This window comes from Musca vetustissima, unplaced genomic scaffold (genome assembly GCF_032173495.1).
Source record: "Musca vetustissima isolate MV318-11 ecotype Yass unplaced genomic scaffold, APGP_CSIRO_Mvet_v1 utg5370, whole genome shotgun sequence".
Lineage (NCBI taxonomy): Eukaryota > Metazoa > Arthropoda > Insecta > Diptera > Muscidae > Musca > Musca vetustissima.
Genome location: NW_026877879.1, coordinates 97,760 through 236,260, shown reverse-complemented (window position 1 = coordinate 236,260; position 138,501 = coordinate 97,760). Strand labels below are relative to the sequence as shown.

General features: G+C 34.1%; 1 protein-coding gene across 1 annotated transcript; it reads right to left on the bottom strand.

The window, feature by feature from the left end:
- Nucleotides 1–27,991: 27,991 nt before the first annotated feature.
- On the bottom strand, nucleotides 27,992–91,882 carry LOC133322562 (endothelin-converting enzyme homolog). The gene is made up of 5 exons (XM_061531544.1): nucleotides 91,877–91,882; nucleotides 87,579–87,835; nucleotides 87,466–87,521; nucleotides 84,301–84,685; nucleotides 27,992–28,091 (listed from the first exon to the last, which is right to left on the bottom strand). The coding sequence occupies exons 1-5, from the start codon at nucleotides 91,880–91,882 to the stop codon at nucleotides 27,992–27,994; spliced, it is 804 nt and encodes a 267-aa protein (XP_061387528.1).
- Nucleotides 91,883–138,501: the final 46,619 nt, after the last annotated feature.

Here is a 138,501-nt window from a genome sequence, read left to right as displayed (position 1 = left end):
ATGCTGAAGCGTATCTCGCTGCTGTTCGACCAATCGATATTCCAATTCCTGTCTACGAAGCGAACGTTGAACCGTATTTCGCTCCTGTTCGGCCATCCTGTAAGCATCATCCTGTCGACGAAGCGAATGTTCAATCGTATTCCGCTCTTGTTCGGCCAATCGGTATGCATCATCTTGACGACGAAGCGAGTGAAGACGCGTATCTCGCTCCTGTTCCGCCAAGCGGTACGTAACATCCTGACGACGAACCGTGTGCTGCTGCGTGTTTCGCTGTTGTTCGGCCAATCTGTATACATCATCTTGACGACGAATCGAGTGAAGACGCGTATCTCGCTCCTGTTCCGCCAAGCGGTACGTAACATCCTGACGACGAACCGTGTGCTGCTGCGTGTTTCGTTCTTGTTCGGCTATTCTGTACGCATCATCTTGACGACGAAGCGAGTGCTCAATCGTATTTCTCTCCTGTTCGGCTAATCTTAATGCATCATCCTGTCGACGAGTAAAATGCTGTGCTGTATTACGTAGCTGCTCTACGATATTCTGCATTCCGTCTTCTGGTTGATAAAGAACGTGCGTTCCTAAGGATGTCCGAGGGGTTTTCTTCGCGGTAGTTGCTGACTCGCATCGCAATTAATCGTTGGCGCTGTTGTACTGATTGCTTGCGTAGTCTAGGCATCTTTATTATTTATATGTACACGAATTTAAAACACTTATTAAATTATAATATTTCAATTATTAATTTTTTTACGAAATGTGCACACACACTCTTCAAGTAACAATAATGTACTGATTTTAAAACAGAGTACTCACAATTTATATATGTACGTAATTTTTGCATACCTAGAGCTTATTATTTATAATACCTACCTAAATTTACTGGGGTTAGGGGACTTGTTATTAATTGAAGCTAACTGTTATGAACCTCTAACGCAGACAGGTAGTTTGACCTTTTTGAAACAAACAATGTCATAAAATTTAAAATTTTCGTAAAAACAAAACAACTGTTCTTATAAAGGAAACCCTTTTACCTGCTTCAATTATAGGTTCTAATTGGGTTGTTTACATATTATTTGTGATGTTATCTTTTAAAAATTATAAAACCGATATGTTCTACCTGTAAACATAAGACACGTGCATGGGTCGCGTTCTACATAATTGGATGTTTACGCGACAAAGATATCGCATTGCAGTACCACATATGTAGGTACCATTTTACCATAATATTACGTCTCCTTTCAAAAGAAAAGTGTATGACCTATCTTTATTTTCGAGGATTTACATAAATTACATTACATGGGAATTTGATAACGAATAAGAAAAAGGGGAGAATATTAATAATTTTTTGTGGGGAGGTTTGTTACCATATACGACTACAAAAATACCGAATTCCAACGCATTCGGCAGAAAAACACGTTGAAGAACCCCAAAATACCGAAAAATGGCCGGACGGACATGGCTAGATCGTCTTAAAATTTTACCCTGATCAAGAATATATATACTTTATAGGGTCGAAAATGAATATTTCGATGAGTTACAAACGGAATGACAAAATTAATATACCCTCCAAACTTGGTGGAGGGTATAAAAAGGGGGTTATATGGGGACTACCCCAAAAAGGCGGTGAATATTAATAAATTTTTGGTGGACAGATTTGTTACCATATACGACTACAAAATACCGAATTGCAACGCATTCGCTACAAAAACGCGCTCAAGAACCCCAAAATACCGAAAATTGGGGGTACCTATATTCATAATTTTTGTGGGGAGATTTGGTACCTATTAGGGACTCATAATATTACAGCCAAATCGGTGAAAAAAATCCGGTCAAAACCCCCAAAAACTGGAAATTGGGAGGAACCTTTATATGGGGGCTACCAGAAAAAGTGGACCTATATTTATAATTTTTAGTGGGTAAATTTGGTACCCAATAAGAACCCTATATACCAAATTTCAGCGAATTCGGTTGAAAACCGCGCTCAAGAACCTTAAAATTCCGAAAATTGGGGGTACCGTTATATGGGGGGTACCAGAAAAAATTGACCTATATTTATAATTTTTAGTAGGGAGATTTGCTTCCCAACAAGAGCTCAAAGTACCAAATTTCAGCGAATTTGGTTGAAAACCGCGCTCAAGAACCTTAAAATACCGAAAATTGGGGGTACCGTTATATGGGGGGTACCAGAAAAAATTGACCTATATTTATAATTTTTAGTAGGGAGATTTGCTTCCCAATAAGAGCTCAAAGTACCAAATTTCAGCGAATTCGGTTGAAAAACACGCTCAGGAACCTCAAAATACCGAAAATTGGGGGGTACCCTTATATGGGAGCTATGCCTAAACGTGGACCGATATATCCCATCTTCGAACTTGACCTGCCTGCAGACAAAAGACAACTTTGTGCAACGGACATGGCTAGATCGTCTTAGAATTTTACCCTGATCAAGAATATATATACTTTATAGGGTCGGAAATGAATATTTCGATGTGTTACAAACGGAATGACAAAATTAATATACCCTCCATACTATGGTGGAGGGTATACTAATTTGAAACACCCCCACTCACTCTAATATTTGGTTGCATTCTATTAGAATAGCAAGAAAAAAAAATAATAACCAAACGCAAAAATATTTTCGTTTATTTATTACTTTTTCTTTGTTCAGAAAATTTTAAACCACATTTGTTAGATCAGGGTTCGGCAAATTATTATACCCTCTCTTTAGAGGGTAATCTTATATTAATTTTGTCATTCCGTTTGTAACACATCGAAATATTCATTTCCGTATAAAGTATATATATTCTTGATCAGGGTAAAATCTAAGACGATTACTATCCATGTCCGTCCGTCCGTCTGTTGTAATCACGCTATCTTCTGAAGGAATTGAGATAGGGTGCTGAAATTTTGCAAATCACATGTCTTTTGTCTGCAGGCAGGTCAAGTTCGAAGATGGGATATATCGGTCCACGTTTAGGCATAGCTCCCATATAAGGGTACCCCCCAATTTTCGGTATTTTGATTCCTGAGCGCGTTTTTCAACCGAATTCGCTGAAATTTGGTACTTTGAGCATCTTATATATTTTTATTTCTCTGTAGCAAATCTCCCTACTTAAAATTATAAATATAGGTCAATTTTTTCGGTTATCCCCCATATAACGGTACCCCCAATTTTCGGTATTTTAAGGTTCTTGACCGCGGTTTTCAACCAAATTCGCTGAAATTTGGTACTTTGAGCTGTTGTTGGGAAGCAAATCTCCCTACTAAAAATTATAAATATATCGTCCCTTTTTTCTGGGTAGTATAACGGTACCCCCAATTTTCGGAATTTTAAGGTTCTTGAGCGCGGTTTTCAACCGAATTCGCTGAAATTTGGTATATAGGGTTCTTATTGGGTAACAAATATTCCGTAAGGGGAGCTGTTGTTAACGTCCCCATTCAGTTGGACAGAACCGTTAATGTTCTTCCACGTACGGTTAATCAAACTGAAGTAGTTCAGGTATATCTCAAGCGTAGGTTAGAATATGAGCATAGTTTCATGACTGAAACAATCAGGCCAGCTAAAATTTTTCAGGCTGCAACATATCTCGTCGATACTGAATTGTATAGGAAGCACAACATTCGTATATCTGGCGATTGGCTTCGAAATATGAGTTCCAATGAAGAAGTTCCATTTGTGTCCGATATTGCAGATCAGGAAATTGTGTCTAACTTGATAAATAATACCACAGAACAAGATGAAGTTGACGAATTTAATCCTCAAGAAACTCTATTAGATAATAACCTTGTGGATAATATTCCTTTGCAGCGTATTTCAGTTGCTCCAGGTGAAGGGCAAAGACCTTTAGACATTTTAATGGATGAAGACTCGGAAGAGTTGTCATATCCTACAATATATTGCGGTATTAAACGTACCTGTAATGCCACAATTGGCAAAATAATAAAATCTGAAGTTCGGCGATATGACAGACGTTGTGCACGCGTTGACAAGATTTTATATTCCTATAAGAAACTAGAGTTTGCCCGCATTAAAAATAGCATATCTACATGTTTAAGAAAGAAATTTGGGGCAAGGCAATTGACAGCTGCTGAAATTTAGGTAGCATTGGATGATCATAATTCAAAACGTGGTTCTGACGGCTAGGTATGCAAAAATTACGTACTGTGTGCACATTTCGTAAAAAAATTAATAATTGAAATATTATAATTTAATAAGTGTTTTAAATTCGTGTACATATAAATAATAAAGATGCCTAGACTACGCAAGCAATCAGTACAACAGCGCCAACGATTAATTGCGATGCGAGTCAGCAACTACCGCGAAGAAAACCCCTCGGACATCCTTAGGAACGCACGTTCTTTATCAACCAGAAGACGGAATGCAGAATATCGCGAAGAAGAGCGTGAACGGGATCGCATCCAGCACCAAACAAGGAGGAGATCTTCATACAATCGAAGAATAGAGCAGCTACGTAATACAGCACAGCGTTTTACTCGTCGACAGGATGATGCATTAAGATTAGCCGAACAGGAGAGAAATACGATTGAGCACTCGCTTCGTCGTCAAGATGATGCGTACAGAATAGCCGAACAAGAACGAAACACGCAGCAGCACACGGTTCGTCGTCAGGATGTTACGTACCGCTTGGCGGAACAGGAGCGAGATACGCGTCTTCACTCGATTCGTCGTCAAGATGATGTATACAGATTGGCCGAACAACAGCGAAACACGCAGCAACACGGTTCGTCGTCAGGATGTTACGTACCGCTTGGCGGAACAGCAGCAGCACTCGGTTCGTCGTCAAGATGATGCATACAGATTGGCCGAACAAGAGCGAAACACGCAGCAACACGCTATTCGTCGTCAGGATGTTACGTACCGCTTGGCGGAACAGGAGCGAGATACACATCATCACTCGCTTCGTCGTCAGGATGATGCATACCGATTGGCCGAACAAGAGCGGAATACGATTGAACATTCGCTTCGTCGACAGGATGATGCTTACAGGATGGCCGAACAGGAGCGAAATACGGTTCAACGTTCGCTTCGTAGACAGGAATTGCAATATCGATTGGTCGAACAGCAGCGAGATACGCTTCAGCATTCGCTTCGTCGTCAGGATGCAACATATCGATCAATGGAACAGGAGAGAAACACGCGTGAACATATAGCTAGGAGGTCTGATTTATCATATCGCATATCCGAACAACGCCGAAATACGCAACAACACCGTGAAACCAGGAATTCTGCTCGTATTCAGTTGAACCAACTGAGGCTGATTAGGAACTGCCGCGTACGTATTCACCGAATGGATCCCATTAACCGTGAAAACCAGAATGCACGCCAAGCTGAGAGGAACGCAATTAGGAGACGAAACATTTCCCCGGAATCTCGAATGGAATTGCTACAAATGGATTGTGCAAGACACGAATCACGATTATTCGGTGAGTTTTTTAAAGTTATTAGAAATGGACCGACGGAAATTTGTATTTGTTGTGGGGGTCTCTGGTTTCCAAGTCAAGTTAAAGAACTTGTCAAGGACATTATTCTACAAAAATTCCCTAACATAAGTGAGGTGTTTTTATTATCTTCCAAATTTCCATCCGAAAATAATAAATACAAATTTTGTAATACTTGCCACAGAATTGTGAGTAGTGGAAATGTTCCCTCTATTTGCCTTTCTAAAGGCTTGTCATTTCCCGATATACCAGAAGAACTGAATGGACTAACGCCATTAGAAGAACGCTTTGTTTCACCAAGAATTCCATTTATGAGAATTGTTTCTCTTGGGTACAATCGTCAATGTGCCGTAAGGGGAGCTGTTGTTAACGTCCCCATTCAGTTGGACAGAACCGTTAATGTTCTTCCACGTACGGTTAATCAAACTGAAGTAGTTCAGGTATATCTCAAGCGTAGGTTAGAATATGAGCATAGTTTCATGACTGAAACAATCAGGCCAGCTAAAATTTTTCAGGCTGCAACATATCTCGTCGATACTGAATTGTATAGGAAGCACAACATTCGTATATCTGGCGATTGGCTTCGAAATATGAGTTCCAATGAAGAAGTTCCATTTGTGTCCGATATTGCAGATCAGGAAATTGTGTCTAACTTGATAAATAATACCACAGAACAAGATGAAGTTGACGAATTTAATCCTCAAGAAACTCTATTAGATAATAACCTTGTGGATAATATTCCTTTGCAGCGTATTTCAGTTGCTCCAGGTGAAGGGCAAAGACCTTTAGACATTTTAATGGATGAAGACTCGGAAGAGTTGTCATATCCTACAATATATTGCGGTATTAAACGTACCTGTAATGCCACAATTGGCAAAATAATAAAATCTGAAGTTCGGCGATATGACAGACGTTGTGCACGCGTTGACAAGATTTTATATTCCTATAAGAAACTAGAGTTTGCCCGCATTAAAAATAGCATATCTACATGTTTAAGAAAGAAATTTGGGGCAAGGCAATTGACAGCTGCTGACGCATTGGATGATCAGATAATTCAAAACCTGGTTCAACACGATGACGGCTATCACATTCTGAAAGGCATTCGTTCTTCTCCAGCCCATTGGGAAAGTGAAAAGAAAAAGGTTTTGGCAATGATAAGACAATTTGGCCTACCAACTTTCTTTATTACATTATCCGCTGCTGAATCTCAATGGCCAGAATTAATAGTGATTCTGGTAAAAATTGTCGAAGGTAATGACATTACTGAAGAAGAGGCAATGTCTTACAGTACGCAAAGGAAATATGAGCTTATACGAAGGGATCCGGTTACGTGTTCCAGATATTTTGACCAAAGGATTAGACATTTATTCAAACATTTTAAAACCAATGGCGGGGTATTCGAAGAACATCACGTTGTGAAACATTACTGGCGGATTGAATTTCAACAACGCGGTTCTCCGCATCTTCATGGTATTTATTGGTTACATAATGCACCACAATTAAATATTTCGGATACTACATCATTCCAACCCGTAATAAATTTTATTAACAAATTCATTACGACTGATTCCTCCAATATAAACGTCGAACCCTTCATCAACGTTCAGCGACACAATCATATTAGAGCATGTCAACGGGAAATAAGAGGCCAAATGTTTTGTCGTTTCCACATACCACACCCCCCAATGCAAACAACAGAAATCTTATTGCCTTTACCGGATGATATAAACCCTGATCAACTTAAACAACATAAAGACAATTTTGAGAAAATTCATACATTATTAAATGCAAATTTAACAAATATTGAAGAAAACGAGCTTCAAATATTTGAAAGATTTTTATCTGACAGTAGAATTGGAATGAGCCAAGAAGAATATATTATGGCAATAAGATCTTCAATAAGAAAACCTCAAGTTTTCTTGAAACGGACATTTAGGGATAGGTCAATAAATGCGTTCAACACAAAAATTTTATCAATGCAAAGATCAAACATGGATATTCAATTTGTGTTGGATGCATATGCCTGTATCTCATATATTGTCAATTATACCAATAAGTCAAATAGGGGAGTTTCCAGACTTTTACAAGAAGCTATTAATGAAATCAGAGGGGGCAACTATTCCGTCAAAGAAAGGCTACAACACATTGGAAATAAATTCATCAATGCTTCAGAAGTATCCGCACAAGAAGCATCTTATAATATACTTGTATGTGTATGTCGCAGTGTAGTTGCGCCGAGGTCTATATTAATAAATTTCCACCGGAAAAACGTGTCCGAATGATTAAGTCAAAGCGGGACTTACAAAACCTTGAAAGGGAATCCACTGACATTTTTAAATTAAATATTCTGGATCACTATATCCAACGTCCCGACATTTTAGAAAATATTTGCTTCGCACATTTCTCTGCATATTATAGTTATTCTAGGAAATTTAGAAAATCTCGATCTCAAGAAGAAGACGATGATTTCTTTGAGAATGATGATGCTAATTTAGATCAAGTTGGAGCTTATCCCTTGGAGAACAATCCGGCTATTATACGGTTTCCAACATTCAACGCTCATACAAACCGGAAGAAATATGCTGTATTTGCCTTGGAGAAATGAAGCAGAAGAAATATTGCAGAATGACAATGAAAATACTTGTCTGGTCCATAAAGATGTAATAGACGCAAATAGGTTGCAATTTGAAATGTTTAAAGCAGGCGAGTTGGAGGAAATATTAACAAATGTACAAGATGAACATAACATTACCGCTTATAATGGAGGCGATGTTGCTGCAACTCAAATGCTTGATGATGAATTTCGTGCATTGGCAATACCTGAAGTGGACACCGATTTGAATATTTTTGATGTTGAAGGTAACAGTGATACCGACAGAAGAGAGGATGTTCGATTTATAAAACTACCTCCCCTAATCAGCGAAAACGACCTTCTTGCCGATGTTAGAGCCCTTAATAACAAACAGCGAGCATACTTAAATCATATTCTTCAAAATGTAGTTGAGAAAGTAAATTTCTATGAATATGTAGGTGGTGGTGCTGGTGTTGGAAATAGCCGTTTAATTAGAGCCATTTATCAAACTATCACTCACAGACTCAACTCTGTTCCTGGTAGTAACCCAGATCTACCTAAAGTTTTATTAACCGCTCCAACTGGAAAAGCGGCATTTGGTATTGGAGGGTCCACATTGCATGCATTGTTTTCTCTTCCTGTAAACCAATTCTCGGGGGAACTACGTCCTCTTAGCAACGACACGGTTAACTCTATAATTGCAAAAATATTTAATTTGAAACTAATAATTATAGATGAAATAACTATGGTAGGATCGAGAATGCTGGGTTATCTTGACGCTCGACTAAAGCAAATATTTAAGAACGCTAATCCATTTGGTGGCATTTCAGTTCTAGCGTTTGGTGACTTTAAACAACTGATGGATTTTTAGTGACAACACCTCAAATCCATACGGAGCTATTGTTGGTTCTAGGTTGTGGGATCTTTTTCAGTTTTATGAGTTGACAGAAATAATGTGTCAAAGGGAAGACTTAGCTTTTGCACAAGCCCTTAACAGAATGTCAAATGGAGAAATGACATCTGAAGACGTGAACATATTTAAATCAAGAATCGTACATGATTCGAATGATGTTCCAATTGACGCAATTCATTTATTTATTTCCAATGAAGAAGTGGATAACTACAACATCATGAAATTAAATCAAATACCTTCAACATTATTCATTTCAAAAGCTCATGACGCTATTAAATGCAATACTTTGAATCCTGACCAGAGAATATGTATACTAAGCAATGTTGTAAAAATGAAGACTTCCGAGACACAAGGTCTCTGCTTTGAGTTGCATTTGAAACAATCAATTTGGTTGAAGTTTTCGGACGAAAATATTGGAAAAGAAGCGCGACGACAACAGCCTCATTGTTCAGAACCGTCTTGGACTCCGATTGAAAAGTGTATAAGATCATTTCAGTTCAAACGAAATAATGACATTTGCATAGAGCGTCGACAATTTCCTTTGGTTGTTGCCGAAGGTATCACGGTTCATAAGAGTCAAGGCGCAACATATGCGAAAGTTGCTGTGCACACTCGTAGCCGAATGACCAGAGCCGCTCTCTATGTTGCATGTAGTCGTGCCACAAATGCATCAGGATTGTTTATAATTGGATCGTTCAACCTTCCCAAAGCATTTCAAAACTCAGACCCGGTTAAAATTGAACTGGATAAATTAACCACCAATAAAAAATTGAAGTTAAACCACCACTTTCTAAATTCTGACGAAAAAGAAATAAAAATATTTTATCAAAATATTCAATGTTTTTGCGCTCACATTGAAGATATTAGTACCGATTGTACTCTTATAAATTCAAAACTCATTTGTTTGGTTGAAACATGGACTTTCCCACAAGAATCCTGTAGTATAATGGGATTTTCTGAGGTATGCCGAATTGACTGTCCTGGCAGGAAAAGAAATAAAAGTGCAATTATCATATTCAGCCAAACTGATATTGCGAATGACGTAAGAATACTTTTCAAAAGAGATTATAGTCAGGGATCTCAAACTTTTCAAGTCACCGCTATCAAATACAGAGATCTAGTATTAACGGTACTATACCGAAACCCCTCTTTTCCAGAAGCTAACTTTAGACAACTTCTATTTGAGTGTATTGATGCTATTAGATTAGAACACAACCCTGTGGTTTATGAAATATCTTTGAAGACATACATGTAGTCTAAATATGTCTTATTTTTGTTATGGCAATTGAATCCCCTTGGGGACATTCCAAAAAACTGTCAGTATACCTATGGTGGAGGGTATAAAAAGTTCGGCCCGGCCGAACTTAACGCCTTTTTCACTTGTTTTTACAATACTTTCAACTATAACTTTGCACGTCTTGAATGTAAACAATATTTCATTTTCGGGCAACTTTCATGAAAAATAGGAAAGAACAATTTTTATACCCTCCACCATAGTATGGAGGGTATATTAATTTTGTCATTCCGTTTGTAACTCATCGAAATATTCATTTCCGACCCTATAAAGTATATATATTCTTGATCAGGGTAAAAATCTAAGACGATCAAGCCTTGTCCGTCCGTCTGTTGTAATCACGCATTCTGTTGAAGGAATTGAGATAGGGTGCTGAAATTTTCGGTAGGGTTGTCTTTTGTCTGCAGGCAGGTCAAGTTCGAAGATGGGATATATTGGTCCACGTTTAGGTATAGCTCCCATATAACAGTACCCCCCAATTTTCGGTATTTTGGGATTCTTGAGCGCGTTTTTCAACCGAATACCGAACCGAAATTTGGTACATTGGGTCCTTATTGGGTAGTAAATGTATCCACAAAAAATTATCAATATAGGTCCATTTGTTCTTGTTGCCCCCATATAACGGTACCTCCTAATTTTCAGTATTTTGGGGGTGTTTGGTCGTATTTTGCCACCGAATTGGCTGTAATTTAGTATTTTGAGTTCTTAGTAGGTACCAAATCTCTCCACAAAAAATTATATATATAAGGGTACCGCCCAATTTTCGGTATTTTGGGGTTCTTGAGCGCGCTTTTCAACCGAATTCGCTGCAATTTGGTACATTGGGTTCATATTGGGTACCAAATATCTCTACTAAAAATTATAAATATCGGCCCACTTTTTTCTGGTTGCCCCCATATAAGAGTACCCCAAATTGTCGGTATTTTCAGGTTCTTGAGCGCGATTTTCAACCGAATTCGCTGAAATTTGGTACATTGGGTTCTTATTGGGTACCAAATATCTCAATTAAAAATTATAAATATCGGTCGTTTTTCATTTCAAATACCTGTTGGTATATCTGTGGTGGAGGATATCCAAAGTTCGGCCCGGCCGAACTTAACACTTTTTCACTTGTTTCTATCCATTCTGCAGCAGTAACATTGATTGCACTTACAAATTTTGTTATTTTCTTCTAAATTCGCCGGTTTTCATTTACTACATTTTTAATATATTACATGATTCAATACACTTTAGGTTTGTTGACTTCAAATATTGGCATCTTAATTTAACTTTGATTTGTATTATAGCTCGTTTGCTGTTTAGTTGCACTGTGATATCCTAATTGTTGGAATGTGAAACATTATATGTTTGACCCGATAACTCTTACATACTTAAGGTAAGGTCACACTAGGCAAATATGTGACTCAAATGTCTTTTATTTTGTTTGCCCAAAACGTCAAATTTGTGCACTCTTGATTTTGTGTTCACATTACACTCAAATATTTGACACACTTTGTTTGCTTAAACAGTGAGCAAATAATGTCAAATAATGAAATGGGAAAACATGTTTGACGTGTGGTTACATTGGAAAATATATTTGTACTATGAAACAGTTTGATCAAGCTGTCAGAAAGCATACATTTATTTGCCAGCGAATATTGAGAGGAATTATGGCCAACTTCGATTATTTTTTTAAATCCTATCGTATATTTTATGAGTTAATAATAAGGTAATTTATGTTCTAAATAATACAATATACGTCATCCCCTTACGGAATCAGATTATATATTAAATCGGATGTAACGTATATATGGAGGCTGTAGCTAGATCTTGCCATGATTTGAATTATCAATGAAACAATTTGCGATTAAGTTCAGACGTGCCGAACATTTTAATAACCACCGCCATATTAGATCCCATTTCTAATAAAATTTGGATTGTACTAAATGGGGCGGGACATTTATATGGTGAATATGTCAAAACTCCATGTTTGTCTAGACCATATGTCGAGATTTGAAAATTGTATGTGACGAGATAATTAACCATCTGAAAACCCGAAATACAAAATAAAGGTTTTTACTTAATATAAATCCCAAATGCAAATCACTCCCACATCGCTTCAAAATATGTTTAAAACCTACAACAGATCGAAAATCGGGCTTTGTCATTATATCGCAGCTACATATATACAAATGTTGACCTATGTTGAACATTGCGAGGCGGTGTCTTCCTCAAAAAGAATTCGAAATTCCAATATTAAGTTTATTCGGTTTGAAAGTGTACCTAGGGCCTGAAATTGTGTTTTCCACTCATAAAAAATGCCATATTTGATTGGATAAAGTGCCAAAAATGTTTAATTTTCAAACGAAATGAAGAAATTCCAACAATATAAATGCCAACACAATGAATTAATCAGCTGTTATTTTCCATTGTTTGTCCGTACAAAAATATTATATACAATACAAAATAAAGGTTTTTACTTAATATAAATCCCAAATGCAAACCACTCCCACATCGCTTCAAAATATGTTTAAAACCTACAACAGATCGAAAATCGGGCTTTGTCATTATATCGCAGCTACATATATACAAATGTTGACCTATGTTGAACATTGCGAGGCGGTGTCTTCCTCAAAAAGAATTCGAAATTCCAATATTAAGTTTATTCGGTTTGAAAGTGTACCTAGGGCCTGAAATTGTGTTTTCCACTCATAAAAAATGCCATATTTGATTGGATAAAGTGCCAAAAATGTTTTATTTTCAAACGAAATGAAGAAATTCCAACAATATAAATGCCAACACAATGAATTAATCAGCTGTTATTTTCCATTGTTTGTCCGTACAAAAATATTATAAGGGCAAAAAATGTTTGCCCAAAAATAAGGCAAATATTTGCTAGTCGGCGTTCACATTGTGAACACTAAAATTGAAGTTAAACCACCACTTTCTAAATTCTGACGAAAAAGAAATAAAAGTATTTTATCAAAATATTCAAAGTTTTTGCGCTCACATTGAAGATATTAGTACCGATTGTACTCTTATAAATTCAAAACTCATTTGTTTGGTTGAAACATGGACTTTCCCACAAGAATCCTGTAGTATAATGGGATTTTCTGAGGTATGCCGAATTGACTGTCCTGGCAGGAAAAGAAATAAAAGTGCAATTATCATATTCAGCCAAACTGATATTGCGAATGACGTAAGAATACTTTTCAAAAGAGATTATAGTCAGGGATCTCAAACTTTTCAAGTCACCGCTATCAAATACAGAGATCTAGTATTAACGGTACTATACCGAAACCCCTCTTTTCCAGAAGCTAACTTTAGACAACTTCTATTTGAGTGTATTGATGCTATTAGATTAGAACACAACCCTGTGGTTTATGAAATATCTTTGAAGACATACATGTAGTCTAAATATGTCTTATTTTTGTTATGGCAATTGAATCCCCTTGGGGACATTCCAAAAAACTGTCAGTATACCTATGGTGGAGGGTATAAAAAGTTCGGCCCGGCCGAACTTAACGCCTTTTTCACTTGTTTTTACAATACTTTCAACTATAACTTTGCACGTCTTGAATGTAAACAATATTTCATTTTCGGGCAACTTTCATGAAAAATAGGAAAGAACAATTTTTATACCCTCCACCATAGTATGGAGGGTATATTAATTTTGTCATTCCGTTTGTAACTCATCGAAATATTCATTTCCGACCCTATAAAGTATATATATTCTTGATCAGGGTAAAAATCTAAGACGATCAAGCCTTGTCCGTCCGTCTGTTGTAATCACGCATTCTGTTGAAGGAATTGAGATAGGGTGCTGAAATTTTGCGTAGGGTTGTCTTTTGTCTGCAGGCAGGTCAAGTTCGAAGATGGGATATATTGGTCCACGTTTAGGTATAGCTCCCATATAACAGTACCCCCCAATTTTCGGTATTTTGGGGTTCTTGAGCGCGTTTTTCAACCGAATACCGAACCGAAATTTGGTACATTGGGTCCTTATTGGGTAGTAAATGTATCCACAAAAAATTATCAATATAGGTCCATTTGTTCTTGTTGCCCCCATATAACGGTACCTCCTAATTTTCAGTATTTTGGGGGTGTTTGGTCGTATTTTGCCACCGAATTGGCTGTAATTTAGTATTTTGAGTTCTTAGTAGGTACCAAATCTCTCCACAAAAAATTATATATATAAGGGTACCGCCCAATTTTCGGTATTTTGGGGTTCTTGAGCGCGCTTTTCAACCGAATTCGCTGCAATTTGGTACATTGGGTTCATATTGGGTACCAAATATCTCTACTAAAAATTATAAATATCGGCCCACTTTTTTCTGGTTGCCCCCATATAAGAGTACCCCAAATTGTCGGTATTTTCAGGTTCTTGAGCGCGATTTTCAACCGAATTCGCTGAAATTTGGTACATTGGGTTCTTATTGGGTACCAAATATCTCAATTAAAAATTATAAATATCGGTCGTTTTTCATTTCAAATACCTGTTGGTATATCTGTGGTGGAGGATATCCAAAGTTCGGCCCGGCCGAACTTAACACTTTTTCACTTGTTTCTATCCATTCTGCAGCAGTAACATTGATTGCACTTACAAATTTTGTTATTTTCTTCTAAATTCGCCGGTTTTCATTTACTACATTTTTAATATATTACATGATTCAATACACTTTAGGTTTGTTGACTTCAAATATTGGCATCTTAATTTAACTTTGATTTGTATTATAGCTCGTTTGCTGTTTAGTTGCACTGTGATATCCTAATTGTTGGAATGTGAAACATTATATGTTTGACCCGATAACTCTTACATACTTAAGGTAAGGTCACACTAGGCAAATATGTGACTCAAATGTCTTTTATTTTGTTTGCCCGTCAAAACGTCAAATTTGTGCACTCTTGATTTTGTGTTCACATTACACTCAAATATTTGACACACTTTGTTTGCTTAAACAGTGAGCAAATAATGTCAAATAATGAAATGGGAAAACATGTTTGACGTGTGGTTACATTGGAAAATATATTTGTACTATGAAACAGTTTGATCAAGCTGTCAGAAAGCATACATTTATTTGCCAGCGAATATTGAGAGGAATTATGGCCAACTTCGATTATTTTTTTAAATCCTATCGTATATTTTATGAGTTAATAATAAGGTAATTTATGTTCTAAATAATACAATATACGTCATCCCCTTACGGAATCAGATTATATATTAAATCGGATGTAACGTATATATGGAGGCTGTAGCTAGATCTTGCCAGGATTTGAATTATCAATGAAACAATTTGCGATTAAGTTCAGACGTGCCGAACATTTTAATAACCACCGCCAAATTAGATCCCATTTCTAATAAAATTTGGATTGTACTAAATGGGGCGGGACATTTATATGGTGAATATGTCAAAATTCCATGTTTGTCTAGACCATATGTCGAGATTTGAAAATTGTATGTGACGAGATAATTAACCATCTGAAAACCCGAAATACAAAATAAAGGTTTTTACTTAATATAAATCCCAAATGCAAACCACTCCCACATCGCTTCAAAATATGTTTAAAACCCACAACAGATCGAAAATCGGGCTTTGTCATTATATCGCAGCTACATATATACAAATGTTGACCTATGTTGAACATTGCGAGGCGGTGTCTTCCTCAAAAAGAATTCGAAATTCCAATATTAAGTTTATTCGGTTTGAAAGTGTACCAGCTTTTCGACGTCGAGTTTCCGTGTTGTGTTAGATCGCAACTTTTCTGCTACATTAAGACGGGTGCGTACCATGGCTACCACAAGGTAATGGTCCGAATCGATATTCGCTCCTCGGATCGATCGGACTTCTAAAGCACTGGATGAGTGCCTTCCGTCTATCACAACATGATCAATTTGATTTCTCGTTGCTTGATCAGGAGAGATCCAGGTGGCCTTGTGTATATAGAGATGCTAGAATCTGGTGCTGCTAACTACCATGTTTTTTTTCAGTCGAGAAGTCAATCAACCTCATGCCATTGTCTGATGTTTCTTCATGAAGGCTGAATTTTCCGATGGTGGGCCAAAGATATCCGCAATTCCTCATCTACTGGAGTGAATCTGGAGACGAGGTCTTTTATTCTCCTATAAACCATAAATCCGCAGCCAAATTCATGTCTCGTTTCATGGCATTATAATACAGAGCGTATTCATCAGATTTATTTACGCCAGTCCCATTCCATCGCATTTCCTGTAAGGCAATAATATCGGCTTTGTACAACGTGCGCACATTCCAAGTGTAGATTCGCAGATCGTGGACCTATGTACGTTTGCGGGGGTCGTCAACATTAGGGGGGTTTGGTTTCCATTTTCTTTGCTTTTTCATAGTAGGTTAAATTTTCCGAGAGTGGGCAAATAATGCGACGCCTCAACCCAATCCTTGAAACTGAGGTTTGTAAGGTTATAATCATGATATAAACCTTTGCTTGTTATCTATCATCCCCTATGGCACCCATAACTTACGTATGGGAAATTACAAAAATCTTTTAAATTCCTTGAAACTGAGGTTTGTAAGCTTATAACTCGCGAAATATGAATATATTGCATATAATTTAAATTCATTTCTATAAAATGAAGTGTTCTTGTCAAATACTTAAAATATTGGTAATAAATAATAAGTTGGTTGGAAGCTGTGATGGTGGTAATGTAGAAAAATGGGTAAAAAAGGGTTGAAGCCAACGAGTTTTTTTTGTGTTCGTTCCTGATTTGTGGCTAAACTACACAACGCACGCATATGTGATCGTTGACTAAGTTGCAGAATACCCCATGTACAATATGGTTCTAACATATGATTTTTCAATATAATTACTGCATCCACGCAAAAAGGATGCTGACATTTTGAAGCGATTTTTCGGTGTTTTTTGAATTTTTCTTATAATCAAGACGCGCAACCAGATAATGGACTAAACTGATTATAGGATTTTTAGAACTCGTGATGTTGCTACGTTTAGTGTATATTTCATGAATGTGCTCACCGTAACTTCTTTGCAATTGGATTCCAAACATGAAAATTTGGTGCGTAAATTTTTTTTAAAAACCTGTTTTTTGAGTCTAAATTTAAGAAGGTCCACTCAAATGGCTTTGAACCCCACATGAGGGACCACACTATCAAACAAGAAAAATTTGGGCAAGAGTGCCACTCAAAAGTGTTAGTGTGTACACCACTTTAGGTTTGTTGACTGTAAGTAATGACGTTTTAAATAAACTTTGATTTGAAATTTGGATGCTTTCGAGTTTCAGCGACAAAATTAAAATTAATATTATTTACATGTTTTCAAATATTTTATAAATTGAATTTGGTTTGGCGATCTCCTTTTTTCACAAACTTCAAGAAGAAAAATTCAATTTTTTTAGGCTGCGATGGGAACTAATTGCCGCAGGCAACTAGTCACCGAGCACCTGGTGTAGTGTTTGGTTGCACTGTTGTATCCAAATGTTTGGAATGTGAAACATTGTATGTTTCGCCAGATAACTTACATGTATATGTAACAGTGTTACATTTTCGGGAAACGTTGCAGATGTATACGGTCTCTTTAGCAGCTTGGCAACATACGATTTCATAAAAAATAGCAACGAACTTTTATCAGCAGCAGTAAACATTGTACAAAATAATTTTGCACTTTTTACAAATTCGTTCATTTCATATATTTTGTGAAACTTTGTGGTTCGATTCCAAATACAATTTTTTTAAGAAATAACGTATTTGATTTTCCTATTGCTTCACTAGACGCGTGTTTTTGTTGCCTCTATTTATAATACATTACATGTTTTTTGAGCGTTTATCATCGAACCAACAGGACATCGGTAAACTTCAGATGCACTTCCTCCTTGAGCTACTAACCATCCTAATCTTATTTTTTAATAAAGAAATAAAAAAATTAATAATCTGGTCAAAATGTTATATATTAAGCATGTAATTGAGAATATGGTATAAACTTCAGCATTTTAAGTTTTGAGAATTTTGACATACATTGGGATTAAAGGTAAGAAAAAACAATATATTCAAGTTTATCAATTGATCGAACATATTCCACCAAACATTTTTCAGGAGAAGTTTTGATCTAACTACTCGTATTTCAAAAGATAATTACTATTTTTTTTATCACATACGATTCATACGATTCTCCAACTTTTTATGTTTTTCTCAAAATTTTCTTTTGGTAAAACTCTTCCCACTGCATTAAAAATAATCGAAGGAGAAATGTATTTGAGTAACCATAAAGGCACATAAAAGTTAGACACCTAGAGCATCTAATGCGCAATTGTCTCCATGTAGGATTCAAATTATATATATACATCCCCAATATAAGCTAAATATAGCTAAATTGTTGAGGTATTTGTAATGGGTATTTTGTATATTCTATGTATATGTATTGAAATTTTTCACAAATAAAGCTGGTTTTATTTCCTATTTAGAATACGTTGAAGTTTCAGCCATTATCGCGTGGTATATATGTTTTATTTCCTATTTAGAATACGTTGAAGTTTCAGCCATGATCGCGTGGTATATATGTCATGTATTGGTTTTATAATATAAAAAATTGGCTCACCACTATTGTGCGTTTTTAAACCTCCATATATTTGGCATAGTACGATGTTATGTACTTTTGAAAGTAGTAACACATACCGTATACATTGTCTTTAATTCGGTATTTCATGTAGGATATGGAACTTCTCTGTAAATTGTAGGTATAGTATCACTTTATGGTATATATCCCACATAATGGTAGGCAAATCGGTCCAGCCGTTCCTTCAAAATAGGTTTTGCAAGATTTTCGCGGATTTTTCTCAACATGTTCTTTCATAAAAGCTTTCCCACTTAAATTGCAGGCAACTGAAAGAAATTTTGAATCAAATCGGTGCCGCCGTTCCCAATTGATGAGGTACTATACATTTTACATCACTTTTATAAATAGACTAGCAGACCCGGCAAACGTTGTTTTGCCTATTCAGAATTGCATCAATATAGGGTTGGTAAAAATGAACGAATTCATAAAAAAAATATATTTCAGAAACTATTTACCATAAAATTTGCGTCAAATTTCCACAATCAAAAAAATATGCATAATATTTTCCTCATGACGGTAAACCTTCATTTGCTGATACTCCAGTATATTAAGTAATATTGTTATTGTTATTAAATTATGTCAGTATGTGTGGTAATTAAGTTTATCAATTGATCGAACATTTTCCACGAAACATTTTTCAGGAGAAGGTCAAGTTTTGATCTAACTACTCGTATTTCAAAAGATAATTACTATTTTTTTTATCACATACGATTCATAAGTCCTTTAAAAGGTGTGTTGTATTCAATTTCACAAATCTCCAACTTTTTATGTTTTTCTCAAAATTTTCTTTTGGTAAAACTCTTCCCTACTCTAAGTTAGACACCTAGAGCATCTAATGCGCAATTGTCTCCATGTAGGATTCAAATTATATATATATATATATACTTCCCCAATATAAGCTAAATTTAGCTAAATTGTTGAGGTATTTGTAATGGGCATTTTGGTATATTATATGTATATGTATTGAAATATTTCACAAATAAAGCTGGTTTTATTTCCTATTTAGAATACGTTGAAGTTTCAGCCAATGATCGCGTGGTATATATATCATGTATTGGTTTTATAATATAAAAAAATGGCTCACCATTATTGTGCGTTTTTAAACCTCCATATATTTGGCATAGTACGATGTTATGTACTTTTGAAAGTAGTAACACATACCGTATACATTGTCTTTAATTTGGCATTTCATGTAGGATATGGAACTTCTCTGTAAATTGTAGGTATAGTATCACTTTATGGTATATATCCCACATAATGGTAGGCAAATCGGTCCAGCCGTTCCTTCAAAATAGGTTTTGCAAGATTTTCGCGGATTTTTCTCAACATGTTCTTTCATAAAAGCTTTCCCACTTAAATTGCAGGCAACTGAAAGAAATTTTGAATCAAATCGGTGCCGCCGTTCCCAATTGATGAGGTACTATACATTTTACATCACTTTTATAAATAGACTAGCAGACCCGGCAAACGTTGTTTTGCCTATTCAGAATTGCATCAATATAGGGTTGGTAAAAATGAACGAATTCTTGGAAAATATATTTCAGAAACTATTTACCAAAAAATTTGCGTCAAATTTCCACAATCAAAAAATATGCATAATATTTTCCTCATGACGGTAAACCTTCATTTGCTGATACTCCAGTATATTAAGTAATATTGTTATTGTTATTAAATTATGTCAGTATGTGTGGTAATTAAGTTTATCAATTGATCGAACATATTCCACCAAACATTTTTCAGGAGAAGGTCAAGTTTTGATCTAACTACTCGTATTTCAAAAGATAATTACTATTTTTTTATCACATACGATTCATAAGTCCTATAAAAGGTGTGTTGTATTCAATTTCACAAATGTCCAACTTTTTATGTTTTCCTCAAAATTTTCTTTTGGTAAAACTCTTCCCACTTCATTAAAAATAATCGAAGGAGAAATGTATTTAGGAACCATAAAGGCACATATAAGTTAGACACCTAGAGCATCTAATGCGCAATTGTCTCCATGTAGGATTCAAATTATATATATACACTTCCCCAATATAAGCTAAATACAGCTAAATTGTTGAGGTATTTGTAATGGGCATTTTGGTATATTCTATGTATATGTATTGAAATTTTTCACAAATAAAGCTGGTTTTATTTCCTATATAGAATACGTTGAAGTTTCAGCCAATGATCGCGTGGTATATATGTCATGTATTGGTTTTATAATATAAAAAATTGGCTCACCATTATTGTGCGTTTTTAAACCTCCATATATTTGGCATAGTACGATGTTATGTACTTTTGAAAGTAGTAACACATACCGTATACATTGTCTTTAATTCGGTATTTCATGTAGGATAGGGAACTTCTCTGTAAATTGTAGGTATAGTATCACTTTATGGTATATATCCCACATAATGGTAGGCAAATCGGTCCAGCCGTTCCTTCAAAATAGGTTTTGCAAGATTTTCGCGGATTTTTCTCAACATGTTCTTTCATAAAAGCTTTCCCACTTAAATTGCAGGCAACTGAAAGAAATTTTGAATCAAATCGGTGCCGCCGTTCCCAATTGATGAGGTACTATACATTTTACATCACTTTTATAAATAGATTTAAATACATTTTTGTTCAATTTGATAGGGTATTATTTTTTCGTTTGACTCCCACGCGCTTTTTACGAAAACAGGTTATGTATGAGTCGGTGTCGGAATACATAACATCGGCACATACCGATTAAGCATCCAATATTTAATCGGGCAAAACACAAAGTCGCGTCATCTATCGGACGAACTTAAAATTAAATACAAAAACACTACTCACACCCCATAGGACATATACGTAAAGTTTGGTCTAAATCGGTGCAGTAATTCTTGAAATATAGTGAAAAAACACAAAAAAACTAAAGATTGCGCCATCGGTCAGATGAACTTCAAACTACACAGAAACACTCCTCATGCCCCATAGAGGCTGTATACACAATTTGGTAAAAATCGGTGCAGTAGTTTTTGAGTTTAGCGATCACGAACATACACGTAATTTTTATATATATAGAGATTTAAATACATTTTTCTTCAATTTGATAGGGAATTATTTTTTCGTTTGACTCCCACGCGCTTTTCGCGAAAACAGGTTATGTATGAGTCGGTGTCGGAATACATAACATCGGCACATACCGATTAAGCATCCAATATTTAATCGGGCAAAACACAAAGAAGCTATGTATCGCGCCATCTATCGGACGAACTTAAAATTAAACACAAAAACACTACTCACACCTCATAGGACATATACGTAAAGTTTGGTCTAAATCGGTGCAGTAATTCTTGAAATATAGTGAAAAAACACAAAAAACTAAATATTGCGCCATCTGTCGGATGAACTTTAAACTACACAGAAACACTCCTCATGCCCCATAGAGGCTGTATACACAATTTTGGTAAAAATCGGTGCAGTAGTTTTTGAGTTTAGCGATCACGAACATACACTTAATTTTTATATATATAGAGATTTAAATACATTTTTCTTCAATTTGATAGGGTATTATTTTTTCGTTTGACTCCCACGCGCTTTTTACGAAAACAGGTTATGTATGAGTCGGTGTCGGAATACATAACATCGGCACATACCGATTAAGCATCCAATATTTAATCGGGCAAAACACAAAGAAGCTATATATCGCGTCATCTATCGGACGAACTTAAAATTAAATACAAAAACACTACTCACACCCCATAGGACATATACGTAAAGTTTGGTCTAAATCGGTGCAGTAATTCTTGAAATATAGTGAAAAAACACAAAAAAACTAAAGATTGCGCCATCGGTCAGATGAACTTCAAACTACACAGAAACACTCCTCATGCCCCATAGAGGCTGTATACACAATTTGGTAAAAATCGGTGCAGTAGTTTTTGAGTTTAGCGATCACGAACATACACGTAATTTTTATATATATAGAGATTTAAATACATTTTTCTTCAATTTGATAGGGAATTATTTTTTCGTTTGACTCCCACGCGCTTTTCACGAAAACAGGTTATGTATGAGTCGGTGTCGGAATACATAACATCGGCACATACCGATTAAGCATCCAATATTTAATCGGGCAAAACACAAAGAAACTATGTATCGCGCCATCTATCGGACGAACTTAAAATTAAACACAAAAACACTACTCACACCTCATAGGACATATACGTAAAGTTTGGTCTAAATCGGTGCAGTAATTCTTGAAATATAGTGAAAAAACACAAAAAACTAAATATTGCGCCATCTGTCGGATGAACTTTAAACTACACAGAAATACTCCTCATGTCCATAGAGGCTGTATACACAATATTGGTAAAAATCGGTGCAGTAGTTTTTGAGTTTAGCGATCACGAACATACACTTAATTTTTATATATATAGAGATTAATAATTATTTATTTTAATAAAAACCAACTTCGTTAGCGGAAAATATTGTGGGAAAACCCCTACAATATTACAATCTTACAACTCAACAGTGCTCCTATATCCAGACTTATCGGTTCAACCAAATCCAAATAGTATCAAATTTAGTACACAGTAGAACGAATTTCCAAAATTTCCTACATACCCCAATCCTACACTCCTACAGTGATCCTGAATCCAAGTTTCAGGATTCCAACGTTATCGTTTAACCCATAATTCAAATAGTACCAAATTTAGTACACAGTAGTACGAATTTCCAAAACTTCCTACTTACGAATATATTTGTTGTACAACAAGCATTTGAGGGTACGAACTAGTAAATCATAACAAAATGCAAAATAACTGTTTGGAACTATTTGTCTTTTGATGAATAGAGAGAGTTTATCAATACAGAGCATAACAGAACTGTTATACTCATTCTCTCATGTATACCAGTAGTAACAGATAAGTATTTGGTGTACTTGTTTTTACAATACTTTCAACTATAACTTTGCACGTCTTGAATGTAAACAATATTTCATTTTCGGGCAACTTTCATGAAAAATAGGAAAGAACAATTTTTATACCCTCCACCATAGTATGGAGGGTATATTAATTTTGTCATTCCGTTTGTAACTCATCGAAATATTCATTTCCGACCCTATAAATATATATATTCTAGATCAGGGTAAAAATCTAAGACGATCTAGCCTTGTGCGTCCGTCTGTTGTAATCACGCATTCTGTTGAAGGAATTGAGATAGGGTGTTGAAATTTTGCGTAGGGTTGTCTTTTGTCTGCAGGCAGGTCAAGTTCGAAGATGGGATATATTGGTCCACGTTTAGGTATAGCTCCCATATAACAGTACCCCCCAATTTTCGGTATTTTGGAGTTCTTGAGCGCGTTTTTCAACCGAATACCGAACCGAAATTTGGTACATTGGGTCCTTATTGGGTAGTAAATGTATCCACAAAAAATTATAAATATAGGTCCACTTTTTCTTGTTGCCCCCATATAACGGTACCTCCTAATTTTCAGTATTTTGGGGGTGTTTGGTCGTATTTTGCCACCGAAGTGGCTGTAATTTAGTATTTTGAGTTCTTAGTAGGTACCAAATCTCTCCACAAAAAAATTATAAATATAGGTAATTTTTTTCCGATATTCCCCATATAGGGGTACCGCCCAATTTTCGGTATTTTGGGGTTCTTGAGCGCGCTTTTCAACCGAATTCGCTGCAATTTGGTACATTGGGTTCATATTGGGTACCAAATATCTCTACTAAAAATTATAAATATCGGCCCACTTTTTTCTGGTTGCCCCCATATAAGAGTACCCCAAATTGTCGGTATTTTCAGGTTCTTGAGCGCGATTTTCAACCGAATTCGCTGAAATTTGGTACATTGGGTTCTTATTGGGTACCAAATATCTCAATTAAAAATTATAAATATCGGTCGTTTTTCATTTCAAATACCTGTTGGTATATCTGTGGTGGAGGATATCCAAAGTTCGGCCCGGCCGAACTTAACACTTTTTCACTTGTTTCTATCCATTCTGCAGCAGTAACATTGATTGCACTTACAAATTTTGCTATTTTCTTCTAAATTCGCCGGTTTTCATTTACTACATTTTTAATATATTACATGATTCAATACACTTTAGGTTTGTTGACTTCAAATATTGGCATCTTAATTTAACTTTGATTTGTATTATAGCTCGTTTGCTGTTTAGTTGCACTGTGATATCCTAATTGTTGGAATGTGAAACATTATATGTTTGACCCGATAACTCTTACATACTTAAGGTAAGGTCACACTAGGCAAATATGTGACTCAAATGTCTTTTATTTTGTTTGCCCAAAACGTCAAATTTGTGCACTCTTGATTTTGTGTTCACATTACACTCAAATATTTGACACACTTTGTTTGCTTAAACAGTGAGCAAATAATGTCAAATAATGAAATGGGAAAACATGTTTGACGTGTGGTTACATTGGAAAATATATTTGTACCATGAAACAGTTTGATCAAGCTGTCAGAAAGCATACATTTATTTGCCAGCGAATATTGAGAGGAATTATGGCCAACTTCGATTATTTTTTTAAATCCTATCGTATATTTTATGAGTTAATAATAAGGTAATTTATGTTCTAAATAATACAATATACGTCATCCCCTTACGGAATCAGATTATATATTAAATCGGATGTAACGTATATATGGAGGCTGTAGCTAGATCTTGCCAGGATTTGAATTATCAATGAAACAATTTGCGATTAAGTTCAGACGTGCCGAACATTTTAATAACCACCGCCAAATTAGATCCCATTTCTAATAAAATTTGGATTGTACTAAATGGGGCGGGACATTTATATGGTGAATATGTCAAAATTCCATGTTTGTCTAGACCATATGTCGAGATTTGAAAATTGTATGTGACGAGATAATTAACCATCTGAAAACCCGAAATACAAAATAAAGGTTTTTACTTAATATAAATCCCAAATGCAAACCACTCCCACATCGCTTCAAAATATGTTTAAAACCCACAACAGATCGAAAATCGGGCTTTGTCATTATATCGCAGCTACATATATACAAATGTTGACCTATGTTGAACATTGCGAGGCGGTGTCTTCCTCAAAAAGAATTCGAAATTCCAATATTAAGTTTATTCGGTTTGAAAGTGTACCAGCTTTTCGACGTCGAGTTTCCGTGTTGTGTTAGATCGCAACTTTTCTGCTACATTAAGACGGGTGCGTACCATGGCTACCACAAGGTAATGGTCCGAATCGATATTCGCTCCTCGGATCGATCGGACTTCTAAAGCACTGGATGAGTGCCTTCCGTCTATCACAACATGATCAATTTGATTTCTCGTTGCTTGATCAGGAGAGATCCAGGTGGCCTTGTGTATATAGAGATGCTAGAATCTGGTGCTGCTAACTACCATGTTTTTTTTCAGTCGAGAAGTCAATCAACCTCATGCCATTGTCTGATGTTTCTTCATGAAGGCTGAATTTTCCGATGGTGGGCCAAAGATATCCGCAATTCCTCATCTACTGGAGTGAATCTGGAGACGAGGTCTTTTATTCTCCTATAAACCATAAATCCGCAGCCAAATTCATGTCTCGTTTCATGGCATTATAATACAGAGCGTATTCATCAGATTTATTTACGCCAGTCCCATTCCATCGCATTTCCTGTAAGGCAATAATATCGGCTTTGTACAACGTGCGCACATTCCAAGTGTAGATTCGCAGATCGTGGACCTATGTACGTTTGCGGGGGTCGTCAACATTAGGGGGGTTTGGTTTCCATTTTCTTTGCTTTTTCATAGTAGGTTAAATTTTCCGAGAGTGGGCAAATAATGCGACGCCTCAACCCAATCCTTGAAACTGAGGTTTGTAAGGTTATAATCATGATATAAACCTTTGCTTGTTATCTATCATCCCCTATGGCACCCATAACTCACGTATGGGAAATTACAAAAATCTTTTAAATTCCTTGAAACTGAGGTTTGTAAGCTTATAACTCGCGAAATATGAATATATTGCATATAATTTAAATTCATTTCTATAAAATGAAGTGTTCTTGTCAAATACTTAAAATATTGGTAATAAATAATAAGTTGGTTGGAAGCTGTGATGGTGGTAATGTAGAAAAATGGGTAAAAAAGGGTTGAAGCCAACGAGTTTTTTTGTGTTCGTTCCTGATTTGTGGCTAAACTACACAACGCACGCATATGTGATCGTTGACTAAGTTGCAGAATACCCCATGTACAATATGGTTCTAACATGTGATTTTTCAATATAATTACTGCATCCACGCAAAAAGGATGCTGACATTTTGAAGCGATTTTTCGGTGTTTTTTTGAATTTTTCTTATAATCAAGACGCGCAACCAGATAATGGACTAAACTGATTATAGGATTTTTAGAACTCGTGATGTTGCTTCGTTTAGTGTATATTTCATGAATGTGCTCACCGTAGCTTCTTTGCAATTGGATTCCAAACATGAAAATTTGGTGCGTAAATTTTTTTTAAAAAAACTGTTTTTTGAGTCTAAATTTAAGAAGGTCCACTCAAATGGCTTTGAACCCCACATGAGGGACCACACTATCAAACAAGAAAAATTTGGGCAAGAGTGCCACTCAAAAGTGTTAGTGTGTACACCACTTTAGGTTTGTTGACTGTAAGTAATGACGTTTTAAATAAACTTTGATTTGAAATTTGGACGCTTTCGAGTTTCAGCGACAAAATTAAAATTAATATTATTTACATGTTTTCAAATATTTTATAAATTGAATTTGGTTTGGCGATCTCCTTTTTTCACAAACTTCAAGAAGAAAAATTCAATTTTTTTTTAGGCTGCGATGGGAACTAATTGCCGCAGGCAACTAGTCACCGAGCACCTGGTGTAGTGTTTGGTTGCACTGTTGTATCCAAATGTTTGGAATGTGAAACATTGTATGTTTCGCCAGATAACTTACATGTATATGTAACAGTGTTACATTTTCGGGAAACGTTGCAGATGTATACGGTCTCTTTAGCAGCTTGGCAACATACGATTTCATAAAAAATAGCAACGAACTTTTATCAGCAGCAGTAAACATTGTACAAAATAATATTGCACTTTTTACAAATTCGTTCATTTCATATATTTTGTGAAACTTTGTGGTTCGATTCCAAATACAATTTTTTTAAGAAATAAAATATTTGATTTTCCTATTGCTTCACTAGACGCGTGTTTTTGTTGCCTCTATTTATAATACATTACATGTTTTTTGAGCGTTTATCATCGAACCAACAGGACATCGGTAAACTTCAGATGCACTTCCTCCTTGAGCTACTAACCATCCTAATCTTATTTTTTAATAAAGAAATAAAAAAAATTAATAATCTGGTCAAAATGTTATATATTAAGCATGTAATTGAGAATATGGTATAAACCTCAGCATTTTAAGTTTTGTGAATTTTGACATACATTGGGATTAAAGGTAAGAAAAAACAATATACCGCACACTGGAATACTAAATTGTGGTTGGTTAGAATGATCCATCTATACAATTTCAAATGCTGCCAAAAGGAATTTTAGGGATTTCAATTCTACTTTCGTACCAAAGATTATTCTCAACAAGTGAAAACGCGTTAAGTTCGGCCGGGCCGAACTTTGGATACCCTCCACCACAGGTATACCGACAGGTATTTGAAATGAAAAACTGGACCGATATTTATAATATTTAATAGAGATATTTGATACCCAAAAAGAACCCAATGTATCAAATTTCAAATCACGCTCAAGAACCTCAAAATACCGAAAATTTGTGGTGTTTTTATATGGGGGTTATCAGAAAAAGTGGGCCGATATTTATAATTTTTAGTAGAAATATTTGGTATCCAATATGAACCCAATGTACCTAATTGCAGCGAATTCGGTTGAAAAGCGCGCTCAAGAACCTCAAAATACCGAAAATTGGGCGGTACCCTTATATGGGGGATATCCGAAAAAATTTACCTATATTTATAATTTTTTGTGGAGAGATTTGGTACCTACTAAGAACTCAAAATACTAAATTACAGCCAATTCGGTGGAAAAATACGATAAAAACCTACAAAATACTGAAAATTAGGAGGTACCGTTATATGGGGCAACAAGAAAAAGTGGACCTATATTTATAATTTTTGTGGATACGTTTACTACCCAATGTACCAACTTTCAGCGTATTCGGTTGAAAAACGCGCTCAAGAACCCCAAAATACCGAAAATTGGGGGGTACTGTTATATGGGAGCTATACCTAAACGTGGACCAATATATCCCATCTTCGAACTTGACCTGCCTGCAGACAAAAGACAACCCTACGCATAATTTCAGCACGCTATCTCAAGTCCTTTAAAAAATTGCGTGATTACAACAGACGGACGGACAAGGCTAGATCGTCTTAGATTTTTACCCTGATCAAGAATATATATACTTTATAGGGTCGGAAATGAATATTTCGATGAGTTACAAACGGAATGACAAAATTAATATACCCTCCATACTATGGTGGAGGGTATAAAAATGATGAACAAGAATATAAATTCTTAATTTACAACAACCACAAAAAGTATGCAGACGATACTTATGCGGTATACACACTAGCAATGATGAATGACAAACATGAGAGACCACACTATCAAACAAGCAAAATTTGGGCAAATTGACTTTTGTCAGCGACAAAATTAATATTATTCATATGTGTATGTTTTTCAATATTTTATAAATTTAGTTTGGTTTGGCGATCCTCTTTCACAAACTTCATAATATTGGGAACTTGGTGCTGTCGAGTGTCTTCCGTATTGTTTAGTTGAGGTTGCTGTCGACGTACCCTCTTTCTGCTTCTGCGTAGTTGTTCGTTGTTAGAACGAGGCAGTTTTACGGTCACTTATAGAGTTGGGTAGTTCCGGAACCAACTAGTTCATTGCAACTATTCCGAGATAGGAACGATCGCAACTATTTCCAGCTCTTTAATTACTAAAGTTCTTTTTTGATCTCGTTCCTTTTTGATTCCGTTCTTTTATCCGACCTCATTTCTTTTCATACCCTCTACCATAGTATGGAGAGTATATTATTTTTTTTTCATTCCGTTTATAACACATCGAAATATTCATTTCCGACCCTATAAAGTATATATATTCTTGATCAGGGTAAAATTCTAAGACGATTTAGCCATGTCCGTCCGTCCGTCTGCTGTAATCTCGCTATCTTCTGAAGGAATTGAGATAGGGTGCTGAAATTTTGCATAAAGTTGTCTTTTGTCTGCAGGCAGGAAAAGTTCGAAGATGGGACATCTCGGTCCACGTTTAGGCATAGCTCCCATATAAGGGTACCCCCCAATTTTCGGTATTTTGAGGTTCTGAGCGTGTTTTTCAACCGAATTCGCTGAAATTTAGTACATTGAGTTCTTATTGGGTAGCAAATCTCCCTAGTAAAAATGATAAATATAGGTCAATTTCTTCTGGTACCCCCCATATAACGGTACCCCACAATTTGGTATTTTGGGGTTCTTGAACGCGTTTTTCAACCGAATTTCCTGAAATTAGCTACATTGGGTTCATATTGGGTACCAAATGTGTTCACAAAAAATTATTAATATAGGTCCACTTTTTCTGGTAGTACCCACAAAATGAAAAAATGAAAAAAATCGCTGTTGGAAACATATATTTACTGTGCCAAAAATTCATTTTTGGGGGGGGGGGGGGGGGGCCCGGGCCCCCAGGGCGAATTTACAGCCAATTCGGCGAATCCACCGAATTGGCTGTAAATTAGTATTTTGAGTTTTTAATAGGTACCAAATTTCTCCACAAAAAATTATGAATATAGGCCCATTTTTTCGGGTAGCCCCCATATAAGGGTACACCCATTTTTCGGTATTTTGGGTTTCTTGAACGCGTTTTTCAACCGAATTCGTTGCAATTTGGTAGTCGTATATGGTAACAAATCTCCCTACTAAAAATTAATTATATTCGCACCCTTTTTGGCGTAGTCCCCATATAACCTCATTTTTATATTAAAATAGTTATCTGATTTGTTCTGCGTTTTGGGTTTGGTTCTAAGACTCTGTTGTAATCATTTCACCTGCGGAGGATAGAACGTAAGGTTCGATAATGTACTATATATGAACTATAGCCCGGAATTAGGCCTAGGCCTAGCCCCTGTGTGGGACGTACCAGAAGGAGTGGATCGATATTTCCCATCTTCGAACTTGAACAAAATTTGGAATAAATAATAATATAGGCAAAGTTTGGATGAAATCAAAATTTTCTGAAATGGATTTGGTCCAAAAAACGTGGGGTCTAGAACCAATATTTTGACGAGGCACATTTTTACTGTATCAAAGTGTATACACCCTCATTAGCCATAAGGCTAATGAGTGTGTATAAATATTGTTACGTTCTTGGATTTTACTTAATCCCGTGTAGACGTTGTTTTATTTCCCAATACAGTTCGTACTAAATAAAACGCGGGTTATTTCTGATTACAATGATTTTATTGACACAACTTTACTTTGCACGTTACTTTACAGCTTTACGTTACTCGACTGTTTCAATTCGCGATCTGATTCACAACTGACTAACTGCCTTGCCATTTCCTCTACAGAAGAAGTTTCTAGACGATCTGGTAACATCTAGATTACGAACAATCTGGTAGCATTTGAAAATCTACCAATGCAACAAACACATACAAACTTACATTGAGTGAACAATAACAACAACACATATACAGTCGAGGGAGTAACAAAGAAAGAGGAATTAAGCGATCATCAATGATGACGGTTAACAAGAATTGTACGTCAACAACAAAATAGACAATGAAAGAGGAAATGGAAGGATGTAGAAAAATCTATGCATTAGTTGTTGTTGTGAAGTTATTCGAATAAACTGCGTAGTAGAAATTTACGTTACAATTCAAATTCTTAAATTAACGGAATTCATCTAAATTAACTTAAATCTAAAGTTATATTCGTAACATTGTCCCCCGCTTAAGCCTGTTCGTCCCGAATAGGCCAGTTCCCGTTCCGTAGGGGGTCAGCCGCTCCAAATGTACAACTTTCATCTTCGACCTGGGACTGTCGCTCCTCTGGATGCGATAAACCACGTCATTTATTTTCGTGACAATCATGTAGGGTCCTTCCCAGTGCGTTTGCAATTTGGGGCATAGTCCTTTCTTTCGTGGGGATTGAACAATAATACCAGTTGCCCTTCTTGAAACCCATCGGTATTTGCCGCTCGATCGTACCTTGCCTTCATGCGGTTGCTAACCATTTTTATTCGATGGCGAACTGCATCGTGGACTTTACTAAAAGAGTTTCGACTGTCTTCATCTTGGTTCACATCGTCGTTTGGGGTAGCACCGAATATCAAATCGCCAGGTAGCTTTAATTCATTTCCGAACAGAACTTTGGCTGGGGTCCGGGATGTGGAATCATGAATGGCCGATCTATAAGCCAGTAAAAACTTTGGAATATGCTCATCCCAGTCTCGTTGGCCACTGTCCACCTTTCCGTAGATGTTCTTCCAGGGTGCGATTTAATCTTTCCACCATGCCATCAGATTGTGGATGTAGGGGCGTCGTTCTGGTTTTCTTGATTCCGTAGGAATCACACATTTCCTTGAAGATCGCTGATTCAAAATTCCTACCTTGATCGGAATAAACCTCAGATGGAACACCATAGCGACAAATCCAATTTTTGCTGAACACATCCACAATTGTCCTGGCTTCTTGATTTGGGATTTGCTGAAGTAATCCATGACCACTAAGACATACCGGTTCCCAGAGTCGCTTATTGGGAACGGTCCAGCAACATCCATTGCGATTCTTTCAAAAGGGGCTCCTGAATTATACTGCTGCATGTAGCCTCGACTCTTCCGTGTTGGACCTTTAGCTCTTATGCACCTTTCACAATTGGCAATCCAGTCGGCAATGTCCTCCACTTGGCCCATCGTGAAACTCCGACAAGACATCTCTTATTTTGGAGTCTGGGACGACGATCAAGTTCCGGTGAGATTTACCGTCCTCACTTACCCATTTGCGATATAGGCAACCATTTATTATAAGTAGACTGTCCCACTGGGCCCAATAGGATTTTAAAAGAGGGCTTTCGGAAGTAATTTCTTTCCGACTAGGTCGCTTGCCCGTTTCTATGGCCGAAATTATTTTGCCCAGAATGAGATCTCTTCGTTGTTCCGTCGACCAATCTTCACCCGACTCAAACTGCAGTAGTCTGACATCAACGATATTCTCTTTACACTCAGCCTTTGAGCAATGCCTGCATTCTACCTTGCATGGCCGACGAGACAGGACATCAGCATTATCGTGTTTTCCGCCTTTTCTGTGCTCGATTCTGTTTAACGGTGACTCATTGGTGGACTGTCGAGCCATTCTTCTCCCATCTTTCGTTGGAGGTGGTGACGATGACCTGGATCGTTTGCGCTTAGCTCTGCATTCGCGCGCAATATGACCTGCTTTATCGCAGTTGTAGCATATAATCCTGGGCTTAGTCATCCCTACTAACTTTGTTTCTTCTATTACCTGCCTCATGGCGTCCTTGATCGAGTTAACGAGAGATTTGGGTTCGCAACATTCGGTCTCCAGTTGGCGAATCTTGTGGGTCTGGGGCTTAACAATTATTCTTGCCGTCTCTTGGGCAAGGGCAAACGACACGGTTTCGGCAAATGACGCTTTTGGTGACGCATATGTTGCACATTTAATCTCAGGGTCACGTATGCCATTCACAAAGGTTTCGATTTTCATACGGTCCAGCAATGGGCGATTCTCTCCTGGATACGTCATTAGCACCAAACGTTCCACCTCAGCTGCAAAGTCTTGTAACGTCTCGTTTGCCCTCTGCACTCTTCCCCTTAGTTCCATAAGGTAGATTTTTTGTTTATGTTCGCCACCGTACTTACGTTCCAGTGCAGCAATAACATCTTCATAGTTCTTTCTTGTAGCGACAGGAATACTCTGCATAACATCAGCAGCACTACCCTTCAATGCCAAAAGTAGTGCAACCGCTTTGTCGCTGTCGTTCCACGAATTTCTAGAAGCCACTGTCTCGAACTGTAACTTGAAAACATTGAATGACGTAGAGCCGTCGAATACAGGAGGTTTGATTTTTAGTGTGTTATCAGGAACTCGCACCGGACCACCTTTACTATCCAGTTCCGACATTTTCTTCTTCAGATTCGTAAACCTGTGGTCGTGGGCCAGAAATTTCTCATCCACAGAGAGAATCTTCTCGTCAACCGACTGCAATTTCTCATCCAACTCTTTAATTTGGACCTCCACGGTTTCAACTCTCCTTCCAATAACTTCTGTAATGTTCTCGAGTTTCTCGTTCATTCTACAATTCTCTGCCTTGAGTTCATCTAACTTTCTGGAATTCTCTTCGAACATTCGTCTCGTGTTTTCTTCTAACTTTCTGGAATTCTCTTCGCTCCTTCTGGAATTTTCCTCAAACATTTTAGCCAGCATTTCTCTGAAATCGTCAACCCTGGCAGCTACTGACGAGACTTCCCCACCGTTGGATTCGCCCATTTCCGATAAATCCACTTCATCCTTACTGTCAAACTCATATGTATCGATGTTCATACCACGGCGCTCGAACTCATTCAACAGACGTTTTTGTAGTTCAGCCTTGTTGCCAGTAGAGGACAATTCCAATTTATTGAGCTCCTTCTTCAAGTCTTCCACTCGTAGATCCTTAAACTTCTTCGTAGTATTATCGTAATCTCACTTCCGACACCACTTGTTACGTTCTTGGAATTTACTTAATCCCGTGTAGACGTTGTTTTATTTCCCAATACAGTTCGTACTAAATAAAACGCTGGTTCTTTCTGATTACGATTATTACAATGATTTTATTGACACAACTTTACTTTGCACGTTACTTTACAGCTTTACGTTACTTGACTGTTTCAATTCGCGATCTGATTCACAACTGACTAACTGCCTTGCCATTTCCTCTATTTATATGAGCCTTGCCTGTCGCTACAGAAGTTTCTAGACGATCTGGTAACATCTAGATTACGAACAATCTGGTAGTATTTGAACAATCTACCAATGCAACAAACACATACAAACTTACATTGAGTGAACAAAAACAACAACACATATACAGGCGAGGGAGTAACAAAGAAAGAGGAATTAAGCGATCATCAATGATGACGTTTAACAAGAATTGTACGTCAACAACAAAATAGACAATGAAAGAGGAAATGGAAGGATGTAGAAAAATCTATACATTAGTTGTTGTTGTGAAGTTATTCGAATAAACTGCGTAGTAGAAATTTACGTTACAATTCAAATTCTTAAATTAACGGAATTCATCTAAATTAACTTAAATCTAAAGTTATATTCGTAAGAATATTAATTAAAAATTGCTGAAATTATGGTTTACATAATTAGTTTGTATTAAGGAAACTTTTTGGTATGTTGCCTTTATTTTCATTTCAAGTATCTGACAGTATATCTATGGAGGAGGGTAACGCCTTTTCACTTGTTTTAGTTGATCTCGTTCTTTCCACCGATCTCGCTCCTTTCACATTGTTAACATTATATAAACATACGCACATCAATTTATTATTGTCTAAACAGTAAATGTTATTTATTTTTTTATTTAAAATATTTTTTAAATATCAAATCAGGGGTTTACACCAGTAACATTTTATATTGTTGAGAGTTGCATTTTACAAATAATATGAGGAGAAAATAAAAATGTCATATTTTTGTAAATATAATTCATTGTGAATATATGTTTGTAAATACAGTGAACTCTCGATTATTTGAACACTCAAACTGACATTAAAGTATTGAAAAAGTCAGGAAATGAGTAAAAAAATAAATGTGAAAAAATTCGAAAATGTGGGGTAGTTCACATTAGTTCACAAGATTCCATATCCAAATGACGGTGCAGGTGGTGACATAATGCTATACAGAGATGCCTGTCAGAAACAGTGACGTAAATGACATACATTTCCGATGTATAATACATACGTCAGAAACGTCGGAAACCTACCCAAATTTATTAGTTTTTTGACAAAATATCTATTTCCATTAATCAATTTGGAAGTTACTCAAATTAATAAAAAAATTCATAATTTTCTTCTCAAAAAATTTTAACCCTATCAGTGTCAAAAAAAAAAAAAAAAAAATTGTCGGAATAAAAATCTAAAATGTTGTACCTAAAATCGTATGAAGGCACAGAGTTTAGAAAAAGGGCAATTCTTATTTTAACCCTCGGACAGTTTTATCTGTCTTTCAAAAACAAAGACATCAATTGTAACGGTACATAGGATAACCGAAAATTTGCAAAGGAAGATAGTAATTTTAAATGTCGAATATATTCAACAAAAACACTGAAAGGGTTAAAATTGTCATCAGTTCTAGTAAGGAATAGTAAAAATAATGGAAAAATAATATATATTCTTGAAAATAACTGTATACGCTGATAATTTTGAAATAAATGACGTTTACTACATTTATTACATTTTATACAGGTATATGGCGTTTTCGACGTTTACACCTTTTTGATAGTCGAAAAACTAAAAATTCGTCATACGGACCATCCCTGATGGTATACATATAATTGCGATATTGAAAATAAATCAACCTATAATTTCTGAAAAAAGATAGAAGCTATATTTTTCATTTATTCATTCCACTTTGGAACATAGGGCATGTGAAGGAAAATTATATTCTATTTATTTAATCTAAGCTTTGGTTATGCTTTCAGGACCTTTTCTGAATATGTTGTCTATCCACTTCCATTTTCTTTTTGTAGTTTTCACAGTCCCATATTAGTTTTTTTGTTCGGCCGAAATATACGGCAAATAATACACTGATATATTTTTTTGAAGACGTGGAACTTCGGTATAGTTATATTCACTTCCTATAGTTATATGGATTTAACAAACCCATTCATTGTATTTGATTTTGTTTAGAGAGATATATGCGGCGACTTTCGTGTTTTATTTAGACGACCTGGATTTGTTCAGTCTATTCTTAACATCATGTTCATTCGGAAGTTCTCCAGGAACTATCTGAACAATATTGCGAGGGATTTTTTAATTGAAAGGATTCCTAAACCTAAAGCGAAGACCACCATGGTAGTCCCGCCAAAAAAGGAAAGAACTGTTGGAGATTCGAGATCGTCTGAGTCCTCAGTACCCCCAAGGGTAAACTGAGCACTGAGGCGTGAGGGTAAGGGAGTGTCGAAGTCAGCCCGAAGGAGAGGCCGTAAAAAGTCCTCCAAGAAGGCTGATAAGAAGACCTCGGATTTTTGCATATTTTTATGCTTTATCCACTTGGACTCAAATTTTGTATTTAGGCGTTTCATGCTCCAATCGATCGATATTTGGAGTCATGTTAAAAATATGCAAAATGTATGCAAAAAATATGCAAATTATGCAAAAAATATGCACGGTATGCTAGGTCGATTTGCGATAAATATGCAAAAATAGGCAGAATATGCAAAATATAGGCAAAAATATGCAAAAATATGCAAAATATGCAAACATATGCAAAATATATGCAAAATATGGAAAAATATGCAAAATATGAAGAATATTCAAATATATACAAAATATGCAAAATATAGGCAAAAATATGCAGAATATGCAAAAATATACAAAATATGCAATAAATATGCAAAATATGCAAAAATATGCAAAATATGCAAATATATGCAAAAAATATGCAAATATATGCAAAAATATGTAAAATATGCAAAAATATACAAAATATTCAAAAATAAGCAAAAATATGCAAAATATATGCAAAATAAGCAAAAATATGCAAAAATATGTAAAATATGGAAAGATATGCAAAAATATGCAAAAATATACAAAATATGCAAAAATATGCAAAATATGCAAAAATATACAAAATATGCAAAAATATACAAAGTATGGAAAAATATGCAAACTATGGAAAAATATGCAAAATATGGAAAAATATGCAAAATATTCAAAAATATACAAAATATGCAAAAATATGCAGAATATGCAAAATATAGGCAAAATATAGGCAAAAATATGCAAAAAAATATGCACGGTATGCTAAGTCGCAATATTAAAGATAGAACTTTGAAATTTTACACAAATATTATTATTACTTTTAGGATGTTTGGTATTGGAAATGGGATATATCGGTCCACGTTTTAGTATATCAGGGTCACGTATGCCATTCACAAAGGTTTCGATTTTCATACGGTCCAGCAATGGGTGATTCTCTCCTGGATACGTCATTAGCACCAAACGTTCCACCTCAGCTGCAAAGTCTTGTAACGTCTCGTTTGCCCTCTGCACTCTTCCCCTTAGTTCCATAAGGTAGATTTTTTGTTTATGTTCGCCACCGTACTTACGTTCCAGTGCAGCAATAACATCTTCATAGTTCTTTCTTGTAGCGACAGGAATACTCTGCATAACATCAGCAGCACTACCCTTCAATGCCAAAAGTAGTGCAACCGCTTTGTCGCTGTCGTTCCACGAATTTCTAGAAGCCACTGTCTCGAACTGTAACTTGAAAACATTGAATGACGTAGAGCCGTCGAATACAGGAGGTTTGATTTTTAGTGTGTTATCAGGAACTCGCACCGGACCACCTTTACTATCCAGTTCCGACATTTTCTTCTTCAGATTCGTAAACCTGTGGTCGTGGGCCAGAAATTTCTCATCCACAGAGAGAATCTTCTCGTCAACCGACTGCAATTTCTCATCCAACTCTTTAATTTGGACCTCCACGGTTTCAACTCTCCTTCCAATAACTTCTGTAATGTTCTCGAGTTTCTCGTTCATTCTACAATTCTCTGCCTTGAGTTCATCTAACTTTCTGGAATTCTCTTCGAACATTCGTCTCGTGTTTTCTTCTAACTTTCTGGAATTCTCTTCGCTCCTTCTGGAATTTTCCTCAAACATTTTAGCCAGCATTTCTCTGAAATCGTCAACCCTGGCAGCTACTGACGAGACTTCCCCACCGTTGGATTCGCCCATTTCCGATAAATCCACTTCATCCTTACTGTCAAACTCATATGTATCGATGTTCATACCACGGCGCTCGAACTCATTCAACAGACGTTTTTGTAGTTCAGCCTTGTTGCCAGTAGAGGACAATTCCAATTTATTGAGCTCCTTCTTCAAGTCTTCCACTCGTAGATCCTTAAACTTCTTCGTAGTATTATCGTAATCTCACTTCCGACACCACTTGTTACGTTCTTGGAATTTACTTAATCCCGTGTAGACGTTGTTTTATTTCCCAATACAGTTCGTACTAAATAAAACGCTGGTTCTTTCTGATTACGATTATTACAATGATTTTATTGACACAACTTTACTTTGCACGTTACTTTACAGCTTTACGTTACTTGACTGTTTCAATTCGCGATCTGATTCACAACTGACTAACTGCCTTGCCATTTCCTCTATTTATATGAGCCTTGCCTGTCGCTACAGAAGTTTCTAGACGATCTGGTAACATCTAGATTACGAACAATCTGGTAGTATTTGAACAATCTACCAATGCAACAAACACATACAAACTTACATTGAGTGAACAAAAACAACAACACATATACAGGCGAGGGAGTAACAAAGAAAGAGGAATTAAGCGATCATCAATGATGACGTTTAACAAGAATTGTACGTCAACAACAAAATAGACAATGAAAGAGGAAATGGAAGGATGTAGAAAAATCTATACATTAGTTGTTGTTGTGAAGTTATTCGAATAAACTGCGTAGTAGAAATTTACGTTACAATTCAAATTCTTAAATTAACGGAATTCATCTAAATTAACTTAAATCTAAAGTTATATTCGTAAGAATATTAATTAAAAATTGCTGAAATTATGGTTTACATAATTAGTTTGTATTAAGGAAACTTTTTGGTATGTTGCCTTTATTTTCATTTCAAGTATCTGACAGTATATCTATGGAGGAGGGTAACGCCTTTTCACTTGTTTTAGTTGATCTCGTTCTTTCCACCGATCTCGCTCCTTTCACATTGTTAACATTATATAAACATACGCACATCAATTTATTATTGTCTAAACAGTAAATGTTATTTATTTTTTTATTTAAAATATTTTTTAAATATCAAATCAGGGGTTTACACCAGTAACATTTTATATTGTTGAGAGTTGCATTTTACAAATAATATGAGGAGAAAATAAAAATGTCATATTTTTGTAAATATAATTCATTGTGAATATATGTTTGTAAATACAGTGAACTCTCGATTATTTGAACACTCAAACTGACATTAAAGTATTGAAAAAGTCGGGAAATGAGTAAAAAAATAAATGTGAAAAAATTCGAAAATGTGGGGTAGTTCACATTAGTTCACAAGATTCCATATCCAAATGACGGTGCAGGTGGTGACATAATGCTATACAGAGATGCCTGTCAGAAACAGTGACGTAAATGACATACATTTCCGATGTATAATACATACGTCAGAAACGTCGGAAACCTACCCAAATTTATTAGTTTTTTGACAAAATATCTATTTCCATTAATCAATTTGGAAGTTACTCAAATTAATAAAAAATTTCATAATTTTCTTCTCAAAAAATTTTAACCCTATCAGTGTCAAAAAAAAAAAAAAAAAAAAATTGTCGGAATAAAAATCTAAAATGTTGTACCTAAAATCGTATGAAGGCACAGAGTTTAGAAAAAGGGCAATTCTTATTTTAACCCTCGGACAGTTTTATCTGTCTTTCAAAAACAAAGACATCAATTGTAACGGTACATAGGATAACCGAAAATTTGCAAAGGAAGATAGTAATTTTAAATGTCGAATATATTCAACAAAAACACTGAAAGGGTTAAAATTGTCATCAGTTCTAGTAAGGAATAGTAAAAATAATGGAAAAATAATATATATTCTTGAAAATAACTGTATACGCTGATAATTTTGAAATAAATGACGTTTACTACATTTATTACATTTTATACAGGTATATGGCGTTTTCGATGTTTACACCTTTTTGATAGTCGAAAAACTAAAAATTCGTCATACGGACCATCCCTGATGGTATACATATAATTGCGATATTGAAAATAAATCAACCTATAATTTCTGAAAAAAGATAGAAGCTATATTTTTCATTTATTCATTCCACTTTGGAACATAGGGCATGTGAAGGAAAATTATATTCTATTTATTTAATCTAAGCTTTGGTTATGCTTTCAGGACCTTTTCTGAATATGTTGTCTATCCACTTCCATTTTCTTTTTGTAGTTTTCACAGTCCCATATTAGTTTTTTTGTTCGGCCGAAATATACGGCAAATAATACACTGATATATTTTTTTGAAGACGTGGAACTTCGGTATAGTTATATTCACTTCCTATAGTTATATAGATTTAACAAACCCATTCATTGTATTTGATTTTGTTTAGAGAGATATATGCGGCGACTTTCGTGTTTTATTTAGACGACCTGGATTTGTTCAGTCTATTCTTAACATCATGTTCATTCGGAAGTTCTCCAGGAACTATCTGAACAATATTGCGAGGGATTTTTTAATTGAAAGGATTCCTAAACCTAAAGCGAAGACCACCATGGTAGTCCCGCCAAAAAAGGAAAGAACTGTTGGAGATTCGAGATCGTCTGAGTCCTCAGTACCCCCAAGGGTAAACTGAGCACTGAGGTGTGAGGGTAAGGGAGTGTCGAAGTCAGCCCGAAGGAGAGGCCGTAAAAAGTCCTCCAAGAAGGCTGATAAGAAGACCTCGGATTTTTGCATATTTTTATGCTTTATCCACTTGGACTCAAATTTTGTATTTAGGCGTTTCATGCTCCAATCGATCGATATTTGGAGTCATGTTAAAAATATGCAAAATGTATGCAAAAAATATGCAAATTATGCAAAAAATATGCACGGTATGCTAGGTCGATTTGCGATAAATATGCAAAAATAGGCAGAATATGCAAAATATAGGCAAAAATATGCAGAATATGCAAAAATATGCAGAATATGCAAAAATATGCAAAATATGGAAAAATATGCAAAATATGAAGAATATTCAAATATATACAAAATATGCAAAATATAGGCAAAAATATGCAGAATATGCAAAAATATACAAAATATGCAAAAATATACAAAATATGCAAAAATATACAAAATATGCAAACATATACAAAATATGCAAAAATATGCAAAGTATGCAAAAATATGTAAAATATGCAAAATATAGGCAAAAATATGCAAAATAAGCAAAAATATGCAAAAAATATGCAAAAATATGCAAAATATGGAAAGATATGCAAAAATATGCAAAAATATACAAAATATGCAAAAATATGCAAAATATGCAAAATATGCAGAATATGCAAAACTATGCAAAATATGCAAATATATGCAAAATATGGAAAAATATGCAAAATATGCAAAATATATGCAAAATATGCAAACATATGCAAAATATGCAAAAAATGTATGCTAGGTCGATATGCGATAAATATGCAAAATATATGCAAAAAATATGCACGGTATGCTAAGTCGCAATATTAAAGATAGAACTTTGAAATTTTACACAAATATTATTATTACTTTTAGGATGTTTGGTATTGGAAATGGGATATATCGGTCCACGTTTTAGTATATCCCCATATAACGGTTCATATATGTTTGAATGTTTTTTTGCCATATTTTGCATATTCTTCATATTTTTCCATATTCCGCATATTTTTGCATATTTTGCATATTTTTCCATATTTTTTGCATATTTTACATATTCTGCATATTTTGCTTATATTTTGCATATTTCTGCATATTCTGTATATTTTTGCATATTCTGCATATTTTGCACATTCTGCATATTTTTGCCTAAAATTAAAAAAATATTAACCCTTCAAATAATTCTAAATCCTTTGAAACGAATTTGTGTTCAATCAGAATTTCGATATCTTCATTATTAAAAAATATGCAAATATGCAAAATCCGAGGTATAATGATGGTTAACCGACTTCGTGTGAACCCGTTTAAAACTACAACAATGTTGTTTTCTAACAGCGATATACCCAATCAGCAGTTAAAATATAAAGGAGTGAATATATCATTTGTCCATAATATGAAGTGTCTAGGGGTAATATTGGATAAGAAGTTATCTTTTGATTTACAATTGATATGGTAGTAGTTCACACAAACTATGCCCTAAGGCAACTATACAACACAGATTTAGTTTTACCTTACCTTGAAAAAAAGGACTTTTACATGCCCTAATCATGCCAAACATTTTATATTGTATTGAAGTACATTCGTGCACACATGCAAGACAAATGTCAAAATTGCAACTTGCATTTAACAGAGTAGTTCGATATCTGTATTCTCGTCGTCCTTACTTTTTATACCCTCCACCATAGTATGGAGGGTATATTAATTTTGTCATTCCGTTTTTAACTCATCGAAATATTCATTTCCGACCCTTTAAAGTATATATATTCTTGATCAGGGTAAAAATCTAAGACGATCCAGCCATTTCCGTCCGTCTGTCCGTCCCACTATAGGTAATTTGGACAGTTTTTTGGGCAAAAAGTAATTTTTTAAATTTAGGAAAATAAAATCTTTTTTGATGTCACTAAAAAGAAAACATGTCAAATTTTATGAATATGTAAGATTTTTTGCGTAAAAGTATCTTAAAAGCGGTGAAAATCGTTGCCAAACTCTAAACTTTGAATATAAAATTAAAGAAATACAAAAATTTAAAAAATCAAGGCGTATTTTAAAATGTTCAAAACCGCTAAATTCGAAGCATAAACATAAAAATTAAACATGGAGAGTATTAACGGTGGTGTGTGCTTTTTATATAATATATAATATTTGTTAATACGTTTGTGTAGCGATTCAAAATTTACATAGTTGACTATAATAAAAGAAATGTGTTTATTTTTTACACATAAGTCATTTTAAATAGACTTTTACTAAAATGTTTAAATTTGTCTGATCTTTTGACAACTGAAATATATTAATGAAAGTCTTCTTAATTGATTCCAATAGGTCTCAAATTGCGATTTTTTGCGTTTTTTAAGATATATCAGTTTTTTGTAGGGAACTTCAGAATAAAAAAAAATAATATTTTCAATATTTGGTTTGAAGAAAGAAATAAAAGCAAGGAAACATATTGTTGTTCACAACGTCCCCGCAAGTAAAATTGCATGCATTTGTGAAGATGCACCGAATGACATAGGAAGATAGAACTTTTCCGCGAAAAAAACGAATACACACAAATTTTGATTACAAAATAAATAACGTGACTCTTAAACCACAAATAGATTGTCGAAGGAAAGATTATGAGAAAAAAACATCTAAATAGTGGAGAACAAGAAATGGCGGGCTTGAGTTCCCCTTTGAATATAAACCATCGAAAAATTTACTTTTTTACTTTTTTCAGGATTGATTAAAAATAAAAAAGTGGCATATGAAAAAATTTTGTTCAGTATATCCAGTGTTTACTATAATCGTGTTCGACTGTAGTAAGCATGGTTTTATCTCACCTTTACATATTAAGGAGTATAAATTGGTACTGTATTAATCGTTATTAATGCATTCTGCAAAAAAATACGACATTGTAATAATTATTACTTTAAAAATCTAATCGCGGGGTTGAAATTTTTTAATTTACTACCCTAATCGTTTTCAACCGTTTGTTGTGTATAGGACAACTGATGAAAATATCTGAGAAACAATTAGCTGTGTTCGTTATATCTGTAGTTGCTTATAACCGTTGTTCGTTATATCCGGTTTTTACTGTAGAAATCTGCGTTTTCTCTTTCTTGTACATATGCATCATTTAAAAAATCAAAAAATCGTTTAAAACAGCTGTTATTAATTTTTGCCTCAAAAACAGGGCAAATTACCTATAGTGCGTACGTCCGTCTGTTGTAATCACGCTATCTTTTGAAGGAATTGAGATAGGGTGCTGAAATTTTGCGTAGGGTTGTCTTTTGTCTGCAGGCAGGTCAAGTTCGAAGATGGGATATATTGGTCCACGTTTAGGTATAGCTCCCATGTAACAATACCCCCCAATTTTCGGTATTTTGGGGTTCTTGATCACTTTTTTCAACCGAATACGCTGAAATTTGGTACATTGGGTCCTTATTGGGTAGTAAATGTATCCACAAAAAATTATAAATATAGGTCCAATTTTTCTTGGGTACCAAATATCTCAATTAAAAATTATAAATATCGGTCGTTTTTCATTTCAAATACCTGTTGGTATACCTGTGGTGGAGGGTATCCAAAGTTCGGCCCGGCCGAACTTAACGCTTTTTCACTTGTTCTCATTCAGTTCGTGTGAATCAATTAATCATGCCTAGAATAGGACCTCATATGAATGAATCGTTTACCGTTAGAGTATCAAGACTATTCAATTTACTTCCTGATAACCTTAAACTGTTTCGTTACAGATACTGTACTTATAAAAGAAATCTTCTTCTATATTTCTCTGAAACCACGTAATGGATTGATGTTTTTTTTTTTCTTAACAAACTTTATTTTTTAATTTATTTTTTCTTTTTTAAATAAATTTGTATAAATAAATAATGGTTGTTATGTATAAGTAGCGGCTTAACTTAGTAGTTATATTTGAGTCTAGTACAAATTATAATATTTATTATTTCTCATGGTTTTTTTATATAAATATAAGTATTACTCATACATAAGTCTATACCGAGTAGCTATGAAAAAAGGTGGAGTCTTTGTAATTAACTTTAAATTGGCAACATGAATTGTAAATTGGCTTAAATTGCAAAGGAATAGAATAAAATAAAATAAATAAATATAAATGTTTTATTACTGTTTTAATGGACAAAGTCAAAGTGTTCAACCAGGCTTGACATTTTTGCACGTCATGATTTTTACAGTGTTTATGTTCAAATATATAAGTATTTTATTCATACATATCAGAAATGAATTTATTTATTAAAAAATGTGTATAAAAATGTTCGAAAGTTAAAAAATGTCGATCAAAATTTATTAAAACATAAAGTGACATGAAAACAAAAATTAATATGGTGAAAAATGCAGTTAATTTCGTAGTCTTATTAGCACATATGAAATTTTGAGAAATTGAAGCCAAAAGTTAAAAACTCAATTTACTGAGAAATATTACGGAAATTTATAATAACTTTTTTGTAGTAAATATATATGAAAGAAACTTCATTAGTTATGTTTGAAATAATTGTTGGAGTGCAAAAAAATGTTTAACGGAAGAAAACTATCACTGAATTCTTCCTGCGCCCTTGCGCACTTGCATAAACAATTTTTGGCTAAGAAATATGCATGAAAATTATTGGTGTAGATAAACTTTTTTATATTTGTCCCATATACCGATCTGGATCGTTACATCGGAAGCTATAGCACACATTTCAAATTAAATCTCTGCAGTATAAAATATCAAGTTTCTGTTAGGTTGGTCCAAAACACATCGTTTGTAATACCATGGCATTCACATAAAGCAGCATTACAGTTATGATTATCTACAATTTGATGATTATGACCGAGTCTTGTAGCTATAGAAAATAAATTCCTTGTGCGAGTATATTTTATTTTTGTTCTTGAGATATACGCGGTGCAATTGTCGAACCCGCAAACGTTGTTTACCCTTCTAAAATTTCCTTGGATATAATTTTTATTTTTGTAATTATTGCATTCATGGAAAATAAATTTAAATAACGTCATATAATTTACACATCAAGAGCCGTAATAATCATTTAGGATTCGGATTTAATTAGATTATTTCCCAATATGTTTATACGACTTCCACATAATGTTAGCCCTGTGCTATGTAAGCTTTTTATACCTTTCGTATACTAATGGTATACTAAATTTATCATTCCTTTGAAACACTGGAGACCCCAGAAGGAATATGTATATATAATTGATCAGCCCTGGGGGACCGGGCTAATTTTCAGTATTTTGGCTGTAATTTAGTACTTTGAGTTCGTAATAGGTTTCAAATCACTCCACAAAAAATTATGAATATAGGTCCATTTTTTCTGGTAGACCCCGATATAAGGGTACCCCAAATTTTCGGTATTTTGGGGTTCTTTAGCGCTTTTTACAACCGAATCCGCTGAAATTTGGTACATTGGGTTCTTATTGGGTACCAAACATTTTCCACTAAAAATTATAAATATAAGTCAATTTTTTTCTGGTAGCTCCCATATAAAGATACTCCTAAATTTCGGCATTTTGAGGTTCTTGAGCGCGTTTTTCAACCGAAATCCCTAAAATTTTGTATTTTGTAGCCGTATATGGAAACACATCTCCCTACCAAAAATTATTAATAGTTAACCCCTTTTAGGCGTAGTCCCCACATAACCCCATTTTTTATATTAATATAATTATCTGATTTTTCCGCGTTTTGGGTTTGGTTATAACACTCTGTTGTAATCATTTCACCTGCGAAGGATATCGAGATAAAAAACTAGAACGTACGGTTTGATAATGAACTATATGTGAACTATAGTCCGCATTTAGGCTTAGCCGTAGCACCTGTGTGGGAGGTACCAGAAGGCATGGACCGATATTCCCAATATTCGGACTTCAACTAAGTTTGGAAGACATAATAAGATGGGATAAAATCAATTTCTTCTGAAACGGATTTGGTCCAAAGAAACATGGGATCCAGAACCAATATTTCGATGAGGCTGAGGGTATAACTTTTCTATTAAAATTATTGTTTACATAATCGGTTTGTAGATATGTCGGTATAGGTCCATTTTTTTTGTATGTTCCCTATATTTTCATTTCAAGTACCTGCCAGTATATCTATGGTGGAGGGTATCCAAAGTTCGGCCCGGCCGAACTTAACACTTTTTCACTTGTTATATATATGGGCAATATTGCCAATTTTTTAATATTCCATTTTCAAAAAATCAGCTTTTTTGTTTTTGTGGCACATCAACGATTTTTGGTACACATATAGAGAAAAATGTTCTGACGCCGAAACCGTTCGCGATCAAATTTATGGTTGATGCGCGAAAAAGTTATCGAGGTTTTAATTTTGGGCATAAGAAAAAAATCTTAAAATTACGCCGTTTATTATATTGACCAAAAACGTTGATATATATCTTCCTCCGTAAAATAAGAATATGAATATATTATAATAATCGCGAAAAAGTTGCATATTGTCGCGAAATGTGAGAAAAATAATAAAAATATAGGAGATTACGTTAATATTTTCATTATATTAATGACATAAACACACCTAAAAATTAATTTAAAAATATCTACATAATCTACACGCCATGATGAATCAAATGATATCAAAATCACACAAGTCCGTGTAGCGGTTTGTAAATCACAGCGACAACAAAACAATATATTGAGGAAAAATATTTGTTTTTGGTTCGAAAAAATAATGTCATAATATTTATTTTTTATACCCTACACAACTATGTTGTCAGGGTATTATAGCTTTGTGCAGCCACAAAAGTTTGTAACGCCGCGAAATATTGGTCCTAGACCCACCTTTAAGTATACCGATCGTCATATCTAGACTAGCTGAGTCGAGCTAGACATGTGTGTCCGTCCGTCTGTCCATTATAATTTGTAAACACGATACAGGCCACAGTTATGGACCAATCTTCACGAAATTTTGCATGTAGGATGGGTTCTGGCCAATGAAGACCCCTATTGTTTTTGGGAAAGATCGGCTAATATTTAGGGAATGAAATGGACCAAATACTGAATTTTTGTCGGTTTTTCTGGCCGCTCCAGAGGCCACAATAATGGCCCGAACATCGTGAAATTTTGCATAGAGAAGGGGATCGGGCCAAAGAATAAGCATGCCTGTTTTGATAAAGATCGGTCAATGTTTAGGGGGTCAAATGGACCCTGACTTTTGTGTGAAAAATGACAAATTTTGTATTCCATACCGTATATATTTACCCCTAAAGGACATAGACCCCAGAAGTTGATATTTTATCCAATATGTGTGGTTGACCTTTAAATTAATACCAATTATATTGTTGTATGTGCCCGGATGTGGGAGTTACACCTAAATATTTACAGGTATCTTCGTATTCGTATATTATTTAGTAACCCATTATCACTCCAGAGAGCTGATCGCTTTGAAATGTTCCATGAGGTTCCAGTTATGGTCAAGGACAACGCCTATAATTTTCGGTGATGATCAGATAATAATTTTGGAATGACATAATAATCTATAGACAACAAATGAAAGCTGAACATCACAACACAACTCACGGTGAAGGGAATCTGGACAGTATCTGTACTGAATACTCATAATATTCGGAAAATATGTCAGTGTGAGGAAGAGGTGCTGTTTACCTCTAATCGGGCAAGAGGGTAAAAATATCACGAAATATTGCCCAGGCTCGGAATAAACATCCGCAGAAAATTTGAGTTCCGTGGTAGTTGTGTAGGGTATCGTATGGTCGGCCCCGTCCGACTATACTGCTCCGCTCACTGGTTTAACTGTATACAAGAAATTTCAGAAAAATATGTTGGGGTTATTCTGCTATTTAACCTGAATTTCGCCGAAAAATTGACATATATAATAATAATCACTTTTTGTGTATAAGTATACGCCTTGCGGATTATATCAAGACCCTTCCGATAAATCTTAGAATTCTATAAATAGGAATAAATCTTGAAATAAAAAAATATTATGAAATATACATTTTAAATTGCGTGTAAATCGCGTAATTCTCAAAATCATTTGATGCGCATGCGGTCTCCAGGAAGTACTGAAGTTTATCTTCCAGTCCATATATATTTTGCGAAATTTCATTTGACGGCTAAGATGTGCCACACGTTACATTGAAGTACACAAAAAATCGTAAAACGCGAATAATTTCCGAACACTCCATATGCCATTAACGCGCATCCGATTTCGGTGTGCACCCTAAAAAAATACATCGATCTATACCATTTCAATGTGGTCCATTAAGAACCATGGATGTGCCAGCATAATCTATTTTTGAGATAAATTGCGTACATCTCTCTTTCGGCTGAAGTTTTTATAGTTCTCTTTTCGAAAAAAGATCAAAATCCGTATGAGGTCATTTATTGAAGCGGAAATGATACACAGAAAACGCAAATAAATCCGCGATATTCTCAAAAACATTTTTTGCCAAATTTCGTGTTTTTGGAAGGCCAGTTCCCGCCGTTCTAGTAGATGGATTTTCACGAAGAAGATTTTATATTATCCGAAACGTAAAAAACCTTATTGATCGCGGGTACCCATATCATTCAGTTGACAGATCTAAAAATTTGGCCCGAAAAATAAGTTTTTTAGAAATTTGATCGCACAAAATTCGCACCTTCGGATGAGTATTACTCTGAAGCTGTGCATACTACATACGCAAAATACATATCAAATTACGCAGATTCGCGACTACAATAATCTTATAATCGATTTTTATAAATTCCTGTTTGCGTATTAAAGCTAGAAGTAAAATTAAAAAAACACTCAAAATCGAGCTTCAAAATGTCGGCATCATTTAAAGATAGATGCAGTTAAAATTTTGAAAAATGATATATAAGGGGCGTAGTCCCCATTTTGTTGGCTTCTAGTTTTATTTTGACACGAAGACCGTGAAATGAGTGGCTTAGTCACAAATCTATAGAGAACATAAAAAAACTGGTTCGCCTCAACCTGTTTTTACACATTTTTTTACATTAAAGTAGACACAGCTTCCACCAAAATAAAGTTTGGAGGCCAATATCATGAGCAGTTTGCAACGACAGACCAATTAACCCAAAACTAACTTATATACTTAAGTAATTCCCGAGTTATAAAGGGGTGAACCTCCGCTTCAGCTATGTTAAATGTTAAATTTAAATTTAGAGCTGCATGACTAAGCGCTTTTTGATCTGCCGTCTTAATAAAATGTTCATAATAATATTAATTGAATTAGAATACTAATTAAAATTTAGATTTGCATGACCAAGATCTTTTTGATCTACCGTCTCAATAAAATCAAGAATAAGAATAGGGTATATTAAGATGAACTTAAAAATTGTTCCATTACGTTTTGCACAGATTCAAGAATTCTACGCTATTTCACCATATTATACTTGAAATTCAACCAATGCACCATTATTTATTTAATTCACGCCCTTTTGCAATTTAAAGCCTGATTTTTCCATCAGCGAATGACAGATGATTTCTAGTTATAATACTAGGAAATAGTTCTATAAAACCCAGTAAGGAAAGTTCAAAAGTCGGACGGTCCGACTATATGATACCCTTCACCACTTCTGGTACATACAAGAAATGCTCGTATGTACTATATCCTATAGATAGAATAGACATGGCATCTTTGGAATCAGACGAAAGTAACTGCGTGAAATACATATATATTTGAACTAAATTAAAACAACTCATGCACATGCCAATCTGAAATTTATGAAAAAATCAATCAATCATCGAGCAAAATATATATAAGATCAATATATAAATGGACGAATATGAGCAACCATGGCATCCACCATTTGGTATGCTGCAACACAGTGCGCCATCCAAAATTTATCTCGACACAAAATCCAACACACGTTATTCTAGGTTCGATTTGGTAAGTTGGTAAGTTGTTGTAAGGTTCAGATATAGTAGTTACTGGTACTATATCTGAACCTGAAACGCCATCAGTACAATATGCTATGCAATATTTCATGTAAAGCGAACAGACACAGGCTCCTCCATTTGCATAAAATCGGACAAAAATTTATGAGGGATCTCTGTCTACATCTGAACCAATTTCAACAACAAAATCTATGGTGCATCATTTACAAAAAAAAAAAATAGGACATGGGAAGTCTGAACAGATTTTAAACTTAACAAAAATTCGTAAATATAGAACAAAAATCGGAGGAAAATATATATGGGAGCTATATCTAAATCTGAACCGATTTCAACAAAATTTTACATAAATTCCAACAAAACTTTGCATACATCAATCTGGACCTAGTTCAGTACTCTGTGCAAAATTTTGTCTCAATCGTACCAATATTGACAGTATGGTGCTCCGTTTACATAAAATCGAACGAAACTATATAAGGGAGCTATGTATAACTAAATCTGAACCGATTTAAACATAAATTAGCATACATCAATCTGGACCTAAGTCAGTACTCTGTCCCAATTTCTGTCACAATGGGACCAATATTGGCAGTATGGTGCTCCATTTATAAAAAATCGGACGAGGCTATATATGGGAGCTATATCAAAATCTGAACCGATTTTTCCAATTTCAATAGGGTTCGTCCATGGGCCAAATAAGTGATATGTCAAATTTCATCCAAATCCGATCATAAATGCGACCTGTACTTTGTTCGCAAAAATACCTGGACGGACAGACGGACATGCATAAATGGACTCAGAAAGTGATTCTATCCATATTCTCAAAAGGAACCAAGGGTATATCTCAATTCATTTTGCCTGTTACAATTTTGGGGTAGATTCGGCATTTTAAAGTAGGGTCCGTTCGGCCATATACAGAAAGTGCTATATTATTCCCTTAAAATGTTTTTGGGTCTGTCTTTCAAAAGAATCCGTTAATATGTTTCGAAATTTGGTATATAAGACCAAACGTGTTTCTATTGACAAAATTGCAATAGAAAAACTATTTCTGATTGTGTGTGGCCTTGAGACGTCACTATAAAATATAGGCTTAAAAGTCAGACATTAAGTTGCATATTAAAACAAAATAGAACCTATAGAAGATCTGAATTCGTAGTTTTATTTTCTGACGGAAAAAATAAAAATCCCTAAAAGCGTTTTATTTTTAACGGAAAAAATAACAATCATTTTTAACAGTTAAAAATCGACGTTTATTTTTTCCGTTGAATAATAAGTCTTAACATGGGAACTGAGACAGTTTTCTCAAGACCACTCAATATTAATGGGCTCATCAATACGAATCTATTGGTATATGACACTATAGGTGTCCCATGTCTCTAACATGAAGAGTTTTTTGTTCGCATTTTTAAAAAATAACTGTTATTATTCGGTCCCTACTTTTAGTACAAGGATGTGCTTAGTACAATGGGAACTCAAGTAAAAAAATAAGTCATTGGTTTGAAAAACGTGTCCAAAATCACAATAATACTGCTGAATGTGTGAACTATACAATGATAACCCAAACTACTAAATTACATCCAAGTCTGTTGAACAATTTTGTGTTCTAATTGGGTAGTAAATCTTTAAACCATCATCAATCAATATTGTTAAACTTTTAATAGTAGTCCCCATATAATGGTACCTCAAAAATTCGGGATTTAGGGAGTTTGGGCACGTTTTTCTAACAAAGTGACTGTAATTTTAAATTTTGGATTCTTATTGGGTATTAAATCTATTTAACTTTAATGAATGTCTCAAAAATACTTCCGGAAGTATTTTTCAAAAAATTTTGTTTTACTAATTTATGACCGACAGAACCACAAAACGTGTCCAAAATCACAATAATACTGCTGAATGTGTGAACTATACAATGATAACCCAAACTACTAAATTACATCCAATTCTGTTGAACAATTTTGTGTTCTAATTGGGTAGTAAATCTTTAAACCATCAACAATCAATATTATTCAACTTTTAATAGTAGTCCCCATATAATGGTACCTCAAAAATTCGGTATTTAGGGAGTTTGGGCACGTTTTTCTAACAAAGTGACTGTAATTTTAAATTTTGGATTCTTATTGGGTATTAAATCTATTTAACTTTAATGAATGTCTCAAGAATACTTCCGGAAGTATTTTTCAAAAAAATTTGTTTTACTAATTTATGACCGACAGAACCACAAAAGGCTTCCGGAAGTATTTAAAAAATTGTTTTACCAAAATTGTTTTACCATCAAACCCGTAGCTTTAAACTAAGATACATTTTCAATATCCATTGCACCATTGAACACAATACTTCATCTAACATTTTCTAACTGTATGGTCTAGCTAAATTTGCATCGTTACTTGAAATCACGATAGAGACCGCAACTTTTATGATAGAGCTCTGAAATTTAGTACAGACATTGCTAGCAATCCTAGGATGTTTGGTATTATTGCTAATGGTTTTTGGATACGCGTTTCAACCGAATTGAGTGTTATTTAATTTTTTGGGCCCAAATTACAAAGTACTAACAATTTTTAATATTGACCCAAATTTCAGGGTACCCCCAATATTCCGTATTTTGGCGATTTTCGACACATGTTGCAACCGAATTGGCTATAATTTGACCCCAGTTTCAGGGTAACCCCCAATATTCGATATTTTTGACCACTTTTTCAGCCGATTTGGCTGTAATTCAGTATTTGTGGTTCTCATTGTATAGTTCATGCCTGTACTACAAATTATTAATATTGACCCAAGTTTCCCCAATATTCGGTACGTTGGGGATTTTGCAAACGTTTTTCAACCGAATATATATTGAAATATATTGATAAATATTGAAATAAATAAATATTAAAACGCTAGTCCACCTATTAGGTAATCATTTTTTTCTCACGTCATTTCGATATTTTCAAGGTTTTGAAATTTCGCATATTTTGAATGTCATCCTCATGGTGGAGGGTCGAACGTAACATATTTTTAACTTGTTTGAGTTTAAATTTTTTTGGATGGCGTGGGGTATGATGGGTACAAAGCAACGGCTCTGATTGGCTTTAACATGGCGAAGCCCACACTTATCTTTGTCTCTCTTTAATCTCTATTGTGGACACCGCGGTGTCACGAGTTCACCCATAAGAACTATAAAATAATGGGTTGAGGCGTTGGGTTAGTTGCCCACACTCGGAAAACCCCTCCTATTACGAAAAAGCAACGAAAGAGAAAACCAATGAACAGACCAAAGACATATTTTACGAGCGCCTAGAAACAGTATATGAGCGCTGCCCTGGTCAGGACATTAAATTTTAATGCAAAATCGGAAGGTCCCACCGTCAAAACAATTCAGCCCATGTTGTGATAGACGGAAGGCATTCATCCAGTATTTCGGATAATTACCATGTGGCAGCCAAGGTTCGCAACTGTCTTATTGTAGCGGCAAAGGTGCGATCTAATGTAGCAGGAAACTCAACGTCCAAAAGCTGAAAACACAACAGAGGAGAGAAGACTACTCCGCTCAACTTACCCACTTGCTAGACGAAGGCACACTTTATCCCTATAATAATATAGAACCACAATGGCAACGAATTGCCCACTCCCTACAAACTACAGCAAAAGCAACAAGGTTAGCAGTTAATGTCGAAAAGGACCTCTCAGAGCCCTTCAATACCGAACAAGGATTCAGACAACGTGACAGTTTGTCGTGTGACCTGTTTAACATCCTGCTGTAAAAGGTCATACGAGATGTAAATTTGAACAGAAATGGCTCTCTGTACACCAAACATCATATATTACTCGCCTACGACGACGACATCGACATAATGGGTCGAACATTGCAAGCGGTAACAGCCACCATTGCACGAATTGAGGAATCTGCCAAAGTGGTTTTATCGACGCGCAAGACGTACAGTAGACTCGGACCAACTGTGGAACTTGAGAACTACAGCTTCGAGGTAGTGAACGATTTTATATACCTCGGTACATCCATAAACAAAACTAATAACATCAGCTTTGAAATCCCGAAGAGAATAGTGTTGGCCAACAGACCATAGGTCTGAGTAAGCAACTTTAAAGCAATGCGAATTCTCGCCAGACCAAAATCACACTCTACAAGACGCTAATATTACCCGTGTATTTGTATGGATCCGAAGCATGAGTACTTGGATTGTTTGAAAGAAAAATTCTTCGGAAGATCTATGGGCCGATCTGCGTCGACGGTGAATAACGCCGTCGAATGAACCATGAGCTACACCATCTATTCGCGACTACGTTGGCTAGGCCATGTTGTGAGAATAGATGTAGATGCCCTAGTCATAAGCCAGCTATGTGTACGGCTCATTTTTGTAGCAAGTGTACGTGGAAAACTCATTGGTCCTTGTAACGGACTAAGTTCAATTCGGCAGTAGTCAAAGCTTATAAATTGCATTGGTTGATTACATAACACAAAAGAGAGACGACTATGAGTCAAACAGAATTTAAAGAATTTTAAATGGATAATTATACCCTCAGCCACATGGCTAATGAGGGTTTATACACTTTGACACGGTGAAAATGAGCCTCATCGAAATATTTGTTCTATACCCCATCTCTTTTTGGACCTAATTTGTAACAGAAAATTTTGATTTCATCCAAACTTTGCCCACCTTATTATTTCTTCCAAACTTAGTTCATGTTCGAAGATGGGGAATATCGATCCACTCCATCTGGTACCTCCCACAAAGGGACTACGCCTAAATGCGGGTTATAGTTCATTATCGAACCTTACGTTCTGGTTTTTTTATCTCAATATCCTCCGTAGGTGAAAAAATTTTGATTTGATTTTTTTGTGGCAAAAAAAAAAAAAAAAAAATACAATTTATTTGAAGTACAGTGTTTGCTCCCGACGCTTGAAATTATCTTAAGAGTCGCATCTACAAAAATAATAAAAAAATAAAACATATAAATATCTTGAAAATTAATATGAACTTAAACTAAAATAAACAAGTGAAAAAGCGTTAAGTTCGGCCGGGCCGAACTTTGGATACCCTCCACCATAGATATACTGGCAGGTACTTGAAATGAAAATATAGGGAACATACGAAAAAATGGACCTATACTGACATATCTACAAACCGATTATGTAAACAATAATTTTAATAGAAATGTTATACCCTCAGCCTTATGGCTAATTAGTGTGTATACACTATCACACGGTGAAAATGTGCCTCATCGAAATATTGGTTCTAGATCCCATGTTTCTTTGGACCAAATCCGTTTCAGAAAAAAATGATGTTATACCATCTTATTATGTCTTCCAAACTTAGTTCAAGTTCGAATTTGGGGAATATCGGTCCATGCCTTCTGGTACCTCCCACACAGGTGCTATGGCTAAGCCTAAATGCGGGCTATAGTTCACATATAGTTCATTATCGAACCGTACGTTCTAGTTTTTTTATCTCGATATCCTTCGGTGAAATGATTACAACAGAGTGTTATAACCAAACCCAAAACGCGGAATAATCAGATAATTATATTAATATAAAAATGGGGTTATGTGGGGACTACGCCTAAAAGGGGTTAACTATTAATAATTTTTGGTAGGGAGATGTGTTTCCATATACGGCTACAAAATACAAAATTTCAGGGATTTCGGTTGAAAAACGCGCTCAAGAACCTCAAAATGCCGAAATTTGGGGGTACCTTTATATGGGGGCTACCAGAAAAACTGGACTTAAATTTATAATTTTTAGTGGAAAATGTTTGGTACCCAATAAGAACCCAATGTACCAAATTTCAGCGGATTCGGTTGAAAAACGCGCTCAAAAATCCGAAAATTTGGGGTACACTTATATGGGGATCTACCAGAAAAATGAACCTATATTCATAATTTTTTGTGGAGTGATTTGAAACCTATTAAGAACTCAAAGTACTAAATTACAGCCAATTCGGTGGAAAAATACGACCAAAACCCCCAAAATACTGAAAATTAGGAGGTACCGTTATATGGGGGCTACCCTGATCACGAATATATATACTTTATAGGGTCGGAAATGACCCTATGAAATGACTCGATGAGTTACAAACGGAGTTTTTTTGCGGAGGCAATGACTTCAACCTTGGCATGGCTCAATCCACAATGTCGGTGGTTTTGACTGTAAAAAAAACTGTAAAATTTTGGATTGTTTCCGAACTAACAGAGGAGGAAAAGGGGAAGAATAATTTTTTTTATTCAAAAACAAAGTTCCCGGGTGTTGTTGGATGTATAGATGACATACACCTATATATCATGGTCCCAAAAGAAGATGTTCCCCATTTGTAGTAATTTTAACGGGTGGGAAATTATTGTTGACCTTTGGACTTTTTATTTATTCATTTTTCCGGCTTGAGGTCATTGAAAATTAAAAATATTTTTGGTTTCTTTTTTAATTTATTTTTATACCCTCCACCATAGTATGGAGGGTATATTAATTTTGTCATTCCGTTTGTAACTCACCGAAATATTCATTTCCGACCCTATAAAGTATATATATTCTTGATCAGGGTAAAATTCTAAGACGAGCTGTAGTTATCACGCTATCTTCCGAAGGAATTGAGATAGGGTGCTGAAATTTTGCAAAGGGTTGACTTTTGTCTGCAGGCAGGTCAAGTTCGAAGATGGGATATATCGGTCCACGTTTAAGCATAGCTCCCATATAAGGGTACCCCCCAATTTTCGGTATTTTGGAGTTCTTTACGCGTTTTTCAAACGAATTCGCTGAAATTTGGTACATTGTGTTCTTATTGGGTGCTAAATAGTCTCGACAAAATACATCCAACAACACCCGGGAATTTTGTTTTTGAATAAAAAAAATTATTCTTCCCCTTTTCCTCCTCTGTTAGTTTGGAAACAATCCAAAATTTTACAGTTTTTTCTCTATTAGCCGGACAACATCGGTCAAAACCACCGACATTGTGGATTAAGCCATGCCAAGGTTGAAGTCATTGCCTCCGCAAAAAAACCTCCGTTTGTAACTCTTCGAGTCATTTCATAGGGTCATTTCCGACCCTATAAAGTATATATATTCGTGATCAGGGTAAAATTCTAAGACGAGCTAGCCATATATGTCCGTCAGTACGTACGTCCGTCCATCCGTCTGTTGTAATCACGCTATCTTCTGAAGGTATCTCAATTCCAAAATTTCTGCAGGCATTTTGTGTCTGCAGGCAGGTGAAGTTCGAAGATGGGCTATATAGCCCCCATATAAATGTACCGCCCATATTTTCGGTATTTTAGGGATTTAAGCGCGTTCTTCAACCGAATTCGCTGAAATTTGGTAAATTGGGTTCTTTTTGGGTACGAAATGTCTCCACTACAAATTATAAATATCGGTCCACCTTTTTTGGTAGCCTCCATATAACGGTACTCCCCAATTTACCGTATTTTGGGGGCATTTTTAAGCTCGTTTTTAAACAGATTTCGCAGAAATTTGGTACAATTGGTTCTTATTGGGTACTATATTTCTTCACTAAAAATTATAAATATAGGCCCATTTTTTGGGTAGCTCCCATATAAGACAGCCTCAATTTTCGGTATTTTGGACGCAAGCGCGGTCAAACTGTTTGGTTTATTGTTGTAATTGGCAAAGCCAACAACAACGTTATGTGTGCATTCGTCACAAAGTGGCGACACACAGCATTGGAAAAAGTATTGTAGTTGTCTGCAAAAGCATTGTTGACCACGAAGACAAACACCAACGAACTTCCCATTGAGGTGGTATGGCAGGTAACCTTAGAATTTCGATTTGTCACAAGAGTAGTATGTTTTTTTTTCTAAAGAAATAGCTCCTGGGGAGAATATCCCAACAAAAAACTAAGGGAACTAAGGGATGAGGATCAGTGGCGAGATCCGAAACTATAGTCTTCCTCCCTGCCTTGCCCCTCAACGGACAATACCATATATTTCCCACTAATAAAAAGTTGGTTTTTTATAAAAACAACAAACTGGGATTCTGCCTGACTATTTTGCAAAAACTATAATTTAAAGAAGCTCGGGCTTCAAGTGTTAATGAAACAGGCCCCACGTTGGGCGCCAGTAAAGAAAGCTCCTTGGGTTTCAATGAGGCTTGCCCCCCGTTGGGCGCAAGTGATGAAACTCCTTGGGTTTCAATGAAGCTTGCCCCACGTTGGGCGTCAATAAAGCAAATCGAAACACCAACCCTATGCGTTTAATAAAAATAGAGTTGATCTGCTTCAAATTTATATTTTTATACCCTCCAACATAGCATGGAGGGTATATTAATTTTGTCATTCCGTTTGTAACTCATCAATCTTTCAACCGCTGCAATTTGGTATTTTGTAGTAGTATATGATAACAAATCTCCCTACCAATAATGTTTAATATTTGCCCCCATATAAGGGGTCGTCCCCATATAAGCCTCTTTTTAGGGCATATTAATTTTGTCATTCCGTTTGTAGCTAATCGAAATATTCATTTCCGACCCTATAAAGTATATATATATATATATATATTCATTATTAGGGTAAAATTCTAAGACGATCTAGCCATGTCCGTCTGTTGTAATCACTCCATCTTCTGAAGGAATTGATATTGATGTCCAAAAGTTTGCATATAATCGTATTTTGTCTGCAGGCAGGTCAAGTTCGAAGATGGGTTATATCGGTGCAAGTTTTTCGGTATTTTGGGGTGCTTCGCGTTTTCGAACGCACATTCGCGTTTTTCGGACGAATGTGCTGAAATTTGGTACATTGGGTTCTTTTTGGGTATTAAATGTCTCCACTAAAAATTATAAATATCGGTTCACTTTTTCTGGTAGCTCCTTTATAACAGTACCCCCGAATTTATGGTATTTTGGGGGGCTTAAGCACGTTTTTAAACCGAATTCGCTGAAATTGTGTACATTGGGTAATGTATGGGTACCAAATTTCTCCACTAAAAATTATGAATATAGGTCAATTTTTTTGGGTAGGCGCCATATAAAGGCACCCCTAATTTTCGGTATTTTGGGGTTCTGAGACCGTTTTTCTACCGAATTCGCTGAAATTTGGTATTTTGTAGTCGCTTATGGTAAAAAATCTTCCTACCAAAAATTATTAATAGTCGCCCCCTTTTACGGCAGTTCCCATATTAACTATTATATTAAAATAGTTAGCTGATTAGTTTCGAGTGTAGGGGTTGTCCCATATAGGCGTATTCAACCATAGTATAGGGGATAGTCGTTACTCGAAATAGTTAGTTTACCCTACAAATTATGGAATTCTAAGACGATTTAGCCATCGGTTGTAATCATTCCGCTTTCGTAGGAAATCGTGATAAAAAAACTCGAGATACAAAACTAAAATATAATTATGACCCCAAATATTCGGTAATTCCTACACTATTTAATCTAAATTGCAGTAGTTTCATGATTGTATATTCTACCATGCGTTATTAGTATCAGTCCATGCTTTGGGGTTTTCATTAAGTCATTAAATCATTTGTATTGTTTTCATTAATTCATTTGTATTTGGTGTACACAATGGTCTGTAGAATTACCGATATAGGTTCACCTTTCGGTATGTCCCCTATATTATCATTTCAATTATCTGATAGTATACCTATGGTGGAGGGTATCCAATGTTCGGCCCGGCCGAACTTAACGATTTTTCAAATGTGTATATTAAAATAGTTACATGATTTTTTACGTGTTTGGGTTTGATTCTAAGACTCTGTTGTAATCATTTTATCTGCGGAAGATACGAAAAAAAAGTAGAACATATAGTTCGATAATTAACCTTATATATACTGTAACCCGCATTTAGCCTTAGCTCGTGTGTGGGGTACCAGAAGGAGTGGGCCGATATTCCCCATGTTCGAACATGAACTAATTTTGGAAGGAATAATCTATGGTGTCAGTATATCTATGGTGAAGGGTATCCAAAGTTTGGCCCGGCCGAACTTAACGCTTTTCCACTTGTTTCATTTCATTTTATTTCATTTGTTTATATATATTAATATCAGTGATGCTCATAACATTTATATTGGTTTTGTATGTTACTCTCCCGCCTATGCTAAACAAACGGCAAATCTAAATTGAGAGAGAATACATGTGGGTTGTTGTCACGAAAACGTAAAGGATTGAGCAACCCTGATTTATATCACATAATAGCATGAATTTAACAATATATAATTGTTCACTAAATTTAATAACATTTGTAGCAATAATATATATCATTAAAACTGCAAATAAACCCAAATGCGCCATTGTTGAAAATTTTTAACGAAGATTAGGAAATATGCCAATTAACGCAAACAAAATATTTCTGCTTTACATATTTTTTCTATGTCCCAAAATAAAATTTTACATAAAAAGTGTTTGCTGAAAATATAGGTTATAATGTAGCAAAAATTTTGCCTATTAAATTTGTTATTGCATCAAAAATATTATACAAGAGCACCAACTTTGTATGTGCCAACAAAAGAAAAATAAAAATATCGAATTTCAGGGAATTCGGTTTAAAAATACACAACATAAATATGTTGAGGTACAGTAAAAAGTTGTTCAATGTTGATATGTTAGGAATTCCCGTTGAAAGCACGTCTAAAATACCCCAAATACCAACAACCGTCATATTTGGGCTATCGTAAAATATGGACGAATATTGATAGGTTTTGGTAGGAAGATGTTTCACCCAATGAAAAATTAATATATTTAATATCAGCAAATTGGTTTGTAAAACCAAACGAAAATCCCCGAAATACTGAACATTTGGAGATTTTACATTTCAATATTGCGAGCTCGATCGTGATTTCATTAGATGGACGCATAGATTTTGGATGAAGTGTTAAAAATTGCTTAATATTTTTATTTATTTTTTTATACGTGCAAAAGAGTTTGGATTGAGTGGTTTTTCATTTAATTATACCCAGCCCGGCCCTTTGCTACGTCGGATTAGAAAGATTTGCAAAAAAAGAATTTTCGACTGTCATAATAAACACGTCATAATAAACACAGTAATCAGTTTGGTTTGGATCGGTTTGAGAGGTCGAGGACATTACGGCGCAATTATAATGGAGTGCAGCCCATTATTAAATCAAAATTAATTCTTGCGGTATTCATTCTGTTATTTTCACATTTTAAAATTAAGTTTAAATGCATCTTTGAAGATTCGAGAAATTCGAAGTATATTTTCTACACTTTCTTATTCTTTAGAAAATCCAAAAAGGTCTGCTACTTTATGTAGAATATTTTGAGAAGCAAATAAATCTTTCAAACGACTACATTCGTATTGCGAAAGGCGATAGGTTGAGCAGCATGATTGTGTACGAATATTTAACTAATCTATAGAAGACATAGCAGAATTGTTGGAAGAAATATAAAGAAAATGGTAAAAAGCAATTTGGATTTATTTCTAAGAGGCAGAATTTTCAGACATTATCGAGAATTATAAAATTTCAATGTAAATTTTTTTAAGAAATCATACAATTTTAAAACAAATTTCTGAAAGTGGATCTGTGGATCACTATATGGAAAGCAAAATCCACTTGATGCGATTGTAGTATGTGGCGAAAATCTATTTTCAAATATAAATATACTGTTACAAATCTTAATAACGACACCGGTAACCACAGCATAAGCTGAAGGAAGATTTCCTACACCACGTCGGGTAAAAAGTATGCAAAGGTGCACGGTTTTTGGAGATTTTGTTTTTGCAAAATTGTCAGGCTAAATCCCAGTTTGTTGACAAGGTGACAGTTTGTTTGACATCCTGCTGGAAAAGGTCATATGAGATGTAAATTTGAACAGAAACATCATATGTTACTCAACATCGATAATGGAACATCGACATAATGGGACGAACATTGCACGAATTGAGGAGTCTGCCAAAGTGAGACTGGCAGTAAATGGCGGGAAGACCAAGCTGGTGTTATAAACGTGCAAGACGTACAGTAGACTCGGACAAACTGTGGAACTTGAAAACTACAGTGAACGATTTTCTATACCTCGGTACCGCAATAAACAAAACTAATAACATCAGTTTTAAAATTCGGAGGAGAATAGTGTTGGCCAACAGATGCTACAATGGTCTGAGTAAGTATCTTTAAAGCAAGGACACCTATCACCAGACCAATCTCACACTCTACAAGACGCTAATTACCCGAATATTTGTATGGATCTGAAGCATGGGTTTTGAAAGAAAAATTCTCCGGAAGATCTATGGGCCGATCTGCGTCGACGGTGAATATCGCCGTCGAATGAAACATGAGCTATACCATCTATTCGCGACTACGTTTGCTAAGCAATGTTGTGAGAAAGGATGTAGATTCCCAAGTCATAAGCCAGCTAAGTAAGTAAATTTATAGGATAAAACTGCCAATTTCGAGTAACAACTATGACCTATACTATGGTAAAATACGCCTATATGGGGACAACCCCTACACACTGAACTAATCAGCAAACTATTTTAATATAAGAAGGGGGTTATATGGGAACTACCCCCAAAAAGGGGGCGAAGAATAATAATTTTTGGTAGGAAAATTTGTTACCATATGCCCCAAAATACGGTAAATTGGGGTGTATCGTTATATGGGGGCTACCAGAAAAATGTAAATAGTTGTATGAGGCTATGCCTAATTAATGACCGACATATGTCAATTTCGAACCCAATATTTTTGGTTTGTGTCTCAATTCTTTCCTTCAGGAGGTATAATCATATGGGGGAGATGCCTAAATGCTGGCCGATATATTTCTTTATCGTCAGGTTCGGGGTATTTAAGACGATAGAATTCCATAATTTGCAGGGTAAAACTGACTATTTCGAGTAACGACTATCCTTTATATTATGGTAGAATACGCCTACATGGGGACAACCCCAATACACAGAAGTAATTGTGTTAGCATCAAGTGACGGCTAAAGTGCTTCTCAAAATTTAAACGTGTTTTTCTCAAAACAGTGTTTTTTTTTGAATTGCTGGCAAGATAACGCAAAAACTACTGATCCAATCGGTTCCAAATTTTTGCACGTCCTCCGTTAGTGTATAGTTATCGTATGAACTAGGATAAATCCATTAGGTCAAGGCCTTCCTTATTATACCCTCCACCATAGTATGGTGGGTGTATTAATTTTGTCATTCCGTTTGTAAATAATCGAAATATTCATCATCCGACCCTATAAAGTATATATATATATATTCTTGGTCAGGGTAAAATTCTAAGACGATCTAGCCCTGTCCGTCCGTCTGTAAAAATCAGCTATCTTCTGAAGGAATTGAGACAGGGTGCTGAAAATTTTCATAGAGTTATCTTTTGTTTGTAGATAGGTCAAGTTCGAAGATGGGATATAAGGGTACCGCCCAATTTTTGATATTATGGGGTTCTTGAGCACACTTTTCAACCGAATTCGCTTAAATTTGGAACTTTTTGGGTACCAAATGTATCTACTATAAATTATAAATATCGGTCAACTTTTATAACGGTACCCCCATATTACTGTATTTTGGGGGGGTTTAAGTGCGTTTTTAAACCGAATTCGCTAAAATTGGGTACAATGGATTCGTATTGGTACCAAATTTCTTCACTAAAAATTATATATATAGGCCCATTTTTCCGGGTAACCCCCATATAGGACAACTACAATTTTCGGTATTTTGGCATTATTGAGCTTTTTTCAACCTAATTCGCCGTAATTTGTTATTTTTTATTTTACTTACTATCAATATTTCAATCTTAAATATTTAACAAAGTTTTGAGTTTTACTTATGAAATATTTCTATAAATATTATTATTTTTTTTTTCGTTCGTTCCCACGCCTCTCACACCCGCCCCTGCCGACCGAGGGGGCTACCTCCCTATACGCAGGGAGCACGTACACACCAAAGACCGGACTAAGGCGGGTTAGTAGTGGTTTAACAACACCGGCTACAGATAGATCATCAGCCGGCAATTAGTAATAATACAACAAATATAAATTAGAATTAGATACATTAAACAGGCATTACATTAACATGCATTAAACAGACAACAGTAAACAACAGCTACAATATAAACAGCTACAGCTACTTATAAAGAATAAGAAATGTATTATAATAGTAACCACTAGATAAATATATATGTATACTTAACGAGTGTGTAGTTGCTATTAAATTAAATTTCTTAAATTATCATAGTCTGACTTTCTGCATTTTTCGTTAAATATCAGTGTAATGTCATTGATTAAGATCCCTATAGTTTTAAGCTGAGCTCTTCTATGCAATTCAGTTGTAGGATCCCTCGAAGGTTAATTGTAAATTATTTTTATATACTCGACCATAGTATGGAGGGTATATTAATTTTGTCATTCCGTTTGTAGCTCATCGAAATATTCATTTCCGACCTTATAAAGTATATATATTCTTGATCAGGGTAAAAATCTAAAACGATCTAGCCTTGTCCGTCCGTCTGTTGTAATCAAGCTATCTTTTGAAGGAATTGAGGTAGGGTGCTGAAATTTTGCGTAGGGAAGATGGGATATATTGGTCCACGTTTAGGTATAGCTCCCATATAACAGTACCCCCCAATTTTTTGGGGTTCTTGAGCGCGTTTTTCAACCGAATACGCTGAAAGTTGGTACATTGGGTCATTATTGGGTAGTAAATGTATCCACGAAAAATTATAAATATAGGTCCACTTTTTCTTGTTGCCCCCATATAACGGTACCTCCTAATTTTCAGTATTTTGGGGGTTTTATCGTTATTTTCCACCGAATTGGCTGTAATTTAGTATTTTGAGTTCTTAGTAGGTACCAAATCTCTCCACAAAAAATTATAAATATAGGTACATTTTTTCGGATATCCCCCATATAAGGGTACCGCCCAATTTTCGTTATTTTGGGGTTCTTGAGCGCGCTTTTCAACCGAATTCGCTGCAATTTGGTACATTGGGTTCATATTGGGTCCAAATATCTCTACTAAAAATTATAAATATCGGCCCACTTTTTCTGGTAGCCCCCATATAAGAGCACCCAAAATTTTCGGTATTTTGAGGTCTTGAGCGCGATTTTCAACCGAATTCGCTGAAATTTGGTACATTGGGTTCTTATTGGGTACCAAATATCTCTATTAAATATTATAAATATCGGTCCAGTTTTTCATTTCAAATACCTGTCGGTATACCTTTGGTGGAGGGTATCAAAAGTTCGGCCCGGCCGAACTTAACGCTTTTTCACTTACTGAATAGAAAATCTAAACAAAATGTAAAAAATAAACTATTTCAAAAAATTCACAAAAACTCATAAAAAGACTTCAAATTAATATTTTGTATAATTTGAAGTCTTTTTATGAGTTTTTGTGAATTTTTTGAAATAGTTTATTTTTTACATTTTGTTTAGATTTTCTATTCAGTAATGGGTATAGTGCACGTCCACATTAATAGTTTTCACACATACATTCTCCAAGTGAGACTTAAACGATTAAAATGTATCTCACTTCCTTGGACCATGAGTATTTAGTGGGATTCTACGCGGGGCTTACTGTAAGGAAAAATAATTGCCTGAGATTTATTTTCATTAATTATAATTTTCCACTTTGTGAAATATTTATTAGCGGAATTTAAAGCTTTTTGCATTCTTTTGACTATAGTATTTGAGACTTTTCCGTGACAGACAAATGCACTTCCATCGGCGTAGAAAGCTACATCGCAATTTCCTGCAATTTTAAAATCGGAAATGTACATTGAAAGGAGAGGTGATAAAACCGACCAATGTCAAGAAACAGAATTCCTGTGGAGTGTCGTTTTCTTTTATTATATTTAATGAAATTTTACGACTCTTTTAATTTGATGCGTAGTCGAATGTTGGGGACGAAAGCCAAATTGACAACTGTGATTGATGTTGTTTTCGTCTGCAAAATTTTAAAGACGTTGAAAATTATTTTTTCAAAAACTTTATCTAAACTACTTAGTAAGCTTATTGGACGATAGCTTGAAGGAAGTTTGGGATCTTTTCCCTTCTTATGTATCGGAATTATTTTGGCTAATTTAAATTTACGAGGAAAATGCGAAAACCTTAAAAAAATATTATATATATTATCTAAAAAAGTGTAAGCAGATTGTGGCAGATTTTTAAGTAATATATTATTAATTCCGTCAATGTCTGGTGCCTTAGAATTTTTCAGATTTTTAATGTAAAAAATTGCCTTTTTAAGAGATTTTTGAAGATTGGGGTAATGAATCTCAGAGGTCTCTTGTTCAAGAGATATAATTAAAGAATTTACTTTCGTTTCCACGGAACTTAGATCATGTTTGGTAATTAGGTGAGGCTTTTCAAAATGGTTTGCTATATCTGATTTATTTTTATTGTTGGATATACTTTCATTATTGAATAAAAGGGACCCTACATTTTTATTCCGACTTTTTCTTCGCTTTGTAATTTTCCACAAATTTCAACTACTTACATTTAGTTTTGGAAAAAATTTAGACCCGTGTTCATTCCTCATTGTATTGATGTGTGCTGAAATAAGTTTTCTTATAATAGCTTTATATGCACTTTTTAAATTAGGGTCATTGCATCTTTTAAAAATTATTTTATATCTATTTCTGGTGCCAATCATCCGCTTACATTGGTCCGTTACTTCAAAGTGATTAGAATATTCTAACTTCTGGGGTATTATCTCCGCTGAAGCTGACTGTAAAATACGTACAAATTCACAAATAGTTTCATTGATATTAAGGAGTGATAATTCATTACAGTTAATTTCAAGTGCAGATAATTTAATGTCTACAGAACGTTTAAAATGTTCCCAGTTTGCGTATTTAAAATCTAGATATGTTTTTGTACACTCTATCGCTTCTTCATTAATAACAAACGTTATGGGTGAATGATCCGAGTACAGTTCATATGGGTGAGTCCGTAAGTCTGTGAATGAAAACGTAGTATTAGTTAGCAGAAGGTCAATTGTAGAAGGTCTTCTATACATAAAATGTTGAGGAAATCTAGAAGGGTAAAAAATATAATAGCTTGAATAATGAATGATGCATTTCCTGCGGCATCAGATGAATGGTATTTCCAGCTAGTGTGATGTGCGTTGAAATCGCCCAGGATGAAAAAAGTTGCCGGCCACTTATGTAATCATCTCCATATCGTTTATAAAGTCGGGTGTGTATCGTGGACAAAACGACGAGATAAATTTTGATTTTTTGTTGGAAAAATCTACTGAAATACATATATTGTCAATAGTTTTTGTTGGAATATGATTTTCTAATTTATGTTTAACTGTTGTTGCAATAGCAACACCACCACCATGAGATCATCTATAGACCTTATATCCTGGCAAGTAGAATTTGTGGTTAGTTTTTAGGAATGTTTCATTTAAGAGTACAATGTTTATTGAATTATCCACAATAACATTGTGAAGTTGAGTATTCTGCGCAATTGTTATAATTCCTTGGCAATTACAGTGCATTGCGTGAACGCGAGTATTTTGCTGATTATATGGCATATTTAAGCATGGTCATTATAACATTAAGCTTATCGAATTTTGTCTTACATTTTCGTAAGTCAGAGAGTGCTTCCGAGAAGATTTGGAATATCTCGTCTATGTTAAAGAGGTCATCATGGTGGTTGACTTAGTCCACAGGTGTTTTTAAAACATGTGCGTAACTATTTCTAGGAAAAAGTGCAGGCATATTATTTTTAATACTTTTTGGAATTTCGTTTACAAATTGAAGATCATCAGGAGATTCTTCGTATCTCTTCGAAATGTGTCGATTTCTTTGAAGGCTTTTGTTCACCATTTTCAGCGAATTTCTAAGTATTCCTTTCGACTTGGGCAGTGGGTGGTTTGAGTTTTTTAAGTTTTTCTTTGTGCAATTGAAACTTTTATATGCCGCTGGACTTCCATGTGATGTTTTATTTACTTGACAATAGATCGGTCTGTTTACTATTTGGTAACAATTGTTACTAAATGTTGTATGTTTACCCAAAATCCAGTAAAAGAGAGTCAAGTGAGAGAGCAAGTTGGACAGTTCAACAACAACAAACTTACGGTAGTTTACTGAAAGAATTTTATGCAGTAAGATTTTGTAAACTCAGCCATTTTTGGATCAGCTCTTTTATGACCAAACACAAAAATTATATAAAACCTTTTTTAGTTTGCAAAGTTTCAGTTGAAGTTAATTTGTATAAAAATGACAGAAAATGGCAATGCAAAGTTTCATTAAATTAAAAACTCATTCTTTATATATTTAGGCAAGTTCCAGAAAGAGAGCAACATATTGATGCAGGAAGCTTAAATGTTCCCGGGGAACATACCAAATCAATTTTTCTTTTATTGTTCATTTTATTTTTAATATTAAATGCAATGCAAATAATTGTGTTTGTTTGATTTTTTTGTTACTGTTTTCTTGAATCAGTTATTTATTTGCTAAATCTTACTAAATGTTGTCTGTTTACTTTTCTCAGTATTTTCGCAAAAGAGAGCAAAAACGGCTTACTCTCTGAACTAGAACTTACTGAGTAAATGTTACTGGAAAATTAACCAGACACACAACCACAAAACAGCAATACAAATATTTGTTCGAAAACAATTTTTGAACCGTGTCCGTACATTGCGCGTTTGGTGCATTGAGTTGGACCTTTTGTTCCCTTCAAGGGTTTTCGTGAATGTACCACTATACCGCACAACCTTTTGATTTTCAAAACTTGAGCTTTTGTGTTCTTTGATCTATCGAATTCCACCATATATATAGCGTCGTCAATAAAAGATCGTGATGTATGAATTTCTTTAATATTCACTGCGTGATTATTGTAGGAGTTTGTAAGCTCATCTCTTATTTCATTTGGATCTGTTTGTGGCAGTCCGTACAGAACTAATTTAAGGGGACCCCCATTTTGTTAATTTTAGAGCGAAGTCAATAATCCTAGTTCATACGAGAGCCAGACATGTACTCTTTCTAACACCGTTGGAATTTTCGGATTCCGATGTTCCAGTGAGGAGTTATCATGCCCGCCATCAAAAATAAGGACTTTTCTTTAATTACAAAAAACAACAACAAAGCAATAACAAAATTTTTTGTAAATTATTTTTCTTCTTTTTTAAATCTTCAGATATATATGTGCAAAGTTACAAACCTTAACTAGTATTGGTATTAATTTACCAGCCCATTGAAAATCTTGAAAAATTAAAATCGAGAATGGGTGGGGTTCCCTTAAATAATTTGGTGTCTTCACACTCATGAGTATAGAAAGTATATTGTGTTTCTATAAGCTTCTTCTTGACTAATTCAATTTTTTTTCAATAATAGTGATATTATTTTGGTGCCAATAGACATTCTTTTGAATTCATATGCCGTTCCAATTAATTTGTACACGGTGTGGAAGCTGTGTACAGCATCAACAACGATTGGGAGAACAACAACTTTGTATTCCATTACTTTTTCCACTTCACCTTCACTATAAGTTTCATCATCATTGACTTGCAAAATTTTAAATTTGGTTCCACTTGTTTTGTATTTTTCTTTCGGGGCTCTGCCCGACATGATATTTCTTTTTAAAGAAGTGATAAAAGTCTTCTTAAATAGTTAGTGTTTGAAAAAATGTGCTCACTTTGGCTACCAACAAATTTACAGTTCAGTTATAAGTTGAGTATGCAGCAATTAATTATTGTTATTTATATGCTTAGAGTAAAAAACACTCCGAAATCAATAACAAAAGAAAAAACACGTCTGCTAGGTTTGACCGATAGCATAGCACTGAATTTGGTATTTTGTAGTCGCATTTGGTAACACCTTTTAGGGTTAGTTCTTATATTAAAATAGTGAGCTGATTAGTTCCGTGTGTAGGGGTTATCCCCATATAGGCGTATTCTACCATATATAGGGGACAGTCGTTACTCGACATAATAAGTTGTACCCTACAAATTATGGAATTCTAAGACGATTTAGCCATCGGTTGTAATCATTCCGTTTTCTAAGGAAATCGTGATAAAAAACTCGAACCTGACGATAGTGAAATTTATCGGCCAGCATTTAGGCTCCCCCATATAATTATACCTCCTGAAGGAACGAATTGAGACACAAAACAAAAGTATTGGGTTCGAAATTGACATTGTCGGTCATTAATTAGACATAGCTTTTATATAATTATAAACCAAAATATTCGCTAATTCCTACACTATGTAATATAACTTTGTAATCTAAATTGCAGTAGTTTGAGGATTGTATATCCTGCAATGCGTTACTAGTATCGTTCCGCGCTTTGGGGTTTCATTAAAAATTGCTTAAATTTGTATTTGATGTACATAACGTTTACACAAACCGGTTTATAGAATTATCGGTATAGCTTCATTTTTTGTATGTTTCCTATATTTTCATTTCAAGTATCTGTCAGTATACCTATGATGGAGGGTATCCAAAGTTTGGGCCTTTCGAATTTTACCCTGATCAAAAATATTTATATACTTTATAGGGTCGGAAATGAATATTAAATTAATGATGTAAATAATGTAATGTTTTTAGGAAAAAAATATTGATTGATAAGGGTGGCGAAATATTTATGCTAGATAAGAAAGATAGGTCGAAGGGAATAAAGGGATACGTAGTCGCAAAAGTTGACTTTTCGACTTTTTTTGCCTTTGATTAAAAAGTCAAATTTTCGATCTGTCATGATATAATAAAAAAGTTCAGGAATATGTAATTTTTGAGCAATTTGAGTTTGTGATAGTAAATGAAGTGTTTATGAAGAAAATCTTAACCCGATCTTGAAAAGACGACTTTGCGATTTCCTCAAAGATCGAAAGTCGGCTTCGACTTTTACACTGTTCACTACTTTTACACTTATCCCTAAAGGGGGATAAGTAAAAGATATCTATCTATCTATGAAGTGTTTATGAAGAAAGTCTTAACCCGATTTTGAAAAGACGACTTTGCGATTTCCTCACAGATCAAAAGTCGGCTTCGACTTTTACACTGTTCACTACTTTTACACTTATCCCTAAAGGGAGATAAGTAAAAGGTATCTATATATATATATAAAATAGAAAAAAATGTGTTTGTTTGTATGTTACCGATAGACGCAAACACCCCTGAACACATATTAATGAGATTTACACAGAATGTCATGACATGCCCTGAAATTAACATATGCTAGATAGAGTTTAAAAATTCCGCGTGGATGAAGAGTTATATCATCAATAGTGAACATACCTCAAAATTTCTGAATATGTAATATGGATATATCTTAAGAACGGTTACAGATACCGTCTTCAAAATCTGTCTGAATAACGTAGGATATATACACATCATCCATTCAAAAATGAGCGCGGTACGATTGGAGATAAATGCACGCTATCCGATAAAAGTAACATAGGCTAGATAAAATTCTAAAATTTAGCGTGGATGCGGACTTATAGCATCAAAAGTAATCACACATATTAAATAATATACCTATTCTATTATTATATCTTAAGAAGGGTTACAGATTTCCACTTCAAAATTTTTCTGACTATCTTCCTTACAAATACGTATCATCCCTATAAAAATTGGCGTGGGAAAATGGCGGTAATGTACTCCCCATTGCATTACGTCTATCTATACATATGAAATAGACAAAAAAATCGCTGAATAGACTTTCGCAGTCAGTCATGTCATCGCATTGAAGTAAGATAGGCAAGATAAACTTCAAAAATTCCGGGATGTCGATATTGGTTTTCTATGCATTTATCTGAATATCTTATTGGTTTTTGGTCCTATTATGACATTATTAGTAATGATAATAACCACCAATTCAGTAATTACACTAAAGTCTGCTGCTTTTCATCTCTCCATTATCATCACATATTGGAATAAAAATTGTGTAAAATGAAAAAAGTTATTGACATTATAATTTTTATATTTTGTCAGTTTTTAAAAAAATAAACATTTCAATTTTGAAATTTTTTTGAATTTCAATAATTCTACAATTTTTGGAGAAAATGACTATGAATTCAATAAAAGTATGCATCAGCAATATATGAGATAAATCTAAAATCGAAATGCGGATTCAAAGTTTTAGAAAACAGAAATCTTTGGTGGGTTATCAAAATGTGTCCATTACCAGAAATTAAGTTTAGTTGACCAAACGGATATGGCTGTATAGATGAAACGACTAACTAATTTGATCTAGGTTTCTTAAAAATACTAAGATATATACAGCTAAGACCAATAATCCATTTAGGTTCGGTAATGCATTCTTTTAAAAACCTTTTTAGACAATGAAACAATTAAAGATACAAAATCCAAACTTAACTAGGATTATACATCAGGGATCCATGCTATATTATTCAGACAGAGAAATGCATGCCAACCATATTGGAAACAGCTGAGAATACATATATAATGGTTGGTGGAAATGAAGGATTGTATTAGTTTTTGAACGATTAATGAACAAGATGTGAATATTGAAGAAAATATATTTCTGTGTGCTACTATTACAACTGATTAAGACACGTCAAGACAAATTTGTTTTCAATATTTCCACAACATTTTAATCTATTGAATCGAATCAAATATTCTAATACATTAGCCTTCTGTTACCATATTATTACTGATATTACACACTTTAGTAGGGGCAGCGAAGCGCCATGGGTTCGGCTAGTTTTCTATATATATATATATATATATATATGTAGAAGATAGATATAGTAAAAGTACGCAGAATTGGAATTCATATTTACTAAGATTTTTTTCAACGAATATTTTATAAAAAAAAAGTATAAAAGTAATGTAAACATTAACAGCTGTTTGTACATAAGAGTTGTCAACAGTAAAAACATTTTTCGATTGTTTCTTATCAATATGTTGTGTATTGAATGCCATCAACTAGTTTTGAAATTCTTTAAGTTGGAACAGTAAAAGGTTATGAATTTCTGACAATTTATTGATAGAATTTTGAATTTAAATATTAAATTATTGCTATGTTTACAATTTTCTTCTTATTCTATTGTTTACTCCCGTTTGGATAAATGGGAGCGCTGCTCATACAATGTGGTTCATTGGTCTATTGCAGCAGCTTTATAAAATTGAAATAGTTGCTTTACATATGTCTGTGTGTTTATTAGCATCAGCATAAATGTATATCAAGTCTGACCATATGAGAAACCAAGGGATGTGAAACATTCTCTCCGTCGTTAAGCTGTGCTCGATAAAACTACATTATATTGATATTCTTAATGGCCTTAATATTCAAAATAAAATGTAATGCAATTTCTAGATTATTCACGTTGCAAATTAGGGACAGCGCTAATAATGCAATGAAGACATTTGTTTATTTTTCAATTTGGATGCTCGTTTTGTGAAGTTGGCGAAGCTTTCTACTCTTCCTCATCCGTGTCAAATGGCTGCAATGTAGTTATTTGTTGCTCCCAGGTGGTTCCTTCGTTGAGTCTCTCCAGTAATGCTAGATACTAAATGGCTGCTTTTAACACACTGGATGTTGTTTTTACATCTGCAACTCTCACTATGTCGCCTTTTCCTCTGTATGTTTTTATGACACGCCCTACCGGCTACTGTATTACTGGAGCATTATCTTCTTTGATGATGAAGTTTCCCATGGCTTGTTTGAACAGTACCGGATTAGCTCTGCTATATCTTATGCAGCGGTGAACAATGATGATGTTTCCCCTCAGTGACCAAAATCACCAAAGGTCTTGCTATATCGGATTTGACCGATCTCTTAGTGATTCTTCGAAACGGGTCAATGTTGACCTTTACGCTGAAGATGTCATCCTTTGAAAGCCATGTGAGGCCTAATGTCTCGATCGAATACGCCGTTGAGCTTTCAAAATCTGAAGCCACTCTCCTTTCCACTTCAAAATTTTTCTGACTATCTTCCTTACAAATACGTATCATCCCTATAAAAATTGGCGTGGGAAAATGGCGGTAATGTACTCCCCATTGCATTACGTCTATCTATACATATGAAATAGACAAAAAATCGCTGAATAGACTTTCGCAGTCAGTCATGTCATCGCATTGAAGTAAGATAGGCAAGATAAACTTCAAAAATTCCGGGATGTCGATATTGGTTTTCTATGCATTTATCTGAATATCTTATTGGTTTTTGGTCCTATTATGACATTATTAGTAATGATAATAACCACCAATTCAGTAATTACACTAAAGTCTGCTGCTTTTCATCTCTCCATTATCATCACATATTGGAATAAAAATTGTGTAAAATGAAAAAAGTTATTGACATTATAATTTTTATATTTTGTCAGTTTTTAAAAAAATAAACATTTCAATTTTGAAATTTTTTTGAATTTCAATAATTCTACCATTATTGGAGGAAATGACTATGAATTCAATAAAAGTATGCATCAGCAATATATGAGATAAATCTAAAATCGAAATGCGGATTCAAAGTTTTAGAAAACAGAAATCTTTGGTGGGTTATCAAAATGTGTCCATTACCAGAAATTAAGTTTAGTTGACCAAACGGATATGGCTGTATAGATGAAACGACTAACTAATTTGATCTAGGTTTCTTAAAAATACTAAGATATATACAGCTAAGACCAATAATCCATTTAGGTTCGGTAATGCATTCTTTTAAAAACCTTTTTAGACAATGAAACAATTAAAGATACAAAATCCAAACTTAACTAGGATTATACATCAGGGATCCATGCTATATTATTCAGACAGAGAAATGCATGCCAACCATATTGGAAACAGCTGAGAATACATATATAATGGTTGGTGGAAATGAAGGATTGTATTAGTTTTTGAACGATTAATGAACAAGATGTGAATATTGAAGAAAATATATTTCTGTGTGCTACTATTACAACTGATTAAGACACGTCAAGACAAATTTGTTTTCAATATTTCCACAACATTTTAATCTATTGAATCGAATCAAATATTCTAATACATTAGCCTTCTGTTACCATATTATTACTGATATTACACACTTTAGTAGGGGCAGCGAAGCGCCATGGGTTCGGCTAGTTTTCTATATATATATATATATGTAGAAGATAGATATAGTAAAAGTACGCAGAATTGGAATTCATATTTACTAAGATTTTTTTCAACGAATATTTTATAAAAAAAAAGTATAAAAGTAATGTAAACATTAACAGCTGTTTGTACATAAGAGTTGTCAACAGTAAAAACATTTTTCGATTGTTTCTTATCAATATGTTGTGTATTGAATGCCATCAACTAGTTTTGAAATTCTTTAAGTTGGAACAGTAAAAGGTTATGAATTTCTGACAATTTATTGATAGAATTTTGAATTTAAATATTAAATTATTGCTATGTTTACAATTTTCTTCTTATTCTATTGTTTACTCCCGTTTGGATAAATGGGAGCGCTGCTCATACAATGTGGTTCATTGGTCTATTGCAGCAGCTTTATAAAATTGAAATAGTTGCTTTACATATGTCTGTGTGTTTATTAGCATCAGCATAAATGTATATCAAGTCTGACCATATGAGAAACCAAGGGATGTGAAACATTCTCTCCGTCGTTAAGCTGTGCTCGATAAAACTACATTATATTGATATTCTTAATGGCCTTAATATTCAAAATAAAATGTAATGCAATTTCTAGATTATTCACGTTGCAAATTAGGGACAGCGCTAATAATGCAATGAAGACATTTGTTTATTTTTCAATTTGGATGCTCGTTTTGTGAAGTTGGCGAAGCTTTCTACTCTTCCTCATCCGTGTCAAATGGCTGCAATGTAGTTATTTGTTGCTCCCAGGTGGTTCCTTCGTTGAGTCTCTCCAGTAATGCTAGATACTAAATGGCTGCTTTTAACACACTGGATGTTGTTTTTACATCTGCAACTCTCACTATGTCGCCTTTTCCTCTGTATGTTTTTATGACACGCCCTACCGGCTACTGTATTACTGGAGCATTATCTTCTTTGATGATGAAGTTTCCCATGGCTTGTTTGAACAGTACCGGATTAGCTCTGCTATATCTTATGCAGCGGTGAACAATGATGATGTTTCCCCTCAGTGACCAAAATCACCAAAGGTCTTGCTATATCGGATTTGACCGATCTCTTAGTGATTCTTCGAAACGGGTCAATGTTGACCTTTACGCTGAAGATGTCATCCTTTGAAAGCCATGTGAGGCCTAATGTCTCGATCGAATACGCCTTTGAGCTTTCAAAATCTGAAGCCACTCTCCTTCATGAATAAAAGTTATTTTGGAGAAACTGCGACGCGAGCGTGTACCGTAACGAGTTTTCCTTGGTCACCTGCTCCAAGAATTTTGTTGTTAAGTTTGGGTCCGCTCTGGTGAATACGTAACTGTGTTTAGTTGATAATACGTTATGGGTTGCGAAGTCTCCTTTCTCCAAATAATTAATTGCAGATACATCCTCTCAACATCAGTTGTGAATACATATTTAGGCAATCTGAATCGAAGTAGTGTGGAGAACAAATCGCTTCGAACAGTTGGACCAGTGTACATTAGTTCATTTAGTGAGTGCTCCGATAAAGTTGTTGCTGAAGCATCAAATACGACCAGAAGGCTTGTAGTTGAGCTTTCAGTTGTTGCACGCAGTGATGTGGGATAAAATAGTTTGGGCAGCGAATCCCTTCTGCTGCGATCTTTGATATGTGTCCCATATCCTCGTATTCTTCCATGAAATTCTTATATTGAGCTTTTAATTCCGGTTTTTCTGCAATCGCCCTTCCAGAGAAAAAAGCGATTGATTGTGATTCCGTGGAGTCACCTAAAATTTCAGGGCCTTGATGGAAAGAAATCTGCACCACAAATCAATTTTGAATGCCTCTTTTGGTGAGTTGTTCGAAGTGATTTTCGTATTTTTTTATTTCGATGGACATTGGTTTACTAGATGTTCTAATTTCTTCTAATTCCCAAAGGGCGATGAAAGCATAAATTATTTCATCAGCGGTTCATATTCCACACGCCAGATTGTTGGATACATGGCTCTGCATTGATTGTGTTCGATTCTATCGGGTCGATTGAAAGCTGGATCAACGAGTGCCACATTTTTCGACAGTGGCCATTTGTCAGTATTGATGAACTTTGATTGTTTTGATGTCAATATACTCGGCAAAATGAGTAAAGTCGTCTTGAATACTTTTTAATCCGGGATTTGAGTCCTACATTTACTCGGTACATTGTTTTTGTATTTGTTGAACCGATTCCATTGATGTTTACATTCAAAATCTGTTTTAAAATGCCATGCCGATTCTTCTTCTGCTATTTTTACGCTAGCACGATGCACGGATGAACCGATGATTGTTTCCTGACAGAGAGTTGATTGAGAACTTTGTTGGTTCCGATAATGTATATTGCTGATTTGATGTGTTAACAATATCCACTTTTTGTAGCAATCAATAAATTGTCAAATTTGGATTTGAATGTTATATCATTGCTTGTTTACCATTTTCTTTATAATATATTATATAATCCCTTTCGATAAATGGGAGCGCTGCTCATACAGGTGCATGTGGTTGATGGGTAGATTACTACAATTTGTTGGTGCATTGACCAATGTTGTTCAATGGACTATTTGAAATATTTATTTTGCATATGTATTTGTTTATTATTGAAGCGGAGTGAATGTAGGAATACTTTCCACAGTTAAATGATTTTATATAAGAACCGCTCTTATAACAAAGACATTTATATTAGAAAATTATTTTGGAACACCGAATCGAAAATCACACTTACAATCATTGCATTTTTTACAACATACTATGATACAATGAATTTGTCGCAATTTTTAATGTGAAAGTGATTTTGAAGATAAACCGAAAATAAAATTTAATGAACCATTGAAACTTACAAATTTACCTATAGTCCGAAAAGTTTCTACATTATCTTGGGATCACAATGACTTCCAAATTTCAAGGAGCAAACTTCACGAGAATTGGCCGAAATTGTACAATAGACCCAAGAAATTACGGCATCTGTTGAAAGTACATCCTATTCAGCAAACTCTGGGACAAAACGACTGAGGCGGGATCTATTAAACAACTGGCAGGACGCACAACACCACAATGAAGAATATTTACTGTAGCTGCAATAGTACAGATTTATTTTGGGAAGTGTGAAAAAGCGTTGAGGACAAATAATACAATCCATTTTTTGTGGCGACTAGAAAGTATTTGACGAATCCTGCGTTTCTTCCTAACATTCTCTAGTTCGATGCTAGGGACTTCTAAGCCAAAAATATTAAAACCTTCATCGAATATATATACTACGAATGTAACAAAACAATAAGATACTCTGATAAATATTGTGTAGGATTAAATGCCAAAAAAAAAAAAAATCCAAAATTATAACAAATTTCCAAACTGTAAATATTTTCTTTACCAAGAACTCGAATTATATAGAATAATGCCAATATGATTTCAATTATTAACAAAGTCGATCCAAACTATTCCCAAGAAACACCAACTCGTTTAAGGAAAATACCCAAATATCGAATGTTTATGAAAAAGCTAAAATTCCGAAAATGTTGAAAAAAAAACAAAAAAAAGTGTACTAAAAAACAAAACAGTAATTTTTGAAAAAATCCCAAAATCAAACGAATTTATCAAAATTGTAGCCAAAAAATTACATGAAAAATATACTAGTTTTCAACAACATTTTATTTCAAACATTTTATCAATATATGTAAAATTTTAAATTAATTCTATTATAAAAGATCAGTAAATTTCCAAAAGTAATAAATTTTTATTAACACCACTATATATATCCAAAAATCATACACACACCAGTAATTTATTTATTCAAATATTTCAGCTTTGTAACAATCAACCGACCCAATGCCACTATAGGTCAAACAGACCATTTTTACTGGTCAAAAGTCGAATTTCAGACATTGTCCTATCACTTATTTTGAGTTTCAATCGAGTAAGGAACACTTCAAAACAAATAAAAATGAATTTTGTTTTTGCATAATCACTTATACCGTTACATGGCAAGCTGTCAAACGTGAATTATTAAAATACCATAAAAAATGTATTAATTTGGTATGTTACTTGTTAAGATTTAAAGTGGAAATAAAATATAAGTATAACTATAAGTAAATAATTAATAAGAAATTATTCGATATTTTTTTATCATAAAATGTATCCATACATATGTGTATGTGTAGTATAGTAAAAGCAACCGTAACTTTAGATTGATCGCAGAAATTTTTAAACATCGAGGTTATGAATGCATTAAATCCGTGGGCAACGTTTGGCAATTGAAATAAAAATTGATATTTGTTTATTAAACCGTCCTTAATCTAAATAACCGAATGTGGTTTTGCGGATTTGTGCGGTTTTTTTAGTTATTACCATTATTGCATGTTAAACCATTTACCGAAATACTGATTAATTTGAATCTGAAATAACAGGAGTAAAGCTAAATCGTATATTCCGCCTCAAAATTATTTTAATTTCATTATTATGTCAGTTTTAATTAGATTTAAACGTATTTCGAACTTATTGTTATGAAACAGCTAATTTAATATTGACGAAATATTTCTGGTTGTCATGGACAAAGTACAAGGTACTGTCCACGAGGTACAAATTCATTCGACGCAGATAATGGAAAATTGTGTACTTCCATTAGAGGTTCTTGGAAAAGATGCTGCTGAAGCTAGGTATAAATTGTATAAGCCCGACAGGTTACATCACGCTCGTAAGAGCAGCTGAATGAATAACATCTTAGATGCATTTACTAGAGCCTTGGATACATTAGATCCTTTAATATCATCAATTAGCATAATAAAACGCATGCTGCAGCGAAAACGTTAAAGCTTGAAATGTCAAAATTCTAAATAAAATGTTATGAAATATATGAATTAAATTATTTTTCTCCCCAAAGGGTTAATACATTAATAACATAAAGGGTTAATTTCAAAAAAAAATGTTCCATTATTCTTTTTGAAGGTTAAGAAAGCTATTCTGGTTGAAATACAATAATTTTTTTTTTCAATTTTATGACTTTTGGCCACAAAAATTGCCAGTTTGACCTATAGTGCAATGTGCGTAGCACCTAACAAAAAAAAAAAAAAGCTCAACAAGGCAAGCGACGGCTGGTTAACCAATGATATGTGTGTACAGCGTGTGTGTGGCTGACAGTCAACCTACGCGTGTCAACCAGCGTAAGTATGAAAATATAATTATGTATGGTGATAACCAACATATGTATGTTAACCACTGTATGTAGGTAAACACAATTGTATATTGTTAACCAGCGAAGAATATGAAACTTTTTAAAAGTTTTTTCTTTTTCACTGATCACTATTACACCGCCGAGACTAATATACGAAAAACGAGCGAACAACGTTATAAAGCGGCAGTCAACTGGCAGGACGCACAACACCACAATGAAGAATATTTACTGTAGCTGCAATAGTACAGATTTATTTTGGGAAGTGTGAAAAAGCGTTGAGGACAAATAATACAATCCATTTTTTGTGGCGACTAGAAAGTATTTGACGAATCCTGCGTTTCTTCCTAACATTCTCTAGTTCGATGCTAGGGACTTCTAAGCCAAAAATATTAAAACCTTCATCGAATATATATACTACGAATGTAACAAAACAATAAGATACTCTGATAAATATTGTGTAGGATTAAATGCCAAAAAAAAAATCCAAAATTATAACAAATTTCCAAACTGTAAATATTTTCTTTACCAAGAACTCGAATTATATAGAATAATGCCAATATGATTTCAATTATTAACAAAGTCGATCCAAACTATTCCCAAGAAACACCAACTCGTTTAAGGAAAATACCCAAATATCGAATGTTTATGAAAAAGCTAAAATTCCGAAAATGTTGAAAAAAAACAAAAAAAAAGTGTACTAAAAAACAAAACAGTAATTTTTGAAAAAATCCCAAAATCGAACGAATTTATCAAAATTGTAGCCAAAAAATTACATGAAAAATATACTAGTTTTCAACAACATTTTATTTCAATCATTTTATCAATATATGTAAAATTTTAAATTAATTCTATTATAAAAGATCAGTAAATTTCCAAAAGTAATAAATTTTTATTAACACCACTATATATATCCAAAAATCATACACACACACCAGTAATTTATTTATTCAAATATTTCAGCTTTGTAACAATCAACCGACCCAATGCCACTATAGGTCAAACAGACCATTTTACTGGTCAAAAGTCGAATTTCAGACATTGTCCTATCACTTATTTTGAGTTTCAATCGAGTAAGGAACACTTCAAAACAAATAAAAATGAATTTTGTTTTTGCATAATCACTTATACCGTTACATGGCAAGCTGTCAAACGTGAATTATTAAAATACCATAAAAAATGTATTAATTTGGTATGTTACTTGTTAAGATTTAAAGTGGAAATAAAATATAAGTATAACTATAAGTAAATAATTAATAAGAAATTATTCGATATTTTTTTATCATAAAATGTATCCATACATATGTGTATGTGTAGAAATAGTATTAAAGCAACCGTAACTTTAGATTGATCGCAGAAATTTTTAAACATCGAGGTTATGAATGCATTAAATCCGTGGGCAACGTTTGGCAGTTAAAATAAAAATTGATATTTGTTTATTAAACCGTCCTTAATCTAAATAACCTAATTTGGTTTTGCGGATTTGTGCGGTTTTTTTAGTTATTACCATTATTGCATGTTAAACCATTTACCGAAATACTGATTAATTTGAATCTGAAATAACAGGAGTAAAGCTAAATCGTATATTCCGCCTCAAAATTATTTTAATTTCATTATTATGTCAGTTTTAATTAGATTTAAACGTATTTCGAACTTATTGTTATGAAACAGCTAATTTAATATTGACGAAATATTTCTGGTTGTCATGGACAAAGTACAAGGTACTGTCCACGAGGTACAAATTCATTCGACGCAGATAATGGAAAATTGTGTACTTCCATTAGAGGTTCTTGGAAAAGATGCTGCTGAAGCTAGGTATAAATTGTATAAGCCCGACAGGTTACATCACGCTCGTAAGAGCAGCCGGATGAATAACATCTTAGATACATTTACTAGAGCCTTGGATACATTCGATTCTTTAACATCATCAATTAGCATAATAAAACGCATGCTGCAGCGAAAACGTTAAAGCTTGAAATGTCAAAATTCTAAATAAAATGTTATGAAATATATGAATTAAATTATTTTTCTCCCCAAAGGGTTAATACATTAATAACATAAAGGGTTAATTTCAAAAAAAAATGTTCCATTATTCTTTTTGAAGGTTAAGAAAGCTATTCTGGTTGAAATACAATAATTTTTTTTTTCAATTTTATGACTTTTGGCCACAAAAATTGCCAGTTTGACCTATAGTGCAATGTGCGTAGCACCTAACAAAAAAAAAGCTCAACAAGGCAAGCGACGGCTGGTTAACCAATGATATGTGTGTACAGCGTGTGTGTGGCTGACAGTCAACCTACGCGTGTCAACCAGCGTAAGTATGAAAATATAATTATGTATGGTGATAACCAACATATGTATGTTAACCACTGTATGTAGGTAAACACAATTGTATATTGTTAACCAGCGAAGAATATGAAACTTTTTAAAAGTTTTTTCTTTTTCACTGATCACTATTACACCGCCGAGACTAATATACGAAAAACGAGCGAACAACGTTATAAAGCGGCAGTTGTTTTTCTGTTGCAAATCGAAAAGCTCGTCGATTTTGTTTGTGTATTTTTCATAATCTTTGTCATTATTTTTTTCCGCGAGCTTGATAGAGTATCTGTATACGCTTTACTATTACAACACTGAAATTACTACTATGGAACTCAAAAAGTTTTCAAACACAAAGGATAAAATCAATAGATTTTTCTAAAGTAATCATATTTTTCTGTTTAATATAAAAACTTTAAAAAATCGTGCAAAAAGTAATTGGTCCGTACTGCAAGAATCTACTAGTTTTTACTACGATAACGAATTTTCCTTTATGATATCGAAGAAAATGGTCAAATCTAGTAGATTCTTGCAGTACGGAAACAGACCAAATAATAATAATTATGAATATTCTTACATATTTTCGAAATCAGCGGCATCCGTGTCAATTCCTGCATACTGTGACTCTGCACACAGCTCCTGTGCAGAGACCAGAAAGAAAACCTGTGTTGGTGTTAAATTTAATCCAGGTAATCGAGGCATCCCTTTTGTTGGTCCTGTTAGTGATAGCATAGAATGATAAGAAATTTGCATTCCACCTGAATGTATTAAAATGTCCATCCGACTATAGTTGGAGAATATATTGACGGATTTAGGCACGCAGCGCATAGCCTTTTCTTCAAAGGATTTTGTTATAGAGCGAAGAATTTCTTTTGCTATAACGACTCCAACAGAGGCGTATTGAAGATATGGTGGTAACTGCTCAGCAAAATAGGGTCTTAGAATTACAGATAGTGGTATCACTGAAAGATATTATGTTATTACAAATTTATAATAATTCATTAAAGTATTCTATATTATTGGTAACTTAATTAGTTATTATGAGTTATATTACTTTTAAAGCTACGGTTAAGTAGGCAAATATTTTATATTATTGTATTTTTTATTTTTGTTTTCAGATTTCACCACAATATTTGACACATTTTGGCTCAAATATTGTTATGTAATTGAATGAAAAAAATATCAATCATCATATAACAATCGTCAATAAAACACAAATTGTTGCCGGAGAATATAGAGAGAAATGCTGGTGTCGTATATTGGGTAAATTATGCTGTGCATCAAATTCCTATTTTTTTAAATGATCCAAAAATTCGCATGTTTTTTGGGCCAAAAATATTGGCGTTTTGAAAGTTTACGTCGGGAGGTAACCTTAAAAGGGGGCAATATTGCCCCTTTTCAAGAGACTTACTGATATCAGTGTAAGTAATATTTGTGGTAATTTCTTAACTGTTCATTAAATCATTGAATAATGGTACTGCGGTAATTGGTGTTCGAAAAAACGTCACACTACAACTATATACCGCTTCAGGTAAACAAACAATATATACCTTTATTAATTTCTTAAATGAGACTACCTTACGTCATGCCATGTATACCCACTAATACAAGTATGAATTTAGCATACTGTATATGGGCAATATTGCCAATTTATTATGCCATATTTTATTTATAATCTTCCCCCTAATGACTCTACATAAACATTTGATATTTCGAGCCGGATAGAAACTTGCGAAGTTGTTGTCTGTCTCCATTTACTCAACACTCGTGACCTTCTTAACATTTGGTCGCATTTAGAAGATTGCCTGGTCATTAATTGTGCTTTTTTCCTCCCCAAAGAAATATCGCCAACAACACATACCCTCGAAAAAATCATCTTTTATCCATCATCTCATCACTTCAAATCCTCAAAAAGCAAGGTACACAAGTTCAGTGCATTTTGTTTGTGTGAGATTTCGTTATTTTATGAAAAAAGAAAGAAAAAAGTGTTCTCAATTTTCTCCGCGTACTAGTTGCCGTAACGTCACCCTACTTTTCAAAACAATCGATTACAGTTCACTAAAATAAAAAAAAAATATTTCGTCAAAAAACATAACCTTTCAATAATTTATTACGAATTTTATTTGCATTATTTCCATATCCTCGCGAAATAAGCAGATGATTTTATTCAATTACAATCATTTAAATTGGCGCAAAAAAATGGTTTTCATTACCACATTGCCGATATTGTGTGCTTTCTTATTACAATAATTCCCCACACAATTCTTTCGTTGAGAGAATAATTCGCGTTTTATTTTTCCACACTACCAAGAACAAACATAATAATATTCTGCCTTTTATTATTGTATTTAAACATACCAACAATTTATTTACCTCCCCAACACTCTCTGCTTGATCGTGGTCGTTAGTTTGTTTGTCGTGTAATATTCGCAACAACAATTTTATAATATTCCAACCAGCTTTTTAGCGTCTGTTTATAATACACAAACCTACCAACAACTTATTTTCCTCCCCAACTCTCACTGTTGGACTGTTGCGTTAAGTTCGGCCGGGCCGAACTTTGGATACCCTCCACCATAGGTATACTGACAGACGCTTGAAAATATAGGAAACATACCAAAAAGTGGACCTATACCGACAATTCTACAAACCGGTTTATGTAAACCATTATGTACGTCAAATACAAATTTCAGCAATTTTTACTGACAACTTCAAAGCGTGGACTGATACTAATAATGCATGGTAGAATGTAGAATCCTCAAACTACTGCAATTAAGATAACAAAGTTAGATTACATAGTGTAGGAATTAGCGAATATTTGGGGTTATTATTATATGAGGGCTATGTCTAATTAATGACCGACATATGTCAATTTCGAACCCAATATTTTTGCTCTGTGTCTCAATTCTTTCTTCAGAAGGTATAATTATTTATTTCATTATCGTCAGGTTCGAGTTTTATCACGATTTCCTTAGAAAGCGGAATGATTACAACCGATGGCTAAATCGTCCTAGTATTCAATAATTTGTAGGGTAAAACTGACTATTTCGAGTATCGAAATAGAGGAATACCCCTATATGGGGCAACCCCTACACACAGAACTAATAAGCTAACTATTTTAATATAAGAAGGGGGTATATTAGTAGGAAGATTTTTTACCATATGCGACTACAAAATACCAATACCGGGCACGACATTTTAAAAACTAATAATCCAATCGGTTCCAAATTTTGGCACGTTTCTTCGTTATTTCTTAACTTAGTTTGTGGTCAAAAGTAGGCAAATTTTCCAATAAAAAAATCAAAGGTCCGCCATTTAGTTAATGTTTGAGGGAAGTCAGGCTCCTACGAGAGCCTGACATGTACTCTAAAACCCTTGGAATTTTCGGATCCCGATGTTCCAGTGAGGAGTTATCATACCCGCCATCAAAAATAAGGATTTTTTGTTTTAATCATCAAAAAAAAAAAAAAAAAAAAACAATAATATATGTGTAAAGTTAGAAAACTTAAGATGCATTAGTATTCATTTACCAGCCCAATGAAAATCTTGAAAATTTAAAATCGAGAATGGGGGAGGTCCCCTTAAAACTAACAATACTTTGAACGGGTCGCTTGACATTCTGTTTCTTATTCTGGTAACTAATCACTTTTTTAATAATCAAAATCAATTCATATAAAGTTAATTCCTTTCTATAAAAAACTTTTGTGAAAATGAAAAAACAACCGTTTGTGCATTTACATACCTATGGAATGACTTAGAGTGTCATAAAATGTTTTTGAAACTGTCGGATAAGCCCACCTGAAAACAAATGTATACAATTTAGCAGTCATGTATGAAATTGAATGACACACTTACGTTTGATGCGGTTCCGAATTATACTGTGTCTGCAGTGGAGTGATAAACTTTCGTTTATATATGTTAAGCACATTTTCGATCCAATTATCAGATGATATTTCAACAGATTGAAGTCTTGATGTTAACAGAGAGATATTTGTGAAGCCACTCCATAAATCCGACTGAACTCTTAAAGCAGATAATTTCACTAATGCTGCTCCTTTAAGCGATGGCGCTCTTTTTAGATATGCCTTAAGCGACTTAAACATGTATTCGGTCTGCAATAAAACGCATAATATTTTATTGTTATTAATATTCTAATAATATTGTTCTAAAACGGGTCGGAATAAAAAATAATTGTTAAATGTCAAAGTCAAAATGTAGATTTTAACGAATAATAATGGATAGCCATTCCATTTTTATGTTTGTAATAATTCCTAAAATACATATGAAGACTGAATTATCCGTTTCATGAAAAAAATTGTTTAATTTATTGAGCTTTATTTCCAAAACATTATAATAATAAATAGTGTGAATAATATTAAGTAATACTTCAGACTATAACATATTGTCAAAATTTACAACCAAATTTGTATTTAGCGCCATAATTTAACATAAGTTCATAATATTTGCTAAAATTCCTTGCTCCCGGTCTGGTCTGGTCCACCTGGTTGGACCAGATTTTCACTCTGCCTCAGATCCTTGAAAAGACCCACGACAAACACTTCGACACATTCCACCTATTCGTCGACTATAAAGCCGAATTCGACATCCCTATACGTTCAGAGATGTTTAAAGCCATGTCTGCGTTCCGCATTCCTGCAAAATTAATACAGCTATACAGGATAACTTTAGCTGGTACAAGGGCGGAGGAGAATAGTGTTGGCCAACATGTAAGAAATTTAAGAAATCACACTCTACAAGATGCTGATAATACCCGTGCTGTTGTGTGGTTGAGGCAGCTCTTGGATACTACCCGTGCTGTTGTATGGTTGAGGCAGCTCTTGGAGTGTTTGAGAGAAAAATTATCCGGAAGATCTATGAGCCGATCTGCGTCGACGGTGAATATCATCATTGAATGAACCATGATCTATTCTCGGACATCGACATAGACGTATCGAGCTGCAGTGACTACGTTGGCTAGGCCATGTTGCGAGCATCGATGAAGATGTCCCAGCTTAAGAGGCACGTAAAAGCGAACCATATGATGGTTCACAAATAATGGAAAGGCCACGTATCAGATGGAAAAATGAAGTGGAGATCAACATTACCGAAAATGGTCTTTCAAATTGGAAAAACTGCACAAAAGACCGACGTGTCTGGAAATCTTTTTTATGCTCGGCTTATGGAACAAATGTTCTGTCACAAACCAGCTAAGTAAAGGTGTTTAATTTCAACTGAAACTGTAATTTCCATCCTAAACGTAAATTTTCCGATTGTACGGAGTGGGCTTTATTTATCGCATCAATAAATTTGATTATACAGAAAGATTATTTTTTAAATCTGGGAAATTAATAAGCAAATCTCCTTTTATATCATTAATAAAATTATTCCAATTTGTACTTTATAAGAAGTGTAGCATATGGGAGAGTTTAACAAAATCGATAATGATGATTATGTGATTTGAGAATTTAAAAGGGAAGTGGTCTGAATTATAATGATCAAAAAATGAAGCTGTATTCGGAAATGAGGGTACTGAATCACAAATTCATGTGAAATCTGCTGAGATTGCTCAAGCCATCTATTGAAGTTATCTAATGTATCTCTCCAGGACGAATGTCTGGAATTGAAATCTCCACCTATTATAACACCATAGTAATTTTGAGAAAAATTTTACAGCGCAAATAAGCATTCATTATATTGGGAACGATCTGCATTGCATGGCATATACACTAACCCATTTAAAATGTCGTGATGAGTTCCATTCAAAACAAAACAAATACTTAATATTATGTTTGGAAAACTGAAATTACGTATTTGCACTTTTCGAAATTTATACGATTTTCTTATAATAATTGCCATATATAATTGCTCTGTAGAGTAGGCGCAGATTAGGATTACAATGAATATATTTTCGATGCAAATAAATGTTCATCTTTATACGAAATTGTTCACCCTTAATGTTTGCTACAAAATCTTATTAATCCAATTAAACGGCGTGAGCAACATTCCTGGTACACATTCCGGTGAGGGTTGACTTACTAGCTTTTTTTAACCGACGTACCGGTCTTTCCCACTACCCTCTGCACATCACCATTAGTATGTTCGAATATGCTAAACAAGAACCAGTAATACTTCACGTGCCTCGTAATGACTTCTAAGGAAAAAAAGTTAAAAGTATAGCAGTCCATAAGAAAATCGAAAAAGGATAAAACTGTGGGTATATTACGCATTTTAAAAACAACATATGCAATAATAATACACATCTTTTCAAACAGAAGTAATATGTAAATATTAATATCAGAAAACAAAATAAGTGAAGAAGTAGTCGTAGTCATAATCTAAGAAAAACAACAAATCTGTAAATGTGATACAAATGTGACATAGTTCATTTTTTTCTTTTCTGTCGCGAAACACATTATTATAATTAATTAAAGATTACATATAGCAAAAGAAAAAAATACCACCAAGAGTTGAAACACAGAGGCCTCTTCGAAACAACATTCTTAGGTGAAAGAACTTAAGGCATGAACATAAAAAATAAAAAAAACACAACAAAGGTCAGTTGCAACAAGTTGTTTTTTGTTCTCCATAATCTCATTATCATTCATCAAAATAAAATAAAGCTAAGATGCGTTCAAGTTGTCCCCATCTCCATCCCTTTCTATCCAAATTATCATTGGTTTTGTTTTAGCTTACTTCGTTCTCATTATGTTAGAACTTTGCTCCTCTCTTGCATTATTATTAAATTGATACACATAAAGACGAAGGACGTTGACAATCCCCACTTACGTATATATATATATATATATATACTAGCCGAACCCGTGGCGCTTCGCTGCCCCTACTAAAGTGATTGACATATTATTTAGTTTAAAAGCTACTATTTTGTGCTATTTGACCCTTCCGCCAAACTTACTGCAACATTGGGTTGAAAATGGTTACATATGTATTGATAGGAAATATATAGGTATTAGAGTAGCCCCAAATTCAAACATAACTGTTCGACTTTAGACATTTCGTAGTGTAATATCAGTAATAATAAGGTAGCAGCAGGCTAATGTATTAGAATATTTGATTCGATTCAATAGATTAAAATATTGTGGTAATATTGAAAACAAATTTGGCTTGACGTGTCTTAATCAGTTGTAATAGTAGCACACACAAATATATTTTCTTCAATATTCACATGTTGTTCATTAATCGTTCAAAAACTAATACAATCCTTCATTTCCACCAACCATTATATCTGTATTCTCAGCTGTTTCCAATATGGTTGGCATGCATTTCTCTGTCTGAATAATATAGCATGGATCCCTGATGTATAATCCTAGTTAAGTTTGGATTTTGTATCTTTAATTGTTTCATTGTCTAAAAAGGTTTTTAAAAGAATGCATTACCGAACCTAAATGGATTATTGGTCTTAGCTGTATATATCTTAGTATTTTTAAGAAATCTAGATCAAATTAGTTAGTCGTTTCATCTATACAGCCATATCCGTTTGTTCAACTAAACTTAATTTCTGGTAATGGACACATTTTGATAACCCACCAAAGATTTCTGTTTTTTAAAACATTGAATCCGCATTTCGATTTTAGATTTATCTCATGTATTGTTGATGCATACTTTTATTGAATTCATAGCCATTTTCTCCAATAATGGTAGAATTATTGAAATTCAAAAAAATTTCAAAATTGAAATATTTTTTTTTTACAAACAGACAAAATGTAAAAATTATAATGTCAATAATTTTTTCATTTTACACAATTTTTATTCCAATATGTGATGATAATGGAGAGATGAAAAGCAGCAGACTTTAGTGTAATTACTGAATTGGTGGTTATTATCATTACTCATAATGTCATAATAGGACCAAAAAGTATGAGTCGAATGTTCTTGATTTGGACCAATTTGCTAACTTCCTGGTCGTTTAAGATTGGATCTGTAATTATCTGATCAATATAATTCAGACAAATGCATAGAAAACCAATATTAGTTTAGAGTTATGGCAACTCTTGATGCTATGGACATCCCGGAATTTTTGAAGTTTATCTTGCCTATCTTATTCAATGCGATGACTGACTGCGAAAGTCTATTCAGCGATTTTTTTGTCTATTTCATATGTATAGATAGATGTAATGCAATGGGGAGTACATTACCGCCATTTTCCCACGCCAATTTTTATAGGGATGATACGTATTTGTAAGGAAGATAGTAAGAGAAATTTTGAAGTGGAAATCTGTAACCCTTCTTAAGATATAATAATAGAATAGGTATATTATTTAATATGTGTGATTACTTTTGATGCTATAAGTCCGCATCCACGCTAAATTTTAGAATTTTATCTAGCCTATGTTACTTTTATCGGATAGCATGAGGTACTGTAAAAATCTCAGTAACATCTGTTTAGCGGATTTTGACTATTCAAACAAAACTTTTTTATTCTCTATGTGTAGATTATTTAAGTACAACGGGGAGTGCATTTATCTCCAATCGTACCGCGCTCATTTTTGAATGGATGATGTGTATATACGCCTACGTTATTCAGACAGATTTTGAAGACGGTACCTGTAACCGTTCTTAAGATATATCCATATTACATGTTCAGAAATCAGGGCATGTCATTACATTCTGTGTAAATCTCATTATTATCTGTTCAGCGGTTTTTGCGTCTATCGGTAACATTCAAATAAACAAACAAACAAATTTCTTTCTATTTTATATATATAGATATATATACATATGTATATTATATATATGTATTATAAATATACGTAAGTGGGGGTTGTCAACTTCCTTCGTTTTTATATGTATTTATAGTAAATCCTACAGCCGCTGGGTGTCGCTATAATATATATTAAGATGCCTTTATAAACAACATACTTTCCTTATTTCCTAAAAGTTGTTGATTTCGTATACATAATCTATACATCCTTCGATGGTTTTTACGGTGCCACTTTCCATGTAAGAAAAACGTCAAAACTAACTTATTTCTGTATATTTTTGATTTTTTCCGGATTTTCATTTTTATATTACAATACGCTATTTGTAAATTTTCCAAGAATATATTTTCGATTTCCATTGAAGCATCATTCATAAAAAAGGAAGTTCTCATACGTGTAGTGTTTCAACTATATACAACATATACAACATTTATTCAAAATCGCAATAGTCGACATTGTTACTCTAGATCGCTACCGCGTTTTTATTTCAAATTTTCTTTTGAAATACAGTCGCGGGAATTATTTCTTGAAAGTTCTCATTTATATCTACTAGTGTAGATATTGTTGTTAGAATGATATAACAATAATAATAAAAAAATTCTTTACTGCTGCATTTGTAGTTTGCGTTCCAAGCATATCAAACAACAACAGCTACTAACAAATATTTTCTGTTCATTTCTTTGTTACCGCAGTAGGTGAGATCATTGTACCCATATAATGTTTATTTATCACGGTAGGGTGCCTGTTGTGATAAATAAACATTATATTGTTTCGTTCCTTACTTCAAATGGTTTTATATCCTATTATTTTCAAATTCCTTATTATGTTCCTTCCCTTCATATTATATTTTCAATTCTTTTAAACAATCCGTAATAAAAATCCCTTTCTCCGTTTTAAATTTTTTATTTCTTTTTTACATCCCTTAATTCCCATACTTCAATAAAAGAAACAAGTGAAAAAGCGTTAAGTTCGGCCAGTCCGAACTTTGGATACCCTCCAGGTACCCCACAGGTATACCGACAGGTATTTGAAATGAAAAACTGGACCGATATTTATAATTTTTAATAGAGATATTTGGTACCCAATAAGAACCCAATGTACCAAATTTCAGCGAATTCGGTTGAAAATCGCGCTCAAGAACTTCAAAATACCAAATGGGGTGCTGTTATATGGGTGCTACCAGAAAAAGTGGGCCAATATTTATAATTTTTAGTAGAGATATTTGGTACCCAATATGAACCCAGTGTACCAAATTGCAGCGAATTCTGTTGAAAAGCGCGCTCAAGAACCCCAAAATACAGAAAATTGGGCGGTACCCTTATATGGGGCATATCCGAAAAAATTGACCTATATTTAAATTTTTTGTGGATAGATTTGGTACCTACTAAGAACTCAAAATACTAAATTACAGCCAATTCGGTGGAAAAATACGATCAAACCCCCAAAATACTGAAAATTAGGAGGTACCGTTATATGGGGGCAACACGAAAAAGTGGGCCTGTATTTATAATTTTTTGTGGATACATTTACTACCCAATAAGGACCCAATGTACCAAATTTCAGCGTATTCGGTTGAAAAACGCGCTCAAGACCCCAAAATACCGAGAATTGGGAGGTACTGTTATATGGGAGCTATACCTAAACGTGGACCAATATATCCCACCCTCGAACTTGACCTGCCTGCAGACAAAAGACAACCCTACGCAAAATTTCAGCACCCTATCTCAATTCCTTCAAAGGATAGCGTGATTACAACAGACGGACGGACAGGGCTAAATCGTCTTAGATTTTTACCCTGATCAAGAATATATATTCTTTATAGGGTCGGAAATGAATATTTCGATGAGTTACAAACGGAATGACAAAATTAATATACCCTCCATACTATGGTGGAGGGTATAAAAATACAAATAAATTATGTAAATATTTTCCAAAATTTTACGAATTCTATCCGAGTTTCATTCTAACATCCTAAAATTCAGAAAACTAACCATACATTATACATATATACAATTAACCGTCTTCTAGAGTTTGACGTTTTTTTTAAAACATATGATTCCGGTGTTACTTATCTTATTCCTACACATATTGATTTCATTTCAAAGAAGTTCTTCGATAAAACATGCTATCTTCTGTTCATGCATTATTTATATTCTTCCGGCATGATAGATTACGATATATATTCTAATCCAATAATTTTTAAATTTGGTACCCAATAAGAACCCATTGTACCTAATTTTAGCGAATTCGGTTAAAAACGCGCTTAAAACGCCCAAAATACCATACATTTGGGGTACCCTTATATGAGGGCTACCAGAAAAGTGGACCGATATTTATAATTTGTAGTGGTCAAGAACCCCAAAATATCGAAAATTGGGCGGTGCATTTATATGGGGCTATGCCTAAACGTGGACCTATATAGCCCATCTTCGAACTTGACCTGCCTGCAGACAAAAGACGATTTTATGCATAATTATGGCGATCTATCTCAATTCCTTCAGAAGCGAGATTACAACAGACGGATGGACGTACAGATGGACGGATTTAGCTAGATTGTCTTAGAATTTTACCCTGTTCAAGAATATATATACTTTTTATATGAATATTTCGATGAGTTACAAACGGAAAGACAAAATTATTATACCCTCCATACTATTCATATATATGAACTGTTACACGTATTTACGCCTAACCCCTGTGTGGGAGGTACCAGAAAGACAGATATTCCCCATGTTCCAACTTGAAAAAATTTTGGATGAAATAATAAGATGAGCAAAGTTTTTGGAACAAATCAACAATTGTTGAAACAAATTTGGTCCAACAAAATCGGTTTGTAGAAATGTCGGTACACTTTTTGGTATGTTCCATATATTTTTATTTCAAGTACCTGTCAGTACTTAACGCTTTTTCACTTGTTAAGTATTTCATTTGGCCCAAATTGCATCATCGCTTTACCGTTTTACGGTGTAAAAGTGTGACTATAAACTAACGTGTTGTATATTGAAAGGACCATGAATTTATATATATGTTTTCATCAAGGCAGTATCACCAAGATAAAGCTTTAGAGCAAATCAAGCACATAAACTTGGTTACAACGGAGATATTGGAAAGAAGTCAACACGGTAAAGGGTTGGGAATTTCTAATAGAATTTTATACCCTCCGTACAAGTTCCGATACAGTCGAAAGGACTTGTAGTGATTTTTATTGTACTGAGTAGTTTTAGAATCTAAGATTATTGTTGAACAAGACGGACAACAATAGAAATTTGCAACTACAACAACAAAGCGAGTATTCTTACGATACTTACGTTTTGTTGACTGCAAATTAAAACACTTTAAATAAATTTCAACTTCAAATTTAGACTCTGACGGTCTTTTTATTTATTAAAAATGAATATCTATATATATAAAAGAGAAAAAAATTTGTTTGTTTGTATGTTACCGATAGACGCAAAAACCGCTGAACAGATATTAATGAGATTTACACAGAATGTCATGACATGCCCTGAAAGTAACATAGGCTAGATAGAGTTAAAAATTCCGCGTGGATCAATAGTGATCATACCTCAAAATTTCTGAACATGTAATATGGATATATCTTAAGAACGGTTACAGATACCGTCTTCAAAATCTGTCTGAATAACGTAGGCATATATACACATCATCCATTCAAAAATGAGCGCGGTACGATTGGAGATAAATGCACGCTATCCGATAAAAGTAACATAGGCTAGATAAAATTCTAAAATTTAGCGTGGATGCGGACTTATAGCATCAAAAGTAATCACACATATTAAATAATATACCTATTCTATTATTATATCTTAAGAAGGGTTACAGATTTCCACTTCAAAATTTCTCTGACTATCTTCCTTACAAATACGTATCATCCCTATAAAAATTGGCGTGGGAAAATGGCGGTAATGTACTTCCCATTGCATTACGTCTATCTATACATATGAAATAGACAAAAAAATCGCTGAATAGACTTTCGCAGTCAGTCATGTCATCGCATTGAAGTAAGATAGGCAAGATAAACTTCAAAAATTCCGGGATGTCGATATTGGTTTTCTATGCATTTATCTGAATATCTTATTGGTTTTTGGTCCTATTATGACATTATTAGTAATGATAATAACCATCAATTCAGTAATTACACTAACGTCTGCTGCTTTTCATCTCTCCATTATTATCACATATTGGAATAAAAATTGTGTAAAATGAAAAAATTATTGACATTATAATTTATACATTTTGTCAGTTTGTAAAAAAAACAACATTTCAATTTTGAAATTTTTTTGAATTTCAATAATTCTACCATTATTGGAGAAAATGACTATGAATTCAATAAAAGTATGCATCAGCAATACATGAGATAAATTTAAAATCGAAATGCGGATTCAAAGATTTAAAAAACAGAAATCTTTGGTGGGTTATCAAAATGTGTCCATTACCAGAAATTAAGTTTAGTTGACCAAACGGATATGGCTGTATAGATGAAACGACTAACTAATTTGATCTAGGTTTCTTAAAAATACTTAGATATATACAGCTAAGACCAATAATCCACTTAGGTTCGGTAATGCATTCGTTTAAAAACCTTCTTAGACACTGAAACAATTAAAGATACAAAATCCAAACTTAACTAGGATTATACATCAGGGATCTATGCTATATTATTCAGACAGAGAAATGCATGTCAACCATATGGGAAACAGCTGAGAATACGGATATAATGGTTGGTGGAAATGAAGGATTGTATTAGTTTTTGAACGATTAATGAACAAGATGTGAATATTGAAGAAAATATATTTGTGTGTGCTACTATTACAACTGATTAAGACACGTCAAGCCAAATTTGTTTTCAATATTTCAACAATATTTTAATCTATCGAATCGAATCAAATATTCTAATACAGTAGCCTGCTGCTACCATATTATTACTGATATTACACTACGAAATGTCTAAAGTCGGATAATAATGTTTGAATTTGGGGCTACTATAATACCTATATATTTCCTAACAATTTATATTTAACCATTTTCAACCCAATGTTGCAGTAAGATTGGCGGAAGGGTCAAATAGCACAAAATAGTAGCTTTTAAACTAAATAATATGTCAATCACTTTAGTAGGGGCAGCGAAGCGCCACGGGTTCGGCTTATATATATATATATATATATCAAGAGAACATTTTGGGGACAGTAAAAAAATGGCATGTTGTCGTTTTTATATAATATCGGATATCTGACCAACATTTCTAATATATTAGCCTCCAGAACGGTTTATGAACGTATCGGGGTTTTTGAGGACACTATATACCAGGCGACCATTTTGGGACATTGTTCTCAAAATGTTCCTACCGTATATGGCAATGTGGGTTGCCAACCTTTAAGTTGTTCTTGTGATATTGGATTGTCTCTATGATATCTAGATGGCGCAAACAACTCATTTATAAATTAAACATTATGTTATTGTTAGAATGGATTGCTTGCACTATAATATGTGTATGGCGCCAAAAACTTATGTAAAGATTTTTATGGCACTTGAAATATCAATGATTTTCATACATTTTACTATGGGCCAGATATTCCATTATATGGTCATATTTAGTACAGTGGGTTTATGAAAAAAAATAAATATCAGATATAAAGGTCGATTCTGAAAACGGCTGTCAATTTTTTGAACGTTGAATTCTAAATGGCGGATCAAATAAATGAAAAAAAATATTAAATTTTTAACGGTATTTAAAAGCGAATATCATGAAATTGTCTTAAATGGCATACTTTAATTATATTTGAATTATAGCCAACCTTTTTTAATTATTATTTTCAAATTAATTTGGCTTCCATTATAATCACTAGTTCATCTATTTAGTTTACCGTCATTCCATGTTAATATTTTGACGAATGTCAATGTTATATACCATTTTTATACCCTTTACCACACTGTGGTACAGGGTATTATGTCTTAGTGCATATGTCTGTAACAGACTAAAGAAATCGAGATAGACCCATGGTTCCTTTTGAGAATATGCATAGAATCATTTTCTGAGTCGATTTACGCATGTCCGTCCGTCCATGTATGTTTGTGAACAAAGTACAGGTCGCATTTATGATCCGATTTGGATGAAATTTGGCACAATTCACTTATTTGGACCAAAGACGAACCCTATTGCACACTCCCAATATTTATCCGATTGGGACACAGAGTACTGCGAAGTTTTGTTAAAATCGGTTCGGATTTAGATATAGCTCCCATATATAGTTTCGTCAGATTTTTTGTAAATGGTTCACCAATGTCCTTATATATCTTTCGATTTACACGAAATTTGGCGCAGTTCACTTTATTAAGTCTCGAATGATGTGTGCTAAGTTTCGTGAAAATCGGTTCAGATTTAGATATAGCTCCCATATATATTTTCGTTCGATTTTATATAAATGGTGCACCAACGTCCTTATATATTTTTCGATTTGTCCGATTTGGCCACATCGCACTTAATTGAGTCTTTTTCCCATATATACTTTCGCCGATTTAATGTAAATGGTGCACCAAAGCCCCTATAAATTTTCCGATTGGCATGAACTTTGGCAAAATGTACTTAATTAAGTCTAGAATGATGTGTGTTAAGTTTTGGAAAATCTAAAGATGGTTTGTCTGCTCTATCTACAGGATATTGTATATATAAGCGCCTCTTGTATGTACCCATAGTGGCGAAGCTTATCGTATAGTCGGCCCGTCCGACTTTTAAACTTTCCTTACTGGTTCAAATATAAATTATATTCACAAAAATATTCAATTTTGATTTTGACCTCATGTCATTTGTAAAAGTTGTAAAGCTCAAAGTCTTCAAATTTTAAATATATAACATTTTATGGGCTCTACCAGGACTCCATTCCTGGTCCATAGTGCATTAGTATTAATGTACTCTACCTAAGAGAAAGGAGGTCAATTTAACATTGTAATTCATTACGTAACTATTAAATGTAAAAAAATTGGACCTCAAGTTAGGTTTGTCTCACGTTTTGCAATCACGAGCTTAATTAGCTCAAGTTTAAGAAGGGGATAATTGATTGATTCTTTGCCTCATATAATGATGTAGCACAGTTTTATTAATTTTGAATGATATCTAATGGGCCGATTTAGAAATGTCTTCTTTTTCGGCTTTTCTTCAGAAAAATAGCCTGGGAAGCCATATTGTCTGAAATAATTAATACTTTAGAATGTGCAAGTGTCATCCAGAATAGAGGATATGCAACGATATTGACTTTAATATATTTTTTTGTACTTGTGCTTAAAAACAATAACAAATTGTATAATTTTTTATAAAAAATAATTTAAAGTGATTTACTGTGGGTGTCCTTATGTTTAGGCCGATACTGTAAGCCCTTTTAGTTCTTCACTGGATTTTACATATTCCCAAAATTGTTTTTTTTCCAATGGTAGATAATACCAAAATTTTTTGATTTCAATAAATTGACAAAAACAGTAAAAAAATAATAATATTTCTAACTTTGTCGATATTATAGTAAGTGATGCAAATGTGGTATAGGTTGGTAATGTGGTATAGTCACTTTTTTGTAAACTATAAATTTTAGAATAACTGAAATATGCTCAAGAGTTCGCTGTTCTAAAACCAGTAAGGAAAGTAGTAAAGTCGGACTGGGCCGACTATATGATACCCTTCACCACTTTGGGTATATTCTTCATATCAATCCTAAAAGACGTCGCCTTTTCGAAGGAACATTGGCATGAAATTGAACGAACTTAAATATGTTATATTTATCTATTTCTAAACCGACTAACAACAATCCCTACACATGTCATTCTGCATCCTATGCTAAATTTTATAAATCGATTTAAAGCAAACTTGACACACGCTATTCGGTATGCTGCACTGTTTAAAATTTTATCTCAATCACCCATTGATTATTTGGTGTACAATAAACATGAATATATATATGGGACGTGTTTGTATATCTGATCCGATTTTCACGAAACTTTGCACACATTATTCTATACTTAATTTAGTAGCTATGCCGGGACTTTGGCGCACCATTTACCTAAAATCGGATGAAACTATATAAGGGAGCTATATCTAAATCTGAACCGATTTTAACGAAACTTAGCACACGTCATTCTAGACATTCAGTACGCTATGCCAAATTTCGTGCAAATCTCATGATGTTCAGGGACTTTGGTGCACTATTTACCTAAAATCTAGCGAAACTATATACAAATTTCATCCAATTCGGATCATAAATGCGACCTGTACTTTGCTCACAAAAATACATGGACACACGACATTCTAGACTTAATTTAATACGCTATGCCAAAATTCGTTCAAATCAAAAGATTTGCAGGGACTTTGATGCACCGTTTACCTAAAATCAGGTGAAACTATATATAGGAGCTATATCTAAAGCTGAAACGATTTTCACGGACGGACGGACCGATTTTCACGAAGCTTAGCACACGTCATTCTAGACATAATTTAGTACGCTATGACAAAATTCGTGCTAATCTAATGATTTTCAGGGACTTTGGTCCACCATTTACTTAAAATCGGACGAAACTATATATGGGACTATATCTAAATTTGAACCGATTTGCACGAAATTTAGCACACATCATTGTCGACTTAATTCAGTATGCTATGTCAAAATTCCTGCAAATCTAAGGATTTTCAGGGACTTTGGTGCACCATTACCTAATATCGGGCAAAAATATACATTGTTGCTATATCTACATCTGAACCGAAATTTAGCACACATCATTGTCGACTTAATTCAGTACGCTATGCCAAAATTCGTACAAATCTAATGATTTTCAGGGACTTTGGTGTACCATTTACCTTAAATCGGACAAAAATACACATTGTTGCTATATCTAAATCAGAACCGATTTTCTCCAATTTTCATAGAGTTCGTCCTTGGGCTGAACCAATGGGCTGTGCCTAATTTCATCCAATTCAGATCATAAATGCGACCTGTACTTTGTTTACAATTTAACATGGACGGACAGACGGACATGCATAATCGACTCAGAATGTGATTCTATGCATATTCTCAAAAGGAACCATGGATCTATATCGATTCCTTTTGCCTGTTACAAACATATGCACAAAGACATAATACCCTGTACCACAGTGTGGTGAAGGGCATAAAAAATAAGATATCAATAGATCATTTAATAACCATCAATAGCAAAAATTATTTTTTTCATGAAATTGATATTTTTCGGTTTAAGTTTAAAAATATTTTTTGTTTTACAGATGTATTTTATCTTTATTACAAAAGCATTAAAATAAATGCGCGATTGCACCAGATATTCACCAATTTAGGAAAAATCTAGACATTTCATCAGTAAACACAAGTGCAGGTAATGTGGTATACTTTGAGTCTGTATTAAAAAAACAGCACAAGACGAAATCTCATTACTCTTTGAAAATTTTGTCCTCGCAAAGGATGAAAAACGAAGGCTACTAGTTCTAAAAATTTCTCAATACAAAAATTAAATATTGCTATACATTGACATGGTATATAATAAAAAACAAAAATCTACTCGTATCCGTTAAAAATATTACCAGACATAAATCTCGAGCAGATTCTTATTTATTAAATACAATTTATTTAAAAAGATATCAATTGGAAGTGAAAATTATAATATACCACATTAGCATCAAATGGTAATGTACTAAATTTTCTCAAATATATTTTATATTGTTAGTATAATATTATGTTCAAATTGATTGATGGAAAGACAACACATGTAGCATGTTAATTGTAAAATTAGAATTTAATCGGATAAAAAATTGGCAACCTAAAAACAAATGGGTATGCCACATTAGCATCACTTACTCTATACTTCGCAATATCTCTATATGTACTGTAACTGAAAACTGTTTCCTTGTTACAATGGATTGCATGCACTGTGATATGTAGATGGCGCACAACATAAATTAATACACATCGCAAAAAACCGACGTCTAAATGGTGATACCGCTCATGTTTTGAATATTTTGAAAGGTATCTAATGGATAACAACTCTTCCAACGAAAAATTGTTGTAATAGATTTGATAAAGTCATCCACCTAGAATTACCGTTTTTTATGACCAGGTGCTCATACAATATTCAAAGTATGAAGAAATGCACACGCCTGCCTCTCATAGTATGCTATTGTGCAACTATCAGTCAACAATTTCGATACAAGTCAAAACTTCGAGCGGCCAGACCTTTTGATAAACTTCATCGTGTGCTGTGCATTTAAAATTTTTGAAATTCGTCACTATGCCATGTGAATTTTTTAATATTACTTTAGAAAGTCGGGTTAATTGTATAATTTTTAGTGAAGAAATTTGGTAAAAATAACTCAATGTACCCAATTTCAGCGAATTCGTTTTAAATCTGAGCTTAAAACTCCTCAAAATACCGTATATTGTGGGTACCGTTTAAAGGGGGCTACCAGAAAAAGTGGACCCATATTTATACTTTTTAGTGGAGACATTTGGTACCCAAAAAGAACACAATGTACCAAATTTCAGCGAATTCGGTTGAAAAATGCGCTCAAGAACCCCGATATAGCCCATCTTCGAAACTAACCTGCCTGCAAACAAAAGACGATTCTATGCTAAATTTTGGACATCTATCTCAATTCCTTCAAAAGATAGCGTGATTACAACAGACGGACGGGCGGTCATGGCTAGATCGTCTTAGAATTGTATGGTGGAGGGCATAAAAACGCAAATAAAAGTATCAAATACAATGAACAATATCTGAAAATTTAACTTCATACATAACTTCAGTACATTGTACAAAATTGTGTGCCAGTAGGCCAAACTTTGGGTCTTTAGTGCACAATTTACATGAAATCTGACGAAATATATATATAGAAGCTATATCTAAATCTGAACCGATTTTCACGAAACTTAGCAGACTCAAATCAGTGCACGATCCAAAATTTCGCGCAAATCGAAAGATATATAGGGACTTTGGTGGACCATTTACATAAATCGGACAAATCTATATATGGGACCTATATCTAAATCTGAATCGATTTTCTCGAAACTTAGCACACGTCATTGTGGACATAATTCAGTACTCTATGCCAAATTTTGTGCAAATTGAAAGATATATAAGGACTTTGGTGCCCATTTTACATTAAATCGGACGAAATTATATTCGGGAGCTATATCTAAATCTGAACCGATTTTCTTAAATTTCAATAGGGTTCGTCTTTGGGCCAAACTATTCTCACCTCAAAAGATAATTTAGTATGAACGGCGTAATTATTATTCCTATTTTGATCAAATAAGATTCATAAGTGCTTTGAATCATCAAAATTTGTGCAAACGTTCTCGAGTTATAAAAAGTATAAGTAACACCACATTCGATTACTTCAATCTCCGACCTTTTATGTTTTTTCTCAAGATTTTTTAAAACTCTTCCCACTGCAATTAAAAACAAACGTAGGAAATGTGAATCGAATTGGTGCAGTAGTTCTCAATGGAAACATTTTTCACATCATGAAGAATATATTTGAGGAACAATAAAGGCTTATATAAGTTAGACACTTAGAGCATATATAAGTTAGACACTTAGGATTTTTAGTCAAATCGGTCCAGCCGTTCTCAAATTGATGAGCTACTGTACGTTTCTTACATCATTTTTATAAGTAGATTCAAATTATTTTTACTTCAATTTGAAAAGTTATTCTTTTTTGTTTGGTTTGACTCCCACGCGCTATTCACGAAAACATGTTATGTATGAATTGGTGTCGGAATACTTAAAGTCGATTAAGCACCCAATCTCTAAGCGGACAAAACGCATAGAAACTATACAGCGCGCCATCTGTCAAACGATGTTAAAATTAACTCAAGAACTTGAGTTACGGTACAAAAACATAAAAAACTAAATATTGCGCCATCTGTCGGATCACGAACATACAAGTAATTTTTATATATATAGAGAAGAGATAGAGATTTATTATGAATGCAAATGCAATCGGCCTAATTGGCACACAATTTTGCACAACGTATTGAAGTTAGGATAGCCTAACATGTGTCATGTTTAATTGAAATCGGTTCTCATTTAGATATAGGTGTAAATGATGCACCAATCGGTCAAAGTTTTGCACAACCTACTGAAGTAAATTTTCAGCAGTTGACATATTTTTGTTAGGGCGTTATTTTGAATATTTACTTAATTTAAAGCATACTTTAAGAAGAAACGTTTTTTTTTGTGACAAAAGCAGAGTTGTATTTGAAATTATCTCGATTTAGCATAGTGTGTTTAGTTTTGTATGGTAAATCGAGTTAAATTCAGCTCGATTTACCAATTAAATCGAGATAATGCTCTCTATCGCGATAAAGGCTGTAGTCTAAACGTGCCTGGGGTTCACAGATAATCAAACTGGGTAATCATAATGATATCATGAAATGAAATTAATTATCATAATCATCTCTCTTCTCTACATCTGCGTAGCGCAGAATTAGAATGTTTAACATTCGATTCGTTTAAAATATTTTTTTATTCAAAACGCTATGTGTACTGTGCTAGAGCAATTATGTCGCAAGGACAGAAATATGAAACAAATCAAATTTAAAGGGGACATGTAATTAGCACATCTAGAAATGTTAAATTTAATACCGTAGATATTTAAAAATATGTATAAAAAACAACTTCGTGTTAAAAAAATTAACACAGATTAACCTTTTATCTAAATTTGACCTATATTGGAATAAGACTGAAAAACGAGGATAAAATTTTGAAATACCAAAAAGTGTCTCAGGCAAAACAATGTCCTGCATTGAATAATATCTGCAAATATTATTTTAATTTCTCATGGACCCGGAATGCAAATTTACAGCCACTTAGGACGGAAAATGCCTAATACGAACTTTCAAAAATAATGACAATTTCACGGACTGTGTTATGTTGATCAACTATAATATGCTGGGTATATTGTGTTAGTAATTCTGTTTACGATTAATATAGAGAAACTTCTGGCAATGCGGACTACCATTTTCTTTTTTATATCCTTTACCACATTATTATTGTCTCTTTGAGCATAAGTTTATAACAGGAAAAAAGAAAACGTGATGGGCACACGGTTCCTTTTGAGAATAGGCATATAATCACTTTCTGAGTCGATTTATGCATGTCCGCCGGTCTGTCTGTCTATTTTCAATTGTGAACAATGAAATTTTGCACAGATCATTGAAATTGGAGAAAATCGGTTAGATTTAGACATAGCTCCCATATATTTATCGTCCGATTTTCAGTAAATGGTGCACCAAAGAGTCAAATCTAGACCGATTGGCACACAATTTTGCACAACGTATTGAAGTTAGGATAGCCTAACATGTGTCATGTTTAATTGAAATCGGTTCTGATTTAGATATAAGTGTAAATGATGCACAAATCGGTCAAAGTTTTGCACAACGTACTGAAGTTAGTATAGCCTAACGTTTGCCAAGTTTTGGTGAAGTCGGTTCAGATTTAGATATACTCCCATATATATTTTCTTCCGATTTTACGTAAATGATGCACCAAGCTCCTAACGTATGTTCGATTGACACGAAATTTTGCACACCGTACTAAAGTTAGTATAGCATAACATGTGTCATGTTTTATTAATATCGGTTCAGAGTTAGATATAAATATTTTTCACCTAATTTGAAGTAAATAGTTCTCCAAGAAGTTAAAGTATGTCCGATTGACACGACATTATGCACTACATAGCGAAATGGGTCTACAATAACGTCTGGTCCAATTTTAGGTGAATGGTGCACAAAAGTATCTAACTGGGTATAAAAATCGGTCTGGTAATTTTGGATAAAATCAGTTCAAAATTAGCTACAATATATCTTTTCGTCTACTTTTATATAAGTTTGTCGGATTGAAACAAACTGTTTGCACAACGTATCGAAATGGGACAAAAATTACTATTGGCTAGTTTGGATGAAATCGATTAAAATCTCCCATATATAAAATCGTCCGATTTTATGTGAATAATGCATGAAATACCCAAAGTTTCTCCAATATCGGCGAAATTGTGCACAATGTATTAAATTGAGCCTAGAATATAGCGTTTTGTAATGATTGGTGCTTTTGCAAATATGGTTCCCTTATATATTTTCGACAGACTTTATGTTAATTGTACACCAAATAATGAACTGGAATTCAATTGAGATTACATTTTTTGACAGGGCGCTGTTCTGCAGCATAATGAATAGTTTTATTTAAATCGCTTTCCATAATTGTGTCTCATTGTTCAAATGAAATAGAATTGTGCATTCGTCGGTTAAGACATTGTACGGATTGATTTTAGTCGATTCACATATATATACAAATCACATATTTAATTTAGCCTATGTTTATGTCAATGGTTTTCAAAAATGCGACGTCTGTTAGGATGCATCTCTGGAATAGACACAAAGTGGTAAATGGTATTATAAGTCGGCTCTGTCTGGCTTTACTAGTCTCCTTACTGGTTTGATATTTTCGGCGTAACAAAGGTAAAAAATATAACAAATTGTTTCCACAACTATTAAATATGTTGTCTAAATATATTCCAGATCAAACATTATATATTCGCAATACAAATTACATTACATACAATTACATTTATTACATTACTAGCGAGCCGGCAAACGATGTCTTGCCTAGCAATATATTAGATTTGTTTTTATACCTACACCATAAGGTGGATTGTACACATCTTTGCAATATTTTCGTATTTAAAAATTTATTATTATTTGAATTCGTGGAAAAAATTGAAATTTAATGAATTTAAATGCACATATAAGTTTGACTTTTGGATTTAATTACATTTTCCCAATATATTTATATAACCTCCTTTTATACTCTCCTCTAAAAATTATCAATATTGGTCCACTCTTTGAGGTAGCTTCCATATAACGGTATCCACAATATTCGATATTTTGGTCCAAGTTTCCGGGTATCCACATATAATGGTGTCGCCCATTGTTCGATATTTTCTCATGGGCTGTCAAATCTTAATACCAAAAAATAATATATAGCCATTCTCATTGTTGAAGCTTTAATATGGCATTCCGGGGCATTGGAGGGCAAAAGAAATGTTTGCGGAAAAATTTATATTTAGTTTCAAGTTTTGATTCAGCTCCTATATACAGCGATCCCTCTAGTGTGGTAATGGGTTACAAAATAATATATGAATACGTAAGCACCAGTAAATATTTAAGTGTAACTCCCACATCCGAGTACATACGACAATATAATTGGTATTAATTTAAAGGTCAACCACTCCTCTTGGATATATTATCAACTTCTCGGGTCTATGTCCTTCAGGGGTAAATATATACGCTATAGAATACAAATTTTGTCATTTTTCACATAAAAGTCTCCTGACTTTTGACCCGCCAAATATTGGCCGATCTTTATCAAAACCGTGTAAAAATTCGCGATGTTTGGACCATAATTACGGCCTCTGGAGCGAGCAGAAATTCGGACAAAAATAAAGTTTTTGGTCCATTTCACCCCCTAAATATTAATTGATCCTTCCAAAAATAGTTTTTATTAGGCAGAACCCATCCTACATAGAAAATTTCGTGAAGATTGGTCCATAACTGTGGCCTGTATCGTGTTTACAAATTATAATGGACGGACGGACGGATGCACATGTCTAGATCGTCTCAGCTAGTTGAGATATGGCGATTGGTATACTTAAAGGTGGGTCTAGGACCAACATTTCGCGGCGTTACAAACTTTGGTCAGCCACTCCAAAAAGAGTGGCTGACCTTTATATTAATACTAATTATATTGTCCTATGTACTCAGATGTGGGAGTTACACTTAAATATTTACAGGTGATTACGACAATGGAAGGCGGAAATATAGCGCTGATCGCTGGGAAATAATCCATAAGGATCCAGTTATGGTCAAGGACAATGCCTAAAATTTGCGGTGAGGATCAGATAATAATTTTAGAATGAAGTCAATCGAAGTCTGTATTTCCTGGAAACTAAGATCAAATGATTTTGAGGATTACACGATTTAGACGCAATGTAAAATGTATATTTCATAATATAGTTTAATTTTAAGATTTATTTCTATTTATAGTGATTTAGTGGAAGGATCTTGCTATAATCCACATGGTGTATACATAACGCAACAAGTTATAATTTTTATATATGTCCATTTTTCGGTGAAATTCAGCTAAAAAAGAAGAATAACTATAATATTTTTTCTGAAATTTATTGCTGTAATTTACAAGCGCTACACCGATTTGTGTGATTTTTAAACCATTTAAATAATGGTGGTGTTTAGAGCATAATTAATTGATTTTAGGGTGGTAATTAAATACATCAAATATAATTAAAATAGTTATGTAATCTCAAATATTTTTATTGCATTTTTTACATTTTTCGAAAATTTGAAACTTTTTTATGATTATTATAATATCTTCATATTCCAATCTCACGCTTTTGGTCGATATAAACAGCGTAATTTTAAGATTTTTTTGTTATGTTCAACATTAAAGTCTCCTTCGTGAACGTCTCTAATTTTACTGTTTTTGTCAACTAATTGAATGTAAAGCCCTTTGTAGTTTCTACCATTGCACTATAGGCCCGATTGCAGGTTTCTGGTGCAATAAAGTCTTTTTTGAAATCATATATTTGAATAAAATAGTAACAGAATCAGACACATAACACTTTAGGCCACTCAAAAATAAAAAAAATCAATTTGCCAACGCCACATAATGGCATTCTGGACCGTAAAAATTACCACTTCTTATGGCGCGCACAGACTATAATTTTTATAGTGATAAAGTACATTATTTTGATTAAATTACTAAAACGTATGCCTATGCTAAATCGAAATAATTTAAAATGCAACCCTGTTTTTTCCAAAAAAACGTTTCTCCTTAAAGTTCAAAAAAATAATTTAAAATGCAACCCTGCTTTTGCCCAAGAAACGTTTCTCCTTAAAGTATGCTGTAAAATTTTAAAGTTCAAAATAACAGTTTTACATGTCAACTGCTGATTTTTTTAAATTCATAATTATTATAATTTTTTATGCATTTCTGACCTATCGAAGAGCAATTCCTAATGGTAAAATGCTATTGATTGAAAAATACGCACAGAAATTAGGAAAGCAGAGAAATATGTGTGTATCCGTTATATGGAGGCTACTAGAAAAAAATTTTGTGGAGAAATTTGTTCAAGAACCTTAAGATACCGAAAATTGGGTTCCCTTATAAGGGAGTTATGCCTAAACGAGGACCGATATAGCCTAATAGGTATAGAACGATGTATTTTGTTAGGGTACTGGCTGTGCGTTAAAGACGTATGGACTTTTCGGAAATTATTCGCGTTTTACGAGTTGTTGGGTACACCAACGCAAGGTGTGCCGTCAAATTAAATTTCGCAAAATATAAATGTGTTGGAAGATAACTTTCAGTGTTTCCCCGGGCATCAAATGATTTTGACGATTGCGCGAATTAGACGCAATTTAAAATATATATTTCATAATATAGTTTCATTTTAAGATTTATTCCTATTTATAGAATCCCATTATTTATTGGAAGGGTCTTGCTATAATCCATAAGGTGTATAAATATAGACAACAAGTTACTATTGTTATATATGGCAATTTTTCGGTGAAATTCAGCTTAAATAAAAGAATAACTCCAATATTTTTCTGAAATTTCTTGCCGTAATTTACAAACCGCTACACCGATTTTGGATCATATACTAATTTTTAATTAATTTTTGGATGGTAAATAAAAACATCAAATACAATTAAAATAATTGTGAAATCTCTTATATTTTAATTATATTTTGTATATTTTGCGAAAATGTATAACTTTTTCATGATTATTATAATATCTCCATATTCATGTTTCACGCTTTTGGTCGATATAATTAACTGCGTGATTTTAAGATTTTGTTCTTAGGTCAACATTAAAATATCCATAACTTTTGCACGCCCCAACCAACGCGAACGTTTCTGTGGATATTTTTTAATATTATTGTTTTTATTTTACTGCTGTTGTCAACTAATTGAAGGTAAAGCCTTTTTTAGTTTTTACCATTGCACTATAGGCCGGATAGCAAGTTTCTGGAGCAAAAAGTCTTTTTTGAAATCATATATTTGAATAAAATAGTAACGGAATTAGATTCATAAAACTTTGGACATCTCATGGCACACTGGACCGTCAAAGTTACCACTTCTTAAGGCGTGCTTAGACTATAGCTTTTAGAGTGATAAAGTACATTGTTTTGATTAAATTACTAAAATGAGCTGAATTTACGGTTTACCATACAAAATTAAATGTACTCAATATCTGGATTTGCTCGAAATCCTATGCTAAATCGAAATAATTTCAAATGCAACCCTGCTTTTGTCCAATAAATTTTGTAGTTTTATGCGTATTTTTTCACATTTCAACCGCTGTAACTCAGCCAATCCTCAACCAATTTACCAAATATATATCTTGTTTGAAAGGAAAAATTCTACTCTTCGAAAGAAAAAAAGAATAATATAAATCCGTTATAAAGTAAATAAGTTATTCGACTTTCGACTATTTACCGTTATAAAATTAATTTTCGAAGTGACCCAGAAAAACCAAAGGTATTTTCGTGATCCAGGGACTCCAACTAAACAGAATTGGTACATTATAACCCCTGAAAAAAGTTCGTGTCGCACAGTGTTATTGTTCGTCTAATCAAACTACATGTTCACCAAAAATTTAGACATATAACGTCATAAACCGCCATCTTATTAAAGAAATTCAGATGGACTTAACTACAATAGCAAGTTTTTATTAATACAAATGTAAGAAACCAAAGCTCGCTATATTGACGATAGATTTTAAACCTTTATTAATGTTACATCTGGGATGTTTGATATTGAAAATGATATATATCGGTCAAGTTTTTACGGTAGCCCCCATATAGCGGTATCCCAAATTTAAGGTTTTTCTTCATTTTTTAAACTAATCATCTAAATCTGAACCGATTTCAACAAAACTTAACACACGTCACTCCGGACTCAATTTGGTACGCAGTACAAATTTTAGTCTCGATCGGATAATTATTATTCACTTTCTTGTACTACAATTGTGTTGTAGTTACGTCCTTTTGTTTCAGAAAATATCAAGTCAAAAGGACGTAACTGACATAAATAAAACCTTTAAAACCAAAAAATTTTTTGTTTCAAAAATAAATACATTTCCAGCAATGCTCCATTTTTATAGATTTTATAACGTTTTTTGATTCCTTTAAAATTAGTAATAGTGTAGTTAGGTCCGTTTGCATTTATGATGACGATATATAGGCTGTTTATTCCATGTAAAATGGCACCTTTATCATAAAAACCTCCATAGAAATGAATTCTTTAGAGAAACAGGAAGTCGAAGCAAGTTTGTTTGCGATATGATCTGCAGATTGCGCCGATAAATCGTTCATAAATTGAATATCATTTTCTTCTTAGAATGAATTGTTTGGCTATGATGTGCAATGCACAAAATGCATTCTAACAAGAAAACAATGTCCAATTTATAAACGAGTTATTGGCCCCATCTATATATCATAAAAAAACCAGCCGTTATAACAACGGATTATTTGAAAAATTATAAATTTTACGAACGCGGCAACTCTGGCGCAGAAAAAAATGGTTTTTCTTAAAGAAAATTATGTTAGTAATTATACATATAAAAAAGAGTATTGTTTATAGAATTAGTATACAATAAACTAGGACATACACCATAAACCGTAATTTGTACATAAATTGTCCCCAACACCCGAATGGCCCCAAAATCGTCCATATGGCAAATATTTTTGCGGGGACTGGCCTCAAAATTCAAAAATGTCCCCGAAATAGTCACAGTATCGAAAATGTGTGCCGAAACAACCCGCTGTGCATATATATATATATATATATAGCGGGTTTGGGTTATATAGGGGGTTTGGGTTAACATGTAATACATCTATTACATAGTCTACATAGTTTATTTTTCTAATTCTATAAACAAAGATTCTTATGAAGATTCATTGATGAGAAAATGGCTACTTGATATTGATACAATATCTAGTTCCGATATGATAAAATTTTTTAAAACTAAAATTATCAGAGAAAATTAAACTTAATATGGCTATATGTGATAATTATATATCTTAGAAACAATTGATTTTAAATTCTACTATGTTTAGCAAATTTATCTTGTACAATATACATACGTATTTTATTAGATATACTCATAATAGATAATCGATGTTGCTACGGGTATACTTCCGTTAATGTATTAGAAATTTTGAAAATCATATATGTACATACATTTATAATGATTTTGTATACGGTTAAATCTTATTCAATAATGTATATTAATTATGATATAAAATAAACATGTGAGGGATATATGTTTTATATATTCTTAACTTGTTATCAATATCTACTAAACTATTGATATAAAACATATTATATACAACGTACCTGGAAGATACTTCAATGATAAACCGAAGTACTATTATGTTTAGTAAATTTATCTTTTAAATTGAATTGAAGCTATTATTTATTATATATTTTTGTAGCATATTAACAGATATGGAAATATAACTATATCTTATAGGAATGGCTTCAGTTTCCGTAATTGCGTTTCGCTCAATGTGATAAACTCGAGAACATTTAAATAATTGTCATTATTAGGTTTATAATGACAATAGTTTAATCGGTATTTGGTAACCATTGCTTATAAATGTTACTGGATGTTGTCTGTTTACTCCAAAGTTCAGTAAAAGAGAGTGAAATGAGAGACCTAGCATGACAGCTCTATGCGGAGAAGTTACAGAATGTTACTGGGTAAATGTCTTCTAGTAAAATTTATCCACGGCTTTCTCTTTGAAATAGTGCTTACTGAGTAAATGTTACTGAGAAAGTTACCAGAAATGAGCAATAGTACAATGATCAAAACAAAAACTATATAGATTAAAACAGTGTGAAACGGATCACCTCTATTTTGAATCATTTGTATTTATTTTTATCTGAATTCTACTTATAGAAGCGATTACACAGATCATGAAGGATCTATTGTACGAAAGGGCCATTAGGGAACCCCCGGTTGTATGAGGCCAGAAAGGTCGAAAGGGCCATTAGGGACCCGGCGACTCAATAGAGCCATTAGGGACCCAGCGGAACAAAGGGGCCATTAGGGACCCCGCAATATGTGAGCCAAATAGTGTGATGTTTGTTGAGGGCCGCCTTACAACGATTTCGTACGATTTACAAAAGCAATTATTTTATATGACCATTATCCAAACAACTTTGTTTTTTGAGCGAGACGAAAGTCGGAAACTATGATTGTTTACTATTTGTGGATACAAGTCTGCTCCTATCAAAATATCTACTGCACGAGGTTCACAGAAGTCGGGATCTTCCAAAACTATATTTGACAAATCCGATTTAAGGTCCGAAGTAATCGTAGAGGACGAAAGATTTCCCGATATGGAATCTACTACTAATGCCGACGTTTCCAAACTGTGAGACCTATTACGACAACTACTAAGTTTCAACGAACATATTTTCCGACAAGTTGTGGCAACAGTTCTATTTACTCCACGAATTGTGGGTTTGACCGGCAATTTTAATTTCTTCTGAAGTCTTTCGGAAATAAAAGACGACTCAGAAGCCGGGTCAGTTAGCGCCCTAGCAGGAAAACAAGCAAATGGCTATGGACAATATGACGTGGATTATTACAAGATGCATTCAATGCATTCCCCGCAGGTTCAAAACTCCGATGAGTTAGAGGAAATTTCGAGACGATTTCTCGCTAGAATATGAATGTTATCTGCGTTTGGAGGATCTACGAAAAAGCTTTGGCCTATTCTAGTATTCCCAATATTCAATATTGTGGAGTTAGATGCCTGTGTTCCCACATCACGAGAAGTATGGGACGACGATCTCATGTTATGAAAGGAGGCATCAAATGACGGCTTTCCCAGAGGCATTGTTTGGAAATGCATCATTTGAACGCTCGTGTTCATTGTGTTTGATTTGCATATTCATTTGAAAACTACATACTCCTTATTTTTACAGCATTGAACCGCCAGTTTTCTAGTGAGTGTTGTTTTGCGGCAATGACACTTTTCAGCATTTTTATTGTTCATCTTTTTCTCGTCTCGATCGCTGCTTGTAACACAGGTAATCTGTTCTTCCCAATTCTCTCTATTTTCCTATTGTTATTTATTTTTATTATACCAATTAAATTCGGGAATCAGAAACTAAAACGATCGTATTTTATTTATTTCCTTTTTTCGAAACGCAATTTCGGCGCATTTACATTTTGGTCCAATCGAATCGGACGAGAACATTTGGAATCAGTTGCTAATAAATTGGTTGTGTTCACAGATTACCAACAACATCAACATCATAATCACCTTCATCAACTGCGTCATCATCGTCTTATTTGAAAACATCAACAAAACGGCAGGTAGGTGAGTGCAGTGTGTTTAAAAAAATGTGAGCTCGCGAAAAAAGAATAATAAACAAACAAAAAATCAAAAATACCAAAACTATAACTTTACAACAACAAAGACCGCTTTACAACGCGTCGCGTATTTCTTTTTCGTAAATTTCGTAATTTAAGGCTAATTTTGACATTTTCATTTATCGTCCGCAATGGTGACATTGTTCATCGGCTTGTTAAAATTATTATTGATCAATAAAAAAAATTTAATCATAACTTCTACTCCTCTAAATACCTGCATCAGATATTCCTCAAAAAGTCCAGACACAGTCTGCACCTTCTACGGAAGTCCAGGCTAGCGATACTGATTTAAATAAAACGAACTCATCCACCCACACTTGTCGAAATGTGGGTACTCAGGCTTCTAAGTCCCCAATAACAAGCATTGGGCATCCTAGTGGTAATTCGAGTTTTAATGTTGAGCCAGAAAATTTAGACATTGTCCATAATCTAGCGTTGCTTCCTTGCGATATTGATATTTTCGAGGGCGATTTTCTTTCGTGGCCAACCTTTAGAGATCTTTTTAGCACGGTCTTTATAAGCAATTCTCGGTTGAGTGATATTGAGCGTCCTTGTCATTTGACGCGAAAAAAACTAGAGGGGAAGCTCGCGAGATTGTTTCCAAATTCCCCTTAACGAACCGTAGTTTTGGTCTGGCGTGGAACGCTTTGAAAGCCACTTACGATAATCCTCGGTTGTTAATTTATAATAAGTTTAATATATTATTCGCCCTTCCGGTACTTGAAGTTGAGACAAGTTCGGCTTTAAAACAAATCCAGCTTGGTATTAATGGTTGTTTGTCTCCAATGTCCATTAACGACGATCGTACGGATAATTGGAATCCGTTCTTAGTTTTCATTTGTCTTCAAAGGCTTCCGAAAATTACACGAACATTGTGGGAGCAAAGTGTTAAAGACAAGTCATTTGTTTCGCTTTGGGAAGACCTCGATAGGTTTTTAACGGAACAATTCAAACACTTATGTGTCTCCATGGTATGCGAGGGAATGATTGGTTCAAAAAAACTAATGTCAGTAAATTTCAAACCCAAGTCTCGCATACACATTCTTTTCGTAATTCTCCATCTCCTTCTAAGAATGAGTGTATCCTATGTTCTCAACAGTCTCATCAGCTTTTTGAATGTCCTCGATTCAAAAGTATGTCCCTATCGGCTAGATTTTCAACAGTGAGGGGGCATGAGGTGAAAACTTGTATTAGTCAGCATCGGTGTTCGAAATGTAATCGTAGCCATCACACATTATTGCATCGTAATGACACATCACCAAATAATTCGATTGGTTCGGTAAACCGAAACCCTACAAATTCACCAAATGCTGTCCCATCCACATCAACTGGTGTTTCTCGACAAGTTTTCCACACGGCTCAGAATAAATCCGTTCTGCTGGGGACAGCTATTCTAAATATAATCCATTGTAGAGTTTCGTATCCCGCTAGGGCTTTTATAGATCCAGCATCAGAATCATCGTTTCTGACCCAAAACTTGCAGAATAGGTTGAAACTCCCTGTAAGTTCAATAGATGTCACTATTTCTGGTGTGAATTGTGCAATTTCGGGCAATTATAGTAAAGCTTGCTCATTGAAAATTGGAGGTCCCTGCGATCCTACAGTGTTGTTAGAAACTCGTGCATTGGTTTTGCCGTCAATGTCTGGGAATTTGCCCTCGTTTGATGTTTCGCCGAATTTAAGAGCCCAAATGCCAAAAATTTTGTTGGAGGGTTGTCAGTCAATTCTTTCTGGGACTTTGTTTGCTCAAAATCGTCGAGATTCGTACCTTTGCCACTTTATTTGACCGGAAAAATTATGATAATCTAGAATCCTCAATAATAAATGTCATTCGTTTCATAATTTCATCGATTTTCGGATACCTCGGTTAAGGCATACGTAGGGTAGCTTAATTCGCCAGATAAAAATGTGTTCGTGCATCTTTTATCGACTATAATTAATGTGGCCCCCTTAAAATCAACTTAGTGGGAAGTATCTGGCCTCTGAAAAAATCATAGAATTTCGTAAAGTATTTTGTTCTAAGGCATTAACTACAACTGTTGTAGATTTCGTTGTTCCTTTCAAGGTAAATTCGTTCTTAGAACGGTTTGGCAAGATTACCAAAGATATGTTTGTGTATTCCTCCTTTTGTCTGATAAATTTATTCCACTCGACATTGTGGAATAATGGTACGACTTTGTGATCGTTTCTCGCGATGTACATCGTAATTTGGCACAAGCCAATTGTGGAAGTCGTGATTCCATATCGCAGCGTTGCTACTGAGGGACTATCGTGGTATTTTATTCCAGCTGGTTTTCCACATTTGTGTGGACTCGGGGAAGGAAAAATAAAAAGTTTCCCCTCTTGAACCTGTCGTAATTGATCAACCTATATCATTTGTGAATAGAGTTATTAAAGTTCAAAACTTGCTAATTTGTTTTGGAGCCGTTGTAATTCATAACGAGAAACTTCCACCGACGTTTTGGAAGCCAAGCCAAATAGAAAAAGTTTCCACTGTATTGGTTGTCACGTCAGAATCGTTGACGTTCGGTCGACAACGGCCACTGTAAAGCGCCCTATTTCTAATTTTTTTACATTGTTTAAAGGATTCAAATGCTTTGGTGAAAAATTAACTGCCGTGAAGTTAAGTGAAACAGAAACGAAATCCGTCACTGCTGATCCGAATCTATAGTCAAAAATTTCTAATGAACATAATTTAATATCGAAATCCGTATCCGCGGAATTAAGAAAGAATAGATCCGTAACTGTGGGTTCCTTCATAACTAGCAATCAAAATATAGAATCCATAACTGTGGGTTTTATCGTGATCACGCCATGTTCGCATGGTTGAATCAGGGAGACCGTCCGTCAAGGTGGGCGCCAATGTTTAAGTAAGAATCTCTTGTATGCATTGTTTGGAAATGCATCCTTTGAACGCTCGTGTGTGATTTGCATTCTCATTAGAAAACTGCATACTCCTTATTGTTTCAGCATTGAACTGTCAGTTTTCTAATGAGTATTGTTTTTACGCCAATGACACTTTTCAAAATTTTTATTGTTCATCTTCTTATCGTCTCGATCGCTGCTTGTAACACAGGTAATCTGTTCATCCCAATTCTCTCTATTTCCCTATTGTTATTTATTTTTATTATATCAATAAAATTCTGGAAACAGATCACAACAAAGTCAATATAATAAATGCAAATTCTTATTAAAACATATTTTTACCAAACGATTTATTCTATGTTTAATATGAAGAAGAGTGCTATATTATAAAAAACAATAAAATTAAAAATCAAATGAATACATAAACAAATGTTGTTAGTTATTTCGATAAAAATTTAACTAATTTTAAATTATTATTTAGAGTTCAATCTTAAGTTTTACAGTTAAGACGAACTTCTCTAATTTAGAAAATTTAAATCCATTCAACTTCCTTGAAGCAAATCTTGAAAATGAACGATTGAAAGCATTTAATTCGTGGCCCTTCACAGCTCCGGGAGCTGGCTATGATTGGACTTTATTATACTGAAGAAAGATATAGGCTAGTGTTGTCGAACATGCACGTTTGTCAAGTAACTGTGCTCTGATGAAAAAAATTTAACCAACAATGTAGCAATAAATTCTAAGGTATTAAGTAAAGGTCTACCCGACATTAATATTAAAAAGTTTGATAAATTTTTATTGCTTTTCATACTTCTGTTGACTTTTAAATTTATAAATAAAAAATCTTATTACTATTACTAGTTGTCAATTTGTTTAAATTCTATATTTCTTTAACTCACAACCGTAGTATGGAGGGTATATTTTTTGTCATTCCGTTTGTAGCTCATCGAAATATTCATTTCCAACCCTTTAACCTATATACAGTGGCTCCATCGAATAATCGGACAAGTGGTTGTCAGATATAATAATGCTATACATTTCAAAAAAAATTGTTTAAATGTGTAGTTTTTTTCGCTTTTATTTACACACTACTTACTTATATTTCTGAACAATACAAAAAACAACAACTTTCCTAGTGATAACAGTAAATTTCGCCAGAAAAACAAAATTAACTCAATTTATTGTGCTCAACGCAAAATCGGACAATGCAAAGTGTCAATGTCAAAAAATGCAAAAAATCGAGAAATTAATATATTCATATTCTTTGTTGTCCAGAACGGCCTGTAAACGCTTCGGTATTGATTTGACCAAATTCTGGCATACCTCCTGCTCTATGGAGTTCCACGATTTCAGTAAAGCCTCCTTAGGCTGTACCAAGGAGTTACATTTTTTTCATACACTCTTCTAGCTAATTCTTCGCAAAGATGTTCAATTACGTTAAGGTCTGGGCTCTGTGCAGGTGTTTGTATAAGTTTGAGACAGTTATGGATCAACCAAAGCTTTGCAACACCTGATGTGTGCTTGGGATCGTTGTCTTGATAAAAGGCAAAGTTGTTCGCGATACCCAATTTGTCTGCACTTTGATTTACATTTTGTTTTAAAATGTTGAGGTAGACAAATTTGTCCATTTTACCATCAATAAAATGCAAATTGTATATTCCCGCACTCGACATGCAGACCCAAACCATAACAGAACCTCATCCGTGCTTAACAGTGGCTTTTGTATTCTTATGATTAAATTCAGCATTTGGCTTACGCCACACATACATCTTTCCATCTGATCCGTGCGAATTAAATTTGCTTTCGTCAGTAAACAGATCCTTAATATAATGGAAACTATCAATAGAAATGTATTTTAAGATGATCTATCATCAAATTACCTGCTTCCAAAAATCTTCTAATTTTAGTAAATACTCCTTGGCATATTTTATTCTACTGTTTTTATTTTTAAGGCTTATAAATGCTTTTTTTCTTGCAACTCTTCCATAATAATCATATTTATGTAATGTATTGCGAATAATATTTAGGCACACATCTTTTCAAGTGCGAGTTTTTAAATTTATTTTAAGTTCTTTTGCGCTTTTAAATGGATATTGTTTTATTTCTTTTAATATCGAACGCTCTTCTCGCTCATTCAATATCTTCCATTGACCTTCTCTGCTTTTATTGGTCAATCTGAACTCATCACGGAACCTCTTTATAATGTCGTGGACAGTAGATTTATTCATTCCAACCAATACGGCAATTTCTCTTACTGTTTTACCTTCATAATTCAATTTATCTATTAATTGTCTGATTTCCACACTGAATTTTTTCCCTTTTGGAGCCATTTAAATTTATTTTTATTTATTTTTACCACTTTCTTGATCTAAATGCAATTTACAAATTAATACGACAAACAAAATACAGATTTGAAGTTCATATTTGCATAATAACGGGACTTTTAACATTGATACTTTGTTTTGTCCGATTTTGCGTTGAACACAATAAATTGAGTTAATTTTGTTTTTCTGACGAAATTTACTTTTATCACTAGAAAAGTTGTTGCTTTTTGTATTGTTCAGAAATATAAGTACGTAATGTGTAAATAAAAGCGAAAAAAAAACTACACATTTAGACATTTTTTTGAAATGTATAGCATTATTATATCTGACAAACACTTGTCCGATTATTCGATGGAGCCACTGTATATTGTTCGGTCAAAGACCTTCATAATTTTTACCCGGGTAATATTTGCCCACCACTGTATGTTGTTTTTCAATTTGTAAAGACTAGGGGTACACATGTAATCGGCATATACCTTTTTGTACTGCTTGCCGCTTTGCTGCTTTCCAAAAATCCTGGAAAACATAATTAAGGCTTAAAAGGAGATGGAAGCAGCAAAGCGAGTTAGTCTGAATCGTGATCTCCAATAAAGCTCCCCCCGTGAAAGTGATTTTTTATAAATACACAATTACAAAACATACACAATAACAAAACATAACACTTTGCAAATACACAACAAGAATTACAATTACAAATTACTAAAATTGTGAACTGAATTATAAATAACATTAAACAAAACCATTGTACAAAAATATAAGTTACAAAAATCACAAAATTATAAAATACATGAATTAGAAACAGAACACATATAAAAAAACAAAAGTGAAACACTTACTAAAATCTCTACAAGAGACAAATTGTTAAATTAAACAAAACACAGTTAAACAAAATTATTTGTACTACACAAAATACAAGTAATTCAAAATTGTACATGAAATTACATAAAACGCATAAGTTTGCACAAACAAGTTACATATAGGATTGTGAACATATATTCAAACATACCATATGTACATAGTTTTTACAACACAATAAAATTACAAAACACAAAAAAATAAATATTCTAAATAACAGCAAAAAAAAACATAAAAAATATTTTGTACACTAAACATTTGGCCCATGCGAGCCAGGTAGTTTTTTTAAATAAATAAAAAATTCAGTGAAAAAAAATCAAAATAATAAATTTAAATCAAAGTGGAACTGAAACTGGCAGTTCATTTTAGTGAACAAAATTTAACCAGCACAAGTAAATAAAAGTGACAGTGAACAAAAATTAAACGGCACAAAATAAAATAAAAACAGTGACAGAGCAACAAGATTTGGTGAAAAAAAATACAAATAACAAAATACCAAAACTGAAATTACAAAAAAATACATTGAAGTGGACAACAACAACAGTCAGTGATATTCCAATTTAAAAACAACAACAAAAGTCGCCAAGCAAGAAAAAGAACAAACGAAGAAGAAGAACACAGAGGGGGAATAACAGAGACCAACACATAGGGTAACTACACACACACAAACACATTTCCAGTACTAAAAAGAAAGGATCAAAGAGAGTACCCATGAAATTTGTTGTTGTTGGGGCGAATTCCGGCATGCAGTGTTTGGAAACATTTGACACCGATCTGTAATGTCTCTGATGAAGCACCTGTGTAAATAATTTGACACTTTTGGAAAAAATACCCAAAATCACACATATTAAATCTAGGACTGACGTTGGCCCTACCGAGCAGAGGGAATACACACATACGTCCACCTAGACACATATACACAAAAACATAGTTTTTTGAATATTTACATACAAACTTTGCAAATTTTGGGATTATTTTGTCTAAATTAGGAAAAAATTAGTGGAAAAAATAAAACCCACTATCACATACATATTATATATCACATACATATTATATATGATTATAAAATTGAAACGGAGAAATATTGTCTCTTGTGGAAAAACACATTACTACATGCAAACTTGAGAGTATTTTTTGTGGAAAAAGTTGAGCATATTTACAACTGTTGTGGAAATTTTGGATTTTTTTTTTTTGAAAATTAGGAACTTTTGTGGAAAAAGTTGGAATTTTGAATTTATCCGTCTGAATTTTGAATTTTTTACATTAGACTTGTTTTTTGCACCATATTGGATTTGGGAAAAATTACTGACTCATACCAATACATAACATAATTGGATTTTTTTTTTTAATTTTGGATTTTTTTGGAATTCCTATTACATACAATTTACATATATCAAAAACAAAGCGTTTATATACAACTTATTGGGTGATTTTTGGCGTCACTGAATTTGGAATTTTTTACATTAGACTTGTTTTTTGCTCCATATTGGATTTGGGAAAAATTACTGACTCATACCAATACATAACATAATTGGATTTTTTTTCCTATTACATACAATTTACATACATCAAATACAAAGCGTATATATACAACTAATGGCGCGATTTTTGGCGTCGTAATCTACATACACATATATACTTTCTGGAAACTCATACTATTTTACATCAATACATAACCGCCATAAGATTTTGTGGCGGAAAATTTCGGTGTTATAATTTACACTTACATATTTTCTGGAGATACATACTACTATATATTAACACATAGTCGCCATATTACGATTTTTGGTGGAAAATTTGGCGTCATCGCCACACATACAATTTGCATGAAATCCATTTGTTGAGCATAATTATTGAAGATTATAAAAACTTATATTGGCAACCTCAATTAATTTTTTATAACACTTTTATATTCATGACACTACTATTGAACATATTTTGAACAAATTTTTTTGTTTTCTGTGGGTTTTTTTTATTTTTTTGTTAATTACAACAAATAATTGAACAGAAAGTTTAAATTCTAAAACTTGTTGTCTTTGCTACAAACTAAAATCCTCCTGTAAGCGGAATTTTTAAGCGATTTAAACATCGTTGAATACTTTTAAAATTTTTTGAAGAATACTTTTCGCAACCCTACACATTTTGGATTGTGAAATAACCATTGCAATTTTTGGATAAATTCTTCGAAACATTATCTATTTTGAAAAATCTTATAATATTTTTCGCAACGTTGTTTTTTTCCGAGAGTGGGCGAAAAATCCTGTTGCTTTTTTGTAGTCTGAAAATAATTGCAATCCGTCTTCGTCAAGGCTTTCTAATAAAATGTCTTCCACTATTTAAATTTGGCCTGGCTCCAGTCTTCCCCCTTTATATAATGGGTGTAATACATTTGCTGCTAGGTTATATTTATTGAATACATTACTAGTTTTACATCTTTCTGCAGCCACTTCCTATAACTCTGGCTTTGCTGCAGCGGGTAATTTTATCCATTTTTCTGTTGCATCCGCTATAGAATACTCCGATTTTTGGCAATTTTTAATGAGTACAGCTACAGGATTCAAATGACCCAAAAGCTCTTTCACGGATTTTATAAATTCCTTTTTGAAGAGAAGTTCGCTTATAGACAGTTTGACAAATGGTGTTCCATCGGCGTTAGTTTCTGCAGATATTTGCTTCATTTTGGAAATATTATTTGTCAACCCAAAAAGGCCATCTCTTTCACTGCACCATCTTGTTGAACAAGGTAGTTTTGCTTTTGATCCTCCCAGCATTAATATTTTCTTTTCAAGATTAACTTTTTTAAATTCATTAATAATTTTATGCACTTTTCCAAGAATTGAAGCATTTTCGAGAACGTCCTCCTCCTGCTGGTCGATTGCGTCTTCATTTTGTTTAGAAAATGGTCTTGTAGATCTTCTTTGATTGTTTGCAGGTGCACAAAGACAATTTCAACGAATTGCCGATATGAATTAGTCAAACATTTCGACCCATTGATACTATATTTGCTGCATTGTCTGTTACTACAGCGAAAACTTCTAAAATTACAGCTTTTTTCACCATTTCAGTCAGCTTTTCTGAAGGATTCCAGAAAAATTCGATGGTCACAATTGTGTAATAAAGCTGCTACATTTTTAGTATTGGATGCTGAATTTTTCCATCCATCAATAAGCATCACAGAATATGCACCCTTTTTTTAAAAAAAATTGGCATTTAACTCTATTTGCTCCAGGTGCACTGCATCCAATAGTGATCCTGCTAGTCTTTTTCTGGTAGGCGCTTTATATGAGGGTTGCATTTCCCTGCAAAATTCTTTAAAGTAGAAAAATCTAGCGACTCGAATGTCAAGTTTAGCTTTATCCGCCCAATCCTGCATTTATTCTTAGAAAAAAATTTATAGAAAAATTTTCTATAACAAATAATATTGTGAAATAGAAAACTTACCGATGAGATTGCATCCAATGCATTTATGTGTTGCGAAGAAATTTTTTGCATTTTGTACATTGTGCAATTGTTTTTCCTTCTTCGCTTCTTATAGTAAAACCATACCAAAAGGAATGTGATGGTCTACCGCCGGTAGCCCCAGAACTTTCCCAAACCCCACTGGTTGTTATGCATTATGTGGGTGTTGTAACATTCTTCAATTTATATGATGTTTACTGATGTTAAAAAAAATTGTTTCTCCCGCTAAATTTATCAACTTGTTTGTTTATTTGTTCAACTTGTTTGTTTATGTTTGACATGTGTCATATGAAATTATAATCTCATGCAACACTTGTAAAATGGTGTTAGTGTTTTATTTGTATGGTAGATGGCATGCTTTTATGTCATACAATTTGTTGTCTGATTAATTTAACAATTTTAATAATTGAACTTTTGTTCATATCCAATTTGCTGTACAACATGCCTGTACTGTAAGTACGACATTTGCAATTTTAAAATTCCAAAATTTAACGTAGGCTCTTCAGAAATAAAAATAAGTATGAAGCCAAAAATATGGTGGTAACATAAAAATTTTTAGGTTTATGACGTTAACTACTTTTTATACGTTTTCGACAGATATATGACATTTCCGACGTTTACAACTTTTTGACTGTCGAAAACATAAAAATGTGTCATACAGACCATCTCTTGTTTGGATAATTCAAAACTTTGATTTTTTTAAATTTATTGGATTCGCTTTTTAATATTGTCTTTGAACTGCAACACAAATTAACAAAGTCAAAATATTCTTTCTCGGCTTCAAGAAGAAATATTTGTTTCGAATATTTTTTTCTTCTTTCCTTTCACTCAACTCATCGTAAATTAAGAACACACTCAGACTCAAAAAATTAACTTTCCAGAAGCCGATGAGAAACCAATAGACAAAAATAATCTGAGAACACATTATTTGGAGGCAATTGCAATTTATAAAAAGGCGATAAGTTCAATTAATGGACAAATCTAGACAATTAAGCAGCAATTGGAGAAAAACCCCAAACGGGAGTCTAAAATGGAGCAGAAACTAAACACAGAAGCCGATTTTGCCCCGATATCAAGATTACCACCATGCGATACTGACACTTTTAAAGGAGGATACAATGCTTGTCCAACTTTTCGAGATTTATTCTCTGTCAGTAACATTCAAAATAGATTAATGTGAAAAGCTATTTCATCTTACACAGAAGACAACAGGAGAGGCAAGAGATATAATCAGTCATGTCCCTTTAACAAATGATGGCTTCGGATTAGCTTGGAAACTTGTAACAGATAGATACGAAAATCGAAGAATGCAGATGAACGAGCAAATAAAAATACTGTTTAATTTGTGAAATGTTACGACAGACTTAAGTTCGAGTATTGAAAAATTACTAAGAACAATTACTAGTTGCGTACAGACTTTAGAAACATTAAAAATTGAAGTATCTGGATGGGATCCAATACTTATATACTTATGTTCCAGTAAACTTCCCAGATCTTTTCTAGAAGATTTTGAAAATTCACTTGAGGATTGCAAAACGCTAACGTCATGGGATGATTTTGACAAGTTTTTAACCCACAAGTTTAAAACTTTGGAATCGGTTGGGAACATTAAACCAAGTTTTTCAAAATATGGCCAAGGAAAGTCGGATCCAAATAAAAGGATGAAATACACAAACAGTTTTGAAACAAATATTAACCAGAAGTCGAAAAATACAGGGAATAGGAATAACCCAAATTCTCAGCAACGTAAAAAACCCTTACTAAAATATTTGTCAAGTTATCAAAGCAAATCATTTTATTAGAGATTGTCCACAATTTCAAACACAAAATGTGAATGACAGAATTCACGTTATGAGAATTTCTCATTTATGCTATAATTGCCTTTCTTCAAATCATGGAGATAAGGAATGCAAGAGTCGTTTTGTCTGCAGGAACTACAGTCAAAGACACCACACTTTGCTGTGTAAGGGAACGGAAACCCAACTTGCAATACAACCCCTAGATAGAGAAGAAGCACGCCCTAGTATAAGTGCTGCAGCTCTTACCACACTTATAAAGTCCACATCGAATGAAGAACCAGAAAATATTACAACATTAACTATGCAGGATAAAGGAAATAATCCCACAAATCCCAGAGACACATTATTTTTCACCGCAATTGTACAAATAGAAACAAACGGTCAGTTTTATAATGCAAGAACAATTATTGATTCCGGATCCCAGTCATCATTTATAACTGAAAATTTGAAGAATCGATTGAATTTACCAACAAAACGAAATCTCGTACATGTTACAGGAATAAATCAACTTATTTCGGAGACTTTAGCTATATCCTGCATTTTTACATTACGTTCACGATTAGAACCCAACTTTAAATTGGAAGTTTGGCCACCTGTATTAAAGTCATTACCCTCAAATTTACCACCTTATAACTTGGATAAAACTCAACTTAGAGATGTTTCAATTTTGGATTTAGCAGATCCTAAATTTTATATAAGCCAACCAGTTGATCTAATTGGAATGGATATTAGCCCATTATATTTACAATGGGAGCTCCTATGAAGTCAACTGGAAGTTTGCTGGCACAAAGAACTGTTTTTGAATGGATTATTGGCGGACCATTAGCAGATGGTACACAAAATAAGAGACAAATTACACTTTGCAATACCATTTCATTGGAGAAAATACTCCAATGAGGATGTGTACTGCGAACTAAATTACATCGAAACCACAAAAAGAAATAGAGATAGTCGATACATTGTTACCCATTGTTACCGAAAATCGCCATGTGATCCAATAGAGGACTATGAACTACTTACAGTCATTTTTGTAGTAAACTGTTGCTTCTCGAAAACAACTCATAGCTGCCATGGAATCTGCAGGATTCGAATTAATGAAATGGACAGCAAATTACTCACAAATTATTGAAGATTTATCAGCCGAAAAATTGCTCCCCGTAAATTTTCTGGGCATTTCTGAGGATGCATCTACGAAAACTTTAGGCATTCGATGGAATATATCGGGAGATTTCTTTACTTTTACACCGCCAAACATGGAAATAAAAATTCCTATACAAAACGGGAAGAACTTTCTACCATAGCAAAATTATTCGATCGTTGTGGTTGGCTAGCCCCAATTGTTGTAGTAGCTAAACTCGTTATGCAGCAAGTGTGGCTGGATAATATAAACTGGGACAACATTTTTAAACCCATTGCTATGCTTAATTGGAAAAATTTCGTAAAAAATTGTAGTGATATAGCAAATCTTAAAATTCCAAGATGGATTCATTACTCCCCAAGCAGCAATATTGAAATACATGGATTTTGTGATGCTTCGGAGAGTGTTTATGCGGCCGCATTATATATAAGAGTGGAGAAAACCATTAAACACCAATTATAGTGGAATGGGCCGCATTGGTTAAAATTAACAAAAAAATAATTGGCCATCACATGAAATTATTGAAGAAACTAATATTGAAGCAAAAACAGTTAAGGTTTTGGCAACAAACATTGGGGAAGACCCACTAAAGAATTTCTCATCATTATCGAAAGTTTACCGTACTTATGCATATGTAGTGAGATTTCGGAGAAATGCTGGAGAAAATAGACGCAATTTGAGAATTACATCTCCAGAACTTACTGCAGAAGAAATCCATGAAGGCAAAAGAGCTATCATAATCAGCACACAAAAATTCTACTTTCCAGCAGAATATGAATTATTGCAAAAAGGATCTCGAATATCATCAATCAGTACTTTATTAACATTAAACCCTTTTAAGACTCGAAGGGTATCATGCGATCCAATGGAAGATTAATACAATCGTTGCAAACCATGTGTATTATACAAAAGCCAATCACAAAAACAAATAATGGCATCCTTGCCCCCAGAAAGAACCTTACTTTCACGCCCATTTAACAATACTGGAGTCCATTTCGCTGGCCCATTTAACATTAAAAACTTTACTGGAAGATCTTGTCTAATAACTAAAGGATAGCACAAACAAATTCTTGGATCTAAGGATCTCGAATATCATCAATCAGTACTTTATTAACATTAAACCCTTCTTAGACTCGAAGGGCCAATGGAAGATTAATAAAATAGCCAGTACTCACCTTCAACGCCACCCAATTCTTTTACCGTACAATTCAAAATGAACACAATTACTTGTTGAATTTACACATAAAATAACATTGCATTGTGGAAACCAACTAATGACATGATCTTAATATCTGAATTTTTGATATTCAGATTAAAACCCTTAGTCAAAAAGGTCATCCACAACTGCAAACCATGTGTATTATACAAAAGCCAATCACAAAAACAAATAATGCCATCCTTGCCCCCAGAAAAAAAAACCTTACTTTCACGCCCATTTAAGAATACTGGAGTCGATTTCGCTGGCCCATTTAACATTAAAAAGTTTACTGGAAGAGCTTGTCTAATAACTAAAGGATACGTTTGCGTCTTTGTCTGTTTCGAAACAAATGCCATACATTTAGAATCTACTAGCGATTTAATAACCCACTTATTTCTTGCAGCATTTTCCCGCTTCGTTGGCAGACGGGCTTGTCCGTCATGTATATATTCTCATAATGGAACTAACTTTGTAGGAGCTGCTGAAATCATTAAAAAGGATAGACTCCCATTTTTCAAAAACTTACAAAATTCTGTCATCCAACACAACATCAATTGGAAATTTATTCCTCCTGGGGCACCTCATATGGGCGGTCTATGAAAGGCCGGCGTCAAATCTTTTAAAATACATTTGCGAAAGCTTTTCCGAAAATGAACTTTACTTTTGAGGAATTGTGTACTATTTTAACACGAATTGAATCATGCTTACATTCTAGACCCTTGTGCCCAGCTGGTGAAGATCCAAATGATTTTTCTGCACTGACACCAGTTCACTTTTTGATTGGCACGTCAATTCTTGCTCCACCCGAACCTGATTTTTCCGATGGTGACTTAACACTAGCCAACAGATGGAAAAGACTTAAAATAATTTCCCAACATTTTTGTCAAAGATAGAAATCAGAATATCTTAGGGAGCTATACCGTGGAAAAAATAGAAATATGAAAAAGAAAATCTGAAAGAAGGGGATTTGATAGTTATTAAAGACGATAGACTCGCTCCGACTGAGTGAAAAATGGGTAGAATAGTTAAAACGTATCACGGAATAGACACTATGGTACGGGTTGTTGACATACTACTGGAGGAACGATAACTCGACCCATATCAAAAGTCGTCAAATTGTTTTCCGACTGACTAGTCGGTCCCCTCTTTACAAAAAACGTTGGTACTCTCCTCTCACTCTTTTCAGACCTGGCACCCTACTTACAAGACCATGATTGGCAACCAGACAACCGAAGCCATCGTCCGGCCCGGCGTCAGCAAAACCCCAGGTTGGTGGACCGACAACGCCGAGACAATGAGAGAAGCAAACCAACGACGTCACCAACGAGATGACAGACGTGAACGCCCCAGTCATTGGCAACATGCTTGCGATCTATGTCAAGAAGACCACGCCTTAAGATCGTGTCGCCGTTTCCTGAGCCTCTCACCCTACCAAAGATATGAGACGGTAGATAGAAGGAGTTACTGCCGAAACTGCCTAGCCAGAAGCCACCTTGCCCCAGATTGTTCATCTCTAATGAGCTGCCACAAATGCGACATTCGCCACCACACCTTGCTTCATGGCGTCCCTCAAATCGATGAACCTATGCCAACCATCCTCGATGTTGTTTGTATCAACAGCAATGGTACGGGTGGTGGCGGATGGCAGCGAAACACATGCAACACTAAGGGCTCTGATCAATCAAGCCTCAGTAATGTCTAGAATCATATTTCTCATTCAGACGTTAGGGGTTGAGGTCCTTCCTGCACAAAGGGAGAAGATTCTGTTCATTCAAAGTTATGAGTCGGAATATGAACGATAATTGGGCATTGAAGGTAAACGCGCTCATAACCAATTAACTCCCCTGCCGACCATACGAGGACCCTATAATAGAAGACCCTACTAAAATTTTCCCTACAAACAGGCTGGCAGATGTCGATCCACGAGGCAATAAAATTTAATTGCAGCATGATTATCGTAGAACAAAGTATTAATAAGGGTTGGCATAGGGGGTGATAGATACCAAGCAACGGCTCTGATTGGCTGTAACATGGCGAAGTCCAGGCTTATCTTGGTCCCTCTTTCGTCTCAATTATGGACACTGACGTCCCCACGGTGCCACCTGAGGAGCTATTTGCATCACCCGATGAAATAGTGAGTTAATATGTGCCGCGAGTTCACCCATAAGAACTATAAAAAATGGGTTGAGGCGTCGGGTTAGTTGCCCACTCTCGGAAAACCCAACCTACTATGAACAAGTGTAAAAGCGTTAAGTTCGGCCGGGCCGAACTTTGGATACCATCCACCATAGACATACTGACAGGTACTTGAAATAAAAATATAGGGAACATACCAAAAAGTGTACCTATACCGATATTTGTACAAACCGATTATGGTCCTAGACCCCAAGTATCTTCGGACCAAATTTGTTTCAAAAATTTTTGATTTCATCTAAACTTTGCCCATCTTATTATTTCATCCAATATTAGTTCAAATTCGAACATGGGGAACATCGGTCAACTCCTTTTGCTACCTCCCACGCTGGGGCTGGGCCTAAATGCGGGTTACAGCTCATATATATGAATATATATAAGGTTAATTATCAAACCTTATGTTCTAGTTTTTTTCGTATCTTCCGCAGATGAAATGATTACAACAGAGTCTTAGAACCAAACCCAAACACGGAACAAATCATATAACTATTTTAATATAAAAATGGGGTTATATGGGGACGACCACAAAAAGGGGGCGAGTATTAAAAATTGTTGGTAGGGAGTTTTGTTACCATGTACGACTACAAAATACCAAATTCCAACGCATTCGGTAGAAAAATGCGCTCAATAACCCCAAAATATCGAAAATTGGGGAAACCCTTATATGGGGGCTATCCGAAAAAATTGACCTATATTTATAATTTTTTGTGGAGAGATTTGGTACTTAATAAGAAATCAAAATACTAAATTACAGCTAATTCGGTGGACAAGTACGATCAAAATCCCCAAAATACTGAAAATTATGAGGTACCGTTATATGGGGGCTACCAGAAAAAGTGGACCTATATGTATAATTTTTTGTGGAGACATTTAGTACACAATAAGAACCCACTGTACCAAATTTCAGCGTATTCGGTTGAAAAACGCGCCCAAGAAACTCAAAATACCGAAAATGGGGGGTACTGTTATATGGGAGCTATGTCTATTTTTTAATTTTATACAAGAAATTTCAAAAAATAATATATATAAGATTACAAAGATTCGCGACTACAATAATCATATAACCGATTTTTAGAAATTTCTGTATGCGTATTAAAACTAGAAGTAAAATTCAAAAAACACTCAAAATCGAGCTTCAAAATGTCAGCATCATTTAAAGGTAGATGCAGTTAAAACTTTGAAAAATTATATATAAGGGGCATAGCCCCCATTTAGTTGGCTTCTAGTTTTACTTTGACACGAAGACAGTGAAATGAGTGGCTTAATCACAAATCGATAGAGAACATAAAAAAACTGGTTCGCCTCCGTCCGTCTGTTGTAATTACGCTATCTTCCGAAGGAATTTAGATAGGGTGCTGAAATTTTGCTTAGGGTTGTCCTTTGTCTGCAGGCAGGTCAAGTTCGATGATGGGATATATCGGTCAAAGTTTAGGCATAGCTCCCATATAAGAGTACCCCCAATTTTTCGGAATTTTGGGGTTCTTGAGCGCGTTTTGCAACCCAATTCGCTGAAATTTGGTACATTGGGTTCTTATTGGATACTAAATGTCGCCACAAAAAAGTACAAATATAGGTCCACTTTTTCTGGTAGCCCCCATATAACGGTACCTCCTAATTTTCAGTATTTTGGGGGTTTTGGTCGTATTTTTCCATCAAATTGGCTGTAATTTAATACTTTGAGTTCTAAATAGGTTCCAAATCACTCCACAAAAAATTATGAATATAGGTCAATTTTTTCTGGTAGCCCCCGATATAAGGGTACCCCCAATTTTCGGTATTTTGGGGTTCATTTTCAACCGAATTCGCTGAAATTTGGTATATTGGGTTCATATTGGGTACCATATCTCCACTAAAAATTATAAATATAAGTCCATTTTTTCTGTTAGCCCCCATATAAAGATACCCCCACATTTCGGCATTTGGAGGTTCTTGAGCGCGTTTTTCAAACGAAATCACTGAAATTTGGTATTTTTTAGCCGTATATGGAAACAAATCTCCCTACCAAAAATTATTAATAGTCAACCCCTTTTAGGCGTAGTCCCCATATAACCCCATATTTTATATTAATATAATTATCTGTTTTTCCGCGTTTTGGGTTTGGTTCTAACACTCTGTTGTAATCATTTCACCTGCGAAGGATATCGAGATAAAAAACTAGAACGTACGGTTCGTATTTAGACCTAGCCCCTGTGTGGGAGGTACCAGAAGGAGTGGACCGATGTTCCCCATCTTCGAACTTGAACTATGTTTGGAAGATGGCCAAAGGTTGGATGAAATCGAAATTTTCTGAAACAAATTTGATCCAAAGAAACATGGATCTAGAACCATTTTAACCGTGTCAAAGTGTATATGCCCTCATTATCCATAAAGCTGAGAGAATAATTGTCCATCAAAAATTTCCGAACTTAACGCTTTTTCGCTTGTTGTTCATATACTTAAGTAATTCCCGAGTTATAAAGTGGTGAATTGGAAATATTGCCCACATATTTATATATATATATATATATATATATTCACTATCTATGCTTATACTAGAAAGTGGAGAGTTTTTGAAATGCATTGACAACTATACAAATAAATTACACTAAAGAAAATAAAAATGTCATGGAATAGTGATCTTGTCAATGTTGTTCTTGCATTTATGTTAGAAACAACAAAAACAACATACATAAAAAATAAACTAACACTTGTGCATCTAACACATGATCAATAGTTTCAACAGATGGACACACTTCAAATATTAGAATCAATAATAATATGACAGATAATCAATGGTGGGACAGATATATCGCTCATTTGCTGTAAGAGAGTTATAATTCAAAAAACGTAATTTTCGAGTTAATGATGCACGATTGTTCACTATAATAGACGTCACGTTGTGTAAAAAATCATATGAATATTTCTTACACACTCTACTTGAGAAGCTGTAGAAGTTCCTCTGTCCCATATAAAGTGTGAGTAAATTGAAAATTTAAAACGCATTTTCTGCAAAATCGTCATTTTTGAGTTATGCCTGTCTTGCAGCGATATGATCTTGGTAGAAGCTAGAGACCGATGGGCACCTCCGCAGTCATAGCAACAAACACTTGCTGATAAGAGACTTAAGATTCAAACATGCTTCAATGGACATACATTACACCTTGTAAATTCTAACAAACTACACACAGTGGATTAGTATTGCAAATCACAATATATATGCCTCGCACTGCGACACTGCATCAATAAAACAGTGAATAGGGAAGGAGGGACAAATATGGTCCCTGAGACACTGTATCACGAAAACTAGTGGATAGGGAAAGGGGGAAACACACTAAAGCTTACGAAAATATAGGGAAGAAAGGGGGAAGAACAAATATGTGACAAACGCGCTATTGATTTCAGGGGCCAATAAACTTTCAGGGTCATCAAGGTCATACAAATAAACCGCATTGGGCAAGACACCACTGTTTTAATATGACCACTTTATTACCTTCAAGTGTAAAAAAGAGTGGCAATACACTAACAGCGGCATTTGAAAGAACAAACACACATATTATTCATAATGTTTACAGCCAAACTTTACGTTACACAATATTTCGTGCATTAGGTATAGGAAAGGATAAATGTATTTCAAATTATTATGAAATACTCATATGCACAAAAACAGGGACAAACAAAAAATCATTATAAACGTTTTGACATTTTTTATTACTTCGGGGTGTTTTGCATTAGGTATAGGTGGTGGGGAGGGAAGAAAGGATTAATAAACAAAAGCACGTGTTCATAAAAATAAGCCGGACGGACACACACATACATACACACATTACACTAACAACAAAAATCACTTGTTCTCACACAAAACCCATAAATTATAAATTTGGTTGCATTAATTTTACACTTTTATTACTTTAAATTAACTTAATTGTTTAAAAACAATTAACTTACTGGCTCTTTTTTTTTCCTTAAATTTTAACATAGGTTAACAGTCTACTAAAATGGTTTTATTTTACCCGCTATGTCAATAATAATCTTATTTCTTATACTTAGTTTCGTCTGTTGTAAGTGGCCATCAATGAGAGAGACTAGTTTTATCTCGTGTTTTCTTGTTCCTCTTTGTTGTTCAAAATTTTCTTATTCCTCTTCGTTGTTTATGTTCAAATAACTAAAAATAGTAACGGTCGGTTACAATCCCAGTAATTCTTAAAAACTACCAAATAAATCCCCAAATACTAAACTATTTGTTCTAAAACTTGTTTTAGAATATCGAAACTATTTCTGTCCAACTTCAGTCATATCTTCTACATCCGCAATTTTTTAGAATATATCTGCCTTGTTGTAAATCCACATTCTTACTGGTAAGACGTACTCCAAATGAAAGAGGCCACATTCAAAACAACCTGATTGTGTCTTGTGATTTCGTTTTTTATTGTTTCTTTCCATTTCATTGCTGGAACTTCGTTCTATATTTTTGGTGGAGACGAAAAGCAAAAGCAATTTTAAAGTAATTACTCCTGACTTTGCATCGCCTCATCGGGTTTTCGATTTTAATTGCAGACAAATTCAGACAAACATTTTGGTCCAATTCGTGCCGGATCAGTAGAGTGGCTATCACAAGAAGTTGCGGATCGCTCTCATATTTCAAATTCCACAAAGGTTGATTTGCATTGTTTCTTTGTTTCCAAGTTATTATTTGTTCTTGAAAGAGTGAAGAGTGAGTTGAGTCTAATTACAACGTGATTACTTCGAGAAAGTTGTATACAACCTAAACAATCAAAAGCGACAAAAATATACAATTATTAGAACACTACGTACGTTTCATAAAATATATATACGTTTCAAAAATATAACGTAAAGAGCAACGAAAATCAAGGCATGTTACGCCTGAGATTGGAAAAGTGTTACGCCTGTGATTGGAAAGGTCACAGTAAGATGGAATTTAGACTTATTTCGTGAACAAATTTTATCATCGTCGTCATATACACATTTTGACCATCTATTCATGTTCTGTTAATTATATTCAACGATGGTTATGTTTATATGCATTGGACACTTCCCCACGTGTTCATTATCAAAGCCTACATTAACTATATGTAATTATTATAATACTCTGTTATTTCTCTTACAAACAATGTGTGTATGACACCTTTAAATTCACAGCTTGTCTGTGCCTTCGCCTCTTTTATATAGATAGTACATGACCGTCTCTATTCCACTTCCTTATTCTCCCTTCTTCCCTCCGTTAACAAAAATCCCTCCATAACCTATTATATCTCTGTTTTTAATTCCCTTTTCTACACTCAATTCTCACAACGTCTTAAACATTTAACCCTCCTGTTTTTATGATTCTTTAATGTTATTAGTAAATACGTTTGGAGTGGAGAGGGAATTCCACATCATTCGGTATCAGGCATACATAAACAGGTTGACTATACAAGGGTTAAGGTTAACCATGACTGAAGCTCACTTTATTTTATATTAGCACTTAGAGCTCTCTGCGCGAGGTAATGCAACATCAATAAAAAGCCCCAGTTCTCTTTAAGAGAGTTTCATAAACAGTTTCAAGTTCTCCTACACTTCTCAGAGATTTCAAGGAACATAATTAAGTTATTGACCGCAATCAAATAATTGAATTGATCAGCTGTTGTATGACGTCACTCGTCAGTTCGTCCCATTCTCAAGGGATACTACTACAAAAATCATTACACTCAAGCTTAAAAATTTTCTGACTTACATTTTTAAAATCGATATAGTTTTATGTCTTAATAACCATCGATTATCTAGCACATAAAAAATACATCACAGTCTATAACCAAAGCATAAAGGTATACGTTTATTTGTCCAATCATGTGTTTGGAAAAGTTTCTACGGCTCTCGGACCGATTAGTTGAGTTTGAGGCTGGTCTGAACGACAAACAGTCTCCTCCCACCTCTCAATATGTCCTTGAAACCCACAAAGGGGAGCAAGCATAGGAGCAATGTCTCCTTGATATAGAGCTCGAAGCTAACGACGATCTTCAAGAAGAAGGGTCTAGGGCGGACGATAGTCAGTCAGCATCCAAAGTAGAGACAATAAAATCCATGCCGTTGTATAACCCATGTGGGTGAAATGTATCGCGATTTATCTACTCCTTATTTACCAATTCCAGCCCAGCAACATGGGTTCAAACTTCCACCATGTGAGATTCCAACTTTCAGCGGTGACTATCCCTCATGGCCATCTGATTATTTTGAAATAATTCCTTTTTGAATTAACGTAAATTGTGTGCCCATCGTTACATCTCGTTCACTACCTTTATATATGTCTTTGAGTATTTCGTACTAAAGACAAAAGGTAGTAGCAAAATATAACGAGTAACTATGTCAAAGCGCCGCTTTGTGACATCTTAGCTTTTAATTAACACTCGTTCTTTGGTTCACGACCAGAAATCATCAAACCCTGTAGAAAAGGTAAAATATACTGTTCCACGAACAATTCAATAAATTAATCCAAATATACGTTTGGAAAAAATTCTAATAAATTGTGTTTTTATTTCTATATTTTCATTTCTTGCATCAACGCAAACATTGGCCCTTCGAGCCGGATTCCACTAAAAAGCTTCTAACCTTTACAAGGAAAGCGTACAACGACAACGTCGACGCAAACATTGGTCCAATCGAGCCGGATTGTTTTTGACGAAAACAAACCCCTCTCCTTTTGTTTCTCCTTTCACGAAGGAAACCATCGACATCGTCGAGGACAAGAACAATCCCTGTAGAAAGATCCACGATCACCACAACAAATCGTATTTATTTTTAAAAAATAATTATTTTTCAACAACACAGGTATGTACACTGTCTAATTTATTTTTCGAATAAAAGTGCTACAAAGATATTTGTGTTGTGATAAATAATTAATAAAAATAAAAAGCCGTCGGTCGTTTACAACGAGCAATAGCAAAGCGCATAAATGTCCGTCCGTTGCCGTCGGCAAATTACATTAAAACTAGCAACAACATCAAGTGCCTTTCCACACATTGTTTCCAACAACAAATTAACACACATTCACTGAAATATTTTTCTCATATTCATTTCTTTTTTATTTTCGTGTTTCACATATTTCATTTATAATTTACATTCTTTTCATTGTTGTGTTCTTCCTTCTAAATTCTTCTTCTTGTTTGCCAAACAACGAAGAAACAGAAAAACAATAACAACATCACATGAGAGAGCGACTGTCATCTCTGGCGATTGTTGCCAACCGTCACTATCACATGTGACATATTATTGGAAACATATGATCAGTTTCCTTAGGGGTGTTCACACGTCCGAAAAAAATGTATGATTATTTATAAAAATATTTTAGTGCTGTTTTCTGGTATTTTTTGAGTTGAATCCTTCGGATATCAACTAAAAATAATTTTTAATTACGTTATCAACATAGTGCACCCTACATTTGGCTATATTTATAAAAATATATTAATTTCACATATAATATTACCTATTACATTTATCGGAAAAATTTACATATTTATTACAAAATAATTTTGTTGGCAATTGTTATCTTCGATTCATTGCCATTTTTGACGTGTATTATACGATACACTGCGAATACTTTACGAAAAATTAAATACACTGAGAAAAATTTTAGTGAAATTTTAATAATTTTTCTTAAAATTTCAAACTTATTGCTGGTTTTAATCACCTTAAACCACATTTTTACTGTATCCACGATACAATAAATATAA

Excerpts from the sequence above, each read along its gene's own strand:
- LOC133322562 (XM_061531544.1), bottom strand. Across the intron at positions 87,522-87,578 it reads AATTCGGAACCGCATCAAAC|GTGGGCTTATCCGACAGTTT; the intron begins GTAAGTGTGTCA and ends ATTTGTTTTCAG. Across the intron at positions 84,686-87,465 it reads CACTCTAAGTCATTCCATAG|TGATACCACTATCTGTAATT; the intron begins GTATGTAAATGC and ends AATATCTTTCAG.